This window comes from Homarus americanus, unplaced genomic scaffold (genome assembly GCF_018991925.1).
Source record: "Homarus americanus isolate GMGI-L3 unplaced genomic scaffold, GMGI_Hamer_2.0 scaffold58074, whole genome shotgun sequence".
Lineage (NCBI taxonomy): Eukaryota > Metazoa > Arthropoda > Malacostraca > Decapoda > Nephropidae > Homarus > Homarus americanus.
This window is the reverse complement of record NW_024729094.1, coordinates 2,560,932-2,705,110: the sequence shown is the minus strand read 5'-3', so window position 1 is coordinate 2,705,110 and position 144,179 is coordinate 2,560,932. Positions and strand designations below refer to the sequence as shown.

The window sequence follows — 144,179 nt, the reverse complement described above, 5'->3', positions numbered from 1 at the left end:
AAAATTAACGCCGGCGGTCAACTGAAAAGGTATAAGGATAGTCTTAAGACAAACCTGAAAAAGTGGCAAATCGTCCACCTTACCTGGGAGAGAATCACTCCACACCGTAATGCTTGGAGGAACACCACACGAGGTGTTAGTACTTTCGAGTTAGCCCGACTGCAAACCGAGATAGACAAGCGCCAACGCCGGAAAAACGCTGCCGCCGCCCCTCCCACATTAAATGCAGCCCTCCACATGTGCAACATCTGTAGACAACCCTGCCGGTCCCGTATCGGCCTCTCGAGTCACCTCAGAACTCACCAACGAAGGTGACATCCTTAATAACTCATATCATTGTATCATAGCTGGATGATCGTCGTACTCGATTCCGAGTGACAGCAAAGTAGTAGTCGTAGTGTGTGTGTGTGTGTGTAACCGACCCCAGGAATATTGTGTGACTACGGAAATTATGTTGTTTTAGCCTCTCTCTGGTAAATAAACCCATGGTAATGACATACCCCTCTGTACCTGATACACCGGTAACTACACACGTCGAGTGTAATCACGCCTCACTTACCAACTACAGCACACACACACACACACACACACACACACACACACATGAAAACATAAAAGAAGTATACATAAATGCACATAAACGTGTATAAGCATAACACACATAATACAGTAAAAAGATGAATACATAATACACATATGTATACTTGACACAAATGGGGAAACTTGAGTTATGCCTACCAGGGGGGAGGGGAGAGATCACACCAGCGTACTCATTGACTGAGCTCATAGTTATCCAATCTTTGTACTTCGAATCTGTGAGACCTCTTAGCCACTTCCTCTCTAACTTATACTATCAATATTGTGAGACAGAGATAATAAGTTTAGTAGATATACAAAAAGGCTTATCTATTCCTGGCAGTGTGTGTGGAGGGAAAATGATGACTGCCAGTTTTCGTATCGACCAGATCTCTCTCTCTCTCTCTCTCTCTCTTATGTCTGGGCTCACACACACACGCACGCGCACACACACACACACACACACACACACACACACACACACACACACACACACGCACACACATCGTACTCAAGGGGTTAAATAATCGTACTCAAGGGGTTCACACATCTTAGTCGGGGTTAAATCATCGTAGTCAAGGGGTTAAGTCACTGTACTGAAGGGGTTAAATCATCGTACTCAAGGGGTTAAATCATCGTACTCAGGGGGCTAAATCACCGTACTTAAGGGGGTTAAATCACCGTACTCAAGGGGTTAAAATATATGAACTCAGGCATATTCATTGCAGTGATTCCACTGATCCACTAATTTTTCTTAAATTATTAAAAAGAATTTATTTCCATTTATAAGCATTATTATGAATTTATTGTAGCAGGCACAGTATAGCACTATAATTTTGGACGATAGTCCTCTTCTTTACCATTTGAAATTTGAATTATATCAATTTTGTTTCGTTGAAAAACTGCACAGAGGCTCTCAGCTACAAAACAATTAGCTACAACCTGTTTTTTGGTGAGATTAAGAGGCAAATTTAATTTAATAACTTAATCATGTAAGGTTTATCCATTTTCCTTAATAAGGTATTCATTTCTTTAATGTACATAAATATATAACTTTACTTTAAAAGGTGTAGGATCATCATTTAGATCCATCAGATTATGAGCAAACAAAATTCATATGCTGAGATCGAACTTTTAGATATACATGTAAATGGTGTTTTCTAGTTAATATCTTGAATTCTTAATAAATTTATTTTTTTTTTGATTGAAACTTTGAAAGTCAAGCCTTCATCTTTTTGTAGTTCTTAAATATCGTCCAGATCATTAATAAAGCTGTAGCAGTATATACTACGGTGTTTTACTTTTTACCTATGCAGGTTACAACATACAAATTACAATTAGGATGGTAGAAATAGTTGTTACAAATAGGCAAGGAGTCCGGAGTCAGAGTCAGGTCAGGAAGCATAAAATTTGAGGGTCAGTCGAAGGTTTGTCTTCGACTCCACAGCCTCTCAAAGGGTTCCACATCTTAGTCAGGGGTTAAATCACCGCACTCAAGAGGTTAAATCACTGCACTCAAGAGGTTAAATCACCTCACCTGGCGCGGTTTAAATCACCGTACTCAGCGTTAAGTCACCGTACTCAAGGGGTTAAATCACCGTATTCAAGATGTTAAATCACTGCACTCAAGGGGTTAAATCACCATATTGAAGCGGGGTTAAATCACCGTATTGAAGGCTAAATCACCGTACCGTTAAGGGGTTAAATCACCGCACTCAGCGGGGTTAAATCATCGTACTCAAGGGGTTAAATCACTGTACTCAAGGGGTTAAATCACCGTACTCAAGGGGTTAAATCATCGTACTCAAGGGGTTAAATCACTGTACTCAAGGGGTTAAATCACCGTACTCAAGGGGTTAAATCACCGTACTCAAGGGGTTAAATCACCGTACTCAAGAGGTTATATCACCGTACTCAAGGGGTTAAATCACCGCACTCAAGGGGTTTAATCACCGTACTCAAGAGGTTAAATCACCGTACATAAGAGGTTATATCACCGTACTCAAGAGGTTAAATCACCGTACATAAGAGGTTAAATCACCGTACTCAAGGGGGTTAAATCACCGCACTCAAGGGGTTTAATCACCGTACTCAAGAGGTTAAATCACCGTACTCAAGAGGTTATATCACCGTACTCAAGGGGTTAAATCACCGCACTCTAGGGGTTAAATCACCGTTGTGTTGTTGAGGGTATAATTTCTGTTGTTTGAGTGTTGCGTTATCACCTTTTTCCATCCACTGTCCTTCTTGCTTTGTTCTTCTTTATTCTCGTCTTTTGCTTTTCATCTTTTTTATCTCATTTTTATGATTGTTGGAATTTTTTAAAGTTATTTGATATTTTTTATTTATTCTTTATTCTGTTCGTGTGTGTCTTATCACCTCTCTCTCTTTCTCTCTCTCTCTCTCTCTCTCAAACCTAGGTGGTACCCCCAGTGTGTGTAGAAATACCTGGGTTGGTGGCGCTCCTGTATCGACCCTACCTACACCACACCACCCAGTCCGAGCTGCTGTTGTGTTCTGCTGGTAGTGGTGGTGGTAGTAATTGTTGTTGTTGTTGTGGTGGTAGTGGTTGTTGTTGTGGTAGTTATTACTGCGATGGTGGCAATTGTTGTGGTACAGTGGGTAGTTATAGTGGTGGTGGCTGTAGCAGCGAGAGAGGTGGTGGTGAAGGAGTACTGTGTAGTGGTGATGGTTGTGGTGGTGAAGGAGTAGTGTGTAGTGGTGTATTGGTGATTGTTGTTGGTTGTATGGTGGTGGGGAGTGAGTACGTAATGGTGGTGGTTATGGTAGTGAAGGAGTAAGGTGTGTGGTGGTGATGGTTGTGGTGGTGTGAAGGTAGTGTGTGGTGGTGATGGTTGTGGTGGTGAAGGAGTAGTGTGTGTGTGTGGTTGTGGTGGTGAAGGAGTAGTGTGTAGTGGTGATGGTTGTGTTGGTGAAGGTAGTGTGTGGTGGTGATGGTTGTGGTGGTGAAGGAGTGGTGTGTAGTGGTGATGGTTGTATGGTGGTGAAGGAGTAGTGTGTAGTGGTGATGGTTGTGGTGGTGAAGGAGTACTGTGTAGTGGTGATGGTTGTGGTGGTGAAGGAGTAGTGTGTAGTGGTGTATTGGTGATTGTTGTTGGTTGTATGGTGGTGGGGAGTGAGTACGTAATGGTGGTGGTTATGGTAGTGATGTGTAATGGTAGTCAGGGCGGGATATAGAACCATGTTAACTGGAGGTGAGGATGACAGTGGTGGACGGGAACTAACACAAAACCTTGGCCAGATGTTGAGTTGTGGCTGTAATAGAATCAAGAGTGTGTGTGCGTGTGTGCTGCAGAACATCACTGCAGCAGGAGAAGGCGCACATCTGTGTTAAAATAAAGTCCTTCAAGGTTTACAGCAGCAGGAACTACACTTTACAGCACTGGGGTCAATTTTACAGCCCCAGCAGCTCATATTGTTTCTTGGGATCCTGCCGAAGCTGCAGCATTAGGGCCTAAATTGTACACCACCTGAGAGATAAGTGTACAACGGAAATCCTCCCAGAGTTTACAGCGTCAGAGAGTAACAACTTTAAAGCAAAACCTCCTTGTAATCCCTACCCGGTGGTGGTGAAGGTGAAGGTGGGAGTTGTTGGAGGTACTGGTGGTGGTGGAGGAGGTGGTGGTGGTGGTGGTGGAGGTGGGGAGTTGCTGGTGTACTGGTGGTGGAGCAGGCTACAAAAGTATGCAAAGGGAGTTGTTGGAGGTACTGGTGGTGGAGCAGGTTGTGGTGGGATGGTGAAGGTGTGGGGTGTTGGAGGCACTGGTGGTGGAGCAGGTTGTGGTGATGGTGAAGGTGGAGTTGTTGGAGTGTGGCCTGGTGGAGGAGGAGGAGGAGTAGGAGGTGGCGGCGTGACAGTGGCGGGGATTATTGGCCGGTGGGTATCCCGTCGCTCGATAACTGTACCCTGTAGTTCTCACGCTGCCCTGAGAGAGAGAGAGAGAGAGAGAGAGAGAGAGAGAGAGAGAGAGAGGTTATCAACATATATATGGATTACACGTACTACTGTGATATATATATATATATATATATATATATATATATATATATATATATATATATATATATATATATATATATATATATATATATATATATATATATATATATATATATATACACTTCCGTATGTGTATGTTCCTGAAAGAACATTCAATGTGGCCAAAAGAATCACACTTGAGAGAGGTTGACAACCGATTAACGAGTCGTGTAATGAGAGTCGTGACAAAGACTCGTGTATGATAGAGGCGTGACAAAGACCCCTGTATGACAGAGGCGTGACAAAGACCCGTGTATGACAGAGGCGTGACAAAGACCCGTGTATGACAGAGGCGTGACAAAGACCCGTGTATGACAGCACAAACTATCATCATCCACCAAAATATACTTGTCATATTGTGAATGTTTACTTGGTCTTGTCTTCGTCTCTTCCCGTTCATAAAAATTATTAAATATTTTCTTAAAGACTCGCTGGAGGTTTTTGTGTTGTCATTCTTAATTTAAAAAAAAACCCACACATTTTACGTCATAATTTCTTTCCCTCGACTCTCAGGGGGTGACGCCCACTTGGTTAGTTGCTTTACTGCCAGGCTTATACTGACTTACTTGTAAAAGGTGACCCATTCTTATGGTAGGAGGAGGAAGGGTAGGAACGAGGAGGAGAAGGGGGCTAGGACGGGGGAAAGGAGGAAGTAGGAGAGGGGGAAGTTGAGGAAGAAGTATATGGATGGGGAGGAAGAGGAGAGGTAGGTGGAGGGGAAGAGGGGTTAGGTAGGGCGAAGGGGGGAAGTCTGTGAATGAGGAGGAATAGGAGGTACATGGAGGAGGACGGGGACAGGGAGTGGAAATGAGGAGGAGGAGGAGGAGGATGAAGAGTGGGGTGGAAGGAGCAAAAGGTGGTAGCTGGAAGGGTGAGGGGGGGGGGCAAGGAGGATCAATGAGGAGGAAGAGGAAGAGATGGAGGAAAAGCTGAAGAAAGATAAAGAAGTTGGAGGAGAGGAGGAGGAGGATCAGCAAGGAAGAGAAAAAAGATCAAGAAGGATGAAGAAGGACACACACACACACACACACACACACACACACACACACACACACCAGCAAGTCGTATGTTCTGGCCACACAGCATCTCAAGTCGTAAACTGAAATGAGAAGGAGGCGTGTGAGCCAGCAGGCGTGTGTGTGAGCCAGGCGTGGGAGGCGTGTCAGGGTGAGCCAAGGCAGCCAGAGGCGTGTGTGCCAGGCGTGGAGGCGTGTGTGTGAGCCAGGCGTGTGAGAGCCAGGCGTGTGTGTGAGCCAGGCGGGAGGCGTGTGAGCCAGGCGTGAGCCAGGCAGTCGGGAGAGTGTGTGTGTGGAGCCAGGCGTGGAGAGGCGGGAGGCGTGTGGAGCCAGGTGTCAGGCCCCAGGCATGGAGGCGTGTGTGAGCCAGGCGTGTGTGGGAGGCGTGTGTGAGGAGGTGTGTGAGCCAGGCGTGGAGGTGGAGAGAGGCGTGTGGAGGCGTGTGTGTGAGCCAGGCGTGGGAGGCGTGTGTGTGAGCCAGGCATGAGAGGCGTGTGTGACAGGCGTGGGAGCGTGTGTGAGCCAGGCAGAGAGGCGTGTGAGCGTGGGAGGCGTGTGAGAGCCAGACATGTGTGTGGCCAGGCGTGGGAGGCGTGTGTGAGCCAGGCGGGAGGCGTGTGTGAGCCAGGCATGAGTGTGTGTGTGAGCCAGGCATGCCAGGCATGAGGCGTGTGAGCCAGGCATGAGAGTGTGTGTGAGCCAGGCGTGGAGCCAGCGCGTGTGTGTGAGCCAGGCGTGGAGGCGCCAGGCGGGAGGCGTGTGAGCCAGGCGTGGAGGTGAGCCAGGCATGAGAGGCGTGTGGAGGCGTGTGAGCCAGTGTGTGTGAGCCAGGCGGGAGGCGTGGTGTGAGCCAGGCGTGGGAGGCGTGTGTGAGTGGTGAGAGGCGTGTGAGCCAGGCGTGAGAGGCGTGTGTGTGTGAGCCAGGCGTGGGAGGCGTGTGTGGAGAGGCGTGTGTGTGAGCCAGGCGTGAGAGGCGGTGTGTGTTGTGGGAGGCGTGTGTGAGCCAGGCGTGTGTGTGAGCCAGGCGGGAGTGTGTGAGCCAGGCGTGGGAGGCGTGTGTGTGAGCCAGGCGTGTGTGTGAGCAGGCGGGAGGTGTGTGTGTGAACCAGGTGGGAGTGCGTGGGAGGTGTGTGTGGCGTGTGAACCAGGCGTGGGAGGTGTGTGTGTGAACCAGGCGTGGGAGGCGTGTGTGAACCAGGCGTGGAGGTCTGTGTGTGTGGCGTGGATGCGTGTGAGCCGGATGTTGTATATGGCGTCTGAATAAGGGGGCGTATGTAGGCCAGGAGGTAAGGAGGGAGAAGGAGAGGGGGAAACGTATGGAGGCCAGGGGAGGGTAAGGGGCGAAGGCGGAGGGGGAACGTATGGAGGGCCAGGGAGGTAAGGGAGGGAGAAGGAGAGGGGAGACGTATGTAAGGCCAGGGAGGGTAAGGGGAGAGTATGTATGTATGTGTTCTTGACTGTGGCGCCTGGATGGTGATGCAAGACCCGTGTCCTTCCTGTCTGGTGAAGGAGGGAAGGAAGGTGACCTACAAACAGAAGGAAGGAGAGTGACTGACCTACAAACAGAAGGAGGGAGAGTGACTGACCGACAAACAGAAGGAGGGAGAGTGACTGACCGACAAACAGAAGGAGGGAAAGAAGGAGAGAGAGAGAAAGATTGATATGGAAGGCACACACACACACACACACACACACACAGTATCGCCTGGAGCTATGGCCGGGGAAGCATGACACGCAGAATATATAATGAGTTTTGACGTTATATTGGGGGACCTGTGGTTTATATTGGTTCCTGCTGGTTTATATTGGTTCATGTTGGTTCTGGGGTTTATATTGGTTCCTGCTGGTTTATATTGGTTCATGTTGGTTCTGGGGTTTATATTGGTTGTTATTGGTTTACATTAGGTGACGCTGGTTCCAGGGTTTATATTGGTTCCTGCTGGTTTATATTGGTTCATGTTGGTTCTGGGGTTTATATTGGTTGTTACTGGTTTACATTAGGTGACGCTGGTTCCAGGGTTTATAGTGGTTCCTGCTGGTTTATATTGGTTCATGTTGGTTCTGGGGTTTATATTGGTTGTTACTGGTTTACATTAGGTGACGCTGGTTCCAAGGTTTATAGTGGTTCCTGCTGGTTTATATTGGTTCATGTTGGTTCTGGGGTTTACATTGCTGTTACTGGTTTACATTAGGGTGACGCTGGTTCCAAGGTTTATATTGGTTCCTGCTGGTTTATATTGGTTCATGTTGGTTCTGGGGTTTACATTGGTTGTTACTGGTTTACATTAGGTGACGCTGGTTCCAGGGTTTATGCGGTTCCTGCTGGTTTATATTGGTTCATGTTATTCTGGGGTTTACATTGGTTGTTATTGGTTTACATTAGGTGACGCTGGTTCCAAGGTTGTATTGGTTCCTGCTGGTTTATATTGGTTCATGTTGGTCTCTGGGGGCTTATATTGGTTGGTTATTGGTTTACATTAGGGTGACGCTGGTTCCAAGGTTTATAGTGGTTCCTGCTGGTTTATATTGGTTCATGTTGGTTCTGGGGTTTACATTGGTTGCTTACTGGTTTACATTAGGCAGACGCTGGTCCAAGGTTTATATTGGTTCCTGCTGGTTTATATTGGTTCATGTTGGTTCTGGGGTTTATATTGGTTGTTATTGGTTTACATTAGGTGACGCTGGTTCCAGGGTTTATATTGGTTCCTGCTGGTTTATATTGGTTCATGTTGGTTCTGGGGTTTATATTGGTTGTTACTGGTTTACATTAGGTGACGCTGGTTCCAGGGTTTATAGTGGTTCCTGCTGGTTTATATTGGTTCATGTTGGTTCTGGGGTTTATATTGGTTGTTACTGGTTTACATTAGGTGACGCTGGTTCCAAGGTTTATAGTGGTTCCTGCTGGTTTATATTGGTTCATGTTGGTTCTGGGGTTTATATTGGTTGTTACTGGTTTACATTAGGTGACGCTGGTTTATAGTGGTTTCTGCTGGTTTATATTGGTTCATGTTGGTTCTGGGGTTTATAGTGGTTGTTACTGGTTTACATTAGGTGACGCTGGTTCCAAGGTTTATAGTGGTTCCTGCTGGTTTATATTGGTTCATGTTGGTTCTGGGGTTTACATTAGGTGACGCTGGTTCCAAGGTTCTTATGCCGATAATTAACGAAGCGAAGATTATGATTTTAATGCCGATAACTAACAAAGGTATTTACTCACTTGTTGTTGTCCCGATATCGTAACATTAGCCGATATCAGGGCTGTTATCGGGTGACAGTTGACGGAGCTAATGAATGGTTAGGTTAGGTTGTGAATTTATGTGATTTGTTGATTATATTGGTGTGTGTGTGTGTGTGTGTGTGTGTGTGTGTGTGTGTGTGTGTGTGTGTGTGTGTAAAAGAAGTTTCATAATGGTGTTTGTTGGCATATATAGAATCACAATAATAAATATTTTTATCCTCTCTCAGTAATATGTTTATATAATCGGTTTTTAATTACCTTATTTTGTTCTTTACAGGTGAGTAGCTGCTGTTGTTGTTGTTGACGAGTGGTAGCGTAAGTACCTCCTTGTTCGTCGTTAAGTATGGTAGGGGTGTTAAGGCTGGTGATTAGACTCGACAGAGAGATCGAGACGGGGTGAACGAGAGAGAGAGAGAAATAGAGATAGGAAGAGAGTGAGATAGGGGGATACAGAGATAGTGAGATAGGAGGGGTAGGAATAGAGATAGGAATGCAGAGATAGGGAGATAGTGTGTACAATTATTACCCTTATTGTTATGTATAATGATGTAAAAACGTGCCAATAAAAAACGGAGGAGAAAGAAAACAGGAAGAGGGAAGAAAAAAGAAAGTGATCACAGGAGAAGAAGAGATAAACGAAGAGTAAAAGAACGGAGGGAGGTGGAGGAGAAAGGAAGAAAGAATGGTTGAAGAAAAGTGAGAATGGAAAAGATTGATAAAGGAAAACGAAAGAATGATAAGAGAATAGGTACACGAAACCTTAAACCAGTGTTGGTGTGTGTGGGAGGGGAGAGGCGGGAATGACGTCACGGTGGTGGTGACCTAACTGTGACGGCAGAGCGGTTGAAAGACGTCACGGGGGCGGGGCAGGACGGTGGTGGCAGTGCGGTGAGAAGCTGCCGGCGACTACTGGCTGGCGACCGGCTGTTGTGTCTGATGAAACACACACACACACACACACACACTCACTCACTTAATTTGCATGTGTTTGTGAAAAGAGCCGGATATTTGAAATTTTCTCTCAAATATTTTTTCTTTCCATTCTTTTTTTTATTTTCTTTTTAATTTCTTTCATTCTTCTGTCTTTTGTTGTTCCGTCTCCCTCTTCCTCATCACCGTCATCCAACATTAGTGTCTCAACCTGGTGAGTGTTGCAGTGTTTCACTAATTCTCAGATCGAGAGAGAGAGAGCAGTCGTCGTTATAGTTATCGTTAAGTTTTGCAGTCATCGTTCTGTCATAGTCATCGTTGAGTCATACAGTCATTGTTGAGTCATAGTCATCGTTGAGTCATAGTCATCGTTGAGTCATAATCGTTGAGTCATACTAGTCATCATTGAGTGTCATACAGTCATCGTTGAGTCATAGTCATCGTTGAGTCATTGTCATCGTTGAGTCATACAGTCATCGTTGAGTCATAGTCATCGTTAGTCATACAGTCATCGGAGTCATGTCATCGTTGAGTCATAGTCATCGTTAAGTTATGTCATCGTTAAGTCAGTCATCGTTGAGTCATAGTCATCGTTGAGTCATAGTCATCGTTGAGTCTATAGTCGTCATTGAGTCACGGTCATCGTTGAGTCATACAGTCATCGTTGAGTCATAGTCATCGTTGAGTCATACAGTCATCGTTGAGTCATAGTCATCGTTGAGTCATACAGTCATCGTTGAGTCATAGTCATTGTTGAGTCATACAGTCATCGTTGAGTCATACAGTCATCGCTGAGCATACGGTCATCGTTAGTCATAGTCATCGTTGAGTCATGCAGTCATCGTTGAGTCATGCAGTCATCGTTGAGTCGTACAGTCATCGTTGAGTCATACAGTCATCGTTGAGTCATAGTCATTGTTGAGTGCTGTCATCGTTGATCATAGTCATCGTTGATCATAGTCATCGTTAAGTCATACAGTCTCGTTAAGTCAGTCATCGTTGAGTCATAATCATTGTTGAGTCATACAGTCATCGTTGAGTCATAGTCATCGTTGAGTCATGCAGTCATCGTTGAGTCATAGTCATCATTGAGTCATGCAGTCATTGTTGAGTCATAGTCATCATTGAGTCATGCAGTCATCGTTGAGTCATGCAGTCATCGTTGAGTCGTACAGTCATCGTTGAGTCATCGTCGAGTCATACAGTCTTCGTTGAGTCATACAGTCATCGTTGAGTCATACAGTCATCGTCGAGTCATACAGTCTTCGTTGAGTCATACAGTCATCTTTGAGTCATAGTCATCGTTGAGTCATTCACCAGCCGTTTATACAGTCCGCGCCGACTCAATTCCCAGATCCATTTGAACTTGTATGAAAGTTGAGTTACCAGGAGAGTTGGAACAGTGATCTGGGGAGTGGGGTGTGATGTGTGGTGGCGTGTAAAGTTTAATGGTATGTGGTGTGTAGTAGTTCTGGTGTATTATGGTGCTAAAAGGTATAGTGGTGGACTGTGGTGGTGTGTGGTGGTGGGGTTTGGCAGTGTGTCATGGTGGAGCGTGGTGGAGTTATGGAGGTGTGGTGGTGGAGTATGTAGTGTGTCATGGTGAGTATGGTGGTGGAGTATGCGGAGTATGGTAGTGTGTGGTAGTATTGCCTCAGGTAAATTGAAGTCTCATTACCACAGCGTGATACAATTTGTTGTCTGCTTGTGTTCCTTGAGAGACCAGGTGAAATGAGAGAGAGAGAGAGAGAGAGAGAGAGAGAGAGAGAAGAGAGGAGAGAGAGAAGGAAGAAGAGAGAGAGAGAGAGAGAGGCTGTGGTGGATAATATAGGCTGGTGATTGGCTGTGAGGCATGTAGAGGCTGGGACGGGCTGTGGTAGAGAGTATAGGCTGGTGATGTGGTGACAGTGAGGCTGTTGACGTGGTGACAGTGGTGACGGGCTGTGGTGGATAGTAGAGGTTGGTGACGTAGGCAAGTAGCGAGGCTGGTGACGCAGACAGTAGAGGCTGATGACGGGCTGTGGTGACAGGAGAGCCGTGACGGCAGGAGGCTGCTGACGAGCTGTGGTGGACAGTAGAGGCTGTTGACGAGCTGTGGCGGATAGTAGAGGCTGGTGACGGCTGTGGTGGATGGCGTGAGGCTGGTGACGGGGCAGGTAGGCAGCCAGGATGGCCGTGTGGATAGTAGAGGCTGGTGATAGGCTGTGGTGGATAGTAGAGTAGATGCACGGGCTGTGGTGGATGGAGTAGCTGGCTTTTGGCGTAGTGATGGTAGAGGCTGGTGACGGGCTGTGGTGGATAGTAGAGCTGAAATGGCTGTGACAGGTGAGGGTATTTGCAACGGGCTGTGAGAGCAGAGGCTGGTGACGGGCTGTGGTGGATAGTAGAGCCTGGTGACGGACTGTGGTGGATGGTAGGGCTGGTGACGGGCTGTGGTGGATAGTAGAGGCTGGTGACGGGCTGTGGTGGATAGTAGAGGCTGGTGACGGGCTGTGGTAGACAGTAGAGGCTGGTGACGGGCTGATGGTAGAGGGCTGGTACGGGCTGGATGCAGTGAGAGGCTGGTGACGGGCTGTTGGATAGTAGAGGCTGGTGACGGGCTGTGGTGGATGGTAGAGGCTGGTGACGGGCTGTGGTAGACAGTAGAGGCTGGTGACGGGCTGTGGTGGATGGTAGAGGCTGGTGACGGGCTGCGGTGGATAGTAGAGGCTGATGACGGGCTGTGGTAGACAGTAGAGGCTGTTGACGGGCTGTGGTGGATGGTGGCTGGTGACGGGCTGTGGTAGACAGTGGGGCTGTTGACGGGCTGTGGTAGACAGTAGAGGCTGTTGACGGGCTGTGGTGGATGTAGGGGCTGGTGACGGGCTGTGGTGGATAGTAGAGGCTGGTGACGGGCTGTGGTGGATGGTAGAGGCTGGTGACGGGCGTGGTGGACAGTAGAGGCTGGTGACGGGTTGTGGTGGATAGTAGAGGCTGGTGACGGGCTGTGGTGGACAGTAGAGGCTGGTGACGGGCTGTGGTAGATAGTAGAGGCTGGTGACGGGCTGTGGTGGATAGTAGGGCTTTGACAGGCTGTGGTGGATAGTAGGGCTGGTGACGGGCTGTGGTGGATAGTAGAGGCTGGTGACGGGCTGTGGTGGATGGTAGAGGCTGGTGACGGGCTGTGAGGTAGATAGTAGAGGCTGGTGACGGGCTGTGGTGGATGGGGGCTTGTGACGGGCTGTGGTGGATAGTAGAGGCTGGTGACGGGCTGTGGTGGATAGTAGGGGCTTGACAGGCTGTGGTGGATAGTAGAGGCTGGTGACGGGCTGTGGTGGATGGGGCTGGTGACGGGCTGTGGTAGATAGTAGAGGCTGGTGACGGGCTGTGGTGGATAGTAGAGGCTGGTGACAGGCTGTGGTGGACAGTAGAGGCTGGTGACAGGCTGTGGTGGACAGTAGGGGCTGGTGACGGGCTGAGGTGGATAGTAGGTCTGGTGACGGGCTGTGGTGGATAGTAGAGGCTGGTGACGGGCTGTGGTGGATAGTAGAGGCTTGTGACGGGCTGTGGTGGATAGTCGAGGCTGGTGACGGGCTGTGGTGAGTGGTGGTCAGGTGTTGGTGATGAGTAATGGTAGTGGTGGTAGAGGTGATGGTGGTAGAGGTGATGGTGGTAGAGGTGATGGTGGTAGGGTGGTGGTGGTAGGTGATGGTGGTAGTTTGCCACTTGTAAATCACCATAGTACCTCATTCTCTCACCCCCTCCCTCACCTATCCCTCCCCTTCCTCACCTATCCGCCCCTCCCACCTCCCCTGCCTCATCTCTCCTCTCTCAATCCCTCCTCCTCTGTCCACCTATCCCTCCTCCTCCTCTCACCTATCCCTCCCCACCTATTCCCTCTCTCACCTATCCCCTCTCTCACCATCCCCTCTCTCTCACCTATCCCCTCCCCTCACCTATCCCCACCTCTCCCGACGGCACTATTAACATCGTAAAATTGAGACCCTCACTCCCCCACTGAGCCCTTCCCTCTCCCCCTACAGGACAATTAAATCCAATTTGTTAAGCTAATTGGGTTAGGTGCATCTCTTGCTGCTGCTGTTGTGGTTATTAGTGTGGCTGTATTTACGTAATGTGGTTGTGTTTAGTAGTTGTTCTTGTTGGTGTTATCTTCTCTCACCCTCCCTCCCCCCCCCTCTTACTTCCGTAATCCCCAGTTTCATTGCACTAAACCCCTCCTCTTTTCCCTCTCCCTTCCCTTGATCCCCCTTCCATAGCAGCTATCACTTCCCTCTTCTCTGCCCTCTACTTCTCCAATCCTCTGCCCCTATTTCCCCCTTTCCACTCATCTTCTCTCTCTGTTTACTCCGTCTCTTCCACTCTTATCTTGCTTCTACTCCTCTCGGCCCTGCTCCCCCTCACCCACTTTCCCGACTGCCACTCCTCCTGCCACCTCCGCCACTACTCCCCAGCTACTTACAAGACAGTGGGCTCCTCCTCGACCCGTATCGTAAATAGCAATTTCGTCTCGACTTGACATCATCAACAGTAGATTTTCCACCAAGAATATTTCCGTGTTTCTGCATTTTTTTATAACAATGGAATGTTTCGGTAATTTGGTATTTTTTTACATTGAGAAAATTGGCATTTTTGACAGTGGGAATTACCTTGTTGTTGTTGTTTTTGTTGGGATAATTGGCAAGTTCCGGCGCTTGTTTGTGTGTGCCAAACATAACACTGTTGAGAGATGTGTTGTGGGTCCTAGTGGGCTGTGAGCCAAGACGCCCACAGTCAGGTCACCCTCACTTGTAGGTCACGCCCGGGGTGGGGGTGACGTCGCTCGCTGTTGTTGGTACCATTATAAGGCCTGAAGGCAGTGGTACACCTTGCACGTCTTCCTTCATTATGTTCTTTCCTTTATTCTCCCTCGCCACATCAGATAGGAGGTATGGAAATAGTGTGTCTGTCTCTCCGTCTGTCTGGCCATCTTGTGTAACTTTAACAATTAGTAATGGATATCTAGGAAATGTATTGTGTTGATGTAAGTAATCTCCAACCAAGAATAGGTCGATAATGAATAGTTCCCTCCATAGTTTGAGAAGTTATGAAAGGTTAGGTTTTGGGGGGGAGGCGCAGCTGGTGGAACCCCTAGTCAGTGGTCGCCCGTGTGGATCGAGCCGACAGCTCCTGGGTGAGGGGCCGAGTGTTGAGTCCTGAGGGCCGTCACACCACGGAGCCTTCTTAATGCAGTCTCCAGTATTGAGCCTTTTTTCATGCCCTCCATTTTGTCTCCTTCACAGGTCTCCAGGAGTGTGACACTTTCTTATCGAGTCTCCAGGAGTGTGACACTTTCTTCTTGAGCCTCAAGGAGTGTGACACTTTCTTGAGCCTCCAGGGTATTGCACTTTCTTCTTGAGTCTCCAGGAGTGTGACACTTTCTTTTGAGTCTCCAGGAGTGTGACACTTTCTTATCGAGTCTCCAGGAGTGTGACACTTTCTTATTGAGTCTCCAGGAGTGTGACACTTTCTTCTTGAGTCTCAGGAGTGTGACTTTCTTGAGTCTCCAGGAGTGTGACACTCTTCTTGAGTCTCCAGGAGTGTGACACTTTTCTTGTTAGTCTCCAGGAGTGTGACACTTTCTTATTGAGGTCTCCAGGAGTGTGACACTTTCTTCTTGAGTCTCCAGGAGTGTGACACTTTCTTCTTGAGTCCAGGAGTGTGACACTTTCTTCTTGAGTCTCAGGAGTGTGACACTATTGAGCCTCCAGGAGTGTGACACTTTCTTATTGAGTCTCCAGGAGTGTGGCACTTTCTTTTGAGTCTCCAGGAGTGTGGCACTTTCTTATTGAGTCTCCAGGAGTGTGGCACTTTCGTTATAGCTCCTTAAGTCCAGGGAAGTAATTATCTCCCAGCCGGCGGAGAAGTTGTAAACTTTCTCCTTCTCCTCCTCGGGCGGTGCCTCTTGGGCGGGTGCTTGAGGTGTAGTAATGGATTAGTGGGGTCCAGGTGATACCTTAATCACGCGGGCACAGAGAAACAGACAGACATGCAGGCAGAGAGAGGTAGACATATATATATATATATATATATATATATATATATATATATATATATATATATATATATATATATATATATATATATATATATATACAGGCAAACACAGACATATAGAGGAAGAAAAGCCAGAGAAATATACACTGACAGGCAGACACTGACAGACAGAAGCCAGGGACACGAGCAGACACAAACAAGACACAATCAGCTACACATCTGATTTCCTGTGTTAGAGGAAATAATGAGGGAACTTCCGTAATGACCAGGATGTGGTGTTGGCAGGCTCAGTGGTGGTGTTGGCAGGCTCCAGTGGTGGTGGCAGGCTCCAGTGGTGGTGTTGGCAGGTTCAGTGGTGGTGTTGGCAGGCTCCAGTGGTGGTGTTGGCAGGCTCAGTGGTGGTGTTGGCAGGCTCAGTGGTGGTGTTGGCAGGCTCAGTGGTGGTGTTGGCAGGCTCAGTGGTGGTGTTGCGGAAGCTAGTGGTGGTGTTGGCAGGCTTCCAGTGGTGTGTTGGCAGGCTCCAGTAGTGGTGTTGGCAGGCTCAGTGGTGGTGTTGGCAGGCTCCAGTGGTGGTGTTGGCAGGCTCCAGTGGTGGTGTTGGGCTCAGTGGTGGTGTTGGCAGGCTCAGTGAGGTGGTGTTGGCAGGCTCAGTGAGTGGTGTTGGCAGGCTCCAGTGGTGGTGTTGGCAGGCTCCAGTGGTGGTGTTGGCAGGCTTCAGTGGTGGTGTTGGCAGGCTTCAGTGGTGGTGTTGGCAGGCTCAGTGGTGGTGTTGGCAGGCTCAGTGGGGGTGTTGGCAGGCTCAGTGGTGGTGTTGGAGGAGGCTCAGTGGTGGTGTTGGCAGGCTCCAGTGGTGGTGTTGGCAGGCTTCAGTGGTGGTGTTGGCAGGCTCAGTGGGGGTGTTGGCAGGCTCAGTGGGGGTGTTGGCAGGCTCCAGTGGTGGTGTTGGCAGGCTCAGTGGTGGTGTGGCAGGCTCCAGTGGTGGTGTTGGCAGGCTCCAGTGGTGGTGGCAGGCTCAGTGGTGGTGTTGGCAGGCTTCAGTGGTGGTGTTGGCAGGCTCCAGTGGTGGTGTTGGCAGGCTCCAGTGGTGGTGGCAGGCTCAGTGGGTGGTGTTGGCAGGCTCAGTGGTGGTGTTGGCAGGCTCAGTGGTGGTGTTGGCAGGCTCCAGTGGTGGTGTTGGCAGGCTTCCAGTGGTGGTGTTGGCAGGCTCCAGTGGTGGTGTTGGCAGGCTCAGTGGTGGTGTTGGCAGGCTCAGTGGTGGTGTTGGCAGGCTCCAGTGGTGGTGTTGGCAGGCTTCAGTGGTGGTGTTGGCAGGCTCAGTGGGGGTGTTGCAGAGCTCCAGTGGTGGTGTTGGCAGGCTCAGTGGTGTGGTGTGGCAGGCTCAGTGGTGGTGTTGGCAGGCTCCAGTGGTGGTGTTGGCAGGCTCCAGTGGTGGTGTTGGCAGGCTCCAGGGTGGTGGTGTTGGCAGGCTCAGTGGTGGTGTTAGGGGCTCAGTGGTGGTGTTGGCAGGCTCCAGTGGTGGTGTTGGCAGGCTCAATGGTGGTGTTGGCAGGCTCAGTGGTGGTGTTGGCAGGCTCCAGTGGTGGTGTTGGCAGGCTCCAGTGGTGGTGTTGGCAGGCTCCAGTGGTGGTGTTGGCAGGCTCCAGTGGTTGTGTTGGCAGGCTCCAGTGTGGTGGTGTTGGCAGGCTCCAGTGGTGGTGTGGCAGGCTCAGTGGTGGTGTTGGCAGGCTCCAGTGGTGGTGTTGGCAGGCTCAGTGTGGTGGTGTTGGCAGGCTCCAGTGGTGGTGTTGGCAGGCTCCAGTGGGTGGTGTTGGCAGGCTCCAGTGGTGGTGTTGGCAGGCTCCAGTGGGGGTGTTGGCAGGCTCCATGGTGGTGTTGGCAGGTTCAGTGGTGGTGTTGGCAGGTTCCGGTGGTGGTGGCAGGTTCAGTGGTGGTGTTGGCAGGTTCAGTGGTGGTGTTGGCAGGTTCCAGTGGTGGTGGCAGGCTCCAGTGGTGGTGTTGGCAGGTTCCAGTGGTGGTGGTGAGTTCCAGTGGTGGTGGTGGCAGGTTCTGGGAGACATTGGTTGGGTTCCTCATTACCATATTATAATTACTGAGACATATCAGTGATTAATATTAATGTATCTACATCACGGTCACTATAGTCTGCTAATGGTTGTTGTTTATCACACACACACACACACACACACACACACACACACACTCCGTAAAGTGCTACAACTTACTTATGTGTAATATGTATGCAGTGATGTTGTATCGCAACTTTTATATTTCGTCTTGTGGTTGTAAATTTGTGTATTTACTCTACCACCCAACTATCGCCCTGCCACCCGACCGGCCACCCCCGCCCTTCCGCCCATGACTGTGCGCCCCCGCCCTTTCACCCATGACTGGCCGCCCCCGCCTTATCCACGATCTGCCGCCCCCGCCCTTCCACCCCGACGGCCACCCCGCCCTTTCACCGGCTGGCCGCCCACCCTTTCACCCATGACTGGCCGCCCCGCCCTTTCACCCATGACTGGCCGCCCACCTTTTCACCCATGACTGGCCGCCCCTTCACCCAGCCGCCCCCGCCCTTTCAGTGTTGCGGTTTCGTGGAGGTCGTGTCAGAGAGAGAAATATGTGGGGTGCTTTCCTAGATTTGTTCTCGTTTTCCACACCGATCTTGTAAAACACACACACACACACACACACACACACACACACACACACACACACACACACACACACACACCTCTGTGCGTGTGTAGTTTTGTGTATGAGACTAATAAATAGAGAGAAATCCATGAGTAAAAGTGTCTCTCATAGGCATAATACAAGACACTTCAGCTTTAGGCACTGTACTCGACCACCTTCACTTCCCCAACTGTGAAATTAGGTCCACGTTTACAGCTGGATGGCCAGAGGAACTAACCGGTGACCAAGGTGATCGTCTTGTCTACTGGACCACCACCTCAATCCTCATGTTAAAACTGATCAATATTCAGTGGCGTTTGTTCAAGCTGGTGATGACTGACCACTGTGTTGGGCCTCCTCTCTCTCTCTCTCTCTCTCTCTCTCTGATCTCACCTCGCTTATGACGTCACCATCAGCCTCAGACTGAATTTTGCAACGACGGCGTCAGGATACTGCTTGTGTCTCCCCCCCCCCTCTCCTCTTCCCCTCTCCCTCTTCTCTCTTCCTCTTCCCTCTCTCTTACCCTCCTCTTTCTCTCCGCTTCCCCTCTCCTCTCATCTCTTATCTCTCTCTCCTTCCTTCCTCCCTCTCTCTTACCCCGTCTTCTCTCCTCCCAGCTCACCCGTCGTGGGTATGAGAGAGGAAGGGTGATAGGGTGGTTCTTTCGGATGTCTCTCCCACCCGTTCTATCTCTTTTACCCCCGCCCATTCCATCTCTCTGTCCACCCATTCCTCCCATTCCAAACATTCCATTCCATTTGTCACCCGGAGTGGCTTAGGAAGAGGGAGAGTTAGCTCGAGGGATGGGGAGGCTAGTAGAGGGAGAGATTGAGAAAGTGAGGATAAGGGGTGGTACACTGGGGTGATTAAAAACAGGGAGACGTAAGAGAGATGGAGAAAGTGGGGAGAAAGGAAGGGTATTGGGGAGAGGAAGGTGGCCGGAGGTGTGTTGTGACTTAGCCTGAGGACGGGGAGGAAGAGAGAGAGATATATCTATGGCCATTAACTCTGGTTGAAGACGAAGACAAGGGTCGTCTCTCCAAGGATCCGAACACAAGATAAGCATCAAAGTGTCTCTTGGAAGCGTTGCTGAAAACGGGACATCCAATCAGAACAGATCGTCTTGACAAAAACTGAATCTTATTGGCTCTCTGGGTGAGGCTCATTCCTAAAGGAATCCGATTTAGTGTTGTTAGCTTACCTGCCGACTCAACAGCCAATCAGAATACTTGTCGATAATTTTTGACAAATTCAATTCTGTTGGCTGGCCGACTGAGTCTTATGCCCAGGAGGAGTTGATTTATAATTAACTTGAGCAGCCAATCGGAATACATCGCCTTTTGACAGCCATGATTTTATTGGCTGCTAGTGAGAGCATCATTTGACTATTGATGGTTCGTGTATACAGCGGCCGACTGAACAACCAATCAAAATGCAGCTTATTAATAACAGTGGATTTCATTTGTGGAGAACTGCGTGGTGCTGTGACGTAATGTGTTATGATATGCTGTCATGTAAGGTGATGTTGTGTTGTGGTGTACGGTATAGTGTTCCTAGGTGTGTTGTTGTGCTTGGTTGTGTTGTTGTGGTGGTGGTGGTACTGTGTCGTGAGGCGGGTACAGCAGGGAGTGAGCGTCGTGTGTTAGTCATTAATATCCACAGACACTTATTGTCCTCCTCCTCCTCCTCCTCCAGTGTTTATTCATTGGTGTAACTCATCGCACTCAAAGGGTTAGTAAACACACACACACACACACACACACACACACACACACACACACACACACACACACACACACACAGTTGCCAATTAGTAATATATAACGCCTGCCGGATATACCACACAGTTAGGTGCCAGCCGACGACTTTACCGAGCGAAGGTGCGGTGAACTGCTGGCTGATGGACGGGGCTGGCTAAATGGCCCTTGTAGAGACCATGTGGCCCTTAGAGAGACCATGTGGCCCTTGTAGAGACCATGTGGCCCTTTGAGAGACCATGGGCCCTTTTAGAGACCATTGGCCCAGGCAGAGCCCATATGGCCCCTTCAGAGAGTAAATGGTCGTACTGTATCTTGCAGGCCACATAACAGAGGCCAAGTTGAATAATGGAGAGACAGTTGGTGCGGGAACCTTCTGCCTCACGGTCTGGGGAACCTTCTGCCTCACGGTCTTGGGGGAACCTTCGTCTCAGTCTGGGGGAAACCTTCTGCCTCACGGTCTGGGGGAACCTTCTGCTCTCACGGTCTGGGGGAACCTTCTGCCTCACGGTCTGGGGGGAACCTTCTGCTCTCACGGTCTGGGGGAAACTCTGTCTCACGGTCTGGGGGAACCTTCTTGCTCACGGTCTGGGGGGAACCTTCTGCTCACGGTCTGGGGAAACCTCTGCTCACGGTCTGGGGGGAAACCTTCTGCTCTCACGGTCTGGGGGGGAACCCTGCTCTCACGGTCTGGGGGAACCTTTGCTGAAACCTTCTGCTCACGGTCTGGGGGAAACCTTCTGCTCTCACGGTCTGGGGGAACCTTCTGCCTCACGGTCTGGGGGGGAAACCTCTGCCTCACGGTCTGGGGGGAACCTTCTTCTCACGGTCTGGGGAACCTTCTGTCTCACGGTTCGGGGAAACTTGCTCTCACGGTCTGGGGGAAACCTTCTGTCTCACGGTCTGGGGGGAACCTTCTGCTCACGGTCTGGGGAACTTTGTCTCACGGTCTGGGGGGAACCTTTGCTCACGGTCTGGGGGAAACCTCTGCTCTCACGGTCTGGGGGAAACCTTCTGCTCTCACGGTCTGGGGGAACTCTTCTCTCACGGTCTGGGGGAACCTTCTGCTCACGGTCTGGGGGAACCTTCTGCTCTCACGGTCTGGGGGAACCTTCTGCTCTCACGGTCTGGGGGGAACCTTCTGCTCACGGTCTGGGGGAAACCTGCTCTCACGGTCTGGGGGGAAACCTTCTGCTCTCACGGTCTGGGGGGAAACCTCCTGCTCACGGTCTGGGGGGAACCTCTGCTCTCACGGTCTGGGGGGAAACCTGCTCTCACGGTCTGGGGGAAACTCTGTCTCACGGTCTGGGGGAAACCTGCTCACGGTCTGGGGGGAACCTTCGCTCTCACGGTCTGGGGGGAAACCTTCTGCTCTCACGGTCTGGGGGAAACCTTCTGCTCTCACGGTCTGGGGGAACCTTCTGCTCTCACGGTCTGGGGAAACCTTCGCCTCACGGTCTGGGGGAACCTTCTGCTCTCACGGTCTGGGGGAACTTCTTCTCTCACGGTCTGGGGGAACCTCTGCTCACGGTCTGGGGGAACCTCTGCTCTCGGTCTGGGGAACCTTCTGCTCTCACGGTCTGGGGGAACCTTCTGTCTCACGGTCTGGGGGAACTCTCCTGCTCACGGTCTGGGGGGAACCTTCTGCTCTCACGGTCTGGGGGGAACCTTCTGCTCTCACGGTCTGGGGGGAACCTTCTGCTCTCACGGTCTGGGGGGAACCTTCTGCCTCACGGTCTGGGGGGAACCTTCTGCTCTCACGGTCTGGGGGAACCTTCTGCTCTCACGGTCTGGGGGAACCTTCTGCTCACGGTCTGGGGGAACCTTCTGCTGGTCTGGGGGAACCTGTCTGAACCTCTACGGTCTGGGGGAACCTTCTGCTCTCACGGTCTGGGGGAACCTTCTGCTCACGGCTGAACCTTCGCTCACGGTCTGGGGAAACCTCTGCTCTCACGGTCTGGGGGGAACCTTCTGCTCTCACGGTCTGGGGAACCTTCTGCTCTGTCTGGGGGAACCTTCTGCTCACGGTCTGGGGGAACCTTCTGCCTCACGGTCTGGGGGAAACCTTCTGCTCACGGTCTGGGGGAACCTTCTGCTCTCACGGTCTGGGGGGAACCTTCTGCTCACGGTCTGGGAGGAACTCTGCTCTCACGGTCTGGGGAACCTTCTGCTCTCACGGTCTGGGGAACCTTCTGCTCTCACGGTCTGGGGGAACCTTCTGCCTCACGGTCTGGGGAACCTTCTGCTCACGGTCTGGGGGAACCTTCTGCTCACGGTCTGGGGGAACCTTCTGCTCTCACGGTCTGGGGGGAACCTTCTGCCACGGTCTGGGGGGAAACCTCTGCTCTCACGGTCTGGGGGAACTGCTCTCACGGTCTGGGGAACCTTCTGCTCACGGTCTGGGGAACCTTCTGCCTCACGGTCTGGGGAAACCTTCTGCTCTCACGGTCTGGGGGGAAACCTTCTGCTCTCACGGTCTTGGGGAAACCTTCTGCTCTCACGGTCTGGGGGAAACCTTCTGCTCACGGTCTGGGGGAAACCTCTGCTCTCACGGTCTTGGGGGAAACCTTCTGCCTCACGGTCTGGGGAAACCTCTGCCTCACGGTCTGGGGGAAACCTTCTGCTCTCACGTCTGGGGGAAACCTTCTGCCTCACGGTCTTGGGGAAACCTTCTGCCTCACGGTCTGGGAGGAAACCTTCTTCTCACGGTCTGGGGGAAACCTTCTGCTCTCACGGTCTGGGGAAACCTTCTGCTCTCACGGTCTGGGGAAACTCTGCTCACGGTCTGGGGGAAACCTTCTGCTCTCACGGTCTTGGGGAAACCTTCTGCTCACGGTCTGGGAAACCTTCTGCTCTCACGGTTCGGGAGGAAACCTTCTGCTCACGGTCTGGGGAACCTTCTGCTCACGGTCTGGGGGAAACCTTCTGCTCTCACGGTCTGGGAGGAAACCTTCTGCTCTCACGGTCTTGGGGAAACCTTCTGCTCCACGGTCTGGGGAAACCTCTGCTCACGGTCTGGGGAGGAAACCTTCGCTCTCACGGTCTTGGGGAAACCTTCTGCTCTCACGGTCTGGGGGAAACCTTCTGCTCACGGTCTGGGGGGAACCTTCTGTTCTCATCAAGACCAGCAAAACCCAGCTGCTCTGTGGTCCCCCCTAAGTGGCCCTCCAGACGGCCACATGGTCCCAAACACACCGCAATTAGAACTCTTACCAATGTTAAAATATTAAACTCAGTATATTTTACTAGTGTGTGTGTGTGTGTGTGTGTGTGTGTGTGTGTGTGTGTGTGTGTGTGTGTGTGTGTGTGTGTGAGAGAGAGAGAGAGCAATGCACCTGACTCCCTCCTTCCATCATTCTGTCACGCCTCCCTTCCGTAATTCCTTCTTTACTTCCTTTCTGCCTTTTCACCATTCCTTCTTTTCCTCTATCCGTCCTTCCTTCCTTCTCTTCATCATTCCTTCTATCATTCCTTACATAATTTCTTCCTTCCAGCCATCATTCCTTCTTTCCTTCTATCATTCTTCCTTTCCGTGAGGCAAGACGATAACTCAAACACCGTAACACTTTGAATGGATTTACCTTCTAGACTTCCAGACAATGGGAGAGGGAGTTGGGGGTATTACATGGTTGGGGTCATGAATAGAGGGGTGGGGAGAGGATATTGAAGGAGGGGAACAGATTAGGTATTGTGGTAGGAGAGGGTTGGGGAGGGAAGGAAAGAGGAGGAGGGTAGAGCGAAGTGAGGAGGAAGGTAGGGGAAGAGGCGTTAGTGGGTAGAGTAGGAGGGGAAGAGGGAGGGGTGGTGTGTCTTCCGCGTATCGTGAGTGTGAGCCGTAAATACTGGTGCCTGACTGACTCGCTCACCACCGTTACCACCACCATCACTGCTGTTACCACCACCATCATTGGTACAACCACCACCACCACTGTTACTCCACCACCACCTGTTACCACCTCCACCACCACCACTGGTACCACCACCACTGTTACCACCACCACTGTTACCTCCACCACCACCTCACCACCTGGTACCACCACCACTGTTACCTCCTCCACCACTGTTACCTCCACCACCACTGCTACCTCCACCACCACCACTGGTACCTCCTCCACCACTGTTACCTCCACCACCACTGTTACCTCCACCACCACCACTGGTACCACCACCACTGTTACCTCCACCACCACCATGTTACCTCCCACCACCACCACTGTTACCTCCACCACCACCACTGCTGACCTCCACCACCACCACTGTTACCTCACCACCACCACCACACCTCCACCACCACCCACTGTTACCTTCACCACAACCACTGTTACCTCCACCACCACTGTTACCTCCACCACCACCACTGATACCTCCACCACCACCACTGCCACCTCCACCTCCACCATCACCATTACCACCACCACTGGTACCACCACCACTGTTACCTCCTCCACCACCACGTGTTACCACCTCCACCACCACTGTTACCTCCACCACCACCGTTACCTCCACCACCACCACTGTTACCTTCACCACAACCACTGTTACCTCCACCACCACTGTTACCCACCACCACCACTGATACCTCCACCACCACCACCACCACCATGTTACCTCCACCTCCACCATCACTATTACCACCACCACTGTTACCTCCACCACCAATGTTATCACCACCACCATCACTGCTGTTACCACCACCACCACCACCACCACCACTGTACCCACCACCACTGGTACCTCCACCACCACCTGTTACCACCTCCACCACCACCACTGATACCTCCACCACCACCACGTGTTACCATCTCCACCACCACCACTGTTACCTTCACCACAACCACTGTTACCTCTCCACCACCACCACTGGTACCACTCCACCACTGGTACCACCACCACCACCACCACTGTTAACTCCACCACTGTTACCTCCACCACCTCCACCACCACCACTGTTACCTTCACCACAACCACTGTTACCTCCACCACCACTGTTACCTCCACCTCCACCACTGGTACCACCACCACCACCACCACCACTGTTAACTCCACCACTGATACCTCCACCACTGTTACCTCCACCACCACCACTGGTACCACCTCCACCACTGGTACCACCACCACCACTGTTGCCTCCACCACTGTTACCTCCACCACCACCACTATTACCTCCACCTCCACCACTGGTACACCACCACCACTGTTACCTCCACCACCACCACCACTGGTACCACCACCACCACTGTTACCTCCACCACCACCACCACTGGTACCATCACCACCACCACCACTGTTACCTCCACCATCTAATTGGAATATTAAAACTTGTAAGTACCATCCCCCTGGACTCCCCGCCCACCTGGTACGATGTCCTCCGTAAACTTCCTTACCTCTCGTATGTCTACGGGAAAGGGTCGCGGAAAGGGACGTGATTGCTGCCCGTATCATCATTGGGTATGACTTTGCTTGGGAGATTGGTATCCCGCATCCCCTGAGCAACGCTCTTGTGCATTATGCAGAAGACCACAGCAGCAACCCTTATCCACCACTCCTAAGATGTCCCACACACAACGCTTACGTGACGCCTGCTGGACCACCACTCCACGACCCCTGACGGAGACACGATGATCCTCCCCATACTGGCCAGATATTTTGTAAATAATATTGATGATGTGTTAAAGGAATATCCTTCCTTCCTTAGGCTTTAGTAAGCCCCTTTATAATATTTATACTGTATATACTTGTCACACTTGCCAGATGCTTCTGGTGTCATTGTACAGGGGTACCTAGTGACAGCACTAGGATCCCGCTTCCTCTATCAAGGAATAAACATTTGAAATTGAATTGAACTCATAAGTAATATAATCAGCCGCCAGAAACACCGTCCTTATGTTCATATACTGAAATGTTTCCTTTTAATTTTGTGGTGAAGAGGGAACTCTCTCTCTCTCTCTCTCTCTCTCTCTCTCTCTCTCTCTCTCTCTCTCTCTCTCTCTCTCTCTCTCTCTCTCTCTCTCTCTCTCTCCACATATACAGTATTTCCCTCTATATACACTCAAGCACTACCCACCCACCATATTCCCCGCACGACACACACCAGACAATCACACCCACACCACACACACCCACACCACACCTACACACCCACACCACACCTACACACCCACACCACACCTACACACCCACACACCCACACCCACACACCCACACCACACCTCACACACCCACACAACACCTACACACCCACACAACACCTACACACTCACACTGCACCCACACCACACCTACGCACCTCCCCACACACACACACACAACACACCACACGCACCAGACACCCACAAACCAGACACGCACACACACCACACACCACATACCCACACCAGGCACCTACACACCCACACCACACACACACACCACACCACACACCCACAAACCACACACCCACAAACCACACACCCACAAACCACACACCACAAACCACACACACACACACCAAACCAGACACCCACACACACACACACCACAAACCAGACACCCACACATACCACACCAGGCACCTACACACCACAAACCACACACACACCCACACCCACCAGACAATCACACCACACACCAGACACCCACACCACCACACCACTCCACACACACCCCTCACTTCATCCACTTTTTGTGCAGTGAAGCAATGGGACTAGGGTGTGTGTTTTCCTGGGGCTGGGATAGGGCCATGTAGCCGAGAGGGTTAGACAGGGGTTTGTCGGGGAGGTACCAATCCAATAGTGTGTCTTGAGTGTGGGAGGAAACGTCATAGGTAAGGTTAGGGTGAGGAACTTTTCAAGAGGGCATAGGGAGGCCTTTAGGGAAGATTAGAGATGGGGGAGGATCGATAGTATGTGATTGTCTTGCCTGAAAAGGGGTTGGTCGTGAATGGCTGTCAGGGCAATTGCTATAAATTGCCGACTGGAAAAAACATTATTACCAAACAATAGTTGGGCATTCATTGATAACTGGCTTAACGATTCTGCTTCACTACCTATTTCTTAGCGACGAAGTACACTTGTCTCGTGAGGGTAGGAACGTTGTCTGCATCCTGGAGGCGTGAAATTGTCACTCAGAAGGGGGGTTTCGCCAGTAGAGAGAGGTCAGGAAAGTGGGGAGTCAAGCCAAGCAGGTCCTGGGAAGTAAAATTAGTTGCTCAGGACAGGGTAAACAAAGACCAGGAAGGGTAGGTTTTAAATGTATACTATACAAACAGTAGGAGCATTAGAAATAAAATAGACTTGCTGAGAGCGGTTGTATGTACCGAGAATGTAGACGTCATAGCAATCACCCGAAACTTGGATGAATCTGGCGAGCAAATTTTTTTATCAGAGTGCCACATAGAGAAGAATTACAACCTTTTCACAAGGACAGGGAAGGTAGGAAGGAGGGAGGGGGCACACTCTTCGTCAAGGATACATTAAAATGTTGTATTAATAATTCAATAAAGGGTAGAAATAAAGGAACCGAGTCTGTGTGGGTAGAAATCACGGAAGGAAGAGAAAAACTAATTATGGGGTGATTTACAGGCCCCAAGTCTTGGCAAGAAGCAACTCAGCCCATATGGCAGGAAATGAGTAGGGCAGCAAATATAACAACCTGTGCGTATAGGGGATTTCAACTTCAGAACTATTGACTGGGACAACATTGTAGGCGACTATGAATCTGAAGACTTCCTAGACGCAGTACAGGACAATTTTTGAAGTAACTAATTACAGAACCTACTAGAGGTGACAATACATTAGACCTAGTATTAACAAATAAAAGAAAATATTATCAGAGATATCACAGTAGTGGAAGAACTGAGTAACAGTGATCACAGAGAAATCAGGTTCACCTAAATTGGGAAACGAAAAACAACGACAATATGGTCAAGTCCCAAACTTTCGGTGGCGGATTATCAGGGGTTAGAAGGTACCTAGGTGAGGTCACCTGGGAACAGTCACGTCAGTCCCCAGTAGGAAGGGAGTGAGGTCATAGATGACACAACAATTGATCATGACTATATTATATTCACTAGTATACTACATAAAAGCACAGAACAAAATATACCATACAGAAAAATTAGGTCAAATGAAATAGGCCAAAATTGGATGACCAGAAAACTTAAACATGACATAGGAATAAAGAAAGGAATATATAAAGAATTAAAAGGGAGGGAGGAGCAGCTCAGAAACAGGTATAATGAACTATCCTCTAGAAGATGTTAAGAAAAATGTAAGGAAAGCAAAAGAGAGACTATGAAATCAAAATAGCAAGAAGATCCAAGGCGAATCCCCAAGGGATTTTTCCAGGTATATGGGACAAGGTCAAGGACATAGTTGGGCCTTTAAAGTCAGGGAGAATTGATAAATGGCAGTGAAGAAATAAGCAAAGCATTGAACAGCTACTTATCAGTTTTCACAGAAAATTTGCGATGAAATTCCAGAGGTGGAACTGATATTTAAGAGAAGGAAGAAGAGAATTAAGAATATCACTATCAGAAAAGAGGATGTTGTAAGAAGATAAATAAACTAAAAGAAAACAAAATCTGAGGCAGGATGAGAAATTTTCCTCGAGTCTTGAAAGTGTAGAGAACAGATTAAGCGAGACCCCTAAGTAAACTTATTTACAAAGCCATTGGAGCACTGGAGTTGTGCCAGACTTGTAGAAGCAGGCAAATGTAGTACCCATATTCAAAAAGGAGACAGAGCATCAGCGTCCAAATTACCGGCCGATCAGTTTGACGTCGTAGTGGGGAAATTTCTTGAATCAATTATAACCGAATGGCGATCGTCGCACCTAGAGAAAAGCAGAATTAATCTACGACTCTCTCAACATGTGGGTTTACAAAATCTTGTCTAACAATCTGCTAACGTTTTTGAAAGTCTTCGAGGTAGTAGATAATGACGAAAATTACGATGTTATTTACTTAGACTTTAGCAAAGCATTTGACGAGTACCATCGAGGAAGCTGAGAAAATTAAGGCTCATGGTATCGAGGAAAGTTTTAAATTGGATAAAATCATGGCTCACCGATAGAACGCAGAGGATCAGCGTAGATGGTGTTAAATCTGTGAGTGGGGCCGTGTAACCAATTAGAGGTTCCCCAGGGGTCAGTACTAGGCCACTTTCTTGTTCGCCAATCTACATAAACGATTTAGATACTGCGTCAGCAGTGACATAAAGCAAGTTTGCAGATGACACCAAAATAGGGCAACGATTAATTCAGGGCAGGATGCAAATGCATTACAGAAGGATCTAAATAAACTGCAGGGGGTGGTCTGAAAAATGGCGATGAAATTCAACACCAGCAAGTGCAGCGTACTTAATATTGGAAGAACAAATGCTTATAATGGCATACAGCATAACAACATCAACCTAGAAGTCGACTTGTGAAAGAGACACAAGGGGGTACTTGTAAGCCCGGACCTACGGCCCTGAAAACAGTGCGTTAATATTTCGAAATAAGGCAAACAGAGTATTGGGTTTTTATATCTAGAAGTGTAAGTAACAAGAGTGCAGAGGTCTTATTGCAGCTATATCTTGCGCTAGTCAGCCACACCTCGATTATGCCGGTTTCCAATTCTGGTGCCCTTATTATAGAATGGATATCAATTCACTAGAACCTTCGGTGCGGCGTAATAGAATGACGAAAATGATTCCGGGACTTAGAAACCTTCCACATCAGGATAGGTTGAAACTAAACTTACATTCCCTAGAAAAGACGAAAGTGCGGGGAGATGTGATAGAAATATTTAAAGTGAATTGAAAGAGGAATCAATAAAGGGATATAGACAAAAGTTCTTATAATATCCGAGCAGGATAGGACTCAGAACAGCGGATTCAAGTTGGATAAGTTTAGGTTTAGGAGGGAAATAGGAAGAAACTGGTTCACAAAATAGAGATTGGTGGACAGAGTGGAACAAGCTTAGCAACTTTGTAGTAAATTGCAGGGAACTCTGGAAAGAAGTTTCAAAAGGAGGCTAGATAGATTCATGGATGATAGAGTGGTAGTAACTCTCGACAGGAGCTACCCAGGCCAACCGGCCTATTGCAGACTCCTTATTTTCTTATGTTCACCACACACCACACCCACACACCACACAGTCACACATCACACACACTCATATAATAGTTGCCCCTCATATAACGAGGATGGCCGACCCAATGGCCACCTAGGCGTGAATTTGTTTCAGGTGTAGAAGCTGTCGCCAACACAACAACCACACCCTAAGTTAACGAGTTGCAAGACCTAGTCTGAGAAGACCGGACAACTTGCCAATTGCACTGGCTAGCCATTACCCCGGAATACGATCCGCAAATCGATTAACATCCAGGTTCCCAATTGCTGCTGGGTAGACAGAGGCAAATGGCGTAAAGAAACTTGCCCATAATTTCACCCTACCCGGGGATCGAACCTGGTCCGCTCATCGCGAGGCGAGCATGCTGACCATTACACCACAGGACGCCACCACACACACACACACACACACACACAGACAGAGCCGCCATATGGGGTGTGGGTGGAGAGGATAGACTGCACAAGAGAACTTTCTATTGTTGATAAGCGAGAGGGAGGAGAGTAAGGGGGGGGGAGGAGGAGTGAGAGGTAAGAGGGAGGGAGGGAGAGGAGGTAAGGAGGAGGGAGAGAGAAGAGGTAATAGGGAGGTGAGAGTTAAGAGGAAGGAAGGGAAGGAGGCTAGAGGTAAGAGGGAGGGAGGGAAAGTGAGAGGTAAGAATTAGTCAAGTGACGGGAGAAGTAAGAGGAAGAGAGAGGTGAGAGTAATGTGAGAGAGGGAGATAATTAGGTTAATAGATCACAGTGAGGGGCGAGGCCGTGCTTGATTGCCAAGTATTTATGTCTGACTTGGGCTGGCCTGACCTGACGACCTGACCTGACGACCTGCTGGCCTGACCTGACCTGACGACCTGGTTTGGCCTGACCTCAATACACGTAAGGTAATCTGACCTGAACTAACCTTACCTAGCCTATCGAGATCTGTTCTAACTTACCCTAACTAAATGTAGCCTAACTAAATCTAACCAAATTTAACGTAACCTATTCACAGTCCATTTACGACCTGACCTCACCCAGTGTGTTGTGGCGAGGTCAGGTGTAAATACTTATCCCGATACTAATAATTATAATTTCCTCTGTTGCTACCTAATTATTTAGTGGATTATATTTAGTACTTATTAGCAACTGATCATGTCATTAGTTATACTTGATGAGTAATACGTATCTTTTCTTGTTTACAGGTGAGTTGGGCTGTTGAGCTGTCAACTGCGGCTTGGTAATGTAATGTACAGTGAAGGGTTTATTGAGCAGTTGCGGTCTGTCAACTCGGAGCAAGAAATTGAGAACTGGAACTGGGAATTTGGGACGAACTGGGAAGTGGAAATACTAGCCTATTTCAACCAAACACAGACAACGTGGCATCTCTACACTGGGGAGGGGCTGTGACATGGGCTGTGATGGAGGAAGGAGGGTCGAGAAGGAGGAAATGAGGGAGGCATGTGGAGTAGGGAGGGAGGGAGGGATGTAGAGAAGGAGAATGAAGGGAAGGAAGGTCGTAGATAGGGAAGAGGAGGAGGGTTGGAGAAGGAGTATGAAGGGAAGGAAGAGGAGGGAGGGTCGGGAGAAGGAGTAAGGAAGGGAAGGAAGGTCGTAGATGGGGAAGAGGAGGGAGGGCTGAGAAGGAGTATGAAGGGAAGGAAGAGGAGGGAGGGTCGAGAAGGAGTATGAAGGGAAGGAAGAGGAGGGAGGCGTGGAGGAGAAGGGAAGGGAAAGAAGAGAGGAGGCGGAGAAGGAGTGGGGAAGGAAGAGGAGGGAGGGTCGGGAGAAGGAGTATGAAGGGAAGGAAGGTCGTAGATAAGGAAGAGGAGGAGGAAAAAAGAGGGTCGAGAAGGAGTATGAAAGAAAAGGAAGAGGAGGGAGGGTCGGGAGAGGAGGGAAGGGAAGGAAGGTCGTAGATAAGAAGGGAGGGAGGGCTGGAGAAGGAATATGAAGGAAGGTAGGTCGTAGATAAGGAAGAGGAGGGAGGGAGGGTCGGAGAAGGAGTGAAGGGAAGAAGGTCGTAGATAAGAAGGAGGCCGTAGACTTGTACCGGCAACATATTCTGTAGGTCGTATTTATGAGTCTTCAGGGCGAGTCTGACCAATGTTATTGGGGAATATAGCGCCATGTATGGCCCTGTGTTGTCTGTATGGCTCCATGTATGGCCCTGTGTTGTCTGTAGTCTCCATGTATGGCCCTTGTGTTGTCTGTATGGCTCCATGTATGGCCCTGTGTTGTCTGTATGGCTCCATGTATGGCCCCGTGTTGTCTATGTGGCTCATGTGGCCCCGTGTTGTCGTGTGGCTCCATGTATGGCCCGTGTTGTCTGTATGGCTCCATGTATGGCCCCGTGTTGTCTGTATGGCTCCATGTTTGGCCCCGTGTTGTCTGTGCATGGCCCCGTGTTGTCTGTATGGCTCCGTGCTGTTTGTATGGTTCCATGTATGGCTGCATGTATATCCCGTGTTGTCTGTATGACTCTGTGTGTGGCCTCGTGTTTTGGTACTGGGAGGTTAACTTGACGGTCTGGCGCCACGCACTGTCTTCTCGTGCGTGTCTTCCCAGATCCTTGTCTTAGCAGAGCTTCTTTCTCTTTCTCTCTTTTTTTTTTTTTTAGACTTTTACCCTTTAGAGTTTTCTCCAAGGCTTCCGTGGCTTCCCAGAGGCTTCGCTGAGGTTAAGACCTGGCCCTGTTTATCTCGTCTCGTCTTGATATTTTCAGGTCGTGTGTTTGTGTTGTTGCCAAGATGTTCATGACTCTGTCCACCTTTTCCAGCTGTCGTCACGGCAACTCCTGCAACTTACCGACGACAATGGAGGACAGAGGGGGGGGGGAAGAGGAAGGGAAGGAGGAAGAAAAGTATTTTTCCTGCATCCATAATGTGCTGTTGTCGCATGCAAAAGGTTCAGCTCTCAACATTTTAGTCTATTTACGTTTTAGCGGAAGGACGTCTCGACTCGGGAGTTGCACTTGAGGACGTCCCAGCTCCGGTGAACTTAGCTTGGCACGTCTTAGCTTTGGATAATTCGGCCCCAGACGTCTTAGCTATGGATAATTCGGCCCCAGACGTTTTAGCTTTGGATAATTCGGCCCCAGACGCCTTAGCTTTGAATATTTCGGTCCCAGACGTCTTAACTTCGGATAATTTGGCCATAGACAACTTAGCTTTGAATACTTCGGCCCCAGATGTCTTAGCTTCGGATACTTCGGCCAAAGACGTCTTAGCTTGGGATAATTTGGCCTCAGACGTCTTAGCTATGGATAATTTGGCCCCAGACGTCTTAGCTTTGGATAATTCGGCCCCAGACGCCTTAGCTTTGAATATTTCGGCACCAGACGTCTTAACTTCGGATAATTTGGCCATAGACAACTTAGCTTTGAATACTTCGGCCCCAGATGTCTTAGCTTCGGATACTTTGGCGAAAGACGTCTTAGCTTTGGATAATTCGGCCCCAGGTGTCTTAGCTTCGGATACTTCAGCCCAAGACTTCTTAGCTTCGGATACTTCGGCCCCAGATTCTTAGCTTCGGATACTCTGGCCCCAGATGTCTTAGCTTTGGATAATTCGGTCCCAGACGTCTTAGCTTTGAATAATTCGGCCCCAGACGACTTAGCTTTGGATAATTCGGCCCCCGACGTCTTAGCTTTGGATAATTTGGCAAGACGTTCCTAAGCATCATGATCTTATCTAGGCATTTAAATCGTCCCCGAGTCGATACTGGATTATACAAGAGGAGACCGAGATAGGGCGGGCGAGTAGGGTGTTGGAGGAGGTGTGAGGAGATAGGAGGATATGGTGGTGGCAGGATGCTGATTGGTAGTGATGGTGTTAGTAGAGGTGGTGGCAGTGGTGGGATTTGCATCCTGGTAGAATCTTTAACGATAGATCTTTGAGAGAGTATAGCGGGTGATAGTTGTAGTTATTGACGAAGAGTTGTGTTCAGGAGAGTGTAGTTGCAGCTGGTTGTTGTAGCCGTGTTTGGGGAGTTGCTGTATCCACCCTGTCCTTAACGGGTATGATCCTCTACACACACACACACACACACACACTCTCTCTCTCTCTCTCTCTCTCTCTCTCTCTCTCTCTCTCTCTCTCTCTCTCTCTCTCTCTCTCTCTCTCTCTCTGTGTGTGTGGGAGTTCGTCGGGTTCTGATTATTGTTAAATGTCGGTAACGAACTGTTGCTCTCTGTTGACAACAAAATGGCATCAAGTGTAGATAGGGACTCTACAGTACTCAGACATCGTGTGGTTGTGTGAGACCAGAGCCCGATGTATGAGGGGGTTATCGACCCACGGTCGTTGGCTGACCCATATAGCCCACCCCAGGCTGCTCTGGTTCACACCCCTCCCTCCCCTGTACATGATTCAGGTAACTTGGGTCACTCCCCACCCTACTTCCTCCTTCCCAACCTCTCCCCTTCCCAACTCTCCCCCTTCCTCTTCCCCCCACCCTACTTCCTCCTTCCCAACTCTCCCTTCCCAACTCTTCCCCTTCCTCTTTCCCCAACCCTACTTCCTCCTTTCCCAACTCTCCCCTTCCCACTCTCCCCCTTCCTCTTCCCCCACCCTACTTCCTCCTTTCCAACTCTCCCCTTCCCAACTCTCCCCTTCCTCTCCCCCACCTTACTTCCTCCTTCCCAACTCTCCCCCTTCCTCTTCCCCCCACCCTACTCCTCCTCTTCCAACTCTCTCCCCCTTCCTCTTCCCCCCCTACTCTCCTTCCAACTCTCCCCTCTTCCCATCCCTTCTCCCTTCCTCCCCCACCTTACTTCCTCCTTCCCAACCTCCCCCTTCCTCTTCCCCCCACCCTACTCCCTCCTTTCCAACTCTCTCCCCCCTTCCCAACTCTCTCCCCCTTCCTCTTCCCCCACCCTACTTCCTCCTTTCCAATCTCTCTCCCCCTTCCCAACTCTCTCCCCTTCCCTCCCCCCACCTTCTTCCCTCCTTCCCAATCCCCCTTCCTCTCCCCCCCACCCTACTTCCCTCTTCTTCAACTCTCCCCCTCTCCCCTTTCCCTCTTCCTCTTCCCCACCCTACTCTCCTTCCCAACTCTCTCCCCTTCCCAACTCTCCTCTTTCCCCACCCTACTCCCTCCTTTCCAACTCTCCCTTCCCAACTCTCTCCCTTCCCTTCCCCCCCACCCTACTTCCCTCCTTTCCAATCCCCTCTCCCCCTTCCCAATCCCTCCCCCTTCCTCTTCCCCCACCCCTACTTCCTCCTTTCCCTCTCCCTTCCCAACTCTCTCCCCCTTCCTCTCCCCCACCCTACTTCCTCCTTCCCAACTCTCTCCCCTTCCCAACTCTCCTCTCTCCCCACCCTACTTCCTCCTTCCCCAACTCCTTCCCAACTCTTTCCCCTTCCTCTTCCCCCAACCCTACTTCCTCCTTCCTTCTCCCCCCAACCTCTCCCCCTTCCTCATCCCCCCACCCTACTTCCCTCCTTCCCAACTCTCCCCCTTCCCAACTCTCCCCCTTCCCAATCCCCCCCTTCCTCATCCCCCCACCCTACTTCCCCTTCCCAACCCTCCCTCCTTCCCAACTCTCCCCTTCCCAACTCTCTCCCCTTCCCTCCACCCTACTTCCTCCTTCCCTCTCCCCCTTCCCAACTCTCCCCCTTCCCCACCCCACTTTCCCCTTCCCTACTCTTCCTCCCTCCCTCCCTCGTGCAAGATGACAGTCACTTCCACGTGGATGGGTGTTAGAGCCGTTATTTCCTTCTTTCATTCCTTCCTTCCTTCTTCATCTCCTCCATTCCTTCCTTCATATCATAGCTGAATATATCAACCTGCGTCCTGGCAGGAGGCCCTGATGTGGCACTCTTGTCCCAGTGAGGCTCTGACGTGGCCCTCGTGTCCCGGTGAGGCCCTGACGTGGCCCTCGTGTCCCGGTGAGGCCCCTGACGTGGCCCCTCGTGTCCCGGTGAGGCCCTGACGTGGTCCTCGTGTCCGTGAGGCCCTGACGTGGTCCTCGTGTCCCGGTGAGGCCCTGACGTGGTCCCGTGTCCCAGGAGGCCCTGACGTGTCCGTGTCCCGGTGAGGCCCCTGACGTGGTCCTCGTGTCCCAGGAGGCCCTGACGTGGTCCTCGTGTCCCGGTGAGGCCCTGACGTGGTCTCGTGTCCCGGTGAGGCCCTGACGTGGTCCTCGTGTCCCCGGTGAGGCCCTGACGTGGTCCTCGTGTCCCGGTGTGTTCTTCTGCTCCCAGTGTGTGGACTTTATGTCTTGGTGTGGTCTTTATATCCCGGTGTGGCCTTTATGTCCGGTGTGGCCCTCGTGTCTTAGTGGTCTTTATGTCCCGGTGTGGCCCTCGTGTCCTGGTGTGATCTTCATGCCCTGATAAGATCCTGTTGTGGTCATGGTGTGGCCCTGCTGACCACCATTACTAGATCAATAATGTTGCCATTCCGTTGTCTTATTACTGTGAGGTACTGCTTTTACGCCCACCTACACCCTCCTACACCACCTACACCCTCCTTACCCACTACAAACCTCATCCCTACACCCTCCTGCACCCTACTGCACTCGCCTACATCCTTCTACACCCACCTACACCCTCCTACACCCTCCTACGCCCACCTACACCTCCTACATTCACCTACACCCTCCTGCACCCTACTGCACTCGCCTACATCCTCTTCTACACCCACCTACACCCTCCTACACTCTCACACTCACCTACATTCTTTCTTCACCCACCTACACCCTCCTGCACCGTACTACACCCTACACCCACCTACACTCTTACACCCTCTACACCCTCCCCACACCCACCCACGCCCCTCTCTCACCCCCTCCTACACCCATCTACACCCCTTTACACCCTCGTGCACCCATCTACACCCCCCCCACACCCTCATACACCCACCTATACCCGCTTACACCCACCTAACCTCCTACTCTCACCTACACCCCCATACACCCTCCTACACTCACCTATACCCTCTACACCCACTTGTACCCACCTACACCCTCCTACACTCATCTACTGTGTACAACCCACTTGCACCCACTACTAGCCTTTTACCTACGCCTCAAGACCCACCTTTATTATTATTATTATTATTATTATTATTATTATTATTATTATTATTATTATTATTATTATTATTATTATTATTATTATTATTATTATTATCTACGTCACCTCTCAGACAGGACACAAAGATGGCTGCCAACATGTTGATGAAATTGGCTTGAGACTTGACCGTAATTATAAACGTTCCCTTGTTAAGAGAAATACTAATAGACTTTTAGAACTTTTTTAGATTTTGTCTTGTTCTTCGTAGAGCTATATTGATGTTGAGGATGGAGAAACCTCAATAAGAGAGACGTAATAATAATAATAATAATTACGGTTTATTAAGATAACATAGCAGCCCGAAAGCTGAAAAATACAGAACATATCTCTCTCTCTCTCTCTCTCAATAAGAGAGACTGTGTGTAATAATAATAATTACGGTTTATTGAGATAACATGGCAGCCCGAAAGCTGAAAAATATAAAGTGAACATATGGTCTCTCTCTCAATAAGAGAGACTGTGTGTAATAATAATTACGGTTTATTAAGATAACATGGCAGCCCGAAAGCTGAAAATATAAAGTGAACATATGGTGAAATCGAGGAGTGGGTCATTTGTGTGTGTGTGTGTGTGTGCAAGAAGAAAGCAGCTGCCCAGCGCGAACTTCGCAATCTAAAGAACGACTGGTTTAAAAATAAAGCATGTGAAACAAACAAAAATTGCAGATCAGCACAAGATGCCTGACTTTTCAATTCAACTAAAACATTTTATGGGCAAATCAGTCGCGGCACAGCCCCCCTCTGCTCATCCGACGGTAACTCCCCAATTAAAGACGATGGAGGCCTCCTTCGGCGCTGGAAAGAGCACTACCATTCACTGCTCAACCTACCCAGCAGGTCCCTCAGCATCCAGAGCTGACCCACCTCAGCTATCCTCCATCCCTGGGTGAGGTAGCTACTGCCATCAAACAGATGAAAAATAACAAAGCCTCAGGGCCTGATGGAATCCCAGCCGAGGTGATAAAGCAGGAGGACCTCTGCTTACCAGCCGCCTCCACTCTTTTTCCTGAGAATATATGGGAAAATGAGGAAATCCCCCAAGCTCTTAAAGACGCCTCCATCGTCAATATTTATAAGAACAAAGGAAAAGGGACCGGTGAGACTGTGGCAACTACCGCGGGATCTCGCTGCTATCTTTAGCTGTCAAGATTATCACCCGATTCCTCCTCAACAGACTTCTTCCTGAGGCGGAAAACTTCCTCCCAGAATCTCAATGTGGCTTTAGACCATCACGTGGCACTACTGACATGATCTTTGCTGCCTGCCAGATACAGAAAAAGTGCAGAGAACAGCGTTGTGACCTGTACATGACTTTCATCGTCCTAACCAATGACTTCGACTCGGTCAACAGGGAAGCCCTCGGCCGCTTTGTCTGCCCTCCAAAATTCATCGCTATGAGGCAGCTCCTAAATGGCATGAACCGCAGTGTCCTGCATAATGGCACCAAGTGTGAACTATTCCCCATCCAAACGGGGTTAAAAGTGTGTACTAGTATCAACTCTCTTTTCCACTTTCTTGGCTGTCTTCCTTACTCGTGCCAGCGCCAATTTAGCCAGGGATGGACATCGAGTACCGGATGAAGGGCCTTTTCAACATAAGATGACTCCAGGCAGGAACAAAGGTGTCGGTAGCTTCCATTACTGAACTTCAGTATGCGAACGACCTCACCCTTGTTGCTCACACTAAAAGCGACCTCCAGGAGATGTTGAACATCTACGCAGATGCGTATGCACACTTCGACCTTGAGGTGAATGTACGTAAGACTCGGATTTCTTCAGCCTGCCTCTGGTTCAGACACACCTCCACCATCCATCCAGCTTAACGGTACTACCCATTTTCGGTATATCGACTCCCACCTGTCCAGCACTGGAGACATCGATGAAGAGATTCAACATCGGATCAGATGCGCATCTCAAGCCTTTGGCAGACTCGAACCGTGTCTTCAGCTGTAGGGAGCTGAAATTATCTACGAAGTTACACGTATATCGAACAGTGGTCCTCCCCACCCTGCTATATGGCAGCGAGACATGGGTCACATACAGGAGGTACCTCAAGGCACTTGAAAACTTTCACCAACGTAGTCTACGTTCCATCCTCCGAGTTCGCTGGGAAGACGAGAACAAATGCAATCACAAACTGTAGGAGCATCGAGGCTACCATTGTCCATGAGCAACTACGTTTGACTGGCCATGTTACTTTGTGGACGACAGTAGACTGCCAAAGCAGCTACTTTATAGACACCTAACGAATAGGAAGTGTAACAATGGCGGGCAACTGAAAAAGTATGAGGATCGATCCTAAGACAAACCTGAAAAGGTGCCAAATCGATCCCCTCACCTGGGAAACGATTACTCCACATCGTAATGCTTAGAGGAGCACCACACAAGAAGGTGTTAATACTTTCGAGTTAGACCGACTGCATAACGAGGCAGACAAGCGCCAACGCCGGAAAGACGCTGTCGTCGCCCCTCCCTCACTAGATGTAGCCCCCACTTGTGCAACATCTGTGAACGACCCTGCCGGTTCCGTATCGGCCTCTCGAGTCACCTTAGAACTCACCAACGTAGGTGACATCCTTAATTATTCATGCCATTGTATCATAGCTGGATGATCGTCATACTCGATTCCGAGTGTTAAATAGAGAGAGAAATCGCACTTTGCCTTCGGTACTGTACTCACCGCCTTCACTTCCCCAACTGTGAAATTAGGTCCACGTTTAAAGCTGTGTGGCCTGGGGGAGCCCTTGGAACTAACCACTGAGTCTCCGACCGCCTGTTATGTTGAACTTCTTTTTCTTTCTTTTCTTTTCTTTCTTCTGTAGTCGAAGGTGTACAAGAGTAATTAAGGTATATCCGAGTAATAGAAAATAATATCTGATTGTGTGTAGTAATTTGGGAGAAACAGTACATGATAAAGGAGGGGTGCAGCCAACTAGTAAATTAACGTAGAAAAAGAAGTAAATTAGAAGAGAAGAGAAGAATAAACTGAATTAGATGGAAGAGGGATGATAAAAGTGCATAATTAGGGGGAGAGACGTTCTTGATAAAGGAAGCGAAAGAGTAAATAGAAATATTGGAATTAGGAGAGACTAAAGAGATTGGATAATAACAGGTTGTGAGAGAGAGAGAGAGAGAGAGAGAGAGAGAGAGAGAGAGAGTCTTTCTCTCTCGTTAAGTGTGCAATTATGGCCGGACTTTGATGGTAGGACTTATAATTTACTGTGTGTCGGACCAACGCGCGCGCACACACACACACACACACACACACACACATATCATACTAAAGGGGATAAGTCCTCATACTTAAGAGGTTAAATCATTGTACTGAAACAAATATCATTTTACTCAAGAGTTTAATCATCGAACTGAAGGGGTTAGGTCGTTGTACTCAAGGGGTTAAGTCGTCTTACCAAAGGGTTAAGTCGTCGTATTCAAGGAATTAAGTCGTCTACTCAAGGAGTTAAGTCATCGTACTCAAGGAGTTAAGGTGTCATACTAAAGGGGTTCGGTCGTCGTACTCAAGGGACTGGGTCGTCGTACTCAAGGGACTGGATCGTCGTACTATGGGGTTAACGTTAGCTAATCTTACCAACACTAATGTACACGTGTGTTGGTGATTGGAGGCAGTTTGGATCATTAAGCCTAGTAAGTTAATATCTTTTGGGTGGAGGGATTTATATGTAGTTACGGTGATTTTCAGGAGGTAGGGTCATTCTCTCTGATTCTTTTTACTTCTTTCATCCCTCATGCACTCATTCAAACATTGAAGTGACTCACTCACTCACTCACTCACTCACCAACTCATTTTTTGCCTACTCACATCTCGGAGAGTCTTTCGCAAGAGATGATTATTGAAGCCCCGAGTTATAAATAGTGCTGTGTGTTTTGTTGTGAGAGTTTACCACGGTGAAGGACTTATCTCGGGTGATGTCTCTATCTCCGGGGTGAAGGACTGTCTCTCCGGGTGAAGACGTATCTCCGGGTGAAGGACTGTCTATCTCCGGTGAAGGACGTTCTATCTCGGGTGAAGGACTGTCTCTATCTCGGGTGAAGGACTGTTCTATCTCCGGGTGAAGGACTTCTTCTCGTGAAGGACTGTCTATCTCCAGGGGTGAAGGACTGTCTCATCCGTGAAGGACTGGGTGAAGGACTGTCTCTATCTCCAGGGTGAAGGACTGTCTCATCTCTGAAGGACTGTCTATCTCGGGGTGAAGGACCTATCTCTTCTTGAAGGACTGTTCTATTCTGGGTGAAGGACTGTCTCATCTCCGGGGTGAAGGACTGTCTCTATCTGGGTGAAGGACTGTCTCTATCTCCAGGGTGAAGGACTGTCTCTATCTCCGGGTGAAGGACGTCCCTTCTCCGGGGAAGGACTGCTCTATCTCCAGGGTGAAGGACTGTCTACAAGGACTGTCTCTATCTCCGTGAAGGACTGCCCCCCGGGTGAAGGACTGTTCTATTCCGGGGTGAAGGACTGTCTCTATTCCGGGGTGAAGGACTGTTCTATCTCCGGGGTGAAGGACTGCTATCTCCGGGTGAAGGACTGTCTCTCTCGGGTGGGACTGTCTCTATCTCCGGGGTGAAGGACTGTCTCTATCTCCGGGAGTGAAGGACTGTCTCTATCTCCGGGGTGAAGGACTGTCTCTATCTCGGGGTGAGGACTGTCTCTATCTCGGGGTGAAGGACTGTCTCTATCTCCGGTGAAGGACTGTCTCTATCTCGGGGTGAAGGACTGTCTCTCTATCTCCGGGTGAAGGACTGTCTCTATCTCCAGGGAGTGAAGGACTGTCTCTATCTCCGGGGTGGGGCTATCTCCGGGTGAGGACTGTCTCTATCTCCGGGGTGAAGGACTCTCTATCTCCGGGGTGAGACTGTCTCCATCTCCGGGGTGAAGGACTGTCTCTATCTCCGGGGTGAAGGACTGTCTCTATCTCGGGGTGAAGGACTATCTCCAGGGGTGGTCTCTATTTCAGGGTGAAGGACTGTCTCTATCTCCGGGGTGAAGGACTGTCTCTATCTCGGGTGAAGGACTGTCTATCTCCGGGTGAAGACTATCGGGGTGAAGGACTGTCTCTATCTCCGGGGTGAAGGACTGTCTCTATCTCCGAGGGTGAAGGACTGTCTCTATCTCAGGGTGAAGGACTGTCTCTATCTCAGGGTGAGGACTGTCTCTATCTCAGGGTGAAGGACTGTCTCTATCTCCCGGGTGAAAGGACTGTCTCTATCTCAGGTGAAGGACTGTTCTCTATCTCCGGGGTGAAGGACTGTCTCTATCTCCGGGGTGAAGGACTGTCTCTATCTCCGGGGTGAAGGACTGTCTCTATCTCCAGGGTGAAGGACTGTCTCTATCTCCCGGGGTGAAGGACTGTCTATCTCTCAGGTGTGAAGGACTGTCTCTATCTCAGGGTGAAGGACTGTTCTATCTCAGGGTGAAGGACTGTCTCTCTATCTCAGGGTGGACTGTCTCTATCTCCGGGGTGAGGACTGTCTCTATCTCCGGGGTGGACTGTCTCTATCTCAGGGTGAAGGACTGTCTCTATCTCCAGGGTGAAGGACTGTCTCTATCTCAGGGGTGAAGGACTGTCTCTATCTCCAGGGTGAAGGACTGTCATCTCGTCTCCATCTCCGGGTGAAGGACTGTCTCTATCTCCGGGGTGAAGGACTGTCTCTATCTCCAGGGTGAAGGACTGTCTCTCTATCTCTGGGGTGAAGGACTGTCTCCATCTCCAGGGTGAAGGACTGTCTCTCCATCTCCAGGGGTGAAGGACTGTCTCTATCTCCGGGGTGAATGTCTCTATCTCCAGGGTGAAGGACTCTATCTCGGGGTGAAGGACTGTCTCTATCCAGGGTGAGGACTGTCTCCATCTCGGGGTGAAGGACTGTCTCCATCTCCGGGTGAAGGACTGTCTCTATCTCCGGGGTGAAGGACTGTCTCCATCTCAGGGTGAAGGACTGTCTCTATCTCTGGGGTGAAGGACTGTCTCCATCTCAGGGTGAAGGACTGTCTCCATCTCGGGGTGAAGGACTGTCTCTATCTCAGGGTGAAGGACTGTCTCTATCTCAGGGTGAAGGACTGTCTCTATCTCCGGGGTGAAGGACTGTCTCTATCTCTGGGTGAAGACTGTCTCTCTCTCGGGAAGGACTGTCTTCTCGGGTGAAGGACTGTCTCTATCTCAGGGTGAAGGACTGTCTCTATCTCAGGGTAGAGGACTGTCTCTATCTCAGGGTGAAGGACTGTCTCTCTATCTCCAGGGTGAAGGACTGTCTCTTTCTCCAGGTGAAGGACTGTCTCTTTCTCCAGGTGAAGGACTGTCTCTTTCTCCGGGGTGAAGGACTGTCTCATCTCCAGGGTGATGGACTGTCACTTTCTCCAGGTGAAGGACTGTCTTTCTCAGGGTGAAGGACTGTCTCTATCTCCGGGTGAAGGACTGTCTCTTCTCCGGGTGAAGGACTGTCTCTTTCTCCAGAGTGATGGATCACTTTCTCCGGGGTGATGGACTGTCTCTTTCTCCAGGGTGAAGGACTGTTTCTTTCTCCGGGGTGAAGGACTGTCATTTTCCAGGGTGAAGGACTGTCTCTTTCTCCAGGGAAGGACTGTTCCTTTCTCCAGGGTGATGGACTGTCTCTTTCTCCAGGGTGATGGACTGTCTCTTTCTCCAGGTGAATGACTGTTTCTTTCTCCAGGGTGAAGGACTGTCTCTTTCCAGGTGAAGGACTGCTCTTTCTCCAGGGTGATGACTGCTCTTTCTCCAGGGTGATGGACTGTCTCTATCTCCGGGGTGATACTGCCTTTCTCCAGGGTGATGGACTGTCTCCTCCTGGGGTGAAGGACTCTTCCAGGGTGAAGGACTGTCTTCTCCAGGGTGATGTACTGTCTCTTTCTCCAGGGTGAAGGACTGTCTCTTTCTCCAGGGTGAAGGACTGTCTCTATCTCCGGGTGATGGACTGTCTCTTTCTCCAGGGTGATGGACTGTCTCTATTCCAGGGTGAAGGACTGTTCTTTCTCCAGGGTGATGGACTGTCTCTTTCTCCAGGGTGATGTACTGTCTTTCTCCAGGGTGAAGGACTGTCTCTTTCTCCAGGGTGAAGGACTGTCTCTTCTCCGGGTGAAGGACTGTCTCTATTCCCAGGGTGATGGACTGTCACTTTCTCCAGGGTGAAGGACTGTCTCTATCTCCAGGGTAAAGGACTGTCTCATTCTCCAGGGTGATGGACTGTCTTCTTTTCAGAGTGATGGACTGTCACTTTCTCTCCGGGTATAATCTCTCTTTCCAGGGTGAATGACTGTTTCTTCTCCAGGGTGAAGGACTGTCTCATTCTCCAGGGTGATGGACTGTCTCTTTCCAGAGTGATGGACTGTCACTTTCTCCGGGTGATGGACTGTCTCATTCTCCAGGTGAAGGACTGTCTCTTCTCTCCAGGGTGAAGGACTGTCTCTTTCCAGGTGAAGGACTGTCTCTTTCTCCAGGGTGAAGGACTGTTCTTTCTCTCCAGGGTGAAGGCTCTTTCTCCAGGGTGAAGGACTGTCTCTTTCTCCAGGTGAAGGACTGTTCTTTCTCCAGGGTGAAGGACTGTCTCTTTCTCCAGGGTGAAGGACTGTCTCTTTCCAGGGTGAAGGACTGTCTCATTCTCCAGGGTGATGGACTGTCTCATTCTCCAGGGTGAAGGACTGTCTCTTTCTCCAGGGTGAAGGACTTTTCTCCAGGGTGAAGGACTGTCTCTTTCTCCAGGTGAAGGACTGTCTCATTCTCCAGGGTGAAGGACTGTCTCTTTCTCCAGGGTGAAGGACTGTCTCATTCGCCAGGGTGAAGGACTGTCTCATTCTCCAGGGTGATGTACTGTCTCTTTCTCCAGGGTGATCGAAGGAAGAGACAGAAAAAGGCGCCATAGGAAAACAGAAACGAAGGCAAAGAGACTGATAGAGATACGCTGACAAAGAGATGAAGAAAGGCAGAGACAGAGACAGAGAGACAGGCAGAGAGACAGGGGTGTGTGAGGGAGGAACAATGGTGACCGTGGTGGGGGGCAGGGCAGGCTCCAAGGCACTCGTAGCTTTGTTGTTTCTCGTCACCACTACTGTTCTTAATCCACCCCGTTCTCTGGGAGTAGAACCTAACTTAACACAACTTAACCCTAGTCTAACCTAACCCAATCCACCCCACCCCAACCTAACGTAACATAACCTAACCAAATGGTCCTAACATAACATAACATAGTATGACCTAGTGTGAACTAACCCAAAACAACCTAACTTAACATAACATAACGTAACGTAACAACATAACTTAACATAGTCTGAACTAACCCAATACAACCTAACCTATTCTAGGACTGTGTTTGACAGGAGTAAGGTGACTTGTTCAAGGTATCACTGTCTCAATGTGACTCAAGCGACTCTGTGCTGTATACTGACTCGGAGACTGACTCGTACCTTGTTGTATGTGAAAAGATATTGACTCAAGTTGATGATAGAAGGGGTCCCTCGGTGGCCTGTGGCTGGTGAGGGTCAGGTTGTATGGGGGGTGGAAAGACTGAGGTAGGGAGGGGGGTTCATTGTGGTGAGGTGTGAGGAATGATTGATGAGAAGAAGAAAAAGAGGAGGAGGAAAAAAGAGGAGGGGCGAAAAAGAGGAGAATGCGGACAAAAGAGGAGGAGGAAAAAAGAGGAAGAAGGGGAAAAAGGAAGAGTAGGAAGAAAATAATAATGACGCCAGTGAGGTAACGTAAGAGTGAAGGTTGATGAAAGGAAGAGCAGGAAGGAAAAGAGGAGGTGCAGGAAGAAGAGGAGGAGGTAGGAGGTTAAAGAGGAAGAAGAAGATGAGGTGCAGGAGGAAGAGGAAGAGAATATAAGCGTTTGGGATAATGATGAGAAATGCATCGTAACATTGACCACTCCTGGGGAAATGTAGAAGAGAGAAGGAAGGTTGATGAATGGTGTAGATAGAGAGACGTGGAGAGAACTAGTACAAGTAGTGCACCCTGACTTAACCTCTTGTGTACCCTGACTTAACCCCTTGTGTACGACACACACACACACACACTATTCATTTAGGGTCGCCATTGTTGTGTTGACTGAGTGAGGGATGTGAGAAGGGAGGAGTGATACCCAGTAAACACCATCACTACCACCATTACCACCATTACCGCCACTACCACCACTACCACCATTACCACCATTACCGCCACTACCACCATTACCACCACTACCACCATTACCACCATTACCGCCACTACCACCACTACCACCACTACCTCCACCACTACCGCCACTACCACCATTACCACCACTACCACCATTACCGCCACTACCACCATATCGAGACAACTACCATATCACCACTCCCACCACTACCGCCACTACCACCATTATCGAGACAACTACCACATCACCACTACCACCATTACCACCACTACCACCACTACCACCATTACCACCATTACCACCACTACCATTACCACCACTACCGCCACTACCACCACTACCACCACTACCACCATTACCACCATTACCGCCACTACCACCACTACCACCATTACCACCATTACCACCTACCACCATTACCGCCCACTACCACCATTACCACCACTACCGCCACTACCACCATTACCACCACTACCAACTATTACCTCCACTGCTACCGCCACTACCACCATTACCACCACTACCACCATTACCGCCACTACCACCATTATCGAGACAACTACCATATCACCATCTCACCATTACCACCACTACCGCCACTACCACCATTATCGAGACAACTACCATATCACCACTCCCACCATTACCACCACTACCGCCACTACCACCATTATCGAGACAACTACCATATCACCACTACCACTATTACCACTACCACCATTACCACTATTACCACTCCCACTATTACCGCCACTACCACCATTATCATCAATACCATTATTATTACCACTACTACTACCACTGTTATTACCATTAGCACGACTACCACTATTACCACCACTACACTACCGCCATTACCACTACTACCACTATTACCACCACTGCCAGAGTGGAGGGAGGAGGGTGAGAGTGAAGGAAGAAAAGAAGGAGGATGGGAGTAAAGGAAGGAAGGAGGGAAGGTGTGAAGAAAGGAGGGAGGGAGGCAGTAAAGGAGAGAGGGAGGGATGGAATGATGGAGGAGGGAGGGAGGGAGGGTGTGAAGGATAGGTGAGGGAGGGAGGGAGAAATGTGGGAAGAAGTCAGGGGTGGGAGGGGAGGGAGAGGAGAGGAAGGAGGGGAGGGGAGGGAGGGAGAGAGAGGAGGGAGGAGGGAGGGAGGCAGGGAGGGAAGAGATGAGGGAAGGAGGGAGGGAGAAACGGAATGATGGAGGAGGGAGAGAGGGTGTGAAGGATGGGTGAGGGAGGGAGGGAGATGAGAGAGGAGGGGGGGAGAGACTTACCGATATAGTAACAAGGAAGGGGACGCACATTGTCTATCTGTCAATTAGAATATCTTTCCCATAAAACCTATCCTCTCCTCGTCCCGTCCGCCTCTCATTCTATTCATCCGTCCCCCTCTCCGTCCACCGTGTTCTTCTATTCGTTTAGCCAGGTCTGTCCGTCCAGCCTTGTTTGTCCGTCCAGCCTCGTCTGTCCGTCCAGCCTCGTCTGTCCGTCCAGCCCCGTCTTTCCGCCCGCTCTCAGTACGTCCGTCCTTCTATCCACCCGTCCCAAACTCATCAGTCCGTCACTTTATCAACAAATGATTTAATTTCACAATATTTTTTTTTTTTTTTTTTTTAGAAATAATACGATATTGATAGATATAAAATTTGGCCACAAACTGATTAAATTTCGAGAGAGAGAGAGAGAGAGAGAGAGAGAGAGAGAGAGAGAGAGAGAGAGAGATCTCTACACGTCCACCTGCATCACCTCCCTCGCTTCGACTCCCTTTCTCTCACTCTCCCTTCACCACAACACACCCATAACAACAATCACAACACATACATAACAACAACCAGAAAACAAATACGACAACAACCACAACTCACACATGACAACAACCACAACACAACCAAGACAACAACCAAGACAACAACCACAACACAACCAAGACAACAACCACAACACAACCAAGACAACAACCAAGACAACAACCACAACACAACCAAGACAACAACCACAACACAACCAAGACAACAACCAAGACAACAACCACAACACAACCAAGACAACAACCACAACACAACCAAGACAACAACCAAGACAACAACCACAACACAACCAAGACAACAACCACAACACAACCAAGACAACAACCACAACACAACCAAGACAACAACCACAACACAACCAAGACAACAACCACAACACAACCAACACAACCACAACACAACCAAGACAACACAATGATAACACCAGCAGGTAGCGTTGAGACTCAGTGATAGTAACTTTAAGAAACAGTTAATATTTGTTGTTAATAAGAAAAGTTAAGACAGTTTTTACCTTAAGTTTATTGTTCTTATTGACCCATTCCTGCTACATCTTCTTCTTCTTCTTCTTCTTCTTCTTCTTCTTCTTCTTCTTCAAATGTCGTCGATAAATTAAATTTAAACTCGACATAATTTATCAGTAAAATGATAAATGGACGAGATGGTGAGTGACTGTGTGGAGGGAGGGAGGGGGAGTTGTAGGAGGGAGGGAGGGGGAGTTGGGAGGAGGGAGGGAGGGGTGGGTTGTAGGAAGGAGGGAGGGGGGTAGGGAGGGGGTTGTAGGAGGGAGAGGGGTGGGTTGTTGGAGGGAGAGGGGTGGGTTGCAGGAGTGAGGAGGGGTAGGGAGGGGTTGTAGGAGGGGTAGGGAGGGTTGTGGTGGAGGGAGAGTGGGGGCAGGAGGGGAGGGGTGGGGTTGGGGGAGGGAGAGTGGGTGGGTTGTAGGAGGGGGTAGGGAGGGGTTGTAGGAGGGAGGTAGGGGAGGGTTGGAAGCAGGTAGGGAGGGGGTTGTAGGAGGGAGAGTGGGGTGGGTTGTGGGGAGGGAGGGAGGTGGGTTGTAGGAGGGGGGGTAGGGAGGGGTTGTAGGAGGGAGAGGGGGTGGGTTGTAGGAGGGAGAGGGGGTGGGTTGTAGGAGGGAGGGAGGGAGGAGGTGGGCTGTGAGGGGGTAGGGAGGGGTTGTAGGAGGGAGAGGTGGGTTGTAGGAGGGAGGGAGGGGGGTTGCTGGAGGGAGAGGTGGGTTGTGGGGCAGGGGAGGGAGGGGGTTGTAGGAGGGGGGTAGGGAGGGGTTGTAGGAGGGAGAGTGGGGTGGGTTGTAGGAGGGAGGGGGGAGTAGTCCTGGTGTGTTATGGTGATGAGACTTATTCTTGTAGGTAATTATATTAAGTGTTATGTTGTTGTGGTTGATGTATAAGTAAATGATTTGTTCTTGAAGGTGAATTATATAAGTCAATTTACATTATTAAAAACGAGACAGAGTGTTACAGGCGCTGCTGAGTACCAAGATAATGTGTTGTGTTACAGGCGCTGCTGAGTACTAAGATAATGTGTTGTGTTACAGGCGCTGCTGAGTACCAAGATAATGTGTTGTGTTACAGGCGCTGCTGAGTACTAAGATAATGTGTTGTGTTACAGGCGCTGCTGAGTACCAAGATAATGTGTTGTGTTACAGACACTGCTGAGTACTAAGATAATGTGTTGTGTTACAGACACTACTGAGTACTAAGATAATGTGTTGTGTTACAGACACTGCTGAGTACTAAGATAATGTGTTGTGTTACAGGCGCTGCTGAGTACTAAGATAATGTGTTGTGTTACAGACACTGCTGAGTACTAAGATAATGTGTTGTGTTACAGGCGCTGCTGAGTACTAAGATAATGTTACAGACACTACTGAGTACTAAGATAATGTGTTGTGTTACAGACACTGCTGAGTACTAAGATAATGTGTTGTGTTACAGGCGCTGCTGAGTACTAAGATAATGTGTTGTGTTACAGACACTGCTGAGTACTAAGATAATGTGTTGTGTTACAGGCGCTGCTGAGTACTAAGATAATGTGTTGTGTTACAGGCGCTGCTGAGTACTAAGATAATGTGTTGTGTTACAGGCGCTGCTGAGTACTAAGATAATGTGTTGTGTTACAGGCGCTGCTGAGTACCAAGATAATGTGTTGTGTTACAGACACTGCTGAGAACTAAGATACAGACACTGCTGAGTACTAAGATAATGTGTTGTGTTACAGGCGCTGCTGAGTACTAAGATAATGTTGTGTTACAGACACTGTTACTAAGATAATGTGTTGTGTTACAGGCGCTGCTGAGTACTAAGATAATGTGTTGTGTTACAGGCGCTGCTGAGTACTAAGATAATGTGTTGTGTTACAAGTACTAAGATAATGTGTTGTGTTACAGAAGTACCAAGATAATGTGTTGTGTTACAGACACTGCTGAGTACCAAGATAATGTGTTGTGTTACAGGCGCTGCTGAGTACTAAGATAATGTGTTGTGTTACAGACACTACTGAGTGAGTTCAACAAGGAGCAGGAGGCGTTCATTAAGGCGAAGGGAGGTAAGGGAGGCGAAACTCTGGCGCCCTGGGTCGGCTACCCTGACGAAGACAGCCTCAAGGAGGAGATCCTCGCTCTCTCTACTGTGAGTATCCTGCAGTGTGAGGGCGGGGGGGGGGAGGGGGTGATTGTTATGCACGACCATTACACCCCACTGCCACGCCCCCACGACCATACCCTCACTACCACACCCTTACTACCACACCCACTACCACAATCTTTCTTCCCAAAACCACACTCCCCCACCACTGCCACATTCATTCCCACCACCACTCAACCACTACATCCGCACTCCCACTCCCATCTTCCACTCACCCTCAACTTCCACAGTCCCTCCACACACCCACAACCCCCCACACTCCCACATTTCTTCCACAGTCCCCCACACTCCCACAGTCCCCCACTTCCTCAGTCCCCCACACTCCCACGGTGCCCGCCACACTTTAGCAGTCCCCCACTTCCACAGTCCCCCACACTCAGTCCCCCCACACCTCCACACCACACTTCCTCAGTCCCCGCCACACTTCCCAGTCCCCCACACTTCCACAGTCCCCACACTTCCTCAGTCCCCACACGGTGCCCGCCACACTTTAGCAGTCCCCCACTTTCAGTCCCCACACTTCCTCAGTCCCCACACCTCCACAGTCCCCGTCCCCACTTCCTCAGTCCCCAGTCCCCACTTCCACAGTCCCCACACTTCCCCCACAGTCCCCACCTCCTCAGTCCCCCACACACCTTCCCCACACTTCCTCAGTCCCCCACACTAGTCCCCGCCACACTTCCACAGTCCCCACACTTCCACAGTCCCCCACACTCCCCACTTCCACAGTCCCCCACTTCCACAGTCCCCCACACTTTCTCAGTCCCCCACACGTCCACAGTCCCACCACACCCACAGTCCCCCACAAACCCACAGTCCCCATACTCCCACAGTTCCTCCACATTCCCACAGTTACCCCCACACCCCCACAGTTCCTCCATATTCCCACAGTTCCTCCACATTCCCACAGTTACCCTCACACCTCCACAGTCCCCCACACTATCACAGTTCCTCCACACTCCCCAGTTACCCCTACAGTCCCACAGTTTCCCCCACACTCCCACACACCCCCACACTCCCACAGTTACCCCCACAGTCCCACAGTTACCCCCCACACTCCCACAGTTACCCCCTGCTACACGTTGTGAGGTCAACAGCACCACAGAATGATGGTTGAAGCTTAACAATACATAATTATGTTGTAGGACTCTCTCTCTCTCTCTCTCTCTCTCTCTCTCTCTCTCTCTCTCTCTCTCTCTCTCTCTCTCTCTCTCTCTCTCTCTCTCTCTCTCGGAGCCCAGCAGTCATAATGAGTGTTTGTCTGTCATGGTTAAAGAGGGGTCAACACTGGCTTAACCTCGCTTAACCCATTAAAACTGGGGCCCATAGGGAGAATAATACTGAAGACTATGTGGAATAAATTGGAATGAAAGAAGGATGGAAGGTAGAAGATCGTGGCGGAGGTGGACTCAAGAAGCTGAACTCTGACCTTTGTGGATGGCAGATTGAAGGAGGAGGAGGATGAGGAGGAAGTGGGGCGGGGAAGAGGAGGGAGATGAGAAATCTGGATTAAGAAGCGTGTTAGTAGAAAGGGGGCAGTACTTGGTGGGCGGAACATGTGCCACGGATAGAGGAGAACAGGGGAGTTTGGGAGAAGAGCTTGGAAGACGGAGGAGAAGGAGGGGGAAGAGGAAGAACATTGTGGATAGATATAATAAAAAATAAACCTGGACAGAGTAGAAGATGGATAAGGGTAAAGGAGCAGACCAGGTGGAGGAGGATTGTGGAGGTGAGTGTGTGGTACAGACAAAGCCACAAGGAAAAAAGAACGGGGCCTTCAATTATAACAGTTATGATTAGTTTTCAGTAAGAGTTGGTGTATTGAGATCAGGGTGCCTTGCGAGTTGTCATTCCGTGGCACAGGGAGATGGTAGTGCCTTGCCGCATCTTATGAGTTGTCCAGTCTCTCTGTAACGGAGGGAGGAATGAAGGAAGGAGGGAAGGAGGCTTAACAGAGTGGCAAGGGGGGAGACAAGGAGGAAGACACGGAAAGTGGCAGGGAAGAAGAGAGACAGGGAGGGAGGCAGGGAGAGACAGTATCAGGCTAACTGGTACAGCAGAGAAGGACAGGGGAGGGTGCTTGATGACCTTTCCGTCCGGCCGGCAGAGTGAAGCCCCGGCCACCGCCCACACACTGCCGCCCACGCTGGCTTTTGCTCGCCGCACCACCACCAGCATTTCTATCACTACCATATCTTCTATCACTACCAGCACTACTATTACTACTATTTCTTCTACCATAACAAAAAACAACCATAACTACTACCATCAACACCACCATCGCCACCACCATAAGTACCACTGTGGCTACTACCACCACCACCACCACCATTACCACCACCACCACTACTATCACCACCTTCACTACCACCACAAGTACCACCACCACAAATTACACCACCACCATTGTTACCACAACCACTACTACTACACCATCACTACCACCACCAACACTACTATTACTTCTACTACTTCTACCACAACCACCACCATCACCACATTTACCACCCTAACCACCACCACAATTACCACCCTCACCACCACCACCACAATTACCACCCTCACCACCACCACCACAATTACCACCACCACCACCACCACCATTACCACCACCGCCGTCACCATCACCACCACTATCACAAGCACTACCTTTACCACCACAATCACCTCAAGTACCACCACCACCACCACCACCACTGCCACTACTACTACTACCATCACCACTGCCGCCGCCACCACCACCTCCACTACCACTCCTTCCACCACCACTGTTGTGACTGTTTTCTGTTTCCTGTTTCCTCTTACCTGTGGAATCGCTTATTAGAGGTGAACTGGAAGCAACATTCATAAATGTTTATGGGTTAAGTTTTCAAACCCAAATGGCCTTTTCTCAATTTATTAAGAAAATAAACTATTGCACAATAACTGGGATATCACCGTAATTAACGCTATGAGCTGTGAGTTTTAATAATGGACGAAGCTTGGGTATAACTAGCTTCTTCGGATGCGTCTTCAACTTAAGCATTTTAGCCCAAACGAACCAAACGAGCAGCCATTGCACGAACGAACCGAGCTAGCAGTTCGAGTATTCTGTGTGTTCGACGGTGATGGTCTTATTCCCATCGTTTTCCCCAGTTGAACCATGGATCTCATAGTGGCAGCAGGTGCATTCTTCATTATTTACTCCTTAGCCAAAAGGAAGAAGAAATCTAGGAGAGTGCGGTTATGGCGAGTATTTTATGGACGGAAAAATATGTCCGACAAGTTCAAGGGTTCGTGGCAACACCCACGATCCAAACACTGGCATCTCATTGACTACATCATTGTAGCCCCCTCCGCTCATCTGACGGTAACTCCCTAATTAAAGATGATGAAGGCCTCCTTCAGCACTAGAAAGAGCACTACCATTCACTGCTCAACCGAAACACTGATGTGGATGTCCTGACTACCCAGCAGCTCCCTCAGCATCCAAAACTGACCCACCTCAGCTATCCTCCATCCCTGGATGAAGTAGCTATTGCCATCAAACAGATAAAAAATAACAAAGCCTCAGGGGCTGATGGAATCCCAGCCAAGGTGTATAAAGCAGGAGGACCTCTGTTTACCAGCCATCTCCACTCTCTCCTGGAGAATATATGGGAAAAAGAGGAAATACCCAAAGCTCTTAAAGGCAAGTGCAATCCCAACGGCCAATCGCTCAGCAAGTGTGCCGAGCACAACCTCACTATTACCCACACCTTGGTTAGGCAGGTCGACAAGTTCCAGGGTTCGTGGCAACACCCACGATCCAAACACTGGCATCTCATTGACTGCATCATTGTCAGAAAAAAAAGCGATCGCAGATATGTGCTCATCACCAGAGTCGTGCATGGCTCAGACCAATGTGACACAGATCATTGGCTCGTCAGAGCCAAACTCTCACTTCACGTCGCCCCAAAACGGCGAAGGCAGCAAACATCGAGAAGAGGCTTTCACACCAAGCAACTGAAGGATCCAGCGGTAGTACATGCCTTCAGAGAGCAGCTCAATGATGGGCTGATAAACTACCCAACAATAAACAACCAAAATCCGAGTGCCGAATGGGGTCCCATCAAAGCTGTCTTCACAAAAACCCACAACAAGACACTTGGCCTGATCAAAAGAATACACCAGGATTGGTTTGATGAAAACGACCCGGAAATTGAAGTACTCATCAATAGTAAACGTGCTGCTCTCACTGACTGACTCTTGCCAACGCTGATACCTTCCACGAGGAGAAAGCAGCAGTCCCAGGCTAACTTCACAAACTAATGCCAAAATACTATAGGGCCCAACTACTCATGGAGTGGGGCCCCCCTCCGCCCATCCGACGATAATTCCCTAATTTAAGGCAAAGAAGTCATCTTCCAGCACTAGAAATAGCACTACCATTTGCTACACAGCCAAAACACCGATGTGGTTGTCCTGACTACCCAGCAGGTTCCACAGCACCCAGAGCTGACCCACTCGGCTATCCTCCACCCCGAGAGGAGGTAGCTACTGCCATCAAGCAGATGAAAAATAACAAAGCCACAGGACCTGATGGAATCCCAGCCGAGGTCTATAAAGCAGAAGGACCTCTGCTTACCAGCCGCCTCCACTGTCTCCTGGAGAATATATGGGAAAATGAGGAAATCCCCCAAGCTCTTAAAGACGCCTCCATCGTCATTATTTGTAAGAACAACGGAGACTGTGGCAACTACATTGGGATCTCGCTGCTGTCCGTAGCTGGCAAACTTATAGCCCGAGTTCTTCTAAGCAGACTTCTTCCTGAGGCATCTTAATGTGGCTTTAGACCATCACGTTGCACCACTGACATGATCTTCGCTGCATGCCGGATACAGGAAAAGTGCAAATAACAGCGTTGTGACCTGTACATTGCCTTCATTGACCTTACTAAGGCCTTCGACTCGGTCAACAGGGAAGCCCTCTGGCGGACTCTCAGTCGTTTTGGCTGCCCACCAAAATTCATTGCCATTGTGAGGCAACTCCACGATGGAATGCACGGCAGTCTAAGTTCTTTTCCATTTTCTTGGCTGCGTCCTTACGTGTGCCATTGCCAATTAAGCCAGCGACGTGGATATCGAGGTGTCGATAGTGTCCATTACTGAACTTCAGTATGAAGACGACCCTCACCCTCGTTGCTCTCACTGAACGAGACCTACATGAGATCCTGAACACCTACATAGATGTGTATGCACATTTCGGCCTGGTTCAGACACACCTCCACCATCCATCCAGCTTAATGGTACTACCCTCTCTATTGTTAGCCACTTTCGATATCTCGGCTCCCACCTGTCCACCACCGCGGACATCGATGAAGAGATTCAGCATCAGATCAGAAGTGCATCTCAAGCCTTTGGCAGACTCTGAAACCGTGTCTTCAGTTGTAGGGGGCTGAAATTATCTACAAAGTTACACGTACTGTATATCGAGCAGTGGTCATCCCCACCCTGCTATATGGCAGTGAAACATGGGTTACATATAGGAGGCACCTCAAGCCATTTGAAAACTTTCATCAATGTAGTCTATGTTTCATCCTCCGAGTTTGCTGAGAAGACAAGAGAACAGATGGTAGCATCCTTGCTGATACCAACTGTAGGAGCATCGAGGCTACCATTATCCATGAACAGCTACGCTGGACTGGCCATGTTACCCGCATGGACGACAGTAGACTGCCAAAGTAGCTACTTTTCAGTCACCTAACGAATAGTCAACGTAACGCCGGCGGGCAATTGAAAAGGTACAAGGATAGTCTTAAGACAAACCTGAAAAGTGCCAAATCAACTCCCTCACCTGGGAGACGATTACTCCACATCGTAACGCTTGGAGGAGCACCGCACGAGGTGTCAATACTGCAAACCGAGGCAGACAAGTGCCAACGCCGGAAAGACGCTGCCGCCGCCCCTCCCGCACTAGATGCAGCCCAACACATGTGCAACATCTGTGAACGACCCTGCCGGTCCCGTATCAGCCTTTTTAGTCACCTCAAACTCACCAATGAAGGTGACATCCCTAATAACTCATATCATTGTATCATAGCTGGATGATTGTGACAGCAAAGTAGTAGTAAAGTGTGTGTGTGTGTGTGTGCGCGCGCGCGCGTCTGTTTTTATCTGTGATGTACAGCGTCATGTATCCCCCCTCCCCCCTACACACACACAAGTTGCTATTGGAGGTGGGTGTGGGTGTTGGAGCCGGGGGGAGGTGTGGGTGTTGGACTGGGGAAGGTAGAGATGTGGGTGTTGGAGTGAGTGAGGTGTGGGTGTTGGAGTGAGAGATGTGGAGTTGTGGGTGTTTGAGTGGGGGGGAGGATTGGGTGTTGGAGGGGGGTCTGGAGTGGAGGTGGAGGTGGGTGTTGGGAGTGGGATGAGGTAAAGTGTGTGTGTTGCATTGGAGAGAGAGAGAGAGAGAGAGAGAGAGAGAGAGAGAGAGAGAGAGAGAGAGAGAGAGAGAGAGAGGAGAGAGAGGAGAGAGAGAGAGAGAGAGAGAGAGAGAGAGAGAGAGAGAGAGAGAGAGAGAGAGAGAGAGAGAGAGAGAGAGAGAGAGAGAGAGAGAGAGAGAGAGAGAGAGAGAGAGAGAGAGAGAGAGAGAGAGAGAGAGAGAGAGAGAGAGAGAGAGAGAGAGAGAGAGATCTGGTCGATACGAAAACTGGCAGTCATCATTTTCCCTCCACACACACTGCCAGGAATAGATAAGCCTTTTTGTATATCTACTAAACTTATTATCTCTGTCTCACAATATTGATAGTATAAGTTAGAGAGGAGGTGGCTAAGAGGTCTCACAGATTCGAAGTACAAAGATTGGATAACTATGAGCTCAGTCAATGAGTACGCTGGTGTGATCTCTCCCCTCCCCCCTGGTAGGCATAACTCAAGTTTCCCCATTTGTGTCAAGTATACATATGTGTATTATGCGTTCATCTTTTTACTGTATTATGTGTGTTATGCTTATACACGTTTATGTGCATTTATGTATACTTCTTTTATGTTTTCATGTGTGTGTGTGTGTGTGTGTGTGTGTGTGTGTGTGTGTGTGTGTTGTAGTTGGTAAGTGAGGCGTGATTACACTCGACGTGTGTAGTTACCGGTGTATCAGGTACAGAGGGGAATGTCATTACCATGGGTTTATTTACCATTGGGGGCACCTCACACACACACACACAGCACACACACACCAACTTCCATGTGGCAGTCATCATATAATTTGGTCATGCTGCCCACCACCCTTACCACCATATCCACCACCACCACCACCACCACCCCACCACCACACACCACCACCCCCACTGCCACATCCACCACCACCCCACTGCCACCACCATCACCCCACTGCCACATCCACCACCACCCTCTGCCACATCCACCACCACCCTTACCACTGGCACCCACCATCCATCACCACCCTTACTGCCACATCCACCACCCACTGCACCCACCGCCACATCCACCACCACCTTACCATCCCCTTACTGCCACCACCACCACCCACCGCCACATCCACCACCCTTACCCCACACACCACCACCACCCCACTCCCCACACCACCACCATCACCACCACCACCCTTCCACCACCACTGCCACATCCACCACACCCACTGCCACCACCACCACCCCTACTGCCACATCCACCACCACCCCACTGCCACATCCACCACCCACCCCATTGCCACATCCACCACCACCCTACTGCCACCACCATCACCCCATGCCACACATCCACCACCACACCCTTACTGCCACATCCACCACCACCCACCACCACCCCACCCTGCCACATCCACCACCACCCTTACTGCCACATCCACCACCACCCCCTGCCACCACCATCACCCCGCCACATCCACCACCACTACCCATCCACCACCACTACCACATCCACCACACCACCCCATACTGCCACATCCACCACCAATCTCATCACCACACATCCACCACCACCCCTTACTGCCACATCCACCACCACCCCACTGCCCATCCACCACCACCCCGCCCACCACACCACACCCCACTGCCACATCCACCACCACCCACTGCCACATCCACCACCCCTACTGCACACCACCACCACCCCTTACTGCCACATCCACCACCACCTACCACATCACTCACCACCCCACTCCACCACCACCCTTACTGCCACATCCATCCACCACCCCACTGCCACATCCACCACCACCCCTTACTGCCCACCACCACCACCCCACTGCCACACACATCCACCACCACCCCACACCACATCCACCACCACCCCACACATCCACCACCACCCCACTGCCACATCCACACACCACCACCCACTGCCACATCCACCACCACCCCACCCCACATCCACCACCACCCCACCACCCACCACCACACTCCAACCACTGCACCCACCCCACTCCACCACCACCACCCCACTGCCACACTGCCACCACCACCACCCACTGCCACATCCACCACCACCCCACTGCCACATCCACCACCACCCTTACTGCCACATCCACCACATCCACCACCACCACCACCCTTACTGCTGCCACATCCACCACCACCCCCCCACATTGCCACCATACCACCACCACCACTCTTGCCACACTACTGCCACCACCATTCTTACTGCCCACCACCACCACCTACTTCCTGCCACATCCACCACCACCACCCTTACCACCACCACCCCCACATCCACCACCACCCCACCCCATCTGCCACACCCACCACCACCACCTTACTGCCACATCCACCACCACCACCCTTACTGCCACATCCACCACCACCACTACTGCCACATCCACCACCACCTCTACCGCCACATCCACCACCACCAATCTTACTGCCACCACCACCACCCCCACATCCACCACCACCCACTGCCACCACTACCACCACACTCCACCACCACCCCACTGCCCACCACCTCACCAATTCTTACTGCCACATCCACTCACCACCCTTACTGCCACATCCACCACCACCCCCACATCCACCACACCCACCACCCTTACTACTACCACATCCACCACACCACCCTTACTGCCACCACCACCACCTGCCACTCACCACTGCCACATTACTGCCACATCCACCACCACCAACCCACATCCACCACCACCACCACTGCCACATCCACCACCACTACCACATCCACCACCACCCACATCCACCACCACCACCTTACTTGCCACATCCACCACCACCTTACTGCCACCACTACCACCACACCACTGCCACCACCACCACCCCACTGCCACATCCACCACCACCATCTCTTACTGCCACCACCACCACCACCTGCCACACACCACCACTCTTACCACCACCACCACCACCCCACTGCCACCACCACCACCACCCACACCACATCCACCACCACCCCACATCCACCACCACCCTTACTGCCACCACCACCACCACACTGCCACCACCACCAACCTTACTGCCACATCCACCACCACCACCACCACCACCACCACCACTCACTGCCCCCACTCCATCCACCACCACCCCACACCACTCACCACACCACCACCACTGTTCCACCACCACCACCACTACCACATCCACCACCACCCTTACTGCCACATCCACCACCACCCTCTTGCCACCACCACCACCCCATCCACCCACCACCACCACCCCTTACTGCCACACCACCACCAATTTACTGCCATCCACCCACCCCACATCCTCTTACTGCCACCACCACCACCCCCCCATCCCACACCACCCTCTTACTGCCCACACCACCACCACCAACACTGCCACCACCACCACCACCTACTGCCACATCCACCACCACCCCCACTGCCACACTCCACCACCACCCACCACTGCCACCACCACCACCACCACCACCACATCCACCACCACCACCCCACACCACCACCACCACCACCCCTTACTGCCACATCCACCACCACCTTACTGCCACATCCACCACCACCCACTGCCACATCCACCACCACTGCCACCACCACCACGCCCCACCACCACCACCACCACCCACCACCACCACCACCCACCCCCCACTGCCACATCCACCCTTTCTGCCACATACACGACCACCTTACTGCCAATAACTACTATATAAATAATGGTTGTCCCTCATGTAACGAGGATGGCCGGCCCAAGGGCCACCTAGGCGTGAATTTGTTAAGATGTAGAAGCTGTCACCATCACAACACCCACACCCTGAGTTAACGAGTTACATGACCTAGTGTCAAGGAATAGTCCAAGAAGACCGGACGACTCGTCAACTGCACTGGCTAACCATTACCCCAGAATACAATCCGCAAATAGATTCACATCCAGGTTCCCAATTACTGCTGGGTAGACAGGCAAATGGCATAAAGAAACTTGCCCATAGTTTCACCCTATCTGGGGATCAAACCTGGGTCCACTCGCTTGCGAGGCGAGCATGCTGACCATTACACCACAGGACGCAGGCCACTACCTACTACTACTTTGTTGTCGCTTGGAATCGAGTATAATGATCATCCAGCTATGATACAATGATATGAGTTATTGAGAATGTCATCTTCGTTGGCGAGCTCTGAGGCGACTTGAGAGGCCGATACGGGACCGGCAGGGTCGTCCACAGATGTTACACTTGTGGAGGGCTACATCTAGTGTGGTAGGGGCAGCGGCAGTGTTTTTCTGACAATTATCTGCCGCGGTGTGCAGTTGGACTAACTCGAAACTAGTGACACCTTCTTGTGTGGTGCTCCTCCAAGCGTTACGGTGTGGAATAATCATCTCCCAGGTGAGGGGGTAGATTTTGCAATTTTTCCGGTTTGTCTGAAGACTATCCTTATACTTTTTTTAGTTACCTGCCAGTTTTACATTTACTATTCGTTAGGTAACTGTAAAGTAGCTGCTTTGGCAGTTTACTGTCATCCGTGCGGGTAACATGGCCAGTCCAACGTAGTTGTTCATGGATAATGGTAGCCTCGATACTCCTGCAGTTGGTGTCAGTGAGAATACTGGCAATTGTTCTCTTGTCTTCCCAGCAAACTGAGTGGATGGAACATAGACTTCGTTGGTGAAAGTTTTCAAGTGCCTTGAGGTGCCTCCTTTATGTGACCCATGTCTTGCTGCCATATAGCAGGGTGAGGAGGGCCACTGCTCAATATACGTGCAACTTTGGAGGTAATTTAGCACTCTGTCAAGGATGGCATAAAAAACCTCCTTGATGTCATCCTCTGCAATTGGCTTTGGGGGCGTACGCACTGATGAAGAAGGCATGACGTGAGTGATTCAGTGGGACTCGGATGGTCATGAGGCGCTGGTTGATCCCAAAAGGCATTTCAGTTAGCCTATGTAGGATGCTTTGGCGGATGGCTAAACCAATCTCTATAAATGCAATTTCTCTCTGCAACAAGCTTACCCTTTCAGAAGAAAGTATAGCCAGACCCCCGTTCTGTGAGTCTACCCTCATCTGGGAGCTGGAACTCACTTATGGCTGCTATGTCAATATTATACCTATCCAGCATTTTTGCCACAAGGGCGGTTCTTCTTTCAGGATGCTCATTTGTGCCAGTATTCAGAAGGGTTCTGACATTATGATTGTGTTTGTGATTGCAGTGGTTGCCCAGTCATGTTGGTTTTTTAGGTCGGCTATGTTTTGGGCACCTTTTCTAGCCCCCTCCCCATGTGGGGTGAGCAGGGTGGCTCCTGGTAAGGGCTGCTCAGTCGTACAGACAGGACTGGGTTGCACTGCTGCCAAGATCCCAGTGCATAAACTACCATCTTATCTATGCCGCCCATGTGCAGAGTTGTGACTAGAGACTCCCGACAGTCGTCTCTGCATCTCCCTGTTTCACTTCGTCCGTCGCCAGGGGACTTTCAGGGATATAGGGATTTTGATGATGATGAGCTGGATGATGGCTGCACATGAATTAATTGATGTGGTGAGGCAGGAGTGCAGGCTCTCCCTTCTCCTGATTCAGTGGTGCATGTGTTGCAATGACTGGGGAGAGGGAGAGTTGCAATGGACTGCCAATAGCCCAGTTTGTTGGGTTTTGCTTTAGTAGCCTGTCCATATTGCATTGCCTTCATCCACCGGTGTAGCCGTTGGGTTCCCATGTTGGTCACCTCTTCCGCCTATACTGCCATTGGGGTCTTACTGGAGCTCTGTAAGCATGTCTACCTGGTGCAGGGCTCCACCGCAAATTTTTCGTTCGAGGTTTCCTCCCAAAGCCTTATAGCTACCAAGGTTAATCCACAAGGCAGGGGGCACTGGTTGGTAGGCACCAGGGCGTGTCCACATGCCAGTGGGCCTATGTGCCGTCCCTCTAGGTCTAGGGCCCACTGCTCCTCCGAGGTCCCCTGTTGGTCTAGCCAGGGTCCACAAAGCACCAAGTTACCGTGTGTTGCCACGAGGAGGCACAGCAGGACTCTTGATGGTGAAGAGGCTGCGTACTGACAGGGGAAGAACTAATGCGAGTTGCTTCCCTGTTCGCCACGAGGGCTGGCTAGTGGAGGTAGCTGAAGCAAGCACTGCTTGCATCTTAACACTAACATAATGCTGCCACGCTAGACACATTGCATCACCCTCCGTGCGTCACACACACATACCGCCACTACCACCACATCCAACACCACCCTTACTGCCGCCGCCATCACCACTACCACCATATAACTCTGGTTAGATATACTGTACCTGTATAAGTTTTTGGTGGTGAAGCAGTTGTCTGACAACATATTGTTGCAGAATAACACTATTGTTTTCCGACCATTGTGTCAACACGGGGAGGTAGGTAGAGGGGTAGTGGATGGGGGGTAGGGTGGGGTGGTGGAGGGAAGGAGTGGGTGTTGGAGGGGGTGGTAGAGGGAGGAAGGAGGTGGTGACCGGAAGGAGCGAGTGTTGGAGGGAGGGCGGGTGCTGTAGGCCCGGGGTAACTTGAGTTGTCGTAACTCGATTATTTACAGAAAAATTAATAATTGATGGCGTCATTGTTAATTTTGGTCGACAACAAGAAAATGTATGTGTAAAGTTGTTAAATGTGTTTACATATTCTTTAGAGGAAATGTGCAGGAGGATATTAACATTGCAGAAATTGTGGACAGATAAAACAATGTTAATTTTAGCAAAATTTTGCCAAAGCCTTTACAGTCCAAAGATTATTTTCTCTTGTTTTTAAACTTCAGTCATACTAGATTTTTGTTTCGCCTTTAGTAAAAAATTTAGGTAGAAAAATATATTGATATAATTGTCCCCAGCGGAGCTAGTGGGCAGGCCTACTGCAGGGTGTGAGTGGGCAGGCCTACTGCAGGGTGTGAGTGAGCAGGCCTTCTGCAGGGTGTGAGTGGGCAGGCCTACTGCAGGGTGTGAGTGGGCAGGCCTACTGCAGGTGGTGGGCAGGCCTGCTGCAGGGTGTGGTGGGCAGGCCTACTGCAGGGTGTGAGTGGGCAAGCCTACTGCAGGGGTGTGAGTGGGCAGCCTACTGCAGGGTGTGAGGGGGCAGGCCTGCAGGGTGGTGGGTGGGCCACTGCAGGGGTGTGGTGGGCAGGGCTGCAGGGTGGAGTGGGCAGGCCTGCAGAGTGGGCAGGGCTGCATGCAGGCCTACTGCAGGTGTGGGTGCAGGCCTACTGCAGGTGAGAGTGAGCAGGCCTACTGCAGGGTGTGAGGTGGGCAGGCCTACCAGGGATGTGAGGTTGTGCCAGGGGTGTGAGTGGGCAGGCCTACTGCAGGGTGTGGTGGGCAACCACTACAGGGTGTGGTGGGCAGGCCTACTACAGAGGTGTGGTGGGCAGGCCTACTCAGGTGTGAGAGTGGCCGACCTACTGCAGGGTGTGGTGGGCAGGCCTACAGGGTGTGAGTGGGCCGAGGGGTGTGAGTGGGCAGGCCTACTGCAGGGTGTGAGTTATGACTCAGTGGGGGCATGACTACTAAACAACAACAAATTAATACAGTACAATATGCTTGTTTTATTTCTGTAAATGTTTGTATCGTAATAAGTTGGGTGTTGAGTTTCGCCTTCCTTTCCAGTGTCTGTTTGCCAGTTCACTTCCGTGTTGAAAAGAGACAACCTAACATAACCTAGTGAAGCTATGTCAAGCTTAACCCAACCTAACATAACCTAACCTAGTGAAGCTATGTCAAGCTTAACCCAACCTAACATAACCTAACCTAGTGAAGCTATGTCAAGCTTAACCCAACCTAACCTAACCTAACCTAGTGAAGCCATGTCAAGCTTAACCCAACCTAACCTAACCTAGTGAAGCTATGTCAAGCTTAACCCAGCATAACCTAACCAAGTGAAGCCATATCAAGCTTAACCTAACCTAGTGAAGTCATATCAAGCTTAACCTAACATAACATAACCTAACCTAGTGAAGCCATGTCAAGCTTAACCTAACCTTACATAACATAACCTAACCTAGTGGAGCCATGTCAAGTTTAACCTGACTTAACCTAACCTAGTGAAGCCATGTCAAGCTTAACCTAACATAACCTAACCTAGTGAAGCCATGTCAAGCTTAACCTAACCTAACCGAACCGAACCTAACCTAACCAAACTTTATCTTTAGCCTAACCTAAGTTAACCTAACCTTAATGAACCTACCATACTTTATGAAACATTATTTAACCTAACCAAACCTAAATTTACCAAATCTAATTAACCAGACCAGACCTTAAGGAAACAAATCACATACAATCCCTCTAATAATTAATCTGTTCCATGTATCAGTACAGTAGTAGTAAGTAACAGTATACTCACAGGACCATATGTATCAGTAGCAGTAAGTAACACTATTTTCACTTTACAGGATCGAAGGAACTTTGTACGTAGTCCCCCTACTGGAGTGAGCTTTGAGTTTGAGTTGGAAGCCTTCCTGCCCGTCGCTCAGGCTACCCTCGCCGCTGACCCCAACCTGGAGAAGATGCGCTTCGAACTGGTGCCCAAGACGTGAGTTGGCTCTCATGCCTTTCGTGTTTCTTACTTATTATGACCTGTTTAATTATTCTCCATCATTTATTATTGTTATCAATTGTGACCTATTAACCATAGAGTACAGTACAGTATACCATTTATCAATGCTTCCTATTACTGTACTGTATGCAGTTGAAAGGTAACTAAATAAATTTACTCGGGTACTGTACTCAAGTAACATTTTTGAATACTGTACTGTACAGTATTTACTTTTTAAAAAGTACTAAAAAAATTTTAGTATTTTTGCTTTTACTTACGTATGGTTTTCTAATACTTTAATCCAATACAATTGAAATACAAAAATTGTTACATGCAAAATAGTAATATTTTTTTTTTTAGTTAATTAATTATTAGCCATAGTAAAAGAGTTGTATGGGTGGAGGGTACAGTGTGGGTGGACCTATGAAGGGTACAGTGTGGGTGTGGGGAGACACCGTGTGGTCACATACCTAGAGGTCTCATGAGGTGAGGTGATGTTAGGTCAGGTCAGGTGGCAGTGGCCATGACAGCGGACTTTTCCTTCAATCTTCTTGTGTCCAGAAACACCTTGACCACCCACCTCACCTAGCCTACCCTCGTATCATCCCCCCTCCCCTGTCAAATCCCATTTTTTCTCCCCCACCTTTCCTTCTGGGGCTTGGGTCTACCTGTTAGACGTCAGTTGCTCTTTGCATGTACTACCTGTACCTAAAATGAATTTCAATGAGGCTGTGATTCTAAAATGCTTTAGATAATTATATCTTAGGCCCCTTTCACACTATGCAGCTTCTCACCGCATCTAGATGCGGTGCGGTGCCAGACATAGTAGTCGACTGATAGTTCTTATGTACCTCTTCACGCTGTGCGGTTGTGGCGAATTCGACTGTCCAACGCTGGATTGTATGTGCGGCTTCCCACTGGACTTGTCCGGTACCGTGTTCACTGCTCACTGCAAACTGTAGACAAGAGTCCAAAGTTAAGTAGCTGTATGCAGCAGCTGGACATTTGTGCGGCAGAAAACCGTGGTCTGTCCACTGTGAGCCAAAAAAACTGCTTTGAATGTGGCGATAACGCCTTGGTCCATAGGCTGCAACAGTGCTGTCGTGTTGGGAGGCAGGAAGACAACTCAAACACTGTCATGCAAGTCATCAAGATTGGGAGGATGAGCTGGAGCATTGTCAATGACAAGAAGAATTTTGAAGTCAAGGTTCTCCTATGCACAGTTTTCCTTCATTGCAAGGACAGCATACACATTTAACCACTGGCTAAATATGGTGCCGGTTATCCATGCCTTCTTATTTGTCTTGTAAATGACAGGAAGGTGATCCTTAGAGTAACCTTTAGGGCCAGTTGGTTAGCAGCATGAGAAATTTGCATAGGCTTCAGCTTGAAGTCGCCAGCAGCGTTTGTGCCAAGCAGCAGCGTCAAGCGGTCCTTTGCCGCTTTAAAACCTGGCGCTCTTTTTTCTTCCTAAGAGTTATAGGTTCTGTCTGGCATCCTTTTCCAAAAGTGACCATTCTCATCCACACTGAAGACTTGCTTCGCTGAGTCGCCTCCTTCCTCGAGAATGCTTTTGAACTCCGGCGGAATATCTCGGCAGCAACCGTATCTGAACTAGCAGCTTCACCAGTCATCTCAATATTATGGAAGTTATAACGGTACTTAAAACATTGAAACCATCCTCGGCTGGCTGTAAAGCTCTCATCCTTCTATCCTTCACCCTCTGCTGCCTTCAAGTTGTCAAACAAGGATTTTGGTTGATAACCATAAAGCTCACAGGAGCATTGCGTTGATTCTAGTCCTCCATCCGCATAGTCAGCATCTTTTCCAGCTTTTCAATCACGGAACTTCGAGTACGACTTGTCTTTGTTGCACTCAGAGAAATACCACTTCCAGCACTAACCTTAAATATTGTCCGTGTTGGTCCGAATAGTACGCACTGTTGTGGGGGTTAGACCTAAGGAAGCAGCAATGTCCACCACACATTCACCTTTCGCAAAATGGGTTAAAACTTTCATTTTCATAGCAAGGCTAATGGTCTTATGTTCAGTGGCGGCTCGTGATTCTAATTCATGGGGGTGCTGCTTCAAAACATTTTATATATATATATATATATATATATATATATATATATATATATATATATATATATATATATATATATATATATATATATATATATACATATATATATATATATATATATATATATATATCTTTAACTCACTTAAGGTTTCACTTAACGCTTTTTAATATCATATACGTGTGCCTCGCCAGAGCTGGAACTTTCACTTAACACGGATTTTTTCTTCATATATACGCTGTGAGTGTCTGGCTCGTAGACGCTATTTTAGATTTGCCCACCCGCCACTCCTGCCTGATTCGCCTGTTTTAGGGCTCATATAAAATTCATACAAATTACCCAGCCAGAATATAATTTATATTGCTGGAATTCTTACAATTTGATGATCATTTTGAATATAAACATCATAGATTTTGCATTAGACATACAAATTTTAGATATAATGTTTACTCTGAGTAAATATGTTATCTTTTGTGCAAAATATATGACATTTGTATTCAAAATATTCCTGGTCTTACAAGGAATCCAGCAATGTCAATTATATTATCCTAACTTTAGTTTGAGGTATTATTTATTAAAATTTAGTGGTTATCCCACACATCTCCTTGGGACGGTTGGTGGGGGGTGGGGGGGAGGGAGGGACCGACGGACCATCTGTTACCCCGTGAAGAATTATTATTTTTTTTATTAACTGAAGATATTTGTTTTAGCTCATAAAATTCATACAAATTACCCGGTCTGAATATAATTTACATTGCTGGAATTCTTATAATTTCATGATCATTTTGAATATAAATATCATATATTTTGCATTAGACATACAAATTTTAGATACAATTTTTTCTCAAATTAACTATGTTATCTTTTGTGCAAAATATATGATATTTATATTCAAAATATTCCTGGTCTTACAAGGAATCCAGCAATGTCAATTATATTATCCTAACTTTAATCTGAGGTATTATTTAATACAAAATGTTAAAATTTATTTTTTTCACCCACTCTTCTCTTGAAGGGAGGATTGGTGGGAGGTGGGGGGGAGGGTTGGGACTGACCGCGCGGTTGGAAGAGGGGGGAGGCAAGGTGGGGTACTTTGGTTGACAGATAGTGTCCTGAAGAATATTTTTTTTTTTATTAACTGAAGATATTTGTTTTAGCTCATAAAATTCATACAAATTACCCGGCCAGAATATAATTTACATTGCTGGAATTCTTATAATTTGATGATTATTTTGAATATAAACATCATATATTTTGCATTAGACATACAAATTTTAGATAAAATGTTTTCTCTAGTAAATATGTTATCTTTTGTGCAAAATATATGACATTTATATTCAAAATATTCCTGGTCTTACAAGGAATCCAGCAATGTCAATTGTATTATCCTAACTTTAGTTTGAGGTATTATTTATTAAAATTTAGTGGTTTTCCCCAAAAAATTTCTCAGAGAGGGAAGAGCCAGCAGTGTAGTGTGAGAAGAGGGGGAGGGAGTTGAGTCCATTATTTGAATGGACATTAACTTGGCGACTGTATTTCTCTATTTCTCTTAAGTATTAATTGTGTACATGTACCATCATAAAATTAAGATGTTATTTTTACTACAACATAGTTATGTGTCGTCAAAAAGTGGAGTTTGGGGGTCGGGCCGGTTTCTATTGGAATTAATCCCATATGTTCCAGCGTCTACTGACCATGATTTTACTCTAACACGGGACCTATATATATATATATATATATATATATATATATATATATATATATATATATATATATATATATATATATATAGATATATATATATATATATATATATATATATATATATATATATATATATATATATATATATATATATATATATATATATATATATATATATATATATATATATATATATATATATATATATATATATTTGTTTATTTATTTTAAGAGGACATCACTAACGTTCCCATTGTACAGGTTGGACCCCACTAATCCAGGACTCGATAGTCCAGCGGCTTCGATGGTTCCGGACGGTCTCATAGCTCACTTCTAGTGGCTATTGCCACTCTTTTACCTTTAAATACTTATAATTTACCCCTAAATATGCCTCCTAGGAGACTAACAAGCACTGGAAGAGGTTATAATGCAGCAAAATGGAAGCATGTGACATTAACTATTTTAGAAAAGATCTCTGTACTGAAGAAATTAGACAGTAATAGTACTTTTTATGCATTATTTTGCCTTTTTTAACCTCGGCTTCAATGGTTCGGAATTTTTGCTAATCTGGAACCGGTCTGGTCCCAAGCTTCCTGGATCAGTGAGGTCCAACCTGTATTCTGTTTTGGTGACTGTGACGTGATCTTTGCTATGTTTTTTGTGACTGTAAAGCGCTTTGGCCAGACGATGACCATCGTTCATACGGATTGTTTACATCGCAATTAGGTGGGGGGTGGTCTTGATACATCACCATCGTTAGAGTGGAATCCATCGTTAAAGTGGAATATCATAGATAGGGAAATTGTAGATAGGTGGATACCTATACTGTATTACTGAGAAGGTATAAACACTGATACTAATTCTTTTTGGCAGGATTAATGAAGAGACCTTCTGGAGGAACTACTTCTACCGCGTTGGTCTTATCAGGCAGAGCACAGAGCTGTCGTCGTTGGAGAGGGAAGGTGTGGACGCTGCCAACAAGACCACTGCAGATGGAGACAAGGGTACATGTGGCTTTTGTCTGTATGATGAGTCTGAGAGATGCTGTTGTGTAGTGGAAGAACTATGAAGCCATAAAAGAATGGGAATTGGGGTGAAAAGAGAAAAGCCTCTCAAAGCACAATTAAAAGGGGCCTTGAGGCACTTAAATACTGTAGTAGAGTTGATTTCTTTCAATAAAATTCAGTTAAACCAAAAGTTTGGAGAGATGAAATTTTTATAAGTGAGACTCTTGTGTACAATGCATGTAGTGCCAATTCTTCCTTATTTATGGGTGATGGAGGAAGGGTATATCTGTTTGTATCTATTTGAAATTTATAAATTTTACTTCATTTTTATGTATACAGTCATGCGCCGGTTAACGTCCAACCGAACAACGTCCAATCTCATATACGTCCGTGGGCCCCCCAAAAAAAAACACTTCCGTGGCACCTGCTGGACCACCACTCCATGACCCCCTGACGGAGATACGATGATCCTCCCCATACTGGCCAGATATTATGTGTTAAAGGAATATCCTTCCTTAGGCATTTGCCTCCAGGTGTAATGTTAACCTACATCTATTGAGGATAAAATCTTTCACCTACAAATTGACAATGACACATTTGCTTTAATCAGACATACCTAGTTGCCTCAACAATTGCAACCCCAGTTCCAATTGGGGTTGCAATTTCAAATTCTGTCATTACTTAGGAATAATGAAATCTCTGGTGCAATGCACTCTAAGATTAAGAGAAAACGGAGGAGTCAGGCGTCCTGAAGCAAGAGAAAACGGACTCCTATGAAGGGGCACTCAAATAAAGAGAGACATAGCTACATGTTTTGTGGACTACTTGTACAGTATTGAGCGTATCCTTTTCATCACTTTGTAATAAACCTAGTCATACCTATGTGTGTTTCTGATAATTACCATAACATTATATCTTTAGTGGGTCTGAATGAAAGCAGTTGTACAAACACAAGGACTCATACATGCCACTCAGACTGACAGACTTGACAAGTTTTACCAACCATAAACACAGTTGAAGCTTTAAACATCACTCACAATGGATCTTGAATATTCCAACTGAAATCAGACATATCTAAGTTGCCTCAACAATTGCAACCCCAGTTGCAATATCAAATTCTGTGTCATTACTAAGGAATAACGAAGTCTCTGGTGCAATGCATTCTAAGATTAAGAGAAAACGGCGTCCTAAAGCGAGAGAAAACGGACTCCTATGACGGGGAACTCAAGTAAGGAAACACATAGCTACATGTTTTGTGGACTACCCACTGTTCAGTATTGAGCATATCCTTTTCATCACTTTGTAATAAACCTAGCCATGCCTATGTGTGTTTATGATATTTGCCATAACATTATATAAATATATATATTTAGTGGGTCTAAATGGCTGTAAAATGGGAAACTTGGGGTTTGGTGCCAGGAACCAATTAGAATATATCCCATAGGTTCTGTACTTTCGGGCAACGTCCATTTCGGTTGACATCACGTTTCCAAGAACGTATCTAGGACGTTAACCGGCACATGACTGTATTTGGGACGTGCATTGTAATATCGTGCACAAAAATCCCTTCCACCAACCAGCCTCAGTATGAATCCGAATCACCTAAGGTTGAATCAGTGAAGGCACTTCCTTCAGCTGCTTCACTGATTCAATCTCAAGTGATTCAGACTCATACTGTGGTTGGTTGGTGGAAGGGATGTTTGTGCACGTAAGAGTAGCAAGAAAGAGAGAGAGGTAGACTTTATTATACAGTTGTGTTGCATCTTACGCACATTTAACTTAAGCGCATTCAACTTTACACGGCCTCATTTGCCACGTGAACTGAGCAGGGGAGGAGGTTTGAGTTGTTTGCCTCTGCTGACAGACCCATAGCAACAGTTGCTAAGGGTCTGTCGGCAGTGCCAGCACATCCCAGTTGAGCTGTGAGGCAGGGTGTACACTACCTGGTATAATTTTAGCTTTTTGAAGCTTCCGTTATTTTTCCTAAATATTCTCTGCCAAAATCAACTTGTCAATCAGTGACAAAGAGGATAAAGTAAACTTAAAGCTGAGGTGGTTGTGTGGTGTGCATTTAAACTGAAATGGGCCTACCAGTCGAGTCACCAGATTCGCTATTGACAAACTGCCCACACAGAATACACACTCATGCTCTTCAAATTTCTTATTTTATAGTTTTACATTATATTTCTTTATTTCTAAGTCACATTAGAGCAGGTATGGGCAACCTTTCATGGGCTGCATTGCTATTTAGGTATTTTCCTGCGGGGCAATCCCCCAAAATTATTATCCTACCTAACCTAAAAGTAATTTTAGTATTGTATAGCATGCCCTTAAAATTTGCTGATTTAATATTTAATTTACGAACCTCGATTATTCGCTGATGACACCCTGGATGTATCCAAGGATGTCTAAGGGTAGTTTTAAAGTTGCTGGCATTTTTGCAGCTGGGACAGGGAACCATTCGTTCTAGAGAAAGCAATTTATTTTACCTGTATTGTTTATACAGTGGTCCCTCGGTTAACGAAATGTTCGATTAACAAAATTTTGGCTCACGAATTAGCTCCCATAGGGATCGTCAATTCGGTTAACGAACAAAACTTCGATTAACGAAATCCTTACGACAAACACGTTTTGTTGTGAGCATCAGCTGATCGGCTAGTTCGCCAATACAGTAATTGGTTTTATGTTTACATTCGTTTCCAGTGGAGTAAATATCAAGAAGGTTGTGTTCTTGAATATTTTTGCATTTTCTATATTAAAATTATTGGTCATTCTAAAATTTAGCCATCCAAGTTCTGTCTACATAAAGTTTTTCAAATAATATTTTTGGCTTGATTATGTAACTTTATTCATTTATTGAACTCATTTACATGCACACACTGTCCTAAGGACAAAGCCGTACTGTACATGTAATCAAAATAATGTACAGAATGATTACCGGGTACTAAAACTTTTGTCTAGTGCAAACTATAGCATGTTTATATTCAAATTAATCACTATCTTATAATAATTCTAGTAATGTAAATTATATTCTCCCTGGTCACTTCTATGACATTTTATAAGCAAAAAACAAAAACTTAATCTAAAGGGCATAAATAAACAAATAAATACTTCACTAGACCTTCGGCACCGACTGTCAAACATGTCACTGTCACCTCCCCTTCCACCTGCCCTTCCCCCCCCTCCCCTTCCCAGCCAGGGTTTGGTAGTTATACAGTAATACCCTGATTTACGCTGTCAAGTGAACCCGCGGAGGCCCGCGTAAAACAGGAAACGCGTAAATGGAACAACAGAACATATGGGAATAATTGAAATAGAGACTGGGCCGACTCCCAAACTCCACTTTTTCCCGACACAATACGTACGTTTTAGTAAAAATAACATCTTAACTTTATGATGGTATGCACACACACATAATATAGAAGAGAAATATTAATAAGAGAATAATATACTGTACCAGGTAAAAGAAAAATCAAGGTTTAACACTTACCTAAGGTTAGGTTATGTTACGAAAATTCAAGGTTAGGTTTAACACTTACGTAAACAGAAGAGAAGGGTCGGCGTACGGGAATGGCGGCTAGTTCCGAGGCAGAGGGCAGACTTCTGGCCCTCAGGTGAGTCACCATCACTGTCTTCCACATTTGTCAGGGTCTCCCTGACAAATCCCTCAAAGTCACCATCACCATCACTGTCTCTGTCTCTGTCACTATCACTGGCTTGGGCTGGCTGTGGTGGGTTGCGGGCGAAAGAACTCGGTAATGCTTTGTTGACGGCTAGTGTTGATGTTGTCGTGATACACCTTGATGTACGGCTCCATAGTCTGCAACAGCTGGGTAGTGAAGAGTTCATACCGGTTATCATTAGGGTCGTCGGAAAGGATGAGCTTCAGTTTCTCTGCACACTCGATGGCACCCCTAACATTACCATGCGTTAACTTGTGTTCTTCTCGGGATGACGCACCACCTGCCTCTTTACTGACGTGATCATTTTCTAACATCTCGTCGGCAGTCACCTCAGGATCCCTGATCACCTCCAGGATGTCTTCGTTGGTGGTCTCGGAGAAGCCTGCAGCTGTAACACTCTGTGCAGCTTCTCTGGCAAGGTCCACTGCTACTGCAACAGACTGAACCTCACCAGTCACAGGTTGACTCTGCCTCCCACCTGGGATACCTTGCAACACATGTCTCCATGCGTGATGAACCGTTGCTACAGACAGCTGATTCCATGCCTCCACCAAGAAGTGTTAAACAGAGGTGAACAGTGGTGAACAGTGCTTAAGTCAGTGAGAACAACTCCACAGTAACAGTCGTACCCAAGTTAACCTTCACACAGTGAGGTCCCAGGTACCCAGTGATAACGGCCCGTGAGACCCAACAACAACCAGCGATGTGTTAATCCGTCTACGATAGGAAGGCCTGGGACCACACCTCACTCATATAACACCATCTGTGAGGGAATCACTACACCACGTCAGGTCCCTCATAACACCATCTGTGAGGGAATTACTACACCATGTGAGGCCCCTCATAACACCATCTGTGAGGGAATTACTACACCACGTGAGGCCCCTCATAACACCATCTGTGAGGGAATTACTGCACCACGTGAGGCCCCTCATAACAGATGGTCGGTCGGTCCCTCCCTCCCCCCCACCCCCCACCAACCGTCCCTACCAGATGTGTGGGAAAACCAGAATATTTACCTTTTTAGTAATAAATAATAGCTCAAACTAAAGTTAGGATAATATAATTGACATTGCTGGATTCCTTGTAAGCCCAGGAATATTTTGAATACAAATGTCATATATTTTGCACAAAAAATAACATATTTACTCAGAGTAAACATTATATCTAAAATTTGTATGTCTAATGCAAAATCTATGATGTTTATATTCAAAATGATCATCATATTGTAAGAATTCCAGCAATGTAAATTATATTCTGGCCAGGTAATTTGTATGAATTTTATGAGCTAAAACAGGCAGTCAGGCAGGGTGGCAGGGGTGGGGCGAATCTAAAAATAGCTCTCGAGCCGGACACTCACCGCGTATACGTGGTACTGTATGTGGAAAAAACCCGTGAAAGTTCGGCTCTGGCGAGGCACCACGTATACGGTAAAACGCGCTAAGCGAAACCGGTTAAGCGGGGTAATACTGTATATATAGTATATATATTTTTTTTTTCTGGATTTACGCGGTCAATTGAACCCGTGGAGGTCCGCATAAAACGAGAAACGCGTAAACGAAATTACAGAACATATGGGATTAATTGAAATAGAGACTGGGCCGACTCCCAAACTCCACTTTTTCCGACACAATACGTACCTTGTACAGTATAGTCGGGATTTATGCAGTTTTTGTTTACGTGTTTGGTCATTTACGCTGTGCCTTGCCAGAATGAAAATGTTTTAATTACGCGGTAAATTTGGTCATTTACGCGGCTGGAGAGGTCCAGACCGCCGCGCCATTTTTTACCCACGCAGTCCATTCTTGACCATACGCGGGAAGAGGCACGGTGAGTGGTGCGCATTAGGCCACTCTTACGTTATCACTGACGTCATATGACGTATCAGACTGTGATTGGGCCATGCATCCTTACCACCCACGCATTCCCTCCACCGCTAGTTGTGATTGGTCTAATGTAACATGACGTGCCCTGCCGGGCCAGTCGCATTGTTTTCAGTCCGCGTATACAGTTCTCTCTTGTGCCCGCTATCCCCCTCGCAATGTCTTCCACTGGACCCCCATCACCCCAGAAAAACCTTGAATTACCTGGACCAAGCCATGATTATGTGAAGGAAATCATTGAGTTGGGGGATAAAATTAAGCTCATCCTTGACAACAACCCAGACAAGCATTGGTATGAAGTGTCTAATAACCATCTGTCGAAAGATATGGAGCCGTATATCCAGATCTATCTCGACAACATCAATGCTAATCGTCAACGTAGTATTAAGGATTTCTTCGCCCGCAACCCACCACAACCACAGCCAGCCCAATTTTGTGACAGTGAGGAAATAGACTTTGAGGGGTTTGTCTGGGAGGCCCTGCAAACCTCTGCGAGTAGTGAAAGTGATTCACCGGAGGGTAACTAATCTGCCCTCTGCCTCGGAACCAGCCTCCATCCACATGTGCCGACCCATTGCTTCTACTAATGTAAGTGTTAAACACCTTTAGATTTGTAGTTTTTATTTAGATATTATGTGTGTAGCAATACCATCATAAAATTATGATGTTATTTTTACTACAAGGTACGTATTGTGTCGGAAAAAGTGGAGTTTGGGAGTCGGCCCAGTCTCTATTTCAATTAATCCCATATGTTCTGTTATTTCGTTTACGCGTTTCTCGTTTTACGCGGACCTCCACGGGTTCAATTGGCCGCGTAGTTGCAGACTATACTGTATATGCTTGTCTGATTAGATCTCTCAATGGACACACACACACATAGACCTAATCAGACAAGAATAAATAGATAGAACAGACAGCCAGGCATGAAATATGAGGTATTATGGAGAGAGAGAGTCTATCAACAAGGAAGAGACCTTTACCTTTGACTGGTGTGACCACCGCCCACGATCCCACTTAGACTTACCCAACATTAGTTAATTCCCACATAGTAGCTAATCCATCAAACAGACCGTGTTGAACTTGGCCCATAAACTCACACAAGTTAAAATGTTTTTATTGCTGTCTGCTTGTACTTATTTCACCGTTATGTTTTCGTAGTTACTTATTCTTAGGTGATGAATCATTAATGAAGTATATGTGAAGATTATTCTTTTAATAAATATTGCTTTACTCCCCATAAACTGTATCTACCTGAACCGTGGGCCACATTAAATAAAATTTCTCAATCACTTTGCAGGCTGCACAAAAACATGGTTCAGGCAGCGGGTTGCCTATGCCTGCATTAGAGTATTGGAATGATTTTTCCACGACTTTAATAGTTTCATTATATGTAACAATGGCAACATGCATTACGATCTCTCCAGGCCACAGCTGACTGGCATGTCAACCAGCTCCTGGTGTACCTGTCAGAAAAATGGACTTCCTTAACAATTAGTCTACTCTATATAAATGCTGTGGCAAAGAAATATAGAAAATAGAATATAAAACTATAAAATAAGAATAATTAAGAGCATACATGGGTGTGTATGTGTGAGAAGTGAACATGTGTGGAGGCTGCTCTAGCCAAGGCCTTGGCTATAAAGTATGTGGCCGACGCACCAACCAAGCAGCCTCGTATATTGTTACTTGTAATTAAACTATAAAAGTTACGAAAATATCATTAAAACGTACAATACTCTATTGTAGCTTAGTCATATGGAAAATATAATACACGGGGTCCCCGGGTTACGAACGAGTTCCATTCCTGAGAACGTTCTTAAGGCGGAAATGTACATAAGTCAAAACACATACCTTTTGTACACTATATCGTTGCCCAAGTCCTTTTATGCATCTCGAATCACTTAATTTAAGAGAAAGGGAGAAATTTAATGACAAAATACAGTAAAGTATAAATTAAAGTTTAACACTACATTGAAACATGGAGCTGGCTTGCATGTAGAGATGGGTATAGAAGTGACAGAGGCTTTATTGGGACGAAACTGAAGATAGCGATGATGTTGTAGATGTTAACAGGATTGGTTCTGGCGAATTTGGTGAGGTAGAAGGAACTGGTTTTTGATTTGCGAGGAGTTTCTATGTAGATGCTGCAGAGGTTGATGGGACTGGTTCTGTAGATGCTGCAGAGGTTGATGGGACTGGTTCTGTAGATGATGCAGAGGTTGATGGGACTGGTTCTGTAGATGCTGCAGAGGTTGATGGGACTGGTTCTGTAGATGCTGCAGAGGTTGATGGGACTGGTTCTGTAGATGATGCAGAGGTTGATGGGGTCTGAGATGATGAGCAGGTTGATGGGACTGGTTCTGTTGCTGCAGAGGTTGAGATAGCTGCAGAGGTTGATGGGACTGGTTCTGTAGATGACAGAGGTTGATGGGACTGGTTCTGTAGATGCTGCAGAGGTTGATGGGACTGGTTCTGTAGATGCTGCAGAGGTTGATGGGACTGGTTCTGTGATGCAGAGGTTGATGGGACTGGTTCTGTAGATGCTGCAGAGGTTGATGGGACTGGTTCTGTAGATGATGCAGGTTGATGGGACTGGTTCTGTAGATGCTGCAGAGGTTGATGGGACTGGTTCTGTAGATGCTGCAGAGGTTGATGGGACTGGTTCTGTAGATGCTGCAGAGGTTGATGGGACTGGTTCTGTAGATGCTGCAGGGGTTGATGGGACTGGTTCTGTAGATGCTGCAGAGGTTGGATGGGACTGTAGATGCTGCAGAGGTTGATGGGACTGCTTAGATGATGCAGAGGTTGATGGGACTGGTTCTGTAAGATGATGAGAGGTTGATGGGACTGGTTCTGTAGATGATGCAGGGTTGATGGGACTGGTTCTGTAGATGATGCAGAGGTTGATGGGACTGGTTCTGTAGATGATGCAGAGGTTGATGGGACTGGTTCTGTAGATGATGCAGAGGTTGATGGGACTGGTTCTGTAGATGATGCAGAGGTTGATGGGACTGGTTCTGTAGATGCTGATGCAGAGGTTGATGGGACTGGTTCTGTAGATGCTGCAGAGGGTTGATGGGACTGGTTCTGTAGGATGCTGCAGGGGTTGATGGGACTGGTTCTGTAGATGATGCAGAGGTTGATGGGACTGGTTCTGTAGATGATGCAGAGGTTGATGGGACTGGTTCTGTAGATGATGCAGAGGTTGATGGGACTGGTTCTGTAGATGATGCAGAGGTTGATGGGACTGGTTCTGTAGATGATGCAGAGGTTGATGGGACTGGTTCTGTAGATGATGCAGAGGTTGATGGGACTGGTTCTGTAGATGCTGCAGAGGTTGATGGGACTGGTTCTGTAGATGATGCAGAGGTTGATGGGACTGGTTCTGTAGTTGCTGCAGAGGTTGATGGGACTGGTTCTGTAGATGATGCAGAGGTTGATGGGACTGGTTCTGTAGATGATGGGACTGGTTCTGTAGATGCTGCAGAGGTTGATGGGACTGGTTCTGTAGATGATGCAGAGGTTGATGGGACTGGTTCTGTAGATGATGCAGAGGTTGATGGGACTGGTTCTGTAGATGATGCAGAGGTTGATGGGACTGGTTCTGTAGATGATGCAGAGGTTGATGGGACTGGTTTTGGCTGCCTTTTGACTTTCTTAAAAAAAAATTTAAAGGATGGTTGAACTGAAACTTTCTTCTTTTTGCGTAAATCATTTTGTAGCATCATAGACATTCAGTAATACCTCTTTGAATCTTGGTGATTCTTGCTGTGTTGAGATCTTCCTGTTAAAATTTAAACAATCCTTCTTCAATAAGCTTGAAACCATCTGTCATTTCTTTTGTAATCAATCACTTTCGTTCTGGAGTTTTAGCTTCCTCTACATCCTCTGACAAAATTTGCTTCTCCAGTTCAATCAGGTCCTCATTGCTTAATTCTTCAGTATGAGACTCAAGCAACTGTGTGACATCATCCTCATGAATATCAGGCTGGATTTGGTGCCCAAGGTCTACCACTGTCTGTGTCACTTCCACAACATAATTTTTAAAGCCCCTGAAATCATGGACAAACTATGGGCAGAATTTTTTCCAAACACCATTCATTTTAGCTTCTTTTAACTCAGCCCATGAATCTGCAATGTTTCTCACAGCATGAAAAATGTTTTATGACTTCCAAAATTCTTTTAAAGGCCTACTCTCTTTTCGTTCTGTTGCCCTGATAGCTTGAGCAAATGCCCTTCTCAGGTACAGTATTACCCCGCTTTACGCGGTTTCACTTTCCGCGATTTCTCATTTACGCGGTGCCTCGCCAGAACCGAACTTTCACGCTCCGTGGTGCATCTACTCATATACGCGGGAAGCGGCGCGGGCAGGATGCGCACAAGGTCGCCCAGTCATCAAAATATTACCGAGTTTTTCACCCGCCACCCACCACAGCTGGCCTAAGTCAGTGATAGTGAGGATATGGACTTATATGGACTTTGAGGGGTTTGACAAAGAGGCCCTGCAAGCCTATGTGGTGGATAGTGATACAACCAACCGCCCATCCCTGTGTGCCCAGCCATCTTTTCTACTAATGTAAGTGTTAAAAAAAACTAATATTATTGATATTTCTCTTAATTATTAATTGTGTGTGCATACCATCATAAAGTTAAGAGAATATTTTTACTACAACATAGTTGTGCGTCGTCAAAAAGTGGAGTTTGGGGGTCGGGCCAGTCTCTATTGGAATTAATCCCATATGTTCTGATGTTCACTTTACGCGGTACCCTGTGGGTTCAATTGACCGCGTAAATCGGGGTACTAGTGTAATATGCTTTAAATGAGGCAATAGCTCCCTGGTCCATCGGTTGTAAGACAGATGTTGTGTTTGGAAGTAAGAACACAATTTTATGTTTCAATGAACATCAAAAAGTGCAGGATGGCCAGGTGCATTGTCAAGTACCAATAAAATTTTAAAAGGTATTGACTTTGAAATACAATACTGCTCCACTTCAGGGATAAAATGATTAAGGTACCAGTCTTCAAAAAGGGCCAGTGTCACCCAAGCCGCCTTATTAGGTTCCAGATAACTGGAAGTGCTGCCTTAAAAAACACCCTTCAATGCTCTAGGATTTTCTGAGTAGTAGATAAGCAAAGGTTTTAGTTTGTAGTCCCCTGCAGCATTGCACCCCAGCAGTAAGGTCAGCCTCGGGCTTCCTTTTCCAAAGTAAACCAGTCACATCAATATTAAAAACTTACTCAACACAATAACCCCTTCTTCAATTATTTTAGCTAAAACAGAAGGAAATTCACTTGCTGCAGCTTCATCTGCACTAGCTGCTTCATCTTGCATGTCACTGTTATGTAAGTTTGCCCTTGTCTTGAACCGATTAAACCAGCCCCTACTAGCGACAAAATCTTCCCCATCACTTTCACCACCACATTTAGCCTTCAAGTCAGCGTGCAATCTTTTTGCTTTTTCTTGAATCAAGGCTAAACTTAGAGGCAAATGCCGTTGATTTTGATTTCCAACCCATATCACTAACAATTTTTCCATATCATTTATCAATCCACTTCTTTGTTTTGTTATCACAGTTGAGTGCATTGGTGTAGGTCCTTTTACATGTTCAAGAATTTTCTCTTTGACGTTAAAATTAATTCCGACCATTGACCAACTGAAGCCCAATGCTTTACCAATCACTGAAAGTGTTTCACCTTTTTCATAACGTTTAAATACATCAACTTTCACTTCCATTGTAATTGTTTTTCCTTTTCTTGGATGCATTACTATCACTTGCATGAGGTTTGTGTTTGGGAGCCATGATGGGAGCAGAAAAAGAGTGAAATAATAAACAAAAACCAGCAGTTTGCACTCGATCATGCACATTAATACTGTGAGGGTAGAGCGTACTGATGCTCCCTCAAGGAGTGTGGCTGGGTGCAGTGCGTCACTCCCAACGCATCGCTCCGCCTCACCACTATATCATACAAACTAATTCTCGTACATAAATACTGAGAACCAGTTGTACTTATGTCAGATTCTTAAAATAATTGACATTATGGGACCTCATTCGTATCGGTGGGTGTTCATAAGTCGGGGACTTCCTGTATAAAACTATAAAATTAGAAAAATAAAATGCATATGTGGGAAGTAAATGAGTTATGAGGCGGTGGGTTACTGGGCTTGAAATGTGTGACGTGAAGTCACTGTATACCCTGTACTCACTTATCATGGTGGCCTCCACACATCTGTGAGTCAGCTCAGCTGCTTGATTGAGTGAACTGTGTCACGAGCTTGATGCGTGGGAGGTATGCGTGTGTAAGAACTTTTCTTTGTACATAAAATAATTTATACTGTACCAGTAAATTTGAGGAATAAAAAAATAATAATAAAAACAAAAAAATACTGTGTTGCTATTTAACAGGTGACGGTGAGAGAGCAGAGCAGTGAGTGAGGAAATGGCAGCTGTAGCTCTCTTCCCCCCACCCTCAGTGCTTGCTTCTACACACATAATGATTAATTCCCTTTATGTTTGTGACCTTATGATAATTACATATTTTAATTATTTTTTGGGAACTCTCTGTGCATATTTAAACTTAAATAGGCCTAACCAGCCAAGTCACGAGATGCACTATTGATAGGTACAGTACTGTATATATATATAACCATATACTGTACTTTGTGGGTGAATTAATGGATTTTCATTGGTAATTTTGACTACTGTATTTGCATTTTTGGCTTTGTGCGCCCTCTTCAGAACATGTAACCCCCGTGTAAGATGTGACACAACTGTACACTACTATTCTGGTAATCACACAAGATTTTGCATCGTTTATCATGATGTGAAGGCAGAAAATAGTTTAACAGATTTATTTAATCAAATTTATATTTCAACTCTAAACTAAAAGTCTTAAAATACAATTGTAATGTTCATTGATGTAAAAAAAAGTTTAGGTATGTAGAATCACATGTTAACAGGTACAGTAAAACCTTCATATACAGGTATTTATTTCTTTGATTATTACAATTTGCTTCCCCACACTCACTGTTTACTAATATTCTTTTCATACACTTTCATGTTTTAAGACAAATGAGGTGACAGGAATAAATAGACTGAGGAGGAGGTGTAAAGATAACATGAGTGAGAAGTGTGATGATGGACGACTGTTGAGCCTTGTGGATGGTGGTCAGCAGCAGGAAGAATGTAATCGTTTCATCATTACAAGTCTTTTATCAAGATTTTTTAATTGCTGGAAATCTCTTTGAGGGATTAGTAATTTTGAGGAACAGTACAAGTTACATCACAACCTTATCCCTTGAAGTAGAAAAGTTATTTTGAAACTAGATTTGGTTTCTTCAGTTAAAGTATCTCCTCAGGAACTAAGGGTAAGGATGATGACGTGGACCACCCAGACAGTCCCAGCCATGGAGGAGAGAGCGAGTTTGTCTCAGACTCTTTCCAGCCATCATCAAAAGACCTGGAGGAAGTGAAGCGAGGGATCTCTAACCTCACCAAACCCTCAGGTAAGAGAGAAATAGTAAACCTTAAGTAGATGGGTATGAGCCAGGAAAATGTGTTACCTGTAGTTCATAAACAGAAATAGGGGAATTCCATAGTTCATGCCAAGTAATTTAATAATTATTCTTCATATTGTTGGATAACAAGAAATTAATATTTTTCTATATGCAGTACTGTATAGTATAATTGTTTATTTCTTTTGATAGAGCTTTACGTGAGTCTTGGAGACATAACTATTGCTACACACACAGATTGTTGTTTGAACAGTACAGTACAATATCTTGAGTATTTATTGGAGTATGAAATTAGTGTAATTTACAGTACAGTGACAGTTTTATAACTACAGTCATCCCTTGGTTATCATGCCTAATTGGAACCACGCCGAGTGATTGATAACGAAAAACGCGATAACGAAAGTACAGAACCCAAGACCCAAACCCAACTTTCCCATTTTACGACCATTTAGACCCACTAAATATATATATATAATGTTATGTTAAATATCAGAAACACACATAGGCATGGCTAGGTTTATTACAAAGTGATGAAAAGGGTATGCTCAATACTGTAGTCCACAAAACATGTAGCTATGCTTTTTTTTTATTTGGTCCCCCATCACAGGAGTCCATTTTCTCTCACTTCAGGAGTCCTGAGTCCTCCGTTTTCTCTCAATCTTAGAGTGCACCCGAGACTTCGTTATTCCTTAGTAATGACACAGAATTTGATATTGCAACTGGGGTTGCAATTGTTGAGGCAACTTAGGTATGTCTGATTACAGTTGGAATATTCAAGACCCATTGTGAGTGATGTTTAAAGCTTCAACTGTCTTTATGGTTGGTAAAACTTGTCAAGTCTGTCAGTCTGAGTAGCATGTATGAGTGCGTGTCTTTGCACAGCTTTCATTCTGACCACTAAAGATATAATGTTATGGTAATTATCAGAAACACACATAGGCATGACTAGGTGTATTACAAAGTGATGAAAAGGGTATGCTCAATACTGTACAGGTAGTCCACAAAACATGTAGCTATGCTTTCTTTATTTGAGTGCCCCGTCATAGGAGTCCATTTTCTATTACTTCAGGAGTCCTGAGTCCTCCGTTTTCTCTCAATCTTAGAGAGCACCAGAGACTTCGTTATTCCTTAGTAATGACACAGAATTTGAAATTGCAACCCCAATTGCAACTGGGGTTGTAATTATTGAGACAACTAGATGAGTCTGATTACAGCAAATGTGTTATTGTCAATTTGTAGGTGAAAGATTTTATCCTCAATAAATGGAGGCAAATGCGTGATAACCAAATTCTCCGAAATGCTATAAGCAGGTGTGCAGATTTTGATGGAGGCGTGATAATGAAAACCGCGATAACCAAGTGCGCTATAACCAAGGGATGACTGTATAGTGAAGAAAAGGCTAAGAAAAAATACAGTGATATCCCCATTAGCCGGAACAATTGGTGCAGATCACTTCCAGGGATGAGAGATTTCCGGCTAACCAGACGACTTTCTCAAACCCGGAAAAATTCCATATCCCTGGCACCTTTTCGGTGACTGGGAAAAGTTCAGTGTCTAAACTAGACCTCTTGCTCAGACGCACACTACGCCACTTCCCCAGAACGTTTCTGGGCTCTGGAGATGTTATCCTTGAGTCTAAACTACCAGAGTCCATAAATGCAGTTCTAATTAAGTTAGAAATTCCATTTCTTTACTATAATAATCCAGAATAATTTATCTAAAACTTTGTCTTAATACCCGTAAATATATTTTAAGATTAAAAATCTATATGATATGGGCATGAATGAAGCTGTGTCTTACAGCAGACTGTTATTTTCCACTCCCATGGAGCTGTGGGGATTTAGTTGTTCTCGTGTAACTGACCTGATTGAACGTAAGGTCACCCTTTCTTGGGTGGAGGATTAGTGGGTCTCATGACCTGAAGATGTCTTGAATAAACACGAAACCTAAAGTATTTTTAGAGAGATTGTGGTAAGTACAGATATAAGTATAAATGAGCAAAGTTGTATTCCTTCAACATTACATTACATAACATTTTAAAATATTGAGTGAGAAAGCAAAAAGGTGTGGGTGATTAGAGAAATGGAGTGGAAATGAGTGTTGCCAAGCACTCTTTAACAGCTGATATTTTACTCGCTACCATGCAGTCACACACACACAGATTTGTCACACAGTAAGACCCTCACTCCTTATGTTTGCTGTCTTAATTCCCTTGTTAGGGGTGTGTGAGTAGTGTTGGAGTGCATGTGGGTGGGTGGTGTGTGTGTGTGTGGGGAGGGTGATGTTGGGGTGTGTGTGTGTGTGGGAGGGGTGATGTTGGGGTGTGTGTGTGTGTGGGGAGGGTGATGTTGGGGTGTGTGTGTGTGTGTGGGAGGTGATGTTGGGGTGTGTGTGTGTGTGGGAGGGTGATGTTGGGGGTGTGTGTGTGTGTGGGGGAGGGTGATGTTGGGGTGTGTGTGTGTGTGTGTGTGGGGAGGGGTGATGTTGGGGTGTGTGTGTGTGTGGGGGAGGGGTGATGTTGGGGTGTGTGTGTGTGTGTGGGGAGGGGTGATGTTGGGGTGTGTGTGGGGAGGGGTGATGTTGGGTGTGTGTGTGTGTGTGTGGGGAGGGGTGATGTTGGGGTGTGTGTGTGTGTGTGGGGAGGGGTGATGTTGGGGGTGTGTGTGTGTGTGTGGGGAGGGTGATGTTGGGGTGTGTGTGTGTGTGTGTGGAGAGGGGTGATGTTGGGGTGTGTGTGGGGAAGGTGTGATGTTGGGGTGTGTGTGTGGGGAGGGGTGTGATGTTGGGGTGTGTGTATGGGGAGGGTGTGATGTTGGGGTGTGTGTGTGTGTGTGGGGAGGGAGTGATGTTGGGGGTGTGTGTGTGTGTGTGGGGAGGGGTGATGTTGGGGTGTGTGTGTGTGTGGGGAGGGGTGATGTTGGGGTGTGTGTGGGGAGGGTGTGATGTTGGGGTGTGTGTGTGTGTGGGAGGGGGTGTTGGGGGTGTGTGTGTGTGGGGAGGGGTGATGGGTGTGTGTGTGTGTGTGTGGGGAGGTGATGTTGGGGTGTGTGTGTGTGTGTGTGGGAGGGGTGATGTTGGGGTGTGTGTGGGGGGAGGTGTGATGTTGGGGGTGTGTATGTGGGGAGGTGTGATGTTGGGGTGTGTGTGTGGGGAGGTGTGATGTTGGGTGTGTGTGGGGAGGTGTGATGTTGGGGTGTGTATGTGGGGAGGTGTGATGTTGGGGTGTGTGTGTGTGGGGAGGTGTGATGTTGGGGTGTGTGTGTGGGGGTGTGATGTTGGGGGTGTGAAGTTGGGGAGGTGTGGTGTGTATGTGGTTGTTGGAGGGGTGTGTGTGTGTGGATGGTGTTGGTGGGTGATGTAGGGGTGTGTGGATGGTGTTGAGGGTGGGTGTGTGGATGGTGTTGAGGGGTGGGGTGTGTGTGTGGGTGGTTGTTGGAGGTGTGTGTGTGGGTGGTTGTTGGAGGGTGTGTGTGTGGGTGGTTGTTGGAGGGTGTGTGTGTGGTTGTTGGAGGGGTGTGTGTGTGTGTGTGGGTGGTTGTTGGAGGGTGTGTGTGTGTGTGGGTGGTTGTTGGAGGGTGTGTGTGTGTGGGTGGTTGTTGGAGGGTGTGTGTGTGTGGGTGGTTGTTGGAGGGTGTGTGTGTGTGGGTGGTTGTTGGAGGGTGTGTGTGTGTGTGGGTGGTTGTTGGAGGGTGTGTGTGTGTGTGGGTGGTTGTTGGAGGGTGTGTGTGTGTGGGTGGTTGTTGGAGGGTGTGTGTGGGTGGTTGTTGGAGGGTGTGTGTGTGTGTGGGTGGTTGTTGGAGGGTGTGTGTGTGTGGGTGGTTGTTGGAGGGTGTGTGTGTGTGTGGGTGGTTGTTGGAGGGTGTGTGTGTGTGTGTGTGTGTGTGTGTGTGTGTGTGTGTGTGTGTGTGTAATATGTAATATATGTATATGGTATTAACGGTTTATTGAAAGAGGCCAGCAGAGGCTGAAAATATACAGTTACATATTTGGGGAATGGGTTACAATTACAAATAATACAAGTAACATAAGTGAACAAATAAGACATATATAACAGATGGGGATCAGCTCAAACAGCTCAAACTGTGTGTGTGTGTGTGTGTGTGTGTGTGTGTGTGTGTGTGTGTGTGTGTGTGTGTGTGTGTGTGTGTGTGTGTGTGTGTGTGTGTGTGTGTGTGTGTGTGTGTGTGTGTGTGTGTGTGTGTGTGTGTGTGTGTGTGTGTGTGTGTGTGTGTGTGTGTGTGTGTGTGTGTGTGTGTGTGTGTGTGTGTGTGTGTGTGTGTGTGTGTGTGTGTGTGTGTGTGTGTGTGTGTGTGTGTGTGTGTGTGTGTGTGTGTGTGTGTGTGTGTGTGTGTGTGTGTGTGTGTGTGTGTGTGTGTGTGTGTGTGTGTGTGTGTGTGTGTGTGTGTGTGTGTGTGTGTGTGTGTGTGTGTGTGTGGTGTGTGTGTGTGTGTGCTTAGACTTGATGGATCACTCAAACAGTCAAACTGTGTGTGTGTGTGTGTGTGTGTGTGTGTGTGTGTGTGTGTGTGTGTGTGTGTGTGTGTGTGTGTGTGTGTGTGTGTGTGTGTGTGTGTGTGTGTGTGTGTGTGTGTGTGTGTGTGTGTGTGTGTGTGTGTGTGTGTGTGTGTGTGTGTGTGTGTGTGTGTGTGTGTGTGTGTGTGTGTGTGTGTGTGTGTGTGTGTGTGTGTGTGTGTGTGTGTGTGTGTGTGTGTGTGTGTGTGTGTGTGTGTGTGTGTGTGTGTGTGTGTGTGTGTGTGTGTGTGTGTGTGTGTGTGTGTGTGTGTGTGTGTGTGTGTGTGTGTGTGTGTGTGTGTGTGTGTGTGTGTGTGTGTGTGTGTGTGTGTGTGTGTGTGTGTGTGTGTGTGTGTGTGTGTGTGTGTGTGTGTGTGTGTGTGTGTGTGTGTGTGTGTGTGTGTGTGTGTGTGTGTGTGTGTGTGTGTGTGTGTGTGTGTGTGTGTGTGTGTGTGTGTGTGTGTGTGTGTGTGTGTGTGTGTGTGTGTGTGTGTGTGTGTGTGTGTGTGTGTGTGTGTGTGTGTGTGTGTGTGTGTGTGTGTGTGTGTGTGTGTGTGTGTGTGTGTGTGTGTGTGTGTGTGTGTGTGTGTGTGTGTGTGTGTGTGTGTGTGTGTGTGTGTGTGTGTGTGTGTGTGTGTGTGTGTGTGTGTGTGTGTGTGTGTGTGTGTGTGTGTGTGTGTGTGTGTGTGTGTGTGTGTGTGTGTGTGTGTGTGTGTGTGTGTGTGTGTGTGTGTGTGTGTGTGTGGTGTGTGTGTGTGTGTGTGTGTGTGTGTGTGTGTGTGTGTGTGTGTGTGTGTGTGTGTGTGTGTGTGTGTGTGTGTGTGTGTGTGTGTGTGTGTGTGTGTGTGTGTGTGTGTGTGTGTGTGTGTGTGTGTGTGTGTGTGTGTGTGTGTGTGTGTGTGTGTGTGTGTGTGTGTGTGTGTGTGTGTGTGTGTGTGTGTGAGATTTTTTTGGGGGTGGTAGTATGGCCACTTCCCCCTTCCTCACTCAACCATGGCTAATTGTCATTGGGAGATGAATTTGATACCATAAGGATCCTTAATAAATTCCCTCCGAGACGTTTCCAATACAACATCCTTAAACGAAATATTTTGATGATAAAATGGTGGAAATTTTATTCTTTTATAAAAAAATCAGTTCTAATTTCATTAGACACCATATTTTTATCAAAATAATCCTGTATACTTTATCTAAAAAATTGTTTAAATAAACATATTTTAAAAACAAAAGCTCTATATGATACAGGTGTGAATATAGCTGTGTTACTTTTATCCTCTTCACCACTGATCGGCTCGTTAGCCGCTTGGCCGATTGGTCACGTCTCTGATACGCACTGTTGGCAAGTGTTCTTGTGTACTGTATATATTGTACTCCAGCAGGTCCTGTCATCTTTAGCCTAGAATAGGCAGACACTTCACTCATTTGACTGTAATACATAATTACTCACGTCTTAACACTTGTGATGAAGGTTTGGTGGGAGATTATTGGGTTACGTTACTGATGCAATGTCAGGTCACCAGTGGCGTAGCTGGAGTGTGTGCCGCCCGGGGCGGCCCTTGAGTTTGCCGCCCCCCACCCCCGTGCCCCCACAAAAAATACATATTGCACAGTGACTCACTCTTATATATATATATATATATATATATATATATTAAATAGTTTGTGTACCATTATAATATTACTGTACTTTCACATACTCAAATATAGTATGCTTTAAATACACCCCAAACATACTTAAACTTTATAAGTAACAGTTAAACAAAAAGCAAAAACGACATATAGGATAGGGAAAAAAGTAAAAAAGTGTAAAAATTAGGACCATCTTTATTTCTGAAATGAAAACTACAACTTTCTACTAAGTAACTTTTTTTGTTTTTTTGTTGGCAAATTCTTCAATGACATTGTCAAAAACTATTTCATCTGTCAATTGTCGCTCTATAGACAGTATGGCAAGATTTCTCAACCGCAAGGTGCTCATAGTAGATCTTAAGTAATTCTTGATCAGTTTTAGTTTCGAAAAACTCCTCTCACAGGTAGCAACACTAACAGCAATTGTGAGGAAAATCCTCAGCATTATTACTATATTTGGAACCGAGTTCCCAAGGTTATACTTTTGAATAAACTGCAAAAGTTCAAGGGGGCCTTCTTTCCACGTCTGTATTCTGTCTTTAATAGTTATAGCAGCAACAGCAACAAAATGCTGAAGTCTTTTTCTCTCAACGAGGAACTCCTCTTTATCAATGTCGTCGTGATCGTGATCTATTTGACACTCATATTTATCATCCAAAAGATTCAATGGGGTAAGGAAGGCATATTTCTCAGCAAGTTCATGAAGCTGTTGAAATCTCAAAGTTATTTCTTGGATCACTCTGTCCAGCGAAGAAAACATTTTTCTCCTCAATTCAATGTCGTATGGCAATTCAGCATCTCGTGATCCTTCACCAAACATTTGTTTCTTCTTTTTGGGTCGACGCTGACGCTCCATGACTATCCCCAGATCATTGCAAATTTCTTTGGCATAGTTAACTCCATTACTCACTAGCTTGTCCCTGTTTTCAACTAGAAATGTTTCTAATGCCCTGAGTTTTATATCACATTGTTGTATGTTCAAGCCCTTGGTTTGGAGGTAAGTCTGTGTGTCGTTAATTTCTAGAAGGACGGGTCCCCACAGGCCAAGAAAGCACAAAAAGGAAAATGATTGCAACGCACCAAGTAGAACACCAGCATCTGCCCTGGTAGCTGTATTTTCTTCTTCACCAGTTAACTTTTCTAGGGCACTTAAGATTTTTGAGAAATGTTTCTTTACAACACTTACAGCTTCTCCCCTCGCACTCCACCGAGTTTCTATTATGCGCTTGACACTTTCACCAGTGACTGAAGTTAGAACATCCCAGCGATGGGTTGATGAAGAAAAAAATACAAACAAACGTTCCACACATCCAAAAAAGGTAACAGAATTCACAGCAACAGAAGCTGCATGAACACCCGCCAAATTCAGCGAGTGATTTGTACAAGCGACAAATTCTGCTTTTTTATTAATTTCCTTGATACGTTTCTGAACACCAGTATGAACACCAGCCATCACCGCAGCATTATCATATGCTTGCCCTCTACAATTTTGAATATCAATTCCTTCTTTCTCTAATTTTTCCAAAATCATCATTGAAATATTCTCGGCGGTTTTACCTTTTGTTTCAATGAAATCGACAAATGATTCCACAACCTTCACTTTATCTCCATCGATCATAACATAGCGTAAAACTTGGCTCGTTTGATCCTTATGTGAAATATCAGGAGTGCTGTCGAATATCATGGAAAAGTACTTTGCTTCTTTTACTTGCTTGATAACTTTGCTTCTTACGTTTTCTCCCAAAATTTCTATAAACTCGTTCTGAATAGTAGGAGACATAGGAAGTAGCAAACAGCTTGATCTAAAATCACGGTATAATGACACTAGTATCAATGTAATACAATGGAAATGTAAAAAGTAGCAAATTAATCTAAAATTACAGACTCAGAGTACAGTGAAAATGGATGTCTGACATAAGCCCCCCCCCCCGACGAAAGCCAGCCAGACAAAAGCCCCCCAGACGAAAGCCACCCAGACAAAAGCCCCCTACTTTGATCGGGGTGGCTTTTGTCTGACAACCCTAACCCTAACCTAACCTAACCCAACCTAACCTAACTTAACCTAACCCAACCCTAACCTAACCAATAATTAACCACAGAGAAGAACAGTATATTTTACCCTCAACTATTTAATTATGTCCGTAACTTTTGAAAGCCCTTACTGTTGTCAGACAAAAGCCACCCCGATCAAAGTAGCGGGCTTTTGTCTGGGTGGCTTTCGTCTGGGGGGCTTTTGTCTGTACCCCAGTGAGGATAGTGTCTTAGTATAAAATCGCAATGCTGTGAAACAAAATCTTAATATTTAATATCAGTACCGCAGCAAAAGTCACATCAATATTTTTTAACCAATACTTTAATATTTCTTACCTTATAGTATTATGTCTTCCAACGAAGTAAATAACTGGATCGAAAACATAAGAGAACTTAAAAGTCGTCTAGCCTCCCCTCGTCTTGTCACGATGGAGACTTGTGCAGAACTGATGTGAATTGCTTGTAACTGGTGGATTGGTCGGCTGTACATAACTTATATGACCCGAGACTGCATGGTTTTGCAGCTACTGGAGACGTTAATCCTTCCATTTGTATCGGCGGCAAGTTAATCCTCGTCGTGTCTGACCTAACACCTGACCCACACCACATGAGCTCACTGGCGTACTTGTTTGAAGTTGTTTCCTTAATCCTCAACAGGTTACAGGTTGTGTGTGTGTGGCGGGGGGGGGGCGCATAGCAAGGGTGTAGCTCATGACGTGGCCGTGATGATGTGGGTCAGGTGTTAGGTCAGACACGACAAGGATTAACTTGCCGCCGATACAAAGGGATGGATTAACGTCTCCAGTAGCTGCAGATATGGGTGATGAGCAGACCCAAAAGTGCCGCCCCCCAAAAGTGCCGCCCGGGGCGGACCGCCCCCCCCCCTAGCTACGCTAGTGCAGGTCACCCATTGTTGGGTGGGGGATTAGTGGATTTTATGACCTGAAGATGTCTTGAATGACATTTTTTACCTATGAGGTGTATACATAGTACTATATTGTATTGTATATGAAGGGTACAGGTAATAATAAGTACAGATTATTACAGTAACATATCTTTACTAATTAATGAAAAACAAATAAACAATAGTGTTGTATCATAAATGAGTCAGTACAGTAGACAAACAGTGAGGCGACCCTTAGGGGAGGAGGGTGGCACGGTCACTTTCATCCCTAAATGGACCCTTCTCCCTAGTTCACAACAAATGTTATAATATTTACTGTATTAATGTTAAAGAGATGAATTTGATACCATAATGATCCTCTATGACACATTTCCAATATGATATCCTTAAATGACAAGCCGAATTAGAAGGTAAAAATAAGTATTTTACTGTCACTTGTGTTCTTATGTTCTTCAAAATCTTTATCAATGTCGTGTGCTCCCTCACTGCTGGCTGGGAGGTGGGGTGTCGACAGCCAGGAGGGGAGATTAACGCTTAATCAAGGATTATGAAAGGCAAGGGGTTTAGCTTTTCACTTATATAATGTCACTGACTTGACCTAGGAGAATATAACATGCATTGCTGGAATTATTGTAAGGTAGTGATTAATTTGAGTATAAACATCCCATATTTTGCACCAGACATAATAATTTAAGTAATTAACTTAGTGCATTTGAGTACAGGTTGTGATAGTTTATGGTTGCTCAGAAGTTGTGGTTGCAGTTTTGAAGCTTCGTGACATCACTAATGTATAATGCGTCTCCATAGGCCCAGGTTTATTCACTGATCAATTGTCTAAAGGCAAAGGTAGCCCAGTCCAGCTATCATATGTCAATTAATAAAAATTAAATGTAAATTGTTAAAAGACAATGGTAGTAGTGCTGTTAATGTGTGTGCTGTGTAAGTGTCTTGGCCTGTCACCTCACCACCGGTGGACGGAAAAAAGTCACAATTTTGGCTAGGAAAAAAGTCAGGAAAAAAGTCACAATTAAGGTAATAAAACTAAAAATATTTTAAAACAGCTATTAACTGACAATACATGACTTTTACATATTGACAACACAATTTATATATGATGCACGTAGGTTAGGTTAAGTTAGGTTAGGTTAGGTTTTTTTTCCGTGCCTTTTTTCCTGTGTCTTTTTTTCCTGGATTCCCACCACCTGACTCCTGAACAAACTCTTCATCAACTTCTTCATATCCTACAATGTGTTTGGCAAGCTCAAAACACACACACACACACACTTACACACACACACACACACACACACTTACACACACACACACTTACATACACACACACACACACACTTACATACACACACACACACACTTACATACACACACACACACACTTACATACACACACACACACACACACATACACACACACACACACACACACTTATACACACACACACACACACACACACACACACACTTACATACACACACACACACACACACACACACACACACACACACACACACACACACACACACACACACACCATACACACACACACACACACACACACACACACACACACACACACACACACACACACATGGGAATTAAGACAACAAGCATCCAGTGAGGGTCTTGTTGTGTGACTGCGTGGAGGCAAATTTAGATCAGCTGTTGAGGAGCTTATCGCTTGGCAACATTGGTGCATGTTACCACTCCTTTTCACTCCATCTCTCTATTTACCCACACCTTTTTGCTTTCTCACTCCATATTTTAAAATGTTATGTAATGTAATGTTGAAGGGATACAACTTTGTTCATATATACTTATACTGTATTTACCACAATCTCCCTGAAAATACTGAAGGTTTCGTGTTTATTCAAGACATCTTCACATCATGAGACCCACTAATCCCCCACCCAAGAAAGGGTGACCTGACATTCCATCAGAAGGTCAGTAATATGATAATATGAGACCACTTATCCCCTGCCCTCCCCCCCCACACACACAAAAAAACTTTCATTTTTATTCGAGACATTTTCAGAAAATTCTCTCGATTTTTAACCACGGAAAATTTGTTCGTAAAGTCGGAATTTTTTTTAAAAATTCTGGGTTTGGGAATAATTTTCCCAGCAAATTTCAATTCCGGCTATCGGAGATTTCCGGGTTTGAGGTATTCCGGCTAACGGAGATATTACTGTATTAAAAATGGATGGAAAGAAGAATTTTTGATCTGATGTTTGTCGTGGTATATAAACAAAGAGTTTGTGGTGTTAAGAGATGTGGAAAGTTTGTCTGGGAAGTTTAACTCTTAATAATATATGTGAGGTAAGTCAGTAGATATAAACATAAAGACATGTGGAGAGAACCTATATTGTAACACTTCAGAACACGTTGGAGTGAGTTTAGTCTTGTGAACACTGGAAGACATCCCACTGCTTAGAAGAGTATTTTACCCTAACTCATAACATAGTTTGTGTCTTCCTTCTTCCACCTTTGAGACTTTTAGAATTGTATTTTCCTCTCAATGCTCACAGCCAATTAGAAACTGCACAGTTCTCTCATGTGTTCTGTTACTTAATAGCTGTGACTCATAATTAATGTAATTTCTATAATATAGTGAAAAAGGGCATTGTGTTTCTTGAAAGTTTCTCTAAAAGTCAAGTCTTGTTTAAAACACACTTCTTCAACACAGTTCTTCCTTTGATCCATGGGAGGCTAGTCGGCAAGACCAAGTTGATAGGTCATTGTACTGCTGTGACATGCTCTAATCTAACAGCTACACACTTTGATACTCTGATCTAAACTAACCTACGGGTTAACACACCTTACACAGTATAGCATATTGCAAAGTAAAGCACTATACAGAAATTTCTCAAGGTATATTATAGTATACTATGTTGCATTAACAGCTTCCTCCATCATGGGGAACTTTGTATGGTATGTCCACAGTAGCAAATAATTGACATCCAGAAGAACTTATTGTTTAGTATCTTCACCCTACATACTTACAGATGTCTTTGTGTAGGGAATAAACACTATTAACACAAATTTGCTGATGTATAGCGTATGTATTCTTTTACCATGGTCATTTTCTCCTGGTACCAAGCACCTTCCATGTGTTTTTTCCACATCCTTTCACAAAACTGTTTATCTGAGCTTCTATGACTCTTCTCCTTCAGTTACATCTTTCAGCATGTCCAAGAAGCAACAAGCTCCTCCTTATCATCTCATGTTCTTCAAGTAACTCTAACATTCATCTCTATCATGACCAACTTACTTAGCTTACATGCAGTCTGCCATTGTCCACCTTACTGATGGGAGTCCACTGGCTTCTTTTGCAAAATTAAAATTACTCTATACCAGGATGAGTGTCACTGTATAAACACCATTCCAAAGGATATTTTTCTCCACCACTTACCTCAAGTGTAACTATATAGTCATTCAGGGCCACCCCTAACATATCCTCCACCTCAAGTGTAACTTTATAGTCATTCAGGGCCACCCCTAACATATCCTTCACCTCAAGTGTAACTATATAGTCATTCAGGGCCACCCCTAACATATCCTTCACGTCAAGTGTAACTATATAGTCATTCAGGGCCACCCCTAACATATCCTTCACCTCAAGTGTAACTATATAGTCATTCAGGGCCACCCCTAACATATCCTTCACCTCAAGTGTAACTATATAGTCATTCAGGGCCACCCCTAACATATCCTTCATGTCAAGTGTAACTATATAGTCATTCAGGGCCACCCCTAACATATCCTCTACCTCAAGTGTAACTATATAGTCATTCAGGGCCACCCCTAACATATCCTTCACCTCAAGTGTAACTATATAGTCATTCAGGGCCACCCCTAACATATCCTCCACCTCAAGTGTAACTATATAGTCATTCAGGGCCACCCCTAACATATCCTCCACCTCAAGTGTAACTATATAGTCATTCAGGGCCACCCCTAACATATCCTTCACCTCAAGTGTAACTATATAGTCATTCAGGGCAAGTGTAACTATAGTCATTCAGGCCACCCTAACATATCCTTCACCTCAAGTGTAACTATATAGTCATTCAGGGCCACCCCTAACATATCATATCTATATAGTTCACCTCAAGTGTAGCCTTCAGGTGGGCCACTGGCATATCCTCCACCTCAAGTGTAACTATATAGTCATTCAGGGCCACTAACATATCCTTCACCTCAAGTGTAACTATATAGTCATTCAGGTCATTCAGGGCCACCCCTAACATATCCTCCACCTCAAGTGTAACTATATAGTCATTCAGGGCCACCCCTAACATATCCTTCACCTCAAGTGTAACTATATAGTCATTCAGGGCCACCCCTAACATATCCTTCACGTCAAGTGTAACTATATAGTCATTCAGGGCCACCCCTAACATATCCTCCACCTCAAGTGTAACTATATAGTCATTCAGGGCCACCCCTAACATATCCTTCACCTCAAGTGTAACTATATAGTCATTCAGGGCCACCCCTAACATATCCTTCACCTCAAGTGTAACTATATAGTCATTCAGGGCCACCCCTAACATATCCTTCACCTCAAGTGTAACTATATAGTCATTCAGGGCCACCCTCATATCCTCCACCTCAAAGTCTATGTAATCATTCAGGGCCACCCCTAACATATCCTCCACCTCAAGTGTAACTATATAGTCATTGAGGGCCACCCCTGACATATCCTCCACCTCAAGTGTAACTATATAGTCATTCAGGGCCACCCCTAACATATCCTTCACCTCAAGTGCAACTATATAGTCATTCAGGGCCACCCCTAACATATCCTCCACCTCAAGAGTCTATGTAATCATTCAGGGCCACCCCTAACATATCCTCCACCTCAAGTGTAACCATATAGTCATTCAGGGCCACCCCTAACATATCCTTCACCTCAAGTGTAACTATATAGTCATTCAGGGCCACCCCTAACATATCCTCCACCTCAAGAGTCTATGTAATCATTCAGGGCCACCCCTAACATATCCTCCACCTCAAGAGTCTCTATGTAATCATTGAGGGCCACCCCTAACAATTGAAAAACATTGCCATTAATTTTGTGTTATGTAAGTCTTGGTATTATTCAGCTCAGTACAAAAGTTGGCTCCCCGTGGTGAAACTTGAGTCTCCAAACTGACTTACCCTGACTGTCATCTGGTGCGGGTGTGTTGTTTTATCTCATTTGGGATGGATACTGCTTCATTTTGGGAGGGAGCAAACGTTTAATCCTGACCATACCGAACAGTAAAGTTTTCATTATACAGTGGTCCCTCGGTTAATGAGCACAATCTGTTCCAGCAGGTTGCTCGTTAACCGAAAAACTCGTTAACCGAAACCATTGTTTCAATGGGTTTTGGGTAATTTGTTCCAGCTCACCGAAAATTGCCTAAATTCAACCAAAAGGGTAGAAAAGTAAACTTACTTTGAGGTGTGTATGTAGAAGGCTCCTGGATGATGATGATGATGATGATGATGATGGGAATTAGAATGGGGGTGGAGGAGAAGGGAGAAGAGAAGGCATTGGGGTGGAAGAGAAGTCTCCCCATGGTGCCATTTCACCCATAAAATTTTAGTTCTCTTGGTGTAATTCAAGATTATTTTCCTTAAATTAACACTGCACTGCATTATATATTGTTAATATGTAAATTAAATTTCAAAATGACCAATAATTTGCATGCAAACACAGAAAAAAGCGTTTAGTTGAAGAGAGTCTCAAGCAAGATGTTCCCTCCACTGAAAAGAGAGAGAGACTGGCGCCTGTTTGGTGTGTTGCCAGGCTGGATGGCGCGCATGAAACTAGTGTCTTTACCTTCAGTTAAGTTCAATAATTGTTAAAATGAGTAAAAAATTTAATATTAAACTTTTAAAATTATTGAATAGTATAAACTTCTTGATATATACTAAAATAGTAAGGAATTTAAGCCCTAAAACCGATTACTGTATTGGCGGACTAATACTACAGCTGGACCACCAAATGCAAGCGAAAACATGTTGAGGTCGGCTCGTAAAAGACTCGTTAATCGAGGGATTGCTTGTTAACCGAAGTTAAGAAACTTATGGAAGGTAAATCGTTAACCGAAATCTTGTTAACCGAGGCGCTCGTTAACCGAGGGATCACTGTACCTCCAATGTCAAAAATAGATGTGTCAGCTGTGGTGGGAAGCAGTAGGCATACGTACTCTCTTTCCAGTCAATTACTGTTTCTCAAATTTGTTGCAGGAGTTTATCATTTTCACAACAAAGTGTCAGTTTTAGAATTAAATTTTAATTTTATTCAATATAAAAGTAAATCATCAATTTATAAAGAATTGATTTTCATATAATAAATTAAAATATATAATTTTCCTGGCTCAGTCACCCTGTGTATGTTGAAATAATTACATAGATTAATTATTAGACCTTAAATTATTGATTAATTGTGAGGTAACTGTATTGGAAATAAAAATGATGTTGTAAGTACAATATAGTTTAGTGTTATGCAATGGAAATATATATGAGATTATTGATGGAAGCAGATATAATTGTTTGTAAATATTAGAAAACATTTTGTAAAGGTACACAGTACTGTAAACCCTTGCTCAGTGTGGGGGTTAGGTTCCTTGAAAACTAACTGCTTGTTGGGCAAAATCGCATTGGGCAAACTTAACTTCTTATGGGAAAAATAGGGTGGTGGGATGGTGGCCTCGTATGGACTCATATCACGTGAAATGAATACCTTTTAAACATTTACATAATGCACACTTATGATAATAATAAAATAACATACTATAAACAATTATACATATTAATGATAAGCATTATAAAATCATATTACTGTACTCAACGATTCATGGTTAGATGATTGTAGCGTAACCAGGATGACGATGATATTGTAGATGTTGTGAAGCCTTCTGATGACGGTGATTGATGAAGAAGACTTCAGTGATGATGATGATGAAAATGAAATTATTTTTATTTCTTAAGCCAAAGGATCATTATGATCATCATCTTCAGGCTCCAGATCAGCAGATGATGTTGATAGTTGGGGTTCATAGAGTTCTGGTTCGACTGATGATGTTGATGGTTGGGGTGACCGCGGCCTCAAGAAGTCTGCTGTTTTCTGTTGTTTGCTATTTTTATGCAAATCTTTCATAATTTCTCAGTACACTGTACAGTGGTCCCTCGGTTAACGAGCACAATTCGTTCCAGAAGGTCGTTCGTTAACCGAAAATTTCGTTAACCGAAACCATTGTTTCAATGGGATTTTGGGTAATTGGTTCCAGCTCACCGAAAATTACATACAAACTAAAAATAAATGCAGTAAAGTACACTTACTTTGAGGTGTGTATGTAGAAGGCTCCTGGTTGATGATGATGATGATGATGATGATGATGATGGGAATTAGAAGTGGGGGTGGAGGAGAAGGGAGAAGAGAAGGAAGTGGGGGTGAAAGAGAAATCACCCCATGTTTCATGCCGTCATTTCACCCATAAAATTTTAAGTTCACTGGGTGTAATTCAAGATTATTTTCTTTAAATCAACACTGCACTGCACAATATATCGTCAATATGTAAAATAAATTTCAGAATGGCCAATAATTGTACTGTAAAGATGTAAAAATAGTTTATGTTCAAGAGAGTCTCAAGCAAGATGTTACCTCCACTGAGCAGAGACACAAACTGACGCCATGCTGGGTGAGTCAAGTGGCTGTTTGGCGCACTAAAAACTAGTTTCTTGTACTTCAGTTATGTTAAATAATTGTTAAAATGACTAAAACTTTTAATATAAAACTTGGAAAATTATTGAATAGTACAACCTTCTTGATATTTACTCAAATGGGAACGAATTTAAGCCCTAGAACCGATTACTGTATTGGCAGACTAATATTCCAGCTGGTGAGCAAGCGAAAACATTTTGAGAGGAATTTGTAAGGAATTCGTAAACCGAATTTTTTTCGTTAACCGAATTGAATATTCTTATGGAAGGTAATTCGTTAACCGAAATTTCGTTAACCGAGGTGTTCATTAACCGAGGGATCACTGTACACAAACATCATCAGGGGCCCTTTTGAACTTCAAACTTCTCTCCATTATTGGATCTATGTCAAAACACTTCGCAACAAGTTTATTTGCTTTCAGGAGGAATTCAGACATAGCCTTATTTGTTAATTTAGGTTTTACTGGTTCCACTTCATCATCATCACTTTTACTGTCATCTGCGAGTCCAACTGTTCATTTCGCCTCCTCTTTCTGCATGTCATTTAAACCCTCACCTTCAATATCTTCTGCAAGTTTTACAATTTCTGCAATTTCCTTGCCAAGTGTCAGAGATCCCCTGAAATCATGAACAATTTCAGGCCAAAGTTGGTGCCAGCATACATTCATGGTGGAAGGCTTCACTTCATTCCAAGACATTTTTATAATGTCAAGGCAGTCTTTGATGTTAAATGCCTTCCAGAATTCCATCAATGTTTCATATGCACAGCATCTATTGTTTCAGTTGCTCGCCAATAGACATTCTTCGTGTAATATGACATAAATGTCTTGATGGCGCCTTGATCCATTGGTTGCAGATTTGAAGTGGTATTGGGGGACAAGAACATAAGTTCCACGTTGAGATGAGTGAACTGAAGTGTTTCTGTATCATGGCCTGGGACATTATCCAACAATAACAACACATTTGAGTAAAAATTCTTCTTCATGAGATATTCCTTGACCTCATGCACAAAATGATGCTCCAACCAATCATTAAAGAGCATCCTAGTCACCCAGGCCTTTATACAAGTATAGGATTTCCAAACAACAGACAAATGAAGCATATTTTTACGTCTTAATGCCCAGGGATTTCTGAATGGTACACAAGCACTGGTTTGCACTTAAAATCACCTGCTGCATTACCACAAAATAACAGTGTCAGCCTGTCTTTGAAAGCTTTAAACCCTGGAGCAACTTTTTGAGTCTTTGTAATGTATTCGGTTATCCATATGATTATAAAAGAGGCCAGTCTCATCAGCGTTAAACACTTGCTCCAGGGCACATTCTTAGTCCTTTATCAATTCCAGTAGCATGGACTTGAAGTGCTCTGCCTCTTTGTCTGCTGATCCAGCCTCTCCCTGAAGCTTCACATTATGTAAAGCAAAGCAGCGTTTAAAATTTTCAAACCACCCTTTGCTTTCTTGGAAATTAGTCACAGTCACAGCATCACTCCCTGCCCCCTCAGTTTTCACAACATGAGCATACAAGCTACGTGCTTTCTCATGTATTGCTACGCTATCGACAACAGATCCTTTCCCGTTCACTTGTCCACTGATCCAAACATTTAACAGCGAGACGCTCGGGGTCTGGCCGGTCACTAACCTCACCACACTTGACTGCACCACACGAGATAATTGTACGTGTTGAGTCATAGCAAGTTTGCTATTTGAGATAGAGAGATGGGGTTTGTTGCATTATCATTGTAAATAAATTATCTACAAATAAGTTTATTTGATTAATCACCAAGAAAATAATTATTTCTATATGTAAGCGCGAGTAGAACAAAAAATTTTTGTTTACACTTAATGAAAATGTTTATCCATCACTTTATACCTTTGTTATTTCATGTGATTGCAATATGGACTTTATTCCACTATAAAGCGTACATGTTGAGAAAAAATAGTGATAGAAGAAAAGTTGTGAAAAAATTAATATTTCATGAGGTAATAGTGGAGTAAATTGTGTGTTCTGGTGAGCACGTCCAAGCTGAGTACAGATTACAGTATTAATACTTTTTCTTTAAGCACAAAAGATAATTGTACATTTTGAGTCATAGTGAGCTTACTATTAAAGATAAAAAGGTCGGGTTTGTTGCATTAGCTTTGTAAATAAATTACAGTCGGCCCTTAACATATGCGGGGGTTAGGTAACAGAGGTACTGTACCCGTGAATGTTAAAAATCCGTTGTAAAGGCCTGGTGACTTAGGGATAAAAATCCCTTACCAGACCAATCAGGATCTTAATAAAGGAAAGTCAAGGACCATGGTTTTCTGAGGAATAACAAACAACCATTTGAGATTGACATCTCTTTACTATAAAAAATATAACAAAACTCTGACACCACTCAACAAACATCAAATAACAATTACGGGAGTCAAACAATTAAGGCAGTCAACAGTTAATGGAGTCAAACAATTAATGGAAGCAAACAATTAAAAGGGAGCAAACAATTAATGGGAGTCAGCAATTAATTGAATCAAACAATTAATGGGAGTCGACAACTGATAGAATCAAACAATGAAAGGGAGTCAGCAATTAAAGGAATCGACAACAAAAGAATCAAACAATGAACAGATATTTCCTACGGCAGTGGCCCTGGGGAAAGGTTCTGGAACACGGTGATGCACACTCAGGGTAGGGAAGCGTCCATTCAACTCCACACTCGAGTGACAGCGGCCGATTGTCTTGAAATGGCAGGAGAACTCCGGGGCACAGACGGAGGAGATGAACTGATGGTCGTGGCATGCAGTAGTGGTAGATGACCAGAGAATTGACAGTTGATAGGTGAAGGTCTGGGGACACAGCCCACGAGTCCAGGACCTATGATGAGATCACAGCCAGAATTTGACGAACAGCGGGGTAGCTAGATAGTGACTGTATGGTGGCTGGGGTGGGTGACACAGGTAGCCGCTACCGTTCTCACCTCTGTCCACCCCCCAAGTGTTGGTCGCACCAGCAAACGAGAGAGTTAGCAGTGTAACGAGCAGAAGATCGTTTCCACCCTACATCCGTGTACTTTTGCTGCCCCCCCCCCTAAAAAGTCCCTGCCCCCCATGTCCTTATTTACCGTATATACCTGTGTGTAGTTCGAGTTTTTAAGACCAAATTATTTGGCAAAAAATTGGGGGTCGACCTCTAAACGGGTAATAGTTTCGTTAGGTTGAAAAATATTTACCAGTAATTACCAGTAAACAATGGAAATGACGCACCAATGCACCACCAGCTGTGAGTGTCGGTACAGTTGCCAGGGCAGATCTCTTGCGTCTTCATAGCAAGCCCAAGGTAGCCAAATCCATGGTATGGTATGCACAGGACAATGTAAAACATAAAGTATTCATTTATTAAAGTTTATTTATAGATACTGGACATAAATTTTTGTTCATTACATTTGAAACATCAATCTTTGTTAATTAAATTTAAAACAAAAGAAAACTACGATACCGTATTTTCATTAAAATATTACATCACAAGTATATTTTACCTTAACTGTGACTGAATGAATATGGAAATGTAATATTTTGGCTGAAATGACGTACATATTACAGTGGAAAGTGGGATAAAATCATGACGAAAGCAATGACTTTCGCTTTCTTTCGTTGTTCAAAAGAATTTACCGTAATCGCTTTTTGAGTGGTTTTCAGTTAAAAAACTGTTGTACTGTACTGTATTACAATAATATTCTATCCTATCATTAGCCTCATAATCCCACAACTGAAAACCATTCGAAAAGCAATTACGGTAACATCTTTTGAACGAAAGAAAGCGAAAGTCATTGCTTTCGTCACAATTTTATCCCACTTTCCACTGTAATACGCACATCATTTCAGCAAAAATATTACATTTCCATATTCTCAGAAATAAATAGTAGTTTTGTTGAAACGTAATGTACAATATTTAATATAAAAATGCAAAGAGCTATAAAAACAATTAATACTGTACACCCGTAATGTTCTGGCTGGTATCTCCACTCGTTCCCGTCTCTGCTCCCGCCTCCAGCGTCACCACTCCTACCCACTCTATCCCTCCGCCTCCACATCGTCACTACTGCCAACAACAAACACAAATGTTTTGTGAATAACTGCACCTCCACTTCCTATGTACAGTACTGAACTGTACTGTGCTGTGCTGTGCATTTTTACAAACAATAAACATAGCAAGAAAAGCTATAAAAAAAAGAGATAAAAATTTCACTTTACTGTACCGTACCTATCCTCGGCGACAGGACGGGGGTCATCGGGGTCATCGTCACTCAATTCCATAACGGGTGGTGAAGTGGGGGCGACGGTGGATTCAGCTGCTTCCTCACTGCTGCCAGTGATTGATGGTGTTAAATCTCTCCTTCGGCGATCAAAGAACATGGTGATGGGGAGTTGTCGTCTCTTTCTTTTCACTTCTTCCATGATGTTTTTGAATGGAGCAAAAAACGTCATCCATCCCTCGCATGAATTTCAGGGCACGCACCATGGAGGGGTCCATACTATAGGCTTGTTTTTCAGTGCCTCAATATTCCTGGTCATCTCCCCCAACTTCTCCAACGTTATTTCTTGTTGCTCTTCCTCTTCCTCATCCTCTTTCTCTTCCTCTTCCTTGACTGAGTCTACTAACTCCTGTAGATCCTCCTCTGTCAGCTCAGTGTCGTGCTCTTCAATTAGCTCCCTAATCTCGTCCTCTGCCATGTCCTGGAAGCCTTCAGCAGCCACTTTCCTTGACAGTGCCAGGGTCTTTCTCACCGCCTCTGCGATGGCTTCGTCATGAGAAAATCCAGTGAAATCTTTCACACATTCAGGCCACAGTGATTTCCAGCAGGCATTCACTGTCTCAGGCTTTATCTCCTTGAACGATTCAGCCACCACAGATACGTAGTTGGCAATGTTGAAGCTCTTCCAGTACTGAATCACATCCAGGTTTTGGTCATGGTCTAAGGCTGAGTGCAGTCTGGCCATCACACGTTTACTGTAGTTAGCCTTGAACGTCTTGATAACTCCCTGGTCCATTGGCTGAATAAGTGCAGTGGTGTTGGGTGGAAGGAACAACACCTGTACCTTTTCATGCAACACCTCCACTGACTGTGGATGACCGGGAGCATTGTCGAGGATTAGCAGAATCTTGAACTCAAATCCTTTCTGGTGCAGGTAACGTTCAACCTCTGGCAGGAAACAATGGTGGAACCAGTTGAGAAACAGTTCGCTCGTTGTCCAGGCACACGGTTTCTTAGACTTGTATATGAAGCCTGGGCGAATGAGGTGACCCGCAGCATTGCCACAAAATAGCACGGTGCACCTGTCCTTGGCTGCCTTGAATCCTGGTGCACGGAGTTCTTCTTGGGCGATGAAAGTGCGCTGTGGCACCTTTTTCCAGAACAAACCTGTTGGAAAAGAAGATAGTACACCCTGTACTATTATACATATACGGTATCAAAATCAGTATAAAAATATTACAGCACACTGTATGGTAAATAACTACGGAATAAAAATATAAAAGCTACTGTGTAAAAATCAGACGCATTTATCCCGTTTTCTCTTGCAACGCAATACAGTACGTACAGTACAACAGGTATTTGAGCATTTTTAATGTTAAATGTACAGTCGTAATTTATTGTCTTACCTGTTTCATCCAGGTATGCATGCATGCATACATACATACATACATACATACATACATACATACATACATACATACATACATACATACATACATACATACATACATGCATACATACATACATACATACATACATACTTATTTATTTATTTATTTACAGTCAACCCGCACTTTACGCGGTTAATTCAACCCACAGGGTACCGCGGAAAGTGAGAAACGCGTAAAGTGAACAACATAACATATGGGATTAATTGAAATAGAGACCGGGCCGACCCCCAAACTCCACTTTTTGACGACACGCAACTATGTTGTAGTAAAAATTTTATCTTAACTTTATGATGGTATGCACACACAATTAATATAGAAGAGGTTAGGTTAGGAAAAATAAAGGTTAAGTTAGGAAAAATAAAGGTTAAGTTAGGAAAACTAAAAGTTAGCTTTAACACTTACGTTAGTAGAAGAGATGGGTCGGCATACTGGGATGGAGGCTGGTTCCGAGGCAGAGGGCAGGCTACTGGCCCTCAGGTGAGTCACCATCACTGTCATCCACACTTGTCAGGGCCTCCCTGACAAATTCCTCATAGTCATCATCACTGCCTCTACCTCTGTCACTATCACTGGCTTGGGCTGGCTGTGGTGGGTTGCGTGCGAAGAACTCTGTTATGCTTTGCTGACGGCTGGTGTTTATGTTGTCGTGATAAACCTTGAAGTAGGGCTCCATAGTCTGCAACAGCTGGGTAGTTAAGATTTCATACCTGTTTGCGTCAGGGTCGTCGGAAAGGAGGAGCTTGACTTTCTCGACACACTCGATGGCACCCCTAACATTACTATGGGATAAGCGGCGTTCTTCTTGGGATGACGCACCACCTGCCTCTTCACTGACGTCATCATCATCTACCATCTCGTCGGTAGTCACATCAGGATCCCTTATCACCTCCAGGATATCGTCGTTGGTGGTCTCGGAGAAGCCTGCAGCTGTAACACTCTGCGCAGCTTCTCTGGCAAGGTCCACTGCTACTGCAACAGTCTGAACCTCACCAGTCACAGATTGACTCTGCCTAACGGCCGGAATGCCTTGCAACACATGTCTCCATGCGTGACGAACAGTTGCTAGAGACAGCTGATCCCATGCCTCCACCAAGAAGTCCACAGCTTTCTTGATGTTGAATATTCTCCAGAATTGTTTTAAAAGTACTTGTTGCTCTGCCAACTGTTGATCCTCGTCGTCTTCGCTCTTGGTATCGGTGGTGGTGTCACTCAGGTTACGCAACTCTTCCCTGGTGTTGGTGTAGTCGTTCAGGAGCTTGAATTTTTTCGTAGAGAATGCAGCTTTTACATTACAGATTAACTCTTGGTCCATGGGCTGTAATATAGACGTAGTGTTGGGAGGAAGGAAGACCACTTTTACGTTGGGTTGATGATCTAACAGTAGGGGCGAGTGTCCTGGTGCGTTGTCCAGCAGCAACAAAATCTTGAATGGCACATTCTGTTGCTCACAGAATTTCTTCACATCGGGAACGAAACAGTCATCAAACCAGGAGAGGGACAGTGTAGAGAACATCCACGCCTTACGTGCGGTCAGCCAGTGGACATTTAGCTTGGTCATGTCCATGCTCTTGTAGGCGTGCGGCTTGCGTGCTGTGTGGATCACCGATAACTTGAGCTTACAGGTACCGGAGGCATTGGTGGTAAACAGGACGGTGATGCGCTCCTTCTGCAACTTCCGGCCCCGAATCTTGCTGGCATTCTTCACAATGAAGGTCTTGGAAGGTAGCTTTTTCCAAACAAAGACCAGATTCGTCCATGTTAAACACCTGGTCGTCGGTGTACTGTCCTTCCTCCATAATCTCATGTAAAAACGGAGGAAATTCCCTCGCCGCAATACAGTCAGCACTAGCTTCTTCACCACCAATGTTGATATTGGTGATCTTGTTCCTCTTCTTAAACCTCTGTAACCACCCAGAGGAAGCATTGAAGGGTTTGGGCTCTGTAATTCCCATCTTTCGTGACACTGCAGCATACAGTTTACGTGCGTACTCCTTAACAGAGCGCGTGTCCATCGCTATGTTCCGTCGCGCCTGACGCACCAAGTAGCTCACAAGTAATTTTTCCGTCTTGAGAAGCACCTGGTTGTGGAAATACTTGATCATAGAAGCACCTGTAGACTTTGTGATGTTCATGTGCTCCTTTATCTTGGCTGCATCCTTCTTTATCGTCCGGATCGTAGATTCGTTCACACCATGCTGGCGCGCCAAATCAACCTGTCTTGTTCCTTTCTCCAACTCTTGGATGATCTTGTACTTCACCTCATAGCTTAAGGAACGTCGAGTCTTCTTTGGCTTAGGGCGGCTGGGTCCAGGTAAGGAAAGGTTTCTCTCTGGGGGCGGTGGTCCGGCGGAAGCCATTTTACAGAACAATGGATGCACGGTGTGGCCTGGAGGGATGAAACTGCTGCGACTAGGTCAAGCGTCGTCTTTCCTCCCTCCCTCCTTCCCCCGGGTGGACATGTCATATTACTTTAAACCAATTACAGCTAGCAGCGGAGGGAGGTAGGGATGCATGGCCAATCACAGTCCGACACGTCATATGACGTCACTGATAACGCAACAGAGACATGCACTGCGCAACCTTACCGCGCGGATTTCCCAGGCGGGAGCAGGCGGGAGGGGCGAATCTAAAAATAGCGTCGAGCCAGACACTCTCCACGTAAAGGGGTACACGCACCGAGGAATGTGAGCATCTCGGTTTCGGCAGGGTACCGCGTAAACGTGGAAACGCGGAATGTGGGACCGCGTAAAGCGAGGGTTGACTGTATATATACAGTTGTACCCCACTTAACGCGGTCAATAAAACCCAGAGGTTACCGCGTTAAGTGAACAACAGAACATATGGGATTAATTCCAATAGAAACCGGCCCGACCCCCAAACTCCACTTTTTGACGACACATACCTATGTTGTAGTAAAAATAACATCTTAATTTTATGATGGTACATGCACACAATTAATACTTAAGAGAAATAGAGAAATACAGTCGCCAAGTTAATGTCCATTCAAATAATGGACTCAACTCCCTTCCCCTCTTCTCACACTACACTGCTGGCTCTTCCCTCTCTTGAGAATTTTTTTGGGGAAAACCACTAAATTTTAATAAAAATACCTCAAACTAAAGTTAGGATAATACAATTGACATTGCTGGATTCCTTGTAAGACCAGGAATATTTTGAATATAAATGTCATATATTTTGCACAAAAAATAACATATTTACTCAGAATAAACTTTATATCTAAAATTTGTATGTCTAATGCAAAATCTATGATGTTTATATTCAAAATGATCATCAAATTATAAGAATTCCAGCAATGTAAATTATATTCTGACCGTGTAATTTGTATGAATTTTATGAGCTAAAACAAATATCTTCAGTTAATAAAAAAAAAAAATATTCTTCACTGTAACAGATGGTCGGTCCCTCCCACCCCCCACCAACCGTCTCACCAGATGTGTGGGACAACCAGAATATTTACCTTTTTAGTAATAAATAATACCTCAAACTAAAGTTAGGATAATATAATTGACATTGCTGGATTCCTTGAAAGCCCAGGAATATTTTGAATACAAATGTCATATATTTTGCACAAAAAATAACATATTTACTCAGAATAAACTTTATATCTAAAATTTGTATGTCTAATGCAAAATCTATGATGTTTATATTCAAAATGATCACCAAATTGTAAGAATTCCAGCAATGTAAATTATATTCTGGCTGGGTAATTTGTATGAATTTTATGAGCTAAAACAGGCAGGGTGGGGGGTGGGGCGAATCTAAAAATAGCTCTCGAGCCGGACACTCACCGCGTATATGTGGAAAAAACCAACGTTAAGTGAAAGTTCAGCTCTGGCAAGGCACCGCGTATATGGTAAAACGCGCTAAGTGAAACCGCGTTAGGCGGGGTAATACTGTATATATATTTACAGTATATATATATATATATATATATATATATATATATATATATATATATATATATATATATATATATATATATATATATATATATATATATATATATATATATATATATATATATATATACTTACATACATACATACGTACATACATACATACATACATACATACATACATACATACATACATACATACATATATATATCCCAATTTACGCGGTCAATTGGACCCGCTGAGTAGCGCGTAAAACGAGAAACGCGTAAATAGAATAACAGAATATATGGGATTAATTGAAATAGAGACTGGGCAGACTCCAAAACTCCACTTTTTCCGACACAATACCGACATAATACCTACATTGTAGTAAAAATAACATTTTAATTTTATGATGGTATGCACACACAATTAATATTTAAGAGAAGTACAGTCACTAGGTTAATGTTCATTCAAATAATGGACTCAACTCCCCTTCCCTCTTCCCACGCTCGCTGGCTCCTCCGTCTGAGAAATATTTGGGTGAAAACACTAGATTTTAAGGTACAGTAATATCCCGCTTTACGCATTTTTTTTTTACGCGTTTCTACATTTACTCGGTACCCTGCCAGAACCGGAATTCCTACTTTACGCGGTGCATCTACTCATATATGCGGGTGAAGTATAATTTTTTTATGTGGCTCATAAAATTCATACAAATTACCCAGCCAGAATATAATTTACATTGCTGGAATTCTTACAATTTGATGATCATTTTAAATATATATATCATAGATTTTGCATTAGACATACAAATTTTAGATCTAATGTAAGTATTTTGTTTACTCAGAGCAAATATGTTATCTTTTGTGCAAAATATATGACGTGTATATTCAAAATATTCCTGGTCTTGCAAGGAATCCAGCAATGGCAATTATATTATCCTAACTTTAGTCTGAGGTTTTATTTATTACTAAAAATGTAAATACAGGTGCTCCCCGACTTACGACCACATGGACTTAAGTCCATTTGTACTTACGACCTGCTCTGACAGTATGTCTGTCAGGACATACGACTGCGACTGTCGTGACCAAAAATATTTTCAAATGTCGCTTGCATTTTCTATCCCGAAATGTTTCCGTCCCGGGCGAGAGGGTGGCGCATCTCAGGTTGCCTCGTGGGTACACTCACTCAGTGGAGCGCTTTGTTGGTGTTTGGCTATCGTATTTTATACTGATCGCGCTGTGAACTTTCGTTATTATCGTATTTAATTGACTTTATAATGACTGGAAAGCGTAAAAGTGAGAGTGCTGGTGGTGTTCCAAAGAAAAGGAGACAGGCAATTTACTTTTGAGGTGAAAAGGAAAAACAGTAGCAACAATCTCACGCGACTTAGGTTTCTCACACTCGACTATATCCACTATTCTGAAGGACAAGGAACGTATTCGTGAAGTAGTGAAAGGAACAACACCTATAAAGGGAACTATAATATCAAAGAGAAGACAAGGTCCTATTCACAATATGGAAAAATTATTGGTGATATGGATAGAAGACCAGATACAGAAGCGTCTTCCCTTAAACCTTCTTACCATACAGGCTAAAGCAAGAAGCCTGTTCCAAAGCCTGAAGGAGCAGGCAGGAGATGAATGTGATCAAACCTTTACAGGAAGTCATGGGTGGTTTGATAGATTTAAAAAATGCTACAGTCTACATAATGTTAAGGTGAGTGGAGAGGCAGCTAGTGCCGATGTTGGTGCTACCGAATCTTTTAAGGAGGAGTTAGATGATGTGATTGTGGAAGGGAATTATTTGCCTGAGCAAATATTCAATGTGGATGAGACTGGATTATTGTGGAAGCGCATGCCTGAGCGGACATACATCCACAAAGAGGCGAAAACAATGCCCGGATTCAAGGCGTTCAAGGACAGAATTACACTTCTGTTGGGGGGGAATGTTGCTGGTTTCAAGCTAAAGCCCTTCATGATCTATCATTCAGAGAACCCCAGGGCTTTTAAACATGTCAGCAAGCACACACTGCCAGTGTTTTATCACAGTAATAAGAGAGCCTGGATGACCCTAGTACTGTTTGAGGATTGGTTCATGACTTGTTTCATTCCACGAGCCAAGGAGTACTGTCTGCAACAACAGATTCCATTCAAGATTTTACAGATTTTGGATAATGCTCCGGGACACCCACCACACCTGGACGACATGCACCCTGATGTTAAGGTAGTGTACATTCCACCTAACACTACCTCTGTCATCCAACCCATGGATCAAGGTGCTATTGTTGCCTTTAAAGCGTATTATTTACTCACGACCTTCGCTCAGGCTGTTGCTGCTACTGAAGGTGAGAAAACGCTCAGAGAGTTTTGGAAGGACTACAACGTTTTGTCATGGGCTCAGGTTACAAAACATTGCATGAATGGAATATGGAAGAAAATCCTGAAAACATATGTGAACAGTTTCAAAGGATTTAATGAAAATGAAGTTATTTCGGATATTAGTAACAAGATAGTGGGGTTAGGTAAACAGCTGGAGTTAGAAATTGATAATGAAGATGTTGGACGGTTGGTTGAAAGTGTAGCAGAAGAGCTCAGTAACGAGGATCTTATTGAACTAGATGCACAGAAAATTGCAGAGGAAGAAGAGAGAAAAAATGTAGAAGAATCATCTGCACCCCCCAAAAAGTTTTCAGTGAAACATATGGCAGAGGCATTTGCTACAATTAATAAAGCAATGCAAATGTTTGATGGCATGGATCAAAATTTTGAGCGTTATGCCAAAGTTGACAGAATGCTACAGAGAAATTTATAATGAAAAGAAAAAGCAAACTGTGCAGTCTAAATTGGACATCTATTTCAAGAAGTCCCCCAGTGCTGTCTCCTCACGCCCCACCAGTGCTGCCTCTTCACTCCCTCAAGATGATCCAATACCTTCAACCAGCAAGTTTCCACAGCACATAAACCTCTCTGAAGAAAGCGACATTGATGACCCACCCAGCCATGTCTCCTCTTCTGCTTCTTCCAAATATTATAGTTTCCACGTACAGTCAACCCTCGCTTTACGCGGTCTCACATTCCGCGTTTCCACGTTTACGCGGTACCTTGCCGAAACAGGAATGCTCACATTCCGCGGTGCGTGTACCCCTTTACGCGGAGAGCGGCTGGCGAGCCGCGCCATTTTTGGATCCAAACCTCCCGCCATCCGCCATGTTGTGTAAGCTGCGCGAGCATGGTGCGCACAAGGTCGCCCAGTCATCAAAACATTACCAAGTTCTTCACCCGCCACCTACCACAGCCGGCCCAAGTCAGTGATAATTATAGTGAGGATATGGACTTATATGGACTTTGAGGGGTTTGACAAAGAGGCCCTGCAAGCCTCTGTGGTGGATAGTGATACAATTGATACAAGTGATACAGGTGAGGGCCAATAATCTGCCCTCTGCCTCGGAACCAACCGCCCATCCCCGTGTGCCTAGCCATCTTTTCTACTGATGTTTGTGTTAAAAAACCTAATATTATTGATATTTCTCTTAATTATTAATTGTGTGTGCATACCATCATAAAGTTAAGATAATATTTTTACTACAACATAGTTGTGTGTCGTCAAAAAGTGGAGTTTGGGGGTCGGCCCGGTCTCTATTTCAATTAATCCCATATGTTATGTTGTTCACTTTACGCGTGTCTCACTTTCCGCGGTACCCTGTGGGTTGAATTAACCGCGTAAAGTGAGGGTTGACTGTATCCTGTAAATAGAAAATTATGGGGGCCCTGTGTGCATTCAGCTGACTACATTTAAGGTATGTGCTCAGTCACACTGTATCCATTCCTCATTATTTATTACGTTTAGTGTACTGTACTGTATTTCATTGTAGATTTTTAATTAAAAAAAAAAAAAAAAAATTTTATATATTTATTTTTTTATTTTTTATTTTTTTTATCTATGTCGGACTTACGACCATGTCGGACTTACGACCATGTCGGACTTACGACCTGGATTTGGGTCCCTAACCCCGTCATAAGTTGGGAGCACCTGTATACTGTTTTCTCCCAAACATTTCTCTGGTAGGGAGGGAAGGTGGGGGGTAGGGAGGGAGGGAGGGACCCAGCGATCGTGGGAAGAGGGGGGGAGCTGGAGGTGGGGTATTTTGATTGACAGATAGTGTTATGGTGAAGTATATTTTTTTCATTTATTGAAGATATTTGTTTTAGCTCATAAAATTCATACAAATTACCCAGCCAGAATATAATTTACATTGCTGGAATTCTTACAATTTGATGATCATTTTGTATATAAACATCATAGATTTTGCATTAGACATACAAATTTTAGATCTAATGTAAGTATTTTTGTTTACTCAGAGCAAATATGTTATCTTTTGTGCAAAATATATGACGTGTATATTCAAAATATTCCTGGTCTTGCAAGGAATCCAGCAATGTCAATTATATTATCCTAACTTTAGTTTGAGGTATTATTTATTACTATACCTTAAAATCTAGTGTTTTCCCCCAAACATTTCTCAGAGAGGGAGGAGCCAGCAGTGTGAGAAGAGGGGGAGGGAGTTGAGTCCATTACTTGAATGGACATTAACCTGGAGACTGTATTTCTCTTAAAATTTAATTGTGTGTGCATACCATCATAAAATTAAAATGTTATTTTTACTACAACGTAGGTATTGTGTCGGAAAAATGTGGAGTTTGGGAGTTGGCCCGGTCTCTATTTCAATTAATCCCATATGTTCTGTGTAAAGGCCTGGGAATTAGGGATAGTAATCCCTTACCAGACTAATCAGGCTCTTAATAAAGGAAAGTCAAGGACCATGGATTTCTGAGGAATGGCAAACAATCGTTTAAGATTGACATCTCTTTACTATAAAACATATAACACAAAACTCTGACACCACTCAACAAACATCAAATAATTATGGGAGTCAAACAATTAATGCAGTCAATAGTTAATGGAGTTATTCAATTAAGGGAAGCAAACAATTAAAGGAATCAAACAATTAATGGGAGTCAGCAATTGATAGAATCGAACAATAAAGGGGAATCAGCAATTAATGGAATCAAACAACCATAGAAGTAAACAATGAGCAGATATTTCCTACGGCAGTGGCCCTGGGGGAAGGTTCTGGAACATGGTGATGCACACTCAGGGCAGGGAAGCGTCCACTTCAACTCCACACTCGAGCGACAGCGGCCGATTGTCTTGAAATGGCAGGAGAACACCAGGGCACAGACGGAATGAGATGAACTGACGGTCGTGGTATGTGGTAGTGGTAGATGACCAGAGAATTGACAGTCGATAGGTGAAGCTCTGGGGACACAGCCCACGAGTCCAGGACCTATGATGAGATCACAGCCAGAATATGACGAACAGCGGGGTAGCTAGATAGTGACTGTATGGCGGCTGGGGTGAATCTGGCGTGACACAGGTAGCAGCTGCCGTTCTCACCTCTGTCCAACCCCCCCCCAATTGGGGGTCGCGCCAGCAAATGAGAGAGTTAGCAGCGGTAACGAGCAGGAAGATCGTTTCCGCCCTTACATTCTGTTATTCCATTTACGCGTTTCTCTTGTTACGTGCTACTCCACGGGTTCAATTGACCGCGTAAATCGGGGTATTGCTGTATATATATATGTATATATATATATATATATATATATATATATATATATATATATATATATATATATATATGTATATGTATGTATGTATGTATGTATGTATGTATGTATGTATGTATGTATGTATGTGTGTGTGTGTGTGTGTGTGTGTGTGTGTGTGTGTGTGTGTGTGTGTGTGTGTGTGTGTGTGTGTGTGTGTGTGTGTGTGTGTGTGTGTGTGTGTGTGTGTGTGTGTGTGTGTGTGTGTGTGTGTGTGTGTGTGTGTGTGTGTGTGTGTGTGTGTGTGTGTGTGTGTGTGTGTGTGTGTGTGTGTGTGTGTGTGTGTGTGTGTGTGTGTGTGTGTGTGTGTGTGTGTGTGTGTGTGTGTGTGTGTGTGTGTGTGTGTGTGTGTGTGTGTGTGTGTGTGTGTGTGTGTGTGTGTGTGTGTGTGTGTGTGTGTGTGTGTGTGTGTGTGTGTGTGTGTGTGTGTGTGTGTGTGTGTGTGTGTGTGTGTGTGTGTGTGTGTGTGTGTGTGTGTGTGTGTGTGTGTGTGTGTGTGTGTGTGTGTGTGTGTGTGTGTGTGTGTGTGTGTGTGTGTGTGTGTGTGTGTGTGTGTGTGTGTGTGTGTGTGTGTGTGTGTGTGTGTGTGTGTGTGTGTGTGTGTGTGTGTGTGTGTGTGTGTGTGTGTGTGTGTGTGTGTGTGTGTGTGTGTGTGTGTGTGTGTGTGTGTGTGTGTGTGTGTGTGTGTGTGTGTGTGTGTGTGTGTGTGTGTGTGTGTGTGTGTGTGTGTGTGTGTGTGTGTGTGTGTGTGTGTGTGTGTGTGTGTGTGTGTGTGTGTGTGTGTGCGTGCGTGCGTGCGTGCGTGCGTGCGTGCGTGCGTGCGTGCGTGCGTGCGTGCGTGCGTGTGTGTGTTCTAAGCCATACTGGTCATACACTTTGTTTACTAACTGTCCTTGTACCAGCTTTAGCACTCTGAAACCCAGCGTTATCATTTAAGTCATTTTTAAGGGAATTTATGATCAGTACAGGTAATAAAGAAAGAGTACATAGTTAACCAGACAGGAACTAAGACGCCTTGAAAACTAACACTTGACCCAGCGTCAGTCATAAATCAAGCATCGGTGACTTCAGTATTCCTGTCCAGTAAACAAAGGAGCCGGAATTTAGGCTGAGATTCAGACTTCCCCCACACAAGTGAAGTGCAAAAGTATTTCAGCGCCCAACAGGGAAATAAGCGGAGTTTGTGCTGACACAATAACTCGTCTGGGCTGGAGCGTAAGCGACTGCAGAACGGGAGTTTCAATGAAATCTTTTGTTAAATATATTAGTATGTCATAAAATATATTTTTGGTTGATAGATATTGTAGTGTAAGACATTAACATCTATGTTTACTTGATTCTCTCGACCCTGAATTTCAAGTATTGTCATATAAACTCATCTAAAAGATTGGCTTAGAAAGAGACACAGTGTTAGTTAGATTTAGTTAGGAATGGAATAAACTGGTTAAGATTTATTAGCACAAACCCCCTTGATTATGTACAGTATTATGAATGTTTGCTAACTCTTGATACAGAATGATTGGAAGGGCTGTCCATTGTAATTAAATGTCTCAAAGAATAAACAGTTGAAATGCTTAATAAGCTGAACAGTAAATTCATTTACTTATATGATTATTCTTTGAAAAAATAGACATAGTTCATAAATCTGTATTTTCATTGATGGGTGTAGCATTAAAATGACTTGGGTGTACTGCCTTTGTTTCCAGATCTACAGGTCTACAGATCTACATGTTTTAACTTTTATGACGATGAAGGTCTGTTCTGCATCACTCGGACTGGACTAACATGTTGTTCACTTTCTGAATTATCTAACAAACATTTTTACTTTGAATGATCATAATAATGAAGTGTTAATTATATATTGACCACACCATTAACCTTCTTATGAGTACAAACTTTCCACAGCACTATATACTGTGAGTATATATATATATATATATATATATATATATATATATATATATATATATATATATATATATATATATATATATATATATATATATATATATATATATCCAGTCATGCGCCGGTTAACGTCCTAGACATGTTCTTGGAAACGTGACGTTAACCGAAATGGACGTTGTCTGATCATCACATAAACTTTTTATTTATACTTACGTGTATGTGGAATACTATATACGTACATATACACTTTTACTGTTAAATCACTACTGTAATGTGATACAGGTGATTAATTTTTATCTCTTGTGCAAAATACATGACGTTTATGTTAAAATTATTCACTGTTTTACAAGGACTCCAGCAACGCCGAACAGATGGGAGAGAGGGTGGGAGCGAGCGAGGGGGCGTGGGGGGAGGGGAGGTAGTACGTTTGACAGTTGGCACAGGCCCAGGTCTAACGCGTGTATATTTATCAGTTCTTAGGTGACTAAGCTTCTCTCTTATAAAAAGCCAGTGAAATGACCTGGGTGAATATAATTAACATAGCTGGGATTCTTGTAAGATACTGATTAATTTGAATATAAACATGCTATAATTTGCACTAGACAAAACAATTTTAGTACCGTAATCAAATTAGTACATGTGCACTCCAGCTTTGCACTAAGAAATCTATGTAAATCTACCCAAAAATACAGTTGAAAAACTTTTTTATAAAATGTACTACAGTACTGTACACTAATGTACAACAATTTTTATCTCTTGAGCAAAATATATGACGTTTATATTCAAATTATTGGCTGTCTTGCAAGGATTCCAGCAATGCAAATTATAATCTCCTAACTTTAGTCTGAGATATTATATAAGATAAAAACTGTAAGCCTAAAAGCCTGGCTGGGGGGAGGGACTGATGGCTCCGCCACCCAGCGAGGGGTTGGGGGGGTTGAGGTGATAAGTTTGAGGTGAAGGTCTCTGTGTGTTTATTTAACAGTCCTACTAAGCTTCTTTCCTTTTAAAATGCCAGTGATATGACCTAGGAAAATATAATTAACATAGCTGGGATTCTTGTAAGATACTGATTTATTTGAATATAAACATGTTGTAATTCGCACTAGACATAACAATTTTAGTACCGTAATCAAATTAGTACATGTGCACTCCAGCTTTGCACTAATTTATTTTACGTTTCTTTTAGTATGGTGTGTGCATGTAAATGGATGAAAATAAATGAAGAAATTTATGTAAATCTACCCAAAAATACAGTTGAAAAACTTTTTATAAAATGTACTACAGTATTGTACACTAATGTACTACATTTTTTATATCTTGAGCAAAATATATGATGCTTATATTTAAATTAATCTCTGTCTTGCAAGGATTTCAGCAATGCAAATTATATTATCCTAACTTTAGTCTGAGATATTATATAAAATAAACAAAGAAATCACCAATCTTTTGTCTGGGAGGGAGGGGGCGGGAGGTGAGGTGACAGAATGTCTGCCGTTTGTTTGTTTATTTATTTGAGATAAGATTTGACAGTTGGCGCTGAAGGCCTGCCTGCGTGTTTATTTATCATTGCTTAAGAGTGACTAAGCTCTTCTCATAATTTTCCACCCAAACGACCTGGGTGAATATAACTTACATTGGAGGGATTCTTGTAAGATAGTAATTTATTTGAATGTTTTTTTTTTCAATTTAAATTTTAATTGTTTATTCCTTGATGGAGGAAGCGGGATCCTAGTGCTGTCACTTGGTACCCCTGTACCATAACACCAGAAGCAACTGGCCAGTGTCACAAGTATATACAGTACAGTACAGTCATCCCTTGGTTATCGCGCCTAATTGGGACCCCGCTGATAACGAATGTACAGAACCTATGGGATTTATTCTAATTGGTTCAGGCACCCAAGACCCAACCGCAAGTTTTCCATTTTACCACCATTTATACCCACTAAATATATATATAATGTTATGTTAAATATCATAAACACACATAGGCATGGCTAAGTTTATTACAAAGTGATGAAAAGGGTATGCTCAATACTGTAGTCCACAAAACATGTAGCTATGCTTTTTTTATTTGGTCCCCCGTCATATGAGTCCGTTTTCTCTCACATCAGGACGCCTGAGTCCTCCGTTTTCTCTCTTAATCTTAGAGTACACCAGAAACTTTACTATTTTTAGTGAAGCCACAGAATTTGAAATTGCAACCCCACTGCAACTGGGGTTGCAATTGTTGAGGCAACTAGATATGTCTGATTACAGCAAATGTGTTATTGTCAATTTGTAGGTGAAAGATTTTATCCTCAATAGATGTAGGTTAACATTTCACCTGTAGGGAAATGCTTAAAAAAAGCCTTAGTAAGGAAGCATATTCCTTTAACACATAATATCTGACCAGTATGGGGAGGATCATCGTGTCTCCGTCAGGGGGTCATGGAATGGTGGTCCAGCAGGCGTCACGTTTTTTTTGGGGGGGTGGGTGGGGGGCACGGACGTTGTTCGGTCGGACGTTAACCGGCGCATGACTGTATATATATATTGATTTAAAGGCGATATAGGGATTTTCAAGAGTGTTTCTGACTTTACACATTTTTTTGGCTTTACGCAAAGTCCCACGAATGTAACCCCCGTGTAAGTTGCGAGTCTACTATACTGTATACAGACATCCCCCTCGTTACAGAATCCATGGTTATGGAATTTTGCCCTTACGGAATTTTGAAATTACTGTATGATCTGAATTTTGGGCAACGGAAAACAAATTTGCCCTTATGAAATTTTGGTAAATAAAGAAAAATGTGCTCTTTTTGACCCCAATTTATACTAAATTAAAAAAATATTGTGTGTGGATTTTCTGTGTTGGCCACAAGGCTGCTCACCTCCCCAGCCACCACAACAATGGCTCTGCTCAGTTAGAATTCTTTCATCCAGTTTGTGCTCAGTTGTGCATCTGTGTTCAGGACTGTATTTACCCGTACGGAATTATGGTTAAGTTATTAAGATTAAAAAAATAAAAAAATAAAAAAAATCACAATATTGAACAAAACTTTTCACTGAAATTCTAAAATTTATTTCGTGTGAGTTCTGGCTCACCTCTCCTACCTCTCCACCTAATAGGAACCACATCAACAATGGTGCTGCTCACTTTGAAATTTTTCCCAGTTGGTGTTCAGTTATGCGTCTGTTACTATGTACCCTTATTCAGGATGAGTGGAAAAAGACCATCAAGTTCATGTGAAAGCAGTGGTGATGAAAGATTCCATAAAGGAATTATATTGGACTATAAACTTGATGTTTTAAGGAGGTAACTCCCAGTAACTCTGATCCCACCTCCTCACCTCACCACCTGCTGCAGTACTCAACATCATTTCTGGTAAGTAAAAATTTAGTGATATGTTCATATATTATCGTGTTACATCATGAGTGACTCATTGTATGTGGTTAAAACCAACTGATTTCATACATATGTCTGCTTGTGTCACGTTTTTGGGCTTCAAAAATTTTCTGCAGGAACGCATCTCATGGAATATCATGTTGTGGAAAGATTTTCAGGAACAAAACCTTTCTGTAACCCGAGGGATGCCTGTACTGCACTGTACTGTACTGTACTGTACTGGTCATAAGTCTCCATTACTCACAAGTTTAAAAAAAAAAAAAAAAAAAAAAATTATATATATATATATACAGTATATATATATATATATATATATATATATATATATATATATATATATATATATATATATATATATATATATATATATATATATATATATATATATATATATATATATATATATATATATATATATATATATATATATATATATATATATATATATATATATATATATATATACTGATTTATTTATTGTATGTGGCAAGTTAGTTTTAAGAGTGGGTTGTTTTGTGTTTACTTACCTCATAGTCACTACAAGAAGCTCTTGTGGAGGTCTCAAGCATCACAACACACTATCTCTTGCTACTAACCCAAGTATTTAAGCCCTGTAATTACATTAGTCTAAATGCCACTAATATCTGAATTATCTACTCACTGAAACTAGAGTAGACTGTCTAACACTATGTTTTCTGTGTGTTTGTAGGTTAAACTCTAACACTTCCTTTGGTGAGGGCTGCTCCATCTCAAGGGGTCAGTATGAGTGAGTGCTCAAGTGTGTAGGCAGTGGATGTTGCTCTAGGAGGGCCTTAGCTTGTTCAGGATGTCCACCTGGGTATAACCCTTCACACATCTCAACTCACATATTGAAGTTTTCATGCCTCATCTTAATTCAAATGACAAATTTGGATGTTTATTTATTTTTTATAATAAACTATTATGTAATATTAATCATTTGATGGTGTCAAAGGGGGACCCATAATTATGTATATATATTTGGTGGACATCCTAGCTTAAGGTGATGCTCTCCTGCCCATAGATTCTAGGTCAAGTGTAGGGTTGATAACAGTGTCGTCGTTGTTGTCTCGTTTCAGCCAGCCCTCCGCGCTCCTAAGAGTCGAGACAGTTCGCTCGATCCTCCTTTTGTCCCACTGGCACTTCTTGGTTTTTTGCGCAAGAGCATGTAGATGTTATACTGGGGTAGTTGAATGGTCGTGTACATATAGCATGCTGGGATAGATGCTCAGCCACTGTCTTGACATTTTCCCCAGTTGTTTTTTAACAGATGTTTACAAGTTTTGATGACCAGGATATAATTAGAACAGTTAAATACGGTAGTCATCTATCCCATAACCTTGTTTTATATTTTTTAATTACTGTTTTAGTAAAAACTTTCACTGTGCATGAGTGAATAATTTTATTTTGTGATTATATTGTAGTAGTTATGTACTCATGTATATTGTACAGGTATATACAAGGGGCCTAATTTCACAGGTATTTTATGAAGTTTTGTGTTGCTCTATAGAGTGATGTAAATTAATGAATATGTGTAGAAATATATTAGTAATCAAGATGTTGCTGCATGCTATAGTTTGGCTTGAGTCAGTGGTGTGTTGATGAGTGTCATTATTTGCATCCATCTCATCACTTGATGTATTTTATCTCTTGTGATGTGTCATATTATTATATTTTTATATGCTTGGCTGTTTCCTGAGAATAATATTGTGATTAATTTATGTATTTTTTTTAACTCAGTACTAGTTATTCCAGTTGGTTATACTGTTCACTGCTCCTGAAAAGTGAATTAATAATGAAATTGGAGTTGATGTTTTCTCTCATGGTAATACCATACATGAAATTGTTTTATGTCAAATAATTGTTTCACAGTATAACATATACAATACAACATTCATGTTTTGTGTTTTATGCACTGCTAAACTTTCCCAATTCAGCATTTGGTCAGCTAAGACAAATAAGTACATTGAAATGAATTAATGAGAAGTCCTGTTTATGTATCTTTTAGTGGTACTTCATTGACACACATACTGTACCATGAACTCTTACTCCTGACATATATTGAACATTTTCTCTTGCTTGTTATGCTTCACAAGTTTCTACCTTTGTAAAGCAAATGTGTTGTCAATAGTTTTCACCTCACTTATTATTAAATTGCACAGCTTGATACTATTAAGACAACTGACTCAAAATGGAACATATATGACACCTTTAGCCAAAAATATATCTGTCAAGTCCTTAAACTCAGAGCATAAATATAAGGACGGGATTAAGTGCTGTTTTTTTTTGCGAATTTATACTTTACACGGCTGTGAAATCCCACTACTACATTACTTGTTCCATTTTAATCAGTTTACCAAATTAAGTCTTGACAAGCTTTCGTATGGATCCACATCTTCCCCACTTATGGCTCATAGCTCATGGGAAAAATTAACCTTTGGATAAGATGATGTTAGTAATGAGTAGTTGTACCACTGAATCAGTCCTCTGGTAGGACCTTCAACATGAGATGACTTCAAGTTTTATACATTATAAATAAGGGAGAGTGTGGGTTATTCTATTTTGGCCAGCATGCATTAAAGTGTAAGAATGAACAAAATAATTCCTTCAGTTTAATGCAAAACTTAAACCCACGTTGATCAATTTAAAATATATTTTAAACTTGGAAGACAATATAATATAATATAATATAATATAATATAATATAATATAATATAATATAATATAATATAATATAATATAATATAATATATGGAAGAAAATTGCATCTTAATCTTTATTTAAAGTAAAGGAATTAGCAGACTGTACATTACATTAATGAGTGATTGTATTGTATTAATGAGCAAGGAAATATAAGATGAAAGAGCTTATGCTCAATATTTGTCATATACAGTACAGTGTACAGTATTTAATAAAAAAAAATATTGAAGACAATAATCAAATTAGTCTTTCTGTACATGAACAATCACTGAAAGTTGTGTGGAGAAAAGTGAACTATATTATTTCCACGCTAACCTGGCCCATAAGCCACACCCCTCTTCTATACCAATAGCTGATTGGTTTATAGAAAATTCAAACTAAATTTGTTCACAATTATTGGTGAACAGGTCTGTTATTATCTAAAATAATGTTAAATATCTGGACTGTCAAAATACAAATGATTCCAAGGCATTAGCACTAAAGAGAGGATGTTTGAAAATTAAAAATACAGCTCCTCCCCGACTTACGACGGGGTTAGGGACCCAAATCCAGGTCGTAAGTCGAAAATGCTTAAATAATACATAGAAAATCTAAAATGGGTGTCTCTTTTTCTTATCAGCACCACAAAACTCACTTTTAAGCTTGCCAGCCATTTTAAAGTGAATTACAAACGGAAATTTTGTCTGTAATGACGTTGGGACTCGAAAATACGTAATTTGACAAAATTTTGGTACGACTGAGGCAGGTTGTAAGTGCGGGTGGTCGTAAGTCGAGGAGTACCTGTATACAGCTCCTCCCCGACTTACGACCTACTCGACTTACGACCACCCGCATTTACAACCTGGACATACGACCGCCTCAGTCGTACCAAAATTTTGTCAAATTACGTATTTTCGAGTCCCGACGTTAGTGATTACGCTGTGTACTGAAAAAATTTTCGTTTGTAATTCCCTTTAAAATGGCTGGCAAGCTTAAAAATGAGAGTTTTGTGGTGCTGATAAGAAAAAGAGACACCCATTTTAGATTTTCTATGTATTATTTAAGCATTTTTGACTTACGACCAATTCGACTTACGACCTGGATTTGGGTCCCTAACCCTGTCGTAAGTCGGGGATTGCCTGTATATCATAAAAGGTTGATATAAATACGCACTTATATACGAGCATTCTGGGGGGAGGTAGAACCAATCAGCAATTTGTAGCTATAGACGAGGGGCGTGGCTTACTGGCTAGGTTAATGTAGAAGGGGTATAGTGAATGGTATCCTTACTCACCATGTTTTTAGTGCAGAAGAGAACACACTGTATGTGACAGTTGAACAGTTTTAGTGCAGGAGTTTGTCTTTTAAGAAACACTTTAATCCCATGTGTGAGCCAAAAGTCGGGGTCAGTGAGCCAATGTTGTTGACGTTGTTTGTTGTTGTGCCAGAGGAGGACTGGGAGAAGGAGCTCCGTGAAGAACTTGGAGAGGAGCTGGGCGAGTACGAGGTGGTGGGTGGAGCTGGAAAGGACAACGAAAAGTGGGAAGAAGAGATTCAAAATATGATCGACGACGAAGACTCTGGAGATCTCCGATAATTATTAACCTAAATTGCAGAGATCCAATGTTTATATATTCAGATACAGTACTTAGACTCTTTAGGAATAAGGTAATATTTGGGTCATAACTGAAACAACAGAGATGTATGACTAGCTGTTTAAAATCAAAGGCTATTCATGTTTTATACCAGTGATTAAGAAGTTAAATATGTCTTATGTGAATTAAGATGTAAATATGAAAACAGCATCCCACAGTTGAAAGAAGTAAGACTGGGTCAAGTTATCAGTTATGAATACGACATTTACTTAACAATTAAAAGTATATTGTGATTGTTACTGAAGCATTTATCTTTTACACTTAACAGTAAGAGTGATTGCCTTGTATGGTTAAAGGATGAAAATATTTATTGTACTCTGTAATTGTGATCAGTCCTAAATTCCTTTGAGGCTAATGATGGGAAATTCTAAGAATAATGTTTAACAATTGCCATTCTCGTCATCTTCCACTTAATAATACCCAGCATATATGCAGATAAAATAAGAAACAAGAGTGTATAATTGGATACGGCCTCTTTAGCTTTAGACCTTTGTTCTGTAAAGCTCATTTTCTTATGTTAAAAACAGAAAATGATCCTAACAGATATAAGTCATGTAACATTAGTATCAGTTTACATTCCTAGTACCTCCATCCTCTCATTGGTTTGATACAAGGCCGCACTACCCACACTCCATGAATAAGACATTTGAAGTCAAGGTATTGTTGCCTTGTGAAAACTGGACCTAAAAATCAATGAGACGAATGGAGCTCAAGGACAGATGAACACATTTAGTGGAACACCAGACCTGGAGGATGAACAACAATATTGTTGTTGATGAATTTTTTATGAAATAAAAGACTGATCAAATATAAACAAGTTAATAAAGAAGGTTATGATAATCTGCACTGACAAATTTGTCAAATTGATAAATGAAAGCATAAAAAATATTTCGGTGTGTGCTTCGGTGATTTGAAAGACATTTTTGTTAGTTGAGAAGCTGTCAGTGTGAAGAAGTTACCAGGAGGTAAATATGTATCTCAGCCCATACAGTACACCTCCACATTCACACTTCAGGAATATTACGTCCACTCTGTACTACCTGAAGGTGTACTGCAACCAAACTCATTTGTAGTTGGGAATCAGTAGAATGATTTTAATTTTATTGCTTGGTAAATTAATTGTCTTTCATTGCAATAATAAAAACAAGTCTCTGCTTCCATCATCCATAAACAAAAATTGTTCTCACACTTAATAATTTTATCAAGATTTGTAATTATGTGCCTTATGCATTGGAGTAGGAGCTTCAGTTTCCAATTTTTGTAAGAGGATAACTGAACTTGATTCCAGCTCTACATAGGGCTCGTAATGGCTGATCTAGTCACAACATGATGTGCACGTTAAGCACTAAGTAAACAGTGGCGGGCTACCTTGACGCTACCGCTCTTAACGGTGTCAACATGTGATGTGACCTAGTGATTTAATGCTTACATTTGGATATTATTAATGATATGGATTTTAGAAGCTTTCATCCATCGGCTTCTATAAGACATATTTGACTCTACAGTTCAGTGGCAGTCAACAAAAATAAACATAATCAGTGATACTGCAAGAAATCACAGGTAGCTGTCACATTTTACTGTGCTTAATTATGCAAGAAAGTAGTTCTCTTTTGCTGTTTTTTACTATGTGTTTATTTCAATTTAGGAGACTCATACACTGGATGACATTTTTATGACCATTGTTACATGACAGTGTGTTTTCAGAAGTTTTGAGAACTAAAGCAGTTATTTCTAAACAAACTTTTGCACAGTGTAAATGAGCACATCAGATCCTCAGATCTCATGCAGCCCACTTTATGGGCCCATATTCTCAAAGAAGTGTTGACTAAAATTCTTCCTGTAATTAGAGACAAGAGAAAGCAACTACCGTACTTTCAGTTGAGTCTCAGTCTAGTTATGATCCCATTTTGGACATTGTATAAGACGTGTAGTTCAGGTGAGATTGTACGATACTTTCTTACGTCTCCAGTTATGAGGAAAATTTAATGAACACAGTTTTAAGAATGTCGCCCCAGGATGGTAATCAGCAAGAAGTGGAGAATTACTGACACCAACAACATCAAGAGGCCAGTGTGCTGTGGACAGACTCTAAGTAACACCTTGCATTGCTTTACACAGCTTTATGTGGGAAAATATTGATAAATAATATATACAGTACGTATGTCATTTTGATTTGGCAGAAAAAAATATTTATTGAGTTTGTATAAGAAATACAGTACTGTACTGTATACTTATTTTATGGTTTGTAATATATTTAGTTTGAATGAATGCTTAAATATCTTATAAATAACTGTAGTTATTATTTAAGTAATGCTGATGTAGCTCCTCCTTATGATTGATCTTTTTCTCTGATCTTCAGGATTTTATTAGTTGTAATGGAAAGTATCACATAATATGATAGTGATAAGTTCTTGCAATATTTTTAATAGGGTTTATTTACTTTTATATTTATCAAGTTTATGTTAGGGATAGTAACACTCCATAAGTGCATATTACTGGTGTTGAATTAAAACTCTTTACTCACAATCTTCATGATAAACTATCTAGAAAAATCTTCACAGCTCTCCTTCAGGATGTGTGATGTAAAAGTTGTATGAAAGAGTGAGTCATAATTCCATTTTGTGAGTGATGGAACCAACAACAACAACAGCAGCATCATAAGGTGGACTTGAATGTCCTGTATTTTAACACTGGACCAATGGTCATTTTTAAGGGTCTCAGGCCAGTAGGCAGCAAACAATCATTAAAGTACCTCTTAAGTTGTCTGTAGGCTTATGCTTGAACTGAAACGAGACGCTTCCTTGGGATAACTTGGGCACAGACGACTTTGAATTATGTACGATTGTAAACAAACCGCCTGGACACTGGGCCCTTCTTCAGCTTCTTCATAAATTGTTGGCCATAAAGCTTTATACTGTATGATAGTGATCAGCCTCAGTGGTTCTCTGCCTCTATATTTCTGGAGTATATGTTATTACCTCATTAGGATTAATGTTTATTTTGTGAAAAAGTGATGCCGGTAAAATTTTACTGCAGCTACAGTTATTTAAAGTTGTTGTAAAGCTACAGCTGTATTTTATCCTAGTTTTATATATATACAGGTATATATATATATATATATATATATATATATATATATATATATATATATATATATATATATATATATATATATATATATATATATATATATATATATATATATATATATACACTATAATATAATATATACAGTTATTACTCTGCAGAAATGATGTATTTTCAGTGTAAAAAAATGGAATCCATGAAATGTTCATAGAAATATTAATGTCACTGTTAATGTTTGAGAATATAAGAAAACACTTTAAAAACCCATAAGACCCCATCAAGATGTGAAGAAGCTGAGAGTGACCACACCTCCCCTGGCACACTGCACCATCTTCCTGCACTGTGACAGTATGGAAGGTGCCTCAACATGTAGCTAGACGGATGTTGTGTGATGGTTTGTTTGTATGTATGTTTGTTCATTGTTTGGCAGCTGTCCTCTGCCATGTGATGTAGAAATGTTGTCCCTTACTATGTTATACTATGGTACCTGTGCCCAGTAAAATGGATTAACTACATAGTGCTTTTATTGCCCTTAGTAATTTTAACTTTACTTGCTTATCCTTCAAGAAAGTCCACTCTCCTTACTCAAAAACTATGTGACATTCAGTACTGCTGTGTATTATTGCCTTAATCTCCTCCATCAACCTGGCCAAATAAGTCTCCTTACATTCTTGTACAGCCTCTTCCACTTCCAACTGTGGTGTGAACCCCAGGAGTATCAACTCTTGAATCCGAATTTTTAATAATAATAATAATAATAATAATAATAATAATAATAATAGTGATATCTCCATTAACCGGAACAATTGGTGCAGAGCACTTCTAGGTACAGTGAGTTCTGCTATAACTCGTGTTTTGATAACACGAATTTGCTCTAACGCGATTTATGAATTAGGAACGATATTTGTATGACGCGAACGCTTGTTTGCTATAACGCGATTTTTGCTTACTATTTCTCCAATTTTGTGGTATTAACTGTGAATATGGTAAAGAAGAATATCTCCAAGAAGCGTTCTGGTGATAGAATTCCCGGTGATTATCGTAAAAGAAAGGATATAACACTTGAAGAGAAGCTCGATGTTATCAACCTCAAAATCACCCTTCTCCCTCATCAAGTTACATTCATATTTTTTCAAGGTAAAGTGTTACATTTACTGTATGATTTCATTATTAGATATGAATGTAACATTTATTTAGACTGTGCTATCCTTTGTGTTAGGCTAACTACTAAATTTTTTCGATTTCGAGTAATCTGCACCTTACCCTATTTTCTCCATAAGCCCTGTTATTTCTATTACGCGATTTTCTATAACACGATATTTTACAAGAACACAATTATCGCGTTATAGCAGAACTACCTGTAATGGGACGACTCTCTTAAAGCCGGAAAAAATCCCTCATCCCCGGAGTTTTCCAGAATTTTCCAGGTACCGGAAAAGTTTTCTGAATTTCCAGAAAATGCATCTGATTTTCATCTCTCAAACCTGGAAAAAAAAACCCATCCCCGGAATTTTCTGGGTATCGGGAAAATTTTCTTGTAATTTTCCGAGAAAATTTCAATTCCGGCTATCGGAGAGTTCTGGGTTTGAGGAATTCTGGCTAATGGAGATAGTAATAATTAACGATTTATTGAAAATGTATGACAGCCGGGAGGCTGAAAATATGCAGTTACATAATTGGGAAATGGGTCACTTGATTGACAAATAATATACAAGTTACATATATGATACAAATATGATATATAATAGTTAGGTGGGGAGAGGTTATGCTACACAGCATTTCAGCATAGTAACAGTGCAAAAAGGTAAGAATGACGGAGTGAACACACTGGTTGATTACGAGTTGTTGATAATTTTTACAATGGTTGGGACTGAGCTGTTCTTTTAGCGATCAGTACATGCTCGTATGGGCTGGATGCGGTTGTGGTGTCGAACAGCAATTCACGGACGAGGGATTTTGGGTGGAAGTAGGAGCTGGTGTCGAGGATGGTGCAGAAGCTTCTCACCAAATTTGCAGATGAGGTCGTGGTGATGTTCAGAGAGAGCCGAGAGGGTCAGCGTGTTGAGCGCTTCTTGATATGTGGAGTAGGAAGAGGAGAAAATAATCTTGCATGCCCCTTTTTGCACTTTTCCTAGGTGTTTACATTGTGTGGCATTTAGGGAGAAAGACCAGGCAGGGGAGGCATAGGTGAGCTTGGGAAGTATGAATGTTGAGTAAACACTGAGGAGCTCGGGTGCAGGAATTCTGAGGGACTTGAGTGTGGGAGGGAGGGAGGGAGGGAGGGAGGCCAGAGGAGGACAGGAACTGATGTGTGAGTGGGTGGCAGGTAATACAGGGGTTGAGGAGGGTCAGAGTGTAGGGAGGCTAGAGGGGTGGGAGTGAGTTATGCAGTTACCTGCTCACTTACAACGCAGTAGGTAGTAGGCAGCTATCAAACAGGGAGGTACTACTGCTTGGGAAGATATTGGAAGCATAATGTGTTGTCTTATGGTAGACCCGGCTGCCATATGGCATCACAAAAATTGTGACCAAGTCCCAGGTTGCTGATCTGTCTTTCTGCTTCATTTACACACAATTGCAGGGTCTCAATTGTTTCTCTTAATTTTGACAACACAACATACATATATCATTTCTCACTATTGATATTTTTTTTATGGCTCTGTTATTACAAGGGGTATTATTTTTATTTTTATTTATAATTTTTATAATTTTTTATTATTATTATTTTCTTTTATAATAATTGTTATTTATTTTTAAATATTTGTATTACTTTTATTATTACAGGTTGACAACCCTTTATCCGAAATTTCGAAAACCGAAAAGCTCTGAAAACCGAAAGTTTTTTTGTGGGGCTATATATATATATATATATACATATATATATATATATATATATATATATATATATATATATATATATATATATATATATATATATATATATATATATATATATATATATATATATATATATATATATATATATATATATATATATATATATATATATATATATATACAGTAGTACCCGCTTAACGCGTCAATTGAACCCACAGGGTACCGCGTTAAATGAAAACCGCTAAGTGAAAACCGCTTAAGTGAACAACAGAACATATGGGATTAATTCCAATAGAGACTGGCCCGACCCCCAAACTCCACTTTTTGACGACACACAACTATGTTGTAGTAAAAATTTTATCTTAACTTTATGATGGTATGCACACACAATTAATAATTAAGAGAAATATCAATAATATTAGGTTTTTTAACACTTGCATTAGTAGAAAAGATGGCTGGGCACACGGGGATGGGGGGTTGGTTCCGAGGCAGAGGGCAGATTATTGGCCCTCGCCTGTATCACTTGTATCAATTGTATCACTATCCACCACAGAGGCTTGCAGGGCCTATTTGTCAAACCCCTCAAAGGCCATATAAGTCCATATCCTCACTATAATTATCACTATCACTGACTTGGGCCGGCTGTGGTGGGTGGCGGGTGAAGAACTTGGTAATGTTTTGATGACTGGGCGACCTTGTGCGCATCGTGCCCGCGCCGCTTCCCGCGTATATGATGAAAAATTCCGCTTTAAGTGAAAGTTCAGCTCTGGCGAGGCACCGCGTATATGATAAAACGCGTTAAGTGAAACCGCGTTAGGCGGGGTAATACTGTATATATATATATATATATATATATATATATATATATATATATATATATATATATATATATATATATATATATATATATATATATATATATATATATATATATATATATATATAATATATATAATATAATATAATATAATATAATATATATATATATATAATATAATATATATATATATATATATATATATATATATATATATATATATATATATATATATATATATATATATATATATATATATATATAATATAATATAATATAATATAATATAATATAATATAATATACAGTATATAAAACAGGGATTAGCCCACCCGGACATATATCACTGATCCACATCAGGGCTTGGGGGTCGAAAATGTAATAGTAATAATAATTATTCATAGTAAATAAAATTTTTAATAAAAATACACCAAAATAAAATAATATAACATTAATAGTAATAATAGTAATAAAATCAATAAAAATAACAATAATACAGGAGTACTGTAATAATAAAATAATAATAATAATAATAATAAAGAAATACAAGAATGAAAAAAAGATCAAGTGAGAAACATGACCTAGACCTATGAATAATTATTATTATTATTATTATTATTATTATTATTATTATTATTATTATTATTATTATTATTATTATTATTATAATAATACAGAGTAATAATATTTTCGCCCCCCCAGGTCCCGATATGGGTCAGTGATCTATGCCTGGGTGGGCTAATACACATAAAAAAAAAACATTCTGAAAACCGAAAAATTACAAAATCCGAAATGCCTCTGGCCCCAAGGATTTCGGATAAGGGATTGTCGACCTGTATTGTTATAATTTCTTTTATTATAATTGTTGTTTTTTTTTATATTTTTATTAACTTTATTACTATTATTATTATTATTATTATTATTATTATTATTATTATTATTATTTTTTTTTTTATTATTATCATCATCATAATTATTATTATTTTATTATATTTTCGCCCCCCCCCTTCCCCCCCAGGCCTTGATGTGCGTCATTAAAAATGTGCTCGGGTGGGCTAATGCCCGTAAAAAAAAATAAAAATTACGTACGATAAAACACAAATTATTAGTAGTGTGTGTTACAGCACATTAGGGTAGTATTCCCAGCTTGTGCTGCAGGTCTGAACCATTCTATGCATATATACTGTCCAGAATTTAAAAATTAATAGGCCACTGTGATAACAAACCAATCCCCCTCCTCAAGTTGCACACACAAACATTGGTCATGCTGTATCCCTCTATGTCCTTCCCTCCTCCTGTTGAACCTAAACAACTGTCATTTAGTCCAGGGGTGATAGGGGGATGGGCTGGGCCCTGTACATATGGTGTCCATTTATGACAGTTGCATTTATGGAATAACGGATGCATGCCTAGTAAGTTGTCAAACACTATTACAGGTTGTACCTCTCTAGTCCGGCATTCTGTGGTCCGGAAACTCCCGTGGTCCGGAACGATTTTAGTTTGTCCAATAGGTAGATAGGCAGCTTTTTTTTTTCTTTTTCTTTTTTTACTTATCTGAATTATTATTATTATTACAGGAGTATTAAATTTTTGCCCCTCAGGCTCCAATGTGGGTCAGTGACCTATGCCCGGGTGGGCTAATCCTCGTAAAAAAAACAACAACAAAGCCGCGGGAAATTAAGGTTTGTTTACATCCGGCAGTTCGGCTGCTCTCTCTCTCTCTCTCTCTGCTTGTCTATACAGAGTACAACATTTAACCCTTCAATATATATGAGCAGTAAATAAGTGTTGCTTTCATATTCTTATGTAGAGTAATGACGATATGTTTTCACATGTGCGCACTTACATATGCGCAGTCTCACTTTTTTTTTACCATTAATGGTTAGCTACTTATATTGTTCCATTTATTAACATTAAATAACATTACAGGTACTTCAAACAACCATATAATTTTTTTACATTCATTTTACTACAGCTAAAATCAGGGTCTTATTTTCTTCAGTTTTATATGTAGAACCAATCAGTCACTGGTTTTGTAAGCTTTAACATAAACAATGCCGGCAGCCGTCTCGTCTCCTCTAATATTCCACGTATTATTAATAAATTGTATTGTTAATTTTGCACACAAACATTAATTCAATAAAAAACTAATTCAGAAACATTAATTAAAATATATATATGAACAGTAAATAAGTGTTGCTTTCATATTCTTATGTAAAGTAATGACGATATGTTTTCACGTGTGCGCATGCGCACTTACATACGCGACCTCTCTTTTTTCTTTACCATTATCGTTAGCAACTTCTATTGTTCCATTTATTAACATTAAATAACATTACTTAAAACAACCATATTAATTTTACTACAGCTACAACCAAGGTCTTATTTTCTTCAGTTTTATATGTAGAGCCAGTCAGTCACTGGTTTTGTAATCAACGAAAACAATGCTGTGTCATTTCCTTGTGTGTTTTAATATTCTACGTATTATTAATGAATTGTATTGCTCATTTTGCACACATAAACATTAATTAAATAAAAAAGACATTCAGTAATAAACAATAATGAATCTTTTGTACATAAGAGAAATGACGCTGTTTACACGATTATGCACGTCGTCTGCACGTTGGCGGGCCGTTCAAACCCGTCGAAATTCAAGTTTCCGCCGTCAAAATTTTTATTTATTTATTTTTTTGTGTGTTCCAATAAAATACGTTAAGAATTAAAAACTCGCGAAATTTGAGAAGCTACTATACGAAATTTAACCCTTCAATATGTCTTCAAAGAGACCATGATGCAGAGAAAGTGGTGCTAGTGCTTCCAAGCATAAGCACAAGTCACTATCTATCCAGGAAAAGGGTGAATTTCCATGGTCCGTCACCGGTCAGGTCCCGAGGTTGCCGGACTAGAGGGGTACAACCTGTATTTTGGATAACAATACCATGCAAATAATACATCTGTGTGTAGGAGTTTCACCTGTATTTCGTGTTTTTTTAGTTGCAATACAGATTACTATCTATCTGTTGTCTACTGGATGGCGAGGTGAGGTGACCTTGGGAGAAGGGGGTAGAGCGGGTGTCTGTGCCAGGCACAGTTTAGGGCACAGGGGCATTGTATTTAGTAAGCAATCCTCATTATGTGAATGCTGATACTTTATAATTTCTGGTGTTTGCTTAAGTTGGGAAACTCCAATAACACGTCATTGTCCACTTTATTATGTGGACATATAACACTGCTTGTTAACTTTCGTCAATACCTGATGCATGACGATGTGTGCCATTGTTTGGGGAGAAACGTTATTTGTATGAGTTTGTTATATGTTAGAATACAATATTATATCATCTGATAGATTAAATGATATAAGGGTATTGATAAGAGATTATCCAATAGCATCGCACAAGTGATATATGATAAAACGGTAAAAGGGTGGAAAAAAAATCTGCTGCCCACACTATGGACATTGTCTCAGATTTTGAGGCATTGTATTAAAATGTGAATAGGTGGGTATAATGATGTACGGTAGATTCCATATTTTATGTCTAAGCCCAACCGGCAACCTAATGTGGGTTAAGAACGGGTTCTGTTCTTGAGGGCGTCCTTAAGTCGGAAATCTACATAAGTCGGAACACATGCTATATGCATACTGTACTTACAGAAATTTTTTTAAAATTGCACTATATCATAGCCTTAGTCCTTATATACATCTTAAGTCACTTAATTTAAGAGAAAAGAAGAAATAGAATGACGAAATACAGTAAATGAAAGTAAAAAATAAGTCCAAGTAAATAAATACTGTAAATTTAAAGTTTAACCTCGTTTGTATTGGCGGGCATTCATTAGTCAAACGTTCTTGAGTCAGGGACCCCCCTGTACAAAGTTTTAAATATGTATGAATGACAAATGATTGGCTCTGAGGTTGTTACCTATGTAACCACCACCACCACAATTATACATTGCACAATGATATTGTGTGATCACCCTGACAGAGCCTTGTGAGATACACAGCAAGTTTGATTTTATTAAAAAAAAAAAGTGTCCGTATAACTCTGAAGATGTGAGTGTTGGTAAACACAAACATAAGGTCAATGGAACATTTAGTCATGCCCCAGGGTGGGACAACAGTTGAGAAAAGGAATGTGCATGTTGCCATAGTAACGTTCTTATTAGTGTCAGTGGTAGCTTGACCCAAATAACGTTATATTACGGCAGATTAGCTGACCTTTGGATAAGACGAGGCCCAAATTTCAATTTCAATTTCATGGTTTTAGCTCATATCTGTGATATAAGATGATTCACCAAACCACCTGTGGTAAAGTTTAGGTCAATGATCACCAACCCACCAATACAGATATGTTTAATGTATTAAATACTTTGAATGTTTTATGTATTACCAGTAAATCATATGAATTATGTTATCAGAGAGGCATATAATAAGGACACTGACGACGAAGTCGAGGCTGAAGCCGACGTACCAGGTTCAGACTCGAACCCCAATGACGACAACGTAAACAATGAGACTCAGGATGTGTATGGCTCGCTCTTTGCTTCAGACGATGAAGCTGGTGAATGTGATGGATTTAAAAAAATTTATTTTATTTATTTTTACAATGTTTTCATTGGTTTAACACCATATTGGTAAATGGATTTTATTGAGAAATAAAAATTGTAAACACGACAACAGCTGTTTCAAGAGTAACAACCCCAGCTACTTTCGCTGACCCATATCATTAGGTAATTTGTGCAAAATTTTGAAGTCACTTTTTGTATTTTGGATTTTGGGTATTACAGTACAGTATTACCCCGCCTAACGCGGTTTCACTTAGCGCGTTTTACCATATACGCGATGCCTTGCCAGAGCTGAACTTTCACTTAGCACGGGTTTTTTTCCACATATAAGCGGTGAGTGTCCGGCTCGAGAGCTATTTTTAGATTCGCCCCACCCCCCACCCGCCACCCTGCCTGTTTTAGCTCATAAAATTCATACAAATTACCCAGCCAGAATATAATTTACATTGCTGGAATTCTTACAAATTGTAAGAATTTGAATATAAACATCATAGATTTTGCATTAGACATACAAATTTTAGATATAAAGTTTATTCTGAGTAAATATGTTATTTTTTGTGCAAAATATATGACATTTGTATTCAAAATATTCCTGGGCTTTCAAGGAATCCAGCAATGTCAATTATATTATCCTAACTTTAGTTTGAGGTATTATTTAATACTAAATGTTAAAAACTCTTGAAGGGAGGATTGGTGGGGGGTGGGGGGGGAGGGTTGGGACTGACCACACGGTTGGAAGAGGGGGGGGGAGGCAAGGTGGGATACTTTGATTGACAGATAGTGTCACGAAGAATATTATTTTTTTTTATTAACTGAAGATATTTGTTTTAGCTCATAAAATTCATACAAATTACCCGGCCAGAATATAATTTACATTGCTGGAATTCTTACAATTTGGTGATCATTTTGAATATAAACATCATAGATTTTGCATTAGACATACAAATTTTAGATGTAAAGTTTATTCTGAGTAAATATGTTATCTTTTGTGCAAAATATATGACATTTGTATTCAAAATATTCCTGGTCTTACAAGGAATCCAGCAATGTCAATTATATTATCCTAACTTTAGTTTGAGGAATTATTTATTACTATACCTGGTTTCCCCCCCAAAATTTTCGGAGGGAAGAGCCAGCAGTGTACTGTGAGAAGAGGGGGAGGGAGTCGAGTCCATTATTTGAATGGACATTAACTTGGCGACTGTATTTCTCTATTTCTCTTAAGTATTAATTGTGTGCATGTACCATCATAAAATTAAGATGTTATTTTTACTAGAACATAGGTATTGTGTTGGAAAAAGTGGAGTTTGGGGATGGGCCAGTTTCTATTGGAATTAATCCCATATGTTCTGTTGTTCACTTAACGTGGTTTTCACTTAACACGGTACCCTCTGGGTTTTATTGACCGCGTTAAGTGGGGTACAACTATTATCATTTCGGTCATCCAGCAAATTTGAGGATTTTAAGTTACCACTGTCTGAGAGAGGTTAGGTTAGGTTAGGTTAAAAGTGTGTTTTTCCAATAGTTTTTCATGTGTTTTGATTGATTCTGACCTACTTCCAAATAGGTGGATGACCAAAACTATAATTTTACTGAATTTTGTATCTGGACCATAAGATGCCCCCTTTTTTTTTGTTTTTTATGATTCAAGTGATGTCTTATCCGCCAAAATATATGGTAGGAAATATATAAATGCATAGTTTGAGGAGACTTGGTTATACGGTAGAAAACTATTTAATGATCATAAACAAGAGGTCGAATTATCATGTGGGGAGGGGGAAGGTGGATAGGTGATGGTAGTGGGAGCTAACCCCTTCCCTGTGGGGTAGGAGGATGATGGTCACGTGAGGAGTTTTGGCTGCCCACTGCAATTCCTGGCATGATATATTAGGATGCATGGATTTGCATATACAGTACCTGTATCAAAAGTCCACTTGCTTGCAGAAAAAGTTGAGATACTGTAGTTTACTAATTTGTTTCAACGAAATGTCAAGCACTTCGATCTAAACAAGATCAAAGACCTATGGGGAAACATAGTCAACTCTTGGGAACTGGGTCAGGAATGCATCTCCCAACAACTGCTTTGGCACACTATGGCTGAGTTTGAGCTCTTCCGGAGGAACCAACAAATTATAGTTAGCCACGTGACATATATGTCCAACAGATCACAAGATGTAATGAGTCATGAGATGGCTCATGATTGATTGGTGGAAAACCATCGCTGGCTGTTAGGGGCGCCATCTATGACAGGTGATGTCTACCCTAACTCTGGAATCAACGTCAGTTCTACACTCACCATCATCGGCTACTTGTTCTCCCTGTCTACTCTGTCATGGAGTGAGCCGCTGTTACCTGTACACCACGGAATCGGAATCTGCTGGCCATCTAGTTGTAACGTGTATACAGCTGAGTACATTATTTTTCACCATTTTATATGTGTTTTGTGTTGATTTTGTTTTAAGAATATTATATAAAAATCACTTGCATATTTTTAACGTTCTACTATTTATACTGTGTTGGGTGTTGTCATGTCAACCATGAGTGTGGTATTAAATATTCAATTAAGCAAAGTAATGTTATAATAACTAAACCCACAGTAAAACTTAATTAAAAAATCACAATACAAACAGATTGTCATTTGTTACGTAATTGGGCATGAGTATTACAAGGTATTATAACTAAATAATTTCACTCAAAGCACCCCCAAGACACACACAGGTCAAGAAATCATTTAAATTTTGAGATTAAAATAAAAATAAAAGTTAAAGTAAAATAACTTAAGACATTTGCCTTCTTAATTTCTCAGTTTCCATAATATATGGGTTGCCTGTCCTAGGAGCTAATTGTTCACTTAATGTTTATATTGAGTTTCACCTTGTTTCATACTACATAATTATTTTGGTATTACTGTTTCAACTCTTAAATAAAACTTGACGTTACATGACAACAGTACAGGTCAGTATATAGTGGGTATTATGTAATATTTTTGGCTGTGTTCGTAGCCCAAGTTATATTTATCTGCTAACACTTTTCTGATTGTTTACAGTGTATTGACTTAATATGGTTGTTTACATAGTGTTAAGCCTCCTGTAAATGCACTTGGATTCGGAGGTAGTGAGTGATCTGGCCAGTCATTTAAGTTGATAAATCACTAATGCAGTTGTAGTGTTCATATTCAAAACAGGGTAATACTTGTAAGAGCCAAGTAAACTAATTCAAATGTGGTTGTAGTCATGAATGTTTACATTGAGTAAGAGTTATTGAATGTGACACTGTCAAAGACTTCAGGCCACCTGGCTTATTGTATCATGAACTTTGTAATTACTACATTGAATAGGGGGTTGCTTGGGGACATTCTTGCTGTTTATCCCAAATTTGCTTGCCCACACTGATTAGTCTTCAATTAGAATATGAGGTCCATTGTATATGAACCGCTGTCTTGCATGGCAGTGAACAGTGACATCACCCACATGACCCTACCTATATATACTGCTAATGAATATCATGCATTTCATTGTGTACAAACCTCTGTCCTGCATGGCAGTGAACAGTGACATTACCCACATGACTCTGACCTATATATACTGCTAATGAATATATGTAGTTCCTTGTGTACAAACCTCTGTCCTGCATGGCAGTGAACAGTGATATCACCCACATGAATCTGACCTATGTATATATATGTAAGCATGTACATACATACATACATACATACAGATTAAAAGAAGTACAGATATTTGTCCAAGGATTAATCTCAAGTGAGTGTCTTCCTGAAGAAGCTGTTAGACTCATTACTAGTCCTTGGGACAAAAGAAAATGTGGTAGGTTCTCCTTTTCAACTGGACACAACGGAGATAGTGAGTGTGAAAGCTAAAACCTTAGTTGACCTTGAAAGAGAGAAATTTTTATTTGAATGAGATAAGTTTGAGAAGGAGCTAATTGAAAGAGAAAAGGAAAGAAAAAGGGAGAGAATTGAAAGAAAAAAGGAGAGAGAACATGAATTGAAAGTAATTGAAATCCAAAGCCAAGCCAAAATAGAAATTCAAACTCACTTTGATTGGTCCATTAATGTGAATTTAGTACCTAATTTTATGAATGAGACCCTGCATCTGTAATGCGTTTGTTTGAGCATATAGCTCTCCACTATAAGTGGCCCAAGGATGAGTGGATTTGGCTACTTCAGAATAAGCTCACTGGGAAAGCAGCACAAGTCTTTGATAGTCTAGAGCAGCGATTTTCAACCAATGTGCCGCAGCACATTAGTGTGCCGCAAAGCATCCGTAGGTGTGCTGCGGGAGTTTAAATAACATTTGGATAGCATTTAAAAAAATAGCATTTGGATACGTTTTGACATTACTGGTACTTTTATGGAGCGCATTAAACTCCTTTTTTTCAATGATGCAATAAATAAACAACTGTGTTGTTCATTAAAAGCCCAAATGACAGTTTTAAATTCTCTCCTTAATTCCGTAGTGTAGATCCGCCGATCAAATCTATCCAAAAATACTGATGGTGTGCCTCGACCATTTTAGTGCCTGGCTCACTGTGCTGTGAGATGAAAAAGGTTGAAAATCACTGGTTTAGAGGGTTATTCCAATTTCGAATTTTTCAAAGACAGTATCGTAAATGCTTATGCTATAACTCCAGAATCATACCGTCAAACTTTCCTAAATTACCTTAAGCCTTCTAACATGACATACGTTCAATTTGCTACTGAGGAATTATGTAGTTTTCAAATGTGACTTAAAACAACTCAAACTGGCACTTTTGAGGACCTTGTCAATCTAATGGTCTGTGAGGAATTCAAAAGACGAATTCCCTTCAATATCATGGCTGATTTAGAAGACGGGTGAAAAAGATTTGATGAAGCAAGCTCAGTTGGCCGATAGATACGCTTTAGTGCACAGGTTTAAGGGGGAGAATAAGATGCCGAATATTGTTAAGTCACCCTCAGGAAAAAACCTTGGGACTAAAAGTGATATGTCGAATCTTACAGTTAATGCTAGCAAACCTGTGACTTGTTCATACTGTCGTAAAGACGGTTACCGTGTACCTCGTTGTTGGGATCCAGGATGTAAAAATTCAATACACTAAAGTCCTGGCTTAACGTCGGGGATACATTCCTAAAAATGCGACGGTAAACAAAACAAAGTTAAGCAGTTCAATTTTCCCCATAATAAATAAATAAAATATGGGAGTTACGTTCCTGAGCATCCCCTTGCTCCGTGAAATACATTACATACACAAGAAAGTCATTGCCATTTCTATAGAAAATAGTGCATACATATACAACTACTAAGTTTGTATTGGTACTCACTGATGGGCGGAGGTGGTAGAGCGAGTGTGTGGAGGGTAGTGAAGCAGAGGAGGGGGGATGGCTGGAGAGGAGTATGGCAGGAGCAGTGGAGGAGGCATGGGAGCGGAGGAGTGGGGGGTTGGTGAGTCACTGAGATTGCTCCGAGCCGTAGAAAGTAGTCTGTGATGACGCAAAACGATGTAGTATCGGATCACCGGGACGTTAAAAAAAATTTTTTGTGTCTAAAGTTTAGCGATGTACGTAGTACTGAAACAACGTTAAGTGGCACTTAGTGCATATTTTGGAAATTTTTTAGTCAAACCTAATGTAAAGACTGAAACCCAAGCTACCACCTCAAAAACTAAGTCTGTTAATAATGTAGCCAAAGTCAACGATTCTTAGAAAGGTCTTTTTCTTGATTTTATATTCAAGGGTAAAATTTCACTCTCAAAGGATGGTAAAATATTTCCTATAAACAAACAAAGGATACAACAAGTGCTCCAAGCCTAATAGTACATAGTGCTCTCCCTGGATTTAGGAAAAATTATGCAGGAGAGAAAGTGCTTTTGGAAGACTTGTCTTCTTATTCATCAGTATACCTTGCCCAAGTTTACCTTGATTGTGACTTGTTGAAGGGAATGGTGAAGGTAGGAGTGAGAGAGAAGCTGGCAGTAGCAGGTGTTACATTTCTAATGGGTAATGATTTAGCTGGTTCACTTGTTGTTCCTAACCTTATACAGTGATCCCTCGGTTAACGAGCGCCTTGGTTTACGAGATTTCGGTTAACGATTTACCTTCCATAAGATTCTTAACTTCGGTTAACGAGCGATCCCTCGATTAACGAGTTTTTTACAAGCTGACCTCAACATGTTTTTGCTTGCATTTGGCGGTCCACCAGCTGTAGTATTAGTCCGCCAATACAGTAATCGGCTTTAGGGCTAAATTCCTTACAATTTAGTAAATATCAAGAAGTTTATACTATTCAATAATTTTAAAAGTTTAATGTTAAATTTTTTTAGTAATTTTAACAATTATATGAACATAATTGAAGGTAAAGAAACTAGTTTCTGGCACGCCATCTAGCCTGTTAACACACAAACAGGCGTTAGTCTCTCTCTCTTTTCAGTGGAGGTAACATATTGCTTGAGACTCTCTTCAACTAAATGCTTTTTTCTGTGTTTCCAAGCAAATTATTGGTCATTTTAAATTTATTTTACATATTATTAATATATAATGCAGTGCAGTGTTGATTTAAAGAAAATAATCTTGAATTACACCAAGAGAACTAAAATTTTATGGGTGAAATAGCACCATGGGGTGACTTCTCTTCCACCCCAATGCCTTCTCTTCTCCCTTCTCCTCCACCCCCATTATAATTCCCATCATCATCATCATCCAGGAGCCTTCTACATACTCACCTCAAAGTAAGTGTACTTTCTACCTTTTTTGTTGAATTTAGGCAATTTTCGGTGAGCTGGAACCAATTACCCAAAAACCCATTGAAACAATGGTTTCAGTTAACGAGTTTTTTGGTTAACGAGCAACCTACTGGAACGGATTGTGCTCGTTAATCGAGGGACCGCTGTAGTGGTTGATGAACCATTGACAGAGAGTCCTACTCAGGACTTGGAGAATAAATATTCACAATTATCTCTTCTTTGTGCCGTCACTAGATCTCAAACATTACTTGACCTTAGTGCTGATTCTTCAAGTGTTTCCACTTTCACTTGTGATATCCTCAGCCAGGTTATGACCAGGGATAACTTAATTAAAGCTCAGAAAGAGGATACTTTCCTTGCCAAATTCCATCATACAGCAGTACATAAGTCAGATATTGTTAAAACCCCTTGTTTTTACTATCAAGATGTTGTCTTAATGAGAAAATATCGTCCAAGATATTTAAAGGATGATGACTCCTGGTCTGAAGTACATCAAATAGTTGTACCATATTCTGTGAGAGTACAGCTCATAGAACTGGCTCATGATGCCTTAAATGGTCACTTGGGGATATGTAAAACCTATAACAAACTTAGTCAGG

At 44.2% G+C, this 144,179-nt stretch overlaps 2 protein-coding genes across 6 annotated transcripts; one reads left to right on the top strand and one right to left on the bottom strand.

Annotated features, from left to right (window-relative positions):
- Window positions 1–17: 17 nt before the first annotated feature.
- On the bottom strand, window positions 18–15,083 carry LOC121866328 (leucine-rich repeat extensin-like protein 5). Its single transcript, XM_042365948.1, has 3 exons — window positions 14,978–15,083; window positions 11,789–13,184; window positions 18–21 (listed from the first exon to the last, which is right to left on the bottom strand). Exons 1-3 carry the CDS (start codon window positions 15,081–15,083, stop codon window positions 18–20), a joined length of 1,506 nt encoding a protein of 501 aa, XP_042221882.1.
- Window positions 15,084–50,867: 35,784 nt separating this feature from the next.
- LOC121866311 (synapse-associated protein 1-like) lies at window positions 50,868–140,347 on the top strand. Of its 5 annotated transcripts, none has more exons than XM_042365930.1 (5): window positions 50,868–51,024; window positions 65,816–65,955; window positions 70,619–70,749; window positions 83,677–83,823; window positions 139,010–140,347. In XM_042365930.1, the coding sequence occupies exons 2-5, from the start codon at window positions 65,930–65,932 to the stop codon at window positions 139,021–139,023; spliced, it is 318 nt and encodes a 105-aa protein (XP_042221864.1). In that variant the 5' UTR covers window positions 50,868–51,024; window positions 65,816–65,929; the 3' UTR covers window positions 139,024–140,347. The 5 variants fall into 5 exon arrangements, with proteins under 5 accessions (XP_042221864.1, XP_042221865.1, XP_042221862.1 ...); XM_042365931.1 differs by lacking the exon at window positions 139,010–140,347 and adding an exon at window positions 125,335–129,141 and having other exon boundaries at window positions 83,677–83,685; XM_042365928.1 differs by lacking the exon at window positions 139,010–140,347 and adding an exon at window positions 125,335–129,141.
- Window positions 140,348–144,179: the final 3,832 nt, after the last annotated feature.

Bases quoted from the DNA above. Each gene is read 5' to 3' on its own strand.
- LOC121866328 (XM_042365948.1), bottom strand. From the start codon at position 15,083: ATGGAGGGCATGAAAAAAGGCTCAATACTGGAGACTGCATTAAGAAGG. The intron at 13,185-14,977 runs GCTCGATCCACA...TATCCACCACAG, and splicing joins CCCTCACCCAGGAGCTGTCG to CCCGTCACCAGCCTCTACTA.
- LOC121866311 (XM_042365928.1), top strand. From the start codon at position 65,930: ATGCGCTTCGAACTGGTGCCCAAGAC. The intron at 65,956-70,618 runs GTGAGTTGGCTC...TCTTTTTGGCAG, and splicing joins TTCGAACTGGTGCCCAAGAC to GATTAATGAAGAGACCTTCT. The intron at 83,824-125,334 runs GTAAGAGAGAAA...TTGTTGTGCCAG, and splicing joins TAACCTCACCAAACCCTCAG to AGGAGGACTGGGAGAAGGAG.